Genomic DNA, 144,179 nt, shown 5'->3' with positions numbered 1-144,179 from the left:
CAGCCCGAATCGATTGAAGAAGAAACGCTAGAGCAATTGACAGTCAAAGAGAAATTCCTCACATCACAAGCGCGCTAAGACAAAATAAGCACCTACAATACTAGATAGCTGCAAAAAACAGAAAATGGTTGGGAGGGATCAATTTCACAATCCTTACGAAATAAGGAGCTATAAATTCCCTTATACTAGGAACAGAATTCTCAGCATTATTTTTTTATACCTACGCAATGATCAGATACCACGATTACCAATTTTATTTATAGTAATCCTTGATGCCAAGTAATGCTTTTATGTAATGCTATTGATAAACATACAATGTACACATATATATATATATACACAAATATACAAATACCATATAAGGACAAACAATATTCCTATACAAAATCAACCTTTTTCACCCAGAAGGTCACACTAAGTCAATCAAGTGTCCCCCTATTTATTGAGGGAGTACACTAAGAGGTAGTCCTAGTTAACACTCAATCGGTTCTAGTAGGTCCTGAACCTTAATTCTAAGATTGAGTTTAACCAAAAAACAATATAGTACAACATATATCATCAGACTCCTCTTGTCAGATATGGCATGTCGACGCGGACGCGTTTCGGCCTCCAGAAATCTTGGTCTCCTTAGGACAAGGGCGAATGAACGTCTAATATCCCACTGATCACGGTGCCAACAATTACACCCGGGGAATTCAAGTATCTTGAAAGCAGACAATAATTCTGAATCAATGGGCGCCCCACCGGAGAGGTCAACAAACATCTCTTTCTCTTTTACGTATTCCACAACTCTTCAAAGGATGTGATTTAAACAAGGGAAAACAATCTCTTGCAGTGCCCCATCCAGATAGAACAACAATCCTTACACAGCGATAAGGGAAACAATTACCCCATAGAAACTTCTAGCGCTGCGCTTGCTAAGCACGCAGCAATAAAGCTGTAAACAGTACAAAAATACACTGTGATCACTTGTTTGAAATCGGCGCTTAAAGACTACTCAGAGTGGTCTCAAGGTGCGTTATAACTGCTTTATTTAGACGTATACAGTAAAAAAAAATTGTCAATTGAGCGCAATCCTTATTCAGGTGTTTAATTCGTCTTCTCTTCCAGGTCCGACGAGACCCTCTCTGCCAGCACTCTCGACAAAAACAAAGAAGCAGGTAAGTGTCTGCCCTTGTTTTATAGGAATAGTGGTTACTTGTGTTATCGTGGGAGGGAGTGAACATTTACAATTCTAAATCAACGCAGCCATTATACAACAACAATATTTGGTAGCCCAAATAATTGTTGCAATGCTTTGTATCCCTTTTCTTTCCCATTTATTAGAGGAATATTGCTGTCCTCTTCAGCGTTCTTTCTTCCTTCCACTTAAACTTATTATTCTCTTCCTTTCTTTGTTTCTTTTTAAGCCCCCTTCTTTAGAGCTACCCCTTTTTTTTCCTCTTCCCTTCTCCTCCATGTCCCCTTTTTACCTTGGCCCTTCTAATGCTTTTATTTAAAGAAACGGGCACGCACCTGGCGCAGCCACAGCCCTCCTGGGACGCAGCGGATATCCCTTGCCAACTGGCGGTGAGGTGGCTCCTTCCTTGCTTGGGCTTCCTGCTCTCCCCTGAATGGCATGGACTTGCTCTGCATTTCTCCTTCCCACGTATCCTCCCGGGGTCTTTTTCCACTTAGCGTCCTACCTCCTCTCCTCTCGTCTCGGGTCTCCGTCTTCTTTTCGTTCCTCCTGCCAGTGCAATCTCCCATCTTCTTGTAGTTCCTGGTTTGGCCAATGACATGACTCCTCCAAGATGCCTGACTTCCAGGCCAGGCAAGGAAGACCGGGCTGACTGCTGCCTTGCTGTCCCTAGGTCCACATTCTGTCCATCACCTGTTTTGTTTGCAAATTCCGCCCTGAGAGCGCTGGGGATGCTCAGACGTGGGTCCCAGGCACTCCACAACACTGGAGTCAAGCTATCCGGGCTGATGAGAGGTGTTACCTTGAAACCGGTCCGGTCCTCGGATGCTTGATTCCGTTCTGGGAAGGACATGGCTTTTGTAGTTCGGACTGGACTGTTCCCATGGGGCACAGGGTCAGAGCTGATTTGCATATCGCCATTGTCTAACCCAGGGTGGTGTGGAGTGCAAAAAAACGATGGATTTGGGCCCAGATCTTCGGACTGGGGTGAATGTGTGACATTGATCCACATTCTGTCCATCACCTGTTTTGTTTGCAAATTCCGCCCTGAGTGCGCTGGGGATGCTCAGACGTGGGTCCCAGGCACTCCACACCACTGAGGTCAAGCTAGCCGGGCTGATGAGAGGTGTTACCTCGAAACCGGCCCGGTCCTCGGATGCTTGATTCCGTTCTGGGAAGGACATGGCTTTTGTAGTTCGGACTGGACTGTTCCCATGGGGCACAGGGTCAGAGCTGATTTGCATATCGCCATTGTCTAACCCAGGGTGGTGTGGAGTGCAAAAAAACGATGGATTTGGGCCCAGATCTTCGGACTGGGGTGAATGTGTGACATTGATCCACATTCTGTCCATCACCTGTTTTGTTTGCAAATTCCGCCCTGAGTGTGCTGGGGATGCTCAGACGTGGGTCCCAGGCACTCCACACCACTGGAGTCAAGCTAGCAGGGCTGATGAGAGGTGTTACCTCGAAACCGGTCCGGTCCTCGGATGCTTGATTCCGTTCTGGGAAGGACATGGCTTTTGTAGTTCGGACTGGACTGTTCCCATGGGGTACAGGGTCAGAGCTGATTTGCATATCGCCATTGTCTAACCCAGGGTGGTGTGGAATGCAAAAAAACGATGGATTTGGGCCCAGATCTTTGGACTGGGGTGAATGTGTGACATTGATCCACATTCTGTCCATCACCTGTTTTGTTTGCAAATTCCACCCTGAGTGCGCTGGGGATGCTCAGACGTGGGTCCCAGGCACTCCACACCACTGGAGTCACGCTAGCCGGGCTGATGAGAGGTGTTACCTCGAAACCGGTCCGGTCCTCGGATGCTTGATTCCGTTCTGGGAAGGACATGGCTTTTGTAGTTTGGACTGGACTGTTCCCATGGGGCACAGGGTCAGAGCTGATTTGCATATCGACATTGTCTAACCCAGGGTGGTGTGGAGTGCAAAAAAACGATGGATTTGGGCCCAGATCTTCGGACTGGGGTGAATGTGTGACATTGATCCACATTCTGTCCATCACCTGTTTTGTTTGCAAATTCCGCCCTGAGTGCGCTGGGGATGCTCAGACGTGGGTCCCAGGCACTCCACACCACTGGAGTCAAGCTAGCCGGGCTGATGAGAGCTGTTACCTCGAAAGCGGTCCGGTCCTCGGATGCTTGATTCCGTTCTGGGAAGGACATGGCTTTTGTAGTTCGGACTAGACTGTTCCCATGGGGCACAGGGTCAGAGCTGATTTGCATATCGCCATTGTCTAACCCAGGGTGGTGTGGAGTGCAAAAAAACGATGGATTTGGGGCCAGATCTTCGGACTGGGGTGAATGTGTGACATTGATACACATTCTGTCCATCACCTGTTTTGTTTGCAAGTCCCTAGGTTGGTAACATATATTTTCCCCAAAACCCTGTCGAGCAATAGGGAAAAACTACTTTACTACTGGCAGCAGAAAAGAAAGAGGAGTTGATCCAGGAAGCACACCCCCTCAGGATGATGGAGGCCATCTATTGGTAGACTGTATATGACCTTGCTGAAGCACTATGGGAGTGCTAGTTTTTTTTTGTGATAAAGGTAAAGTTAAAAACTGCTGGAAGGAGGAATAAAAAAGGTTTGAGCATAATCCTTGCCTCCGGTCCTGACATAGAATTATGGATGTGCTGCATTTGACCATAATTTCTAAATTTGTAAATTTCACCTCAAATTTTGTTTCTATTTATAATGGATGAAGATAATAATAGAGAGAATGTGCAGCATAATTTTCATTTTTCACACTGCAAAACTTTGATTAACATTTCCACGTAATTTGCATAATTCTAGTAACCCTGACATGGAATGAAGGAGTTGTTATCAAGCACCTACCCAAAAAACACAAAAAAACACCATGAGTGCTGGAAGAATATCATGCGAGTTTGAAGATTGAAGTGGGCAAATTAATTTGCAATTACAATTTAAGTTTGGTACTAATTTGGATATTATATGTTTGCTAGCTTAGATTCTAAAGGAACTCAGTGAGTAACTCAGGTTTGTTAGAAGTGGGATTCAAACCCATACTTTCAGAGATGACTGTGACTTGAAGGCAGTGCCTTAGACCACTCGGCCATCCTGACAGGTACTTGGAGTGCATTTCACAGGTTAGGCAACCATGTAGATGGGGTACTGAAAAGGAATGCCCTCAATTTACTTTCCCTTTGATAAGCCCTTCCAACTGATCTTCTGAACAATCCATTCAGAGCAGGACCTATGAAAAACGTATCGAGATCTTTAAGGCATACACAGTGAAAGTGCTATTCATTAGCCACTTTAAATCTGTCTTTCGCAGGCAATTGTGAAATAGTTGCTATACCACTGCGTTTTCTACAACATATGTATTTATTTAGCACCTGTGTAGTTATGGTTAAGTCAGACTTTCCACTGGAAAGGTATTTTCTTATTTTCCAAAAAACTAAGGAACCATTTGATTAATCCACAAGAAGTTTTCTTATACAAAAGTTAATCAAATTTGGGTTTGGCATTGTCGGTTTTATGAAGATGCATTCAGCAGGGAAAATACATGGGTTAAAAAAAGTGACAATTCAATTTCATAGGAGTTTTTGTTCTATGATACAAAAAGAACTCTGAATAAAATTATACTAAACTTGGCATGGAAATATACCGTTACTCAAAGAAATGACTTTGCTAGATTTGGCTCAATCAGTTCAGTAGACTTTGTGAAAGTAGTTTTATAAAATAAATTGGAGGGTTTGACACAGTTTATTTATAGACATGTCTGGATCATTATAGTTTGCAGATGCCCACAAACCTTGGTACACAGACCTTTCATTTATCCAAAAGTTTAAAAAGTATACAAACCCTATTGGAGGAGGGAGATTCTTCTCCTGTCATCCATTTTTGGTCCGTGAAGCCTGGGGGTTCTGATTCACTGGCTGCAACCAATAAATCTGTTATTACCACTATAGCAGGACTTGGGGAGCCAGTACAAGTCCTACAAACTCTTTTAAAAATGTCAAAAGGGGACAGGGGTAGCATAACCTGCCTCCCTGGCGCAGGTTAGGAGTCCATTTGACTAGATTTGTAGTCAGATGAATAAAACTGATTTTGTTGCAGGACTTCAAACCCACAGCAAGTGTCTTGCAACTATGCTGGACCTTCTGCAGGGTAGAGAATCTATCTTTAACCAGTGATTTGAATCCCTATGGAAAGAATCTTTGTGAGAATATAGTCTAAAAAATGTAGGATGCAATCACATCAGAAATTAGCACAGAAGCAAGTACAGAGTCTTAAGTATCAACTTTGAGTGAATCATCAAGTAGAGAAACAGAATCCTAAAAATAAACTTTTTGTACGGGTTGATCCTAGTGAAGAAAGGTCAAGCTTTAGGACAAAAGAGAAGTGCTGACCAAAAAAGAAACTAATGGACAAAAACGATGTCAGAGAGGAAAAATTTGAGAGGCAATAAAATAAGGCAAAAACATAAATCATCACAAAAAGAGCTAACCAAAACAAAAACTCAGATAACGTAAACATCAAACTCTTGGAAACGTTTTCAGTACAAATGTAGTAGGAGTCCTCAAATTGGGTCTACCCTTCTGTCCAACAATATATTTTGACTACCCTAAAATGAGTATTGACATATTCAGATGTTTTCATAAAATGAAGCTGGTAAAACTGTTTGCCCAAAGGAGAAAAGAATAAATATATATTGGGATTACAAGTATAAAACCTAGATAATCTTCTGACAATGGAAGACCTCAGCAATAACGAAACAGAAGCCATCTGGTTTAGACCACGCCTTTCTGCAGGGTTATTCACAAACTTGTTGCCTTCCTCTGCCTATGTTTATGACCTTGTTTTTGCTGGCTTTAGGACTATGGACACTTTACCACTGCTAATCATTGTTAAAGTGCATGTGCTCTCTCCTCTAAACAAGGCATGATTGATTTAGACACACCTGTTTGGCATATATGATTTGCTTGTAAGTCCCTTGGAAAGTGATATTCCATTTACCCAGGGCTTATAAATTAAATGCTACTAGTGGGCCTGCAGTACTGCTTGTGCCACCCACAGATGTAGCCTCTCAAACCTGTCTCAGACCTGCCGCCACTGGGCCTGTGTGCACAACTTACTGCCACTTTGATTTGGCATTTAAAACAGTTTGCCAAAGCTTAAACACCCTTTTATTACACATAGGTCACCCCTAAGGTAGGCCCTAGGTAGCCCAAGGGCAGGATGCTGTGTAAGTAAAAGGTTGGACATGTGCCTTTGTATGTGGCATGTCCTGGTAGGTATAAACAACCTATTTTGCTTTTCACTGCTGTAAGGCCTACTCCTCTACATGCAACAATGTGGTCTTACTGTCCTACTTAAAAAAAACATGTTTATTCATACATTACAGTTATGGCGAAAGAGAGACATATTTAACAAATCACACATACGGTTATTCTAAACAGTAAATCTAATTTTTATATGTTCACAGTATTCTTAAGTAATACATACAGTAATTTAAAAAGATTTTTATCATAGTTGCTCCAAAAGAGTGCACAAGAAGGTGTTTTGAAAAAGTGCTCAGGTGCAAAGTGATCAGAAGCAAAAGAAATAGTAATTCACAAAATATCTTAGTATACAATACAACAATGAATCAGGAAACTCAGATTAGCCCAATTAAGAAAGCCTGTCTGAGAGGAACAAATCCTTTGCTCAGTGGCAACTGTCCATATTTCAGAGAAGATGGTAGCCAAATCCTAACACGCTATCTCCTTGGGGATATATACATTAAATTCCGGCTAGAAAATCAATGTTGACATTTCGCCCTGACTGCTGCATAAGGCTTTTAAAAAAATGTTTTTTATAAGAGTTTATATAGCGCAAACTTGACCCAAATCGGGTATCAGAGCGCTTTACATAACACCAGTTGCATTACATGGGGACACATTCATTTTTGTTAGGCACAGGGAGATTAGGTGATTTGCCCAGAATCACAGGATGTTCAGGGTCATTGCCGAGACTCAAGCCCACTTCCCCAGATTCGAGGCTGACCGCCCTAGACGTTAGGCCATCTACTCTGAATTGAGCCCTAGAATGCAGGTCTTCATCAGGACGGTAGAGAAAAATGATAGGCCAACCTAAAACAAGAAAACCTAATTGATAAAAGTCACTGAAGAAGGAGCTCTCTCACAGCGTCAAAGATCTAGGGAAATCACTAACCTATAGTGGTGCAGCCACAGAATTGGTAAGTGAAGGGGTTCAACTTAGATACACCCTATTCTATTGGCCTAAGGCTCAGGATTCAAGGAAATGTCCCACAAAAGATGGAACGATTTCGTCATAGTCAATATAGTCTTAATTACAATACGGTCTGTTATTGGTTAGGAGGATACTTACCTCACATTAAAAGCTGATTATTGCGATTCAGCTCGATAAGCATTTGGTTTCAAAATGATTTTACAAATATGTAAAACCCCTGCATGGAACAGGCTGCAAATAAGTAAACATAATAATAATCCATTAAAAACTCAATCGGGCACATGCATCATTGTTACATTTTGCGATTCTTTTATTGCGAAAAATAAGGAATCGTAAATAAAGAATCGCAAAATGAGAGGCATCATTTTTTTCGCTTTTTTTTGCGATTCGGTAAAAATCGCAATTTCTACCGAATCGCAAGAATAATGCAAATTCTTATTTGCGAATTCGCATATTCATGCATTTCATGAAGACGCACCCAGGAAGCCAGAAGACTGATTGCACACACCTGTAGCCTAGTTCAAACAGTAGGAGTGGCAGTTGGCAGTTGGAGCTCTGCTTGCAGCAACAGGAGGAGTGTTTTTGGTGTGCTTTTGAAGGAGAAATGGTTCTTGAAAGTGCTGTTGAAGACCTTCAGGCCAGGAAAAGGAAAATAAAGTTCAGTGACCAGGAGCTTGAGATTTTGATTGAAGAGGTCACTTTGAGGCAGGACCAGCTTTTTGGGAAGCAATCCCTTAAGGTCCCTGAAGGAGTGAAAAGAAAACTTTGGCTGGCAATACAAGCCAGAGTGAATGCTGTGGGGGTTGCCCACCGTGATATCACCAATCTGCAGAAACGCTGGTATGACCTACGCAGTTGTGCCAAAGAAAAAATTGCTAACAGAATTAAAACTGCCAAAAAGACTGGTGGTCCCCCCCCCAGGGATAGACCAAATACCCCCCTTGAGGACATCGTTGAGGGGACCCTTGTCACAGAAGCAGTCATTGGAGTGATTCAAATAGACACCTCTGAGCATGCAGGCACATCACAAGGTAAGTGATTTCATTTTTATGTTATTTATTCAATAATAATTGAGAGTGTAGAAGCCCATTATTCATATCTCAGATGCTCATGATCAACCCCCTCACATTTTACATTTACTACATAGAAGAGGTTGGTCTAAAAAGCCAGTTTTTGTGAATGAAGCAATGCATCATGGGAGTTGTAGTTTAATGTTTCAGGAAAATTTATTTTTCAAAGATAAATAATTTTTCTAACATCAAAATAACATATCAGCAATGACAGTGTAGGATTCCATGCATGAGGCATGATTATTACAATTCTCATGTACATTTTTTCAGAACTAAAAAAACTTATACATTAGACATTTCAACACTGAATGCACTCTTTTATTCATAGATGCAGAAAAGGAGAGTGAAACAATTAATTTTGAAGATGATTTTACTATTGAAATGCAGAGCGCAGCAGAACAAAATTCAGTGACATTCTCACCCACTTTGCTTACAAAAAAACCAAGGAACAGAGTGTGCCAACTGCAACACTCAGATACTGAGGAAGAGCGCAATGTACATGCACAGGAGCAGCAGAGTGCTGAAATCCTTGCCCCTCAAAATCCACAAACAAGTCGTCGTAATAGAATCCAGCAATTTTATAGACGGAGGGCACGTTCTTCTAACCAAAGATCATCCTCACAAGATGACATCCATGCCAGTGTTGTTGAATTGAAGCTGCTCAAAGCACAACACCTGCAAGGGAAAGACATAAGGGTAATGAAGGACAAACTGAATCATATCAGTCAAGACATCAGTGCTATGAATAACAGTCTGTGTCAATTGACTAAGGTGATTGAAAGAGCACATATGGCATCATGTGATAAACTAGATCGGATGGCAACAGCCATGGAAACAATGTGTGAAGCCATACAGACACAGAACATTTCCAATTGCAATAGGCACATGAGATCAATGACAAGCATGCACGCTTACACCAGGGCATTAAATCGTGTGACCAGCAGCAATGCTCAACTAATGAAGCATACAGTTTGCATGCAGAAGGACTTAAGTACATGTTGTGGGGAGCTTTCTGATGGAATGATGTCACTCAAAAGTGCTGTAGAGGATTTGCTTCCTGATGTAACCATTGAGAAGTCAGTTCAAGGGAGGATTACCGATGATTGTGGAAAAAGCAGTAGCCAAGGTAAACCTAATCAAGTAGGTGAACGCCGTAGCTCCAGACATCGAGAACATAAAACCAGCACATCCATAGGTGTGGGAAATTTAAAAAGTAAAGCTTTGGGTGTGAGAGGAAGAAAAACATGATTTTGCAAATAACTTGTCTGCTTTTTGAATCACTTCTAAATTTACAATACTGTGCTATGACTGATGAAAGTCCAAAAATAATTAATTCTATGCTTTCTTTTCACATGCATTATTGTGTTTCGAGTAGCATGATCCTTATTTAATTTACTAAAAATAAAAATGAGTGAAATGTGAACAAAACTGACATTCTTCTTACCTTTTTTAAAATGTTGAGTAATTTCTGCCCTTCTCCTCCCTTCTGCTGCATCAGGATTTATGTACTCTTGCATGGAGTTGTTGAGGCTGGTTATCAATGTTTGGTAGTATATCCTCAAAATCCAGTTCTAGGCCTCTCCTAGTAGCTAGGTTGTGCAGCATAGCGCATGTTGCTACTATTTTACAGCATACATCAGGGCGATATTGCAATGCTCCACCAGTCTTATGCAGTATACGAAACTTAGACTTCATGACACCAAAAGTCCTCTCAATTACATTGCGGGTTGCTATGTGGGCATGGTTGTACTGCTGTTCTATGCGTGTTGCTGGAGTTAGATATGGTGTGAGTATGTATGACCTCACAGCATATCCACTATCACCTATGGTGTGGGATAATGGGAAACAGAAAGTATCAATGTAATGCCACAGCATGGTGCAAAGTGAAATAACATATAAGTTAAATGTATTTACCAAGCAAATAACCATCTCCAAATTCTCCAGAAAGCAGTCGATCATGGATGGCACTATGTCTAAAAATATAGGAGTCATGGGCGCTCCCAGGGTAACTTGCAACTAAATCAGTGATGATTGTTTTAGAATTGCAAATTGCTTGAATGTTTAAAGAATAGTAACTTTTCCTGTTGCGGAAAATATACTCATTTACAGATGGGGGACAAATGGGTGCATGTGTGCCATCTACACAGCCTATAACATGTGGGAAATTGGCCATTTTGTAGAAGTCTAACTTGGTTTGAAGCAATTCCTGCTGTGTGCTTGGAAAAATAATGTGCTACAATGCCTTATCCTTTGTAGCATTGCATTGAGAAAATTATTGAAAAATCTAGATAGTGCACTGTGTGAAACCCCACCAGCAACAGCTATTACACCCTGGAAGGACCCCGAGGCTAGAAGGTGAAGAGAACATAATACCTGTACATGGGTGGGTATGGCTTAGGTCCTACGTGTTTGTCTACGCAAAATGGGGTCTAATTCAGCTATCAGGTCTAAAATGGAGTCTGCATTTAGACTATACTTATCATAAATTTCAGCCTGTGTCTGCCCAAGCAAAGTGAAGCGCAATCTGAAAATTCTTTCATTCAGCATCCTTCTCCGCCTTGCTGCTGCTCTCAACCTCCACCTACGTGCCAGGACAATGACTGCTGCCATCCTAAAAGAGTTTTTAAACTACTGTGGAACCCCTTAAATACTCTCCAAATTAGTTTCACAAGTTTAGATTGAAAAACAAAAATAGCACCTGCTCTCACTTCTTCTAAATTTAAGAATTCTTATTAGCGATTTCTATTAAAATCGCAATTAGCGATTTTTCATGCATGTCGTTTTTTGGAAAAATATTGCGATTCCTTACGATAGCGAATATTTAAGGAATCGCAAATCCATTTGCGATTCTTAGATTTGCGAATATACCGTTTCAGCATGATGCATCCCAAAATCAAAAATTGCATTAGCAAACGGCGGAATTCTGCCATTCGCACCATTTGCGAATGCAATTTCTGTTGATGCATGTGCCTGTATGTGTCGAAAGTAATTCATTTACAGTGAAGAATAGTGCCCAGAAGCACAGACTCACCCTCATCGCTTATTAAGTGGAAACAAAACCAAAAGGGCTGTAGCCATCAAACAACGATTCAATACTATCCGTTTCAGTAATCAAACAAGATATTAAAAAAAGGCACTAGACAGAAACTGTGGGGGGCGATCCCACTCCTGCCCTTACCTCTCTGGGCCATCCTACCCCAAATGACAGTTCGGCAACCTGAACGCCCGGTTACCGGATGATATGAGCGTAGGCGTGCACTTCCGCACAATAGTGACTGATAAAGATGCCTTACATCAACATGGCCCTGAGTTGTGTATGTAAATGGACAGACGGACACCCGTGAAACCAGGTCATCAGAATAAAACCAATACAGATATAAAGAGGGCAAATATCCAACAGACAAAGCTTGGAAATGTTGAATGGTCAAAGCCATGTGAGATGGACAGAAGAGGGGACCTGTTCAAAGAATACATTTAAAAGGTATATACACATACATTTTACATTATACATATTAAAGAAAAAACAACGAAACACACATAATTGTGAAACCTGAATAAGCTGTTTCTTCTGTTCTGATTGGAAGTTACCAAACCCCTAAGGAGGAGTATCCTTAAGGCATATTCAGTGCAGGGTTATATTCACAAAGAAATCATGTACATAATTGAGTGAATTATAGTATCAGAGGCTGGAGATCTGTCTGGAAATCTCCTCATTTTCGTACAAACCCTTTGCCACTGTTTCCAGATTGTGTATCCATTTGCACTCTCATGAGTTTAGAATGTTGATGAAATTTCCTCCCCTCGGGTTGGCACTGATGTTTTTTATAACTAACCATTTCAAACTTTCTGCAGGGTGTCCATGTGTGTTAAAATGATCGACAAGTGGTGCCTGAACCTTACACCTGATTCTGCTGCAATGTTGTAATATGCAAGCCTTTACTGTTTGCCTGGTCTGACCTATGTACAGGGAGTCTCAAGGGCACATGATTATAATTATTACATCAACGCTATTGTAATTAGTGTGCTCTTTAAGTGAGTAGGTGTGATCGTTGTATGTTAGGGATTGGTCTCTATTGTCAAAGTGCATGCTTTACATCACCCACATTTGAAATATCCTTTAATCTAGGGCAGGTTCCACTACATCAGAAGATTGGTCCTTGTGGGTCCATGTAACGTTGGGACATGTGCTGGGCGCTAGGACCAGCACATAAGATCAAGGGATGAGAGGAGAGCTGGAGTGGCAGAGGAGGAGGAGCAAGGGGAAGGCAGGCAGGGGAGTTAGGAATAGCAGGCAGATGGACGCAAGTGAATAAAGCTCCTGATACTTGACATGTTGTCTGCGTCCTGTGTCCCGATCTTAAGACACTACAACTGGCAAAGACGGTGGTAGCACCCTGTCCATACTGTGCTTATCTTGTTTTCAGTCATGCCTGCGCTCCGCTGCCTCAGAGCTGTGCTGTGTCGCAGATCGGGTGCCTACCCCGGCCGTGTTGTGCCCGTCGAGTTGCTGCCTCGCTCTGCTGCCTTGGAGCTGGAGGGTCCGCTGCCACGCCGTGCGTGTTCTTCCCAGCTGCTGTATTTATCACGATCCGGGTGCCCATCCCGGTCGCGTGTGAGGAAGCGGCAACTGCAGTTGACACGATCCAGGAGCTCACCCCGGTCACGTGAGAAGTGACGGCTGCTGTTCCTGGTCGCCAACCGGGAGCCCACCCCGGTCTCGTGCGTTGGGCTGTTGCTGCCCGTGGAGAGTGCCACCTGCTGATGTCTGCGGGGGTCCATTGCCGTGCTGAACCTGGTGAGAGTGCCTTCCTACTGCCCAGTGTGCTCCTGCAGTGTTGCTATCACCAGCAGATTCGAGCTCGAAATCTCGCGAGGAGCGACATCTCACCGGCGGCCATCTTAAAGTCAGACATCTAATCCGATCGCGTGCGATGAAGGCCCGGCGGCCATTTTGAGGTCAGGCGTCTGCTGCAAAACACCATCACGCATTGTAAAACTTAGTGGAGAAGGTTTCAGGTGCAATATAGTGTGTTTCAAGGATATTTAAAGAGACTCCTGCAATTACCTGTTCATCTAGTTGTCGACCCTTGACATCTAGCAATTCAATTGGCCATATAAACATTTTCATGTGCTGTGGACTGCGTTTCATCTCTTAAGTGCCCTGCTATTGACCCTGTATAATAGCAGAATCAGAAGAGTGGTACTATCTGTGACAATTTGAACTCTGTGGCAAGCGCTAAGTTGGTCTTGGCGATTCAAATTTTTGTCACAAAGCACCTGTGTCACCATCTTCATTCACAATGTCTGGATCACCAACATCGCAACAAAGTCATGCCTCTGCCAGCGCCAGCACCAGGCCTGAATTGCCTACGTCCACAGGGCAGATGGGTGCACACAGACTTGGCTTTAAAGGAGTTCCTTTTCTATGCCCGCCGGAACCCTTGGTCCTCATATTGGGGGGAGGTATGGGCCTTCGCTGGCAGGAGTGACTAGAAGACTTTCAAGACTTCATGAAAGGGTCTCATGTGACCGAGGAGGATCAGCAACTGATTGCATTACGCAATTAAACTGGAAAAGATGTTGGTCAGATTATAAAGGAGCTTCCAGCTGACGCTGCTTCATCCTATGCCAATGTGAGTGATGCACTAAACAGAAAATTTCTTCACAAAAGGAACATTGACTACGAAAGATATACATTCAATCTGGCTTCGCAAGAAAAAGATGAGCTCATGAATACTTTCATTACGCGACTTCGACATTTGGCCCACTACTGTGAATTTGACTCTTTCTCAACGGAAGACGCCCTTCGCCTGCGAATCATAGAAGGGTGCCAGTCTAAGTCATTACGCAGACGTTTACTAAATAAGAGTTACTCTCTGAATGAGATTGAAGAAATGATGCGAGTACATGATCAGGCAGAAGAACATGCCAAGAAAATGGAAGCTGGAAGAGGCAAAAAACGCGAACAAGCATTTCGACTTCAATCCCGTAATACTAACAGGTCCTGCTCTGCAAAGCAAAGATCATCCAGATCTAAAGTTCAATCCCACTACACAAGTCGTCGACGTCGCAGTTCAAGCCGGACCGATAAACGACAGGAGCGTCAACTTAAATGCTATCGCTGTGGATATGACTTCCCTCACACAGAGACATGTCCTGCATTTTGGCAAAAGTGCAGGAAGTGTGGTTGAGACAACCACTTCGAGAACGTCTGCGGAGCCCCTCGCAAAGACACTCACAGAGACAGTTATAGACAATCCAGACCATCTAACACTCGCCATAAAGCCCAAGCTGGGTGGGACTACTTAGATTCTTCCATTAGTTACTTACAGTCCAGTCGTCAGTCTCATGGGACATATAAATCTCGTTGGTCACAATCTCGTGAGTCAAGGTCACTGTCACCAATAACGCAAGACATTGATAAGTACGTCTGCATGGTTGCAGACCCAGACTGGCTGAAGAAATACCAGCGACTAGATATTAAAATAGTCCTACACGATGCTAAATGTGTTCTGAACAGTGGAGCATTTCTCAACTACATTTCAGTTGCAGAATACAAGAAAATGAGTCCACCACCGCATTTGCATAAAGCCAACGTGCGAGTATATGCTTGGATGTCAAAGAAACCTCTTCTGTGTTTGGGACAGTTCCCGACTAATCTTGCGTACAAGGACAGAACTATTCCAGCCCATATTCATGTCATTGATGGTCCTGAAGCGGATTGCTTTCTTAGTTTGCCCATGGCGGAACGACTTCGACTCGTAGACATTTTGTATAAAGTCGATGATGAACCGGACATAGTTAACAAATTTCCAAAATGATTCACCAGACTTGGAAAACTGGCTCACTGCCAAGTTTGATTGCACATAAACAAACAAGTGACTCCTATAGCACAGCATCACAGGAAAATTCTGTTTCACCTTCAACAGTCTGTAGAGGAGGAACTGCAGGATCTTCTTCTGGCCAACATCATTGAGAGAACATCAGGACCCACGCCCTGGGTCTCTCCAATGGTCGTCATCCCTAAGAAAGGCTCACCCGACAAAGTGCGCCTCTGTGTCGATATTAGGGCACCCAATACCGCCATTGAAAGAGAAAGACACCCGTGACCTCATATTAGCGACATGATTGCATCACTCAATGGTGCGCAAATATTTTCCAAACTAGACCTCAGAAAAGGGCTATCACTAATTGGAACTTCATGAAAAATCGAGATATATTACCACCTTCTCGACTCATCAAGACCTGTTTCGATACCTTGAAATTCCTCGGACACATCTTCTCAGATGAGGGAATTAAACCAGATCCAGAAAAGATTGCCGCTCTGAATGACACTCCCAGGCCGCGAGACGCGGGGAATGTACGCTCCTTCCTAGGCATGGCTAGCTACTGTGCACGCTATATCAAGGACTACACCACAATTAGCTACCCCTGAGAAAGCTGACCAAACAAGGACATCCATTTCAATGGACCATGAGAAGTGATCAAGCTTTTCATGAAATTAAAACTGCGGTTGAATCTGCCAACAATCTTGCATATTTCAATCTGAGAAGAAAGACTAAAATCACTGTGGATGCGAGTCCCGTAGGACTGGGAGAGATACTAGCTCAATATGACAAAGACAGTGATCAACGGCATATTGTAGCATATGCCAGTCGGAGCCGCACGGACACCGAAAGAGCCTACTCTCAGCCGGAAAATTAAAGCCTGGTGGTAGTCTGAGCCTGCGAGCATTTCCACATCTTCATCTATGGGAAACACTTCACACTTGTGTTTATCGTATTCGTCAGTTCACATTTGTTTAGGTCCAATTCATTCATTCTGTTCCTAAATGTGTATACTTACCCTCAAACACTTCAAACTTATCACGGATCACCAGGCCCTGATAACCATCTTTGGAAATCCCTGAGCCAAAATGCCACCCAGAATATAGCGTTGGGGCATCCACCTTCAGGAATACACATATACTATCATCCACAAGCCGGGAAAAGCTTCAAATCCTGCTGATTATATGTCACGACATCCCAAGGCAACGTCCAAATCCAACCCATCACTAGCTGAGGAATACATCCACTTTGTAGTGGCTGAAGCCAAACCACCCGCAGTTCCCTTAGAGGCCATCATCGGCGCTACTAAGGATGATGTCACACTTCAAAATGTGAAGCATCGCATTCAGACAAACAGTTGGAGGCACTTGGAAGAATTCGGACAGAGTGAACAGATTGACAATCAGGAACTGTCCTCTTTCAAAAATGTGAAGGAGGAACTGTCTATCACCACAGATGGTCTTGTACTAAGGGACAAGCAGATCATCATCCCATAACAGCTGCGCCAAGGAGTCATCAACCTAGCGCATGAAGGGCACAGAGGCATGGTAGCCACTAAGAGAGCATTGCGGGAACGAGTCTGGTTCCCTATGCTAGATCAGATGGTGGAAAGTAAACTGAAAGATTACCCACAGTGTCAACTAGTATTTATTTTATTTATTTATTTATAAAATTTCTAGAGCGCACAAATACCTTCCGGTGTCTCGGCGCTAGAGTTCATTAAGATTGCAAAGGGTTCCTACAAGGCTTACTGGTTGAAGAGCCACGTTTTAAGGTGTTTCCGAAATATAAGTAAGGAGGAGCTTAATTTAATATGAGGGGGGAGCTTGTTCCACAATTTGGAGGCAGCAACTATGAAGCGTTTGTCGCCCCATGTTGCTTTCTTAGTGCGTGGGATGTCAAGTAGCTGGGATGCCGCAGAGCGTAAGGATCGAGTGGGTTTGTAGACAGTAATGGATTTTTTTAAGAAGTCCGGTCCAGTATTGTTCAATGTTTTGTAAATGATGCACAAGGCCTTGAACTTTGTGCGGCTTCTGATTGGCAGCCAATGAAGTTGGCGAATGATGGGAGATATGGGTGAAAATTTGGGTGTACCGGTTAGAATTCTTGCAGCAGCGTTTTGCACTAGCTGTAGTTTGTTCATGACTTGCTCCTGTGCTTTCAATAATAGGCCGTTGCAATAGTCAACCTTTGAAAGGACTAGCGTGGACATTAAGGTTTTACCTGAGTTTGGGGGTAGGAAAGGAAGAAGTTTCTTTACCATTCTCAAGGTGTAAAAGGACGATGAAACCACTGCGTTAGCATGGCTGTGAAAGGTTAGCCTATTTTCGAATAGGACTCCAAGATTCCTGACTTTTGACACCGGTAGGGGCGGATCTCCCAGCTCTGATGGCCACCAGACTGGTGACCAAGACGGGGTCAGTTCACCAAATAGCAGGACCTCCGTCTTGTCGGAGTTTAGTTTTAAACAATTCTGGTCCATCCAGGTGCTGATCGCTCTCATTCCTTCCTGGAAGTTAGCGGCCACTGCGGCTCTGTTTTTATGAATAGCCAGGACTAATTGAGTGTCATCGGCGTATGATGTTATTCCAATGCCGAATGACTTAATCACCCTCGCTAAGTCCGACACATAGATGTTAAAAAGCGTCGGACTTAGCGAGGAGCCCTGAGGAACTCCACAAGGCAGAGTGAAATCAGGCGAGTAATAGCTCCCCATTTTCACAGACTGTTCTCTGTCTGATAAAAAGGACGCTAGAAGAGTCTTAGCTTTGCCTTGGATGCCCATGGCATCGACACGGTCGATCAAGATGTTGTGATCGACCGTGTCGAAAGCTGCTGACAGATCTAAAAGTATTAGGATCGCTGTACCGCCTTGGTCCAAAATTATTCTAACTTCTTCGGCTGCTTTTATCAAGGCGGTCTCAGTGCCATGACCCTTTCTAAACCCAAATTGGGTATCATCTAGTAGGTTGTTGTTGTCATAAAGCTTGATAGTTGTAGATTAATTGCCTTCTCAAAAACCTTAGACGGATATGGGAGCGAGGCGATGGGTCGATAGCTTTTTAACTCTGCTGGATTTAGTGTTGTTTTTTTAGAAGGGGCTTCACGATGACTTTCTTCCAGACTTTAGGATAGTCACCTGTCAAGAACATCGTATTGCAGATATGGGTAAACACCGGGGCTATCTGATCAGATACTAGTTTAAGGATGCGTGGGGGGCAAGGGTCCGTGGGTGATCCTGATTTGACCGTGTTCATAATTTCCTCTATGGACGCCTGAGAGAGTGAGGAGAACGCTTCCAGAGTTGGCCTGGTGGATATATGGCACTGCACTCCCCTGTGGAGTCCCACAGGGTTCCTCGCTAAGTCCTATGCTATTTAACATCTACGTAGCGGACTTAGCGAGGGTAATAAAGGCCCATGGAGTACGGCTGACATCCTACGCAGACGATACCCAGCTGGTTCTGGCAATCCACAGAGATGGCCTTAGTGTGGCAGCTAACTTCCAGACAGCCATGCTCGAGGTCAGCACTTGGATGCCCTCAAACTGTCTGAGGCTTAACTCGGACAAGACCGAGATCATGACCTTCGGCAGGCTCTCTCCTGAATGGTCTTCTATCTGGTGGCCTGAAAAGCTAGGCCCACCACCTGTCCCAGTAGAAAAGGCCAGAAATCTGGGAGTGATTTTTGACAGTAAACTATCCTTTGATCTCCACACAAACAAGGTTGTCTCTTCAGCATTCTTCATTTGAAAAAAATTAAGAAACTATTGCCTTACCTCCCCACCTCAGCTGGGAAGACTCTGGTCTCTACTTTAGTTTTCTCAAAAATAGACTATGGGAACGCTCTCTTTTTAAACACACAGAAGCGCGTCCTCACGAAGTTGCAGTCTATTCAGAATGCGGCTGCAAGGATTCTTCTTAACATTCCTCGTCGCAAGCCCACCACTCCTGCCATTCGACATCTCCATTGGTTGAGAGTCGAAAGCCGTATCAAATTTAAGGCCCTCTGCATTGCCTATAAGGCAGTACATGGCGTTGGGCCCAGGTTCCTCACAGAAGCCTTTCAGCTGTATACCCCCAAGAGGCAACTAAGATCGGCTAACATCTATCTCCTCCCTGTACCTCGTACAAGAACTGCCACCTGGGGAGACAGGTGTTTTCTGGTGGCGACTCCAAAACTTGGAATCTTTTGCCACTGGCTATTAAAACTGCCCCGACCCTGATGAGTTTTCGCAGGCTTTTAAAAACATGGTTATTCAACCAGTAAATTAATGGCTGATTTCTAGTAGCTTTACAAGCGCCGAGACACCCCAGGGTATTTGTTGCGCTATAAAAATTTCGAAAATAAATAAATAAATAAACTGGGCCAGCTATGGCATCAGAAGTTTTTTTTGTGAAATTGTTAAAAATATCTGTGACCTTTCCTTTGAAAAATTCCGCAATTTCGTTGCAGAAGGCTTGAGATGGTTCTATGGAGTCAGGAACCGTAGGGTTAGATACATTTTTTACCACCTGGAATAACTGTTTGCTCGAATTATGAGCTGATTCTATTTGTGTGGTATAGAAATTACATTTTTCCTTAATGATAAGTTTTTTGTAGCTATGCAGGGCTGTCTTATATCTCTCTCTATCGTTATTGTCGTAATTCCTACGCCAACGTCTCTCTAGGTTACGACATCGTTGTCTCTCGAGCCTTAGTAGTTCGGAGAACCAAGGAGCAGAAGGTTTATTACGGTTAGGCTGCAGTTTTTTGATAGGTGCCACATAATCTAGTGCATTATTCAACCAGCGCACATAGTTATTGGATGCTTCACCTGGGTCATTTGAGTCTTTGAGTTTAGTGGTTTTGAGTGTATTATTAAAAACATGGTGGTCAATATTTTTCCAGTCACAACATTTGATCTGTGAGCGTAAAGAGGGCGCGCAGTTTTTGCATTTCCTAACTAGTATAGAAAATTTCACTGCCGAGTGATCAGTCCAGATGAGTGGAATCACAGTAGGTTGATTCATAAGTGACTTGCTTGTGAATAGTCCGTCCAAGGTATGACCAGCTTGATGAGTGGCTGAGGAGACTCGTTGTTCTAAACCCGCAGCCTGAAAATCAGAGATAATCTTAATGGAATCTTTGTCAGCATGATTTTCTAGATGAAAGTTAAAATCACCCAGTATTGTATATTCTGTGTTGGCGGCTACTGGTTCTAATAGAGGATTAAGAGCTTCCAAAAAAGATGATCGTGAAGTGGGAGGTCGGTAGAGTAAGGTTCCTTTAAAGGTTTGAGTAGAAGAAAGAGTAAAGGTGAAACCTAAGGCTTCCATAGAATCATGAATCATTGGCTCGGTTTTTAGAGCTAAGTTAGCACGATGTATGATAGCTAGACCACCTCCTCTTTTTCCAGAGGATCTATCTAATCGGGTTACATAATAGCTATCAGGGGTGGCTATGTTGAAATCCGGGCCAGATGCTGAATCTGCCCAGGTCTCTCTAATGAACAGGATGTATACGTTTTGAGTGGCTATAAGTTCAACTAGTAAGTCGAGAGGATCATCCTGCGCCGCTTCAAATGCCTGAACTGCCGGAGGGAGTCTGGCATCATGTTGCTGTGGACTTCTTTGGACCGCTACAATCTGGCAAGTATGTCCTAGTCATAATGGACGAGTACTCACGTTTTCCTATTGCACACCTCATAGCGTCAACCAAAGCCGCCACCACTATACCAGTATTCGATGAGGTGTTCGCAACATGGGGCATACCGAGGGTAGTGAAAACAGATAACGGCCCCCCTTTCAATGGACAAGACTTTGCTGAATTCACCAAGTACCTTCATTTCGGACACCGGAAGATCACTCCTTTTTGGCCCCAGGCCAATGGAATGGTGGAGAGATTTATGGCCACTCTAAAGAAGACCATCCAACAGGCAGAACTTTCAAAGCGTGATGTGCAAGTGGCTTGAAATGTAGTACTACGCGCATATCGAACCACACCACACACTACCACAGACAAATGTCTGGCAACCTTAATGTTGGGTTGCACTGTGCGCACCAGAATACCAAATTGGGAAGAGGCAACTAGTGGTTTGTCCCAAGACTCTGAGAATGAAGAATTAGCAGCCACAGACAAATTCAAAAAGGAGAAAATTAAGGCTTATGCAGACCAATGGAGAAAAGCTGCGCAGCCATCCATCCATGAAAGGGACAGGGTATTGGTGCGACAAGAACAACAGAGGAAGACAGATTGTCGATATCAAGCATGCTCACTGCTGGTGACAAAACAAAAAGGGACTATGATTACAGCCGAGTCGGAGAACAAGAGGGTCACAAGGAATGTGACGCATTTTCAGAAATGCACGCCCAATGTCCGAGAAGCATTGACTGCACCCCCCCAGTGTGGCAACAGGAGATGCACATGTGTCCGCAAGTGATCAGTGATCTTCCAAGGCTCCTGATGAAAAGGAACAGGTGGCTCAAGTAGCCCTTCTCCGGCCGCAACAAAGTCATCGAAGACCAATTCGCCCTATCGAAGAACTGTAACAATATTGTGTTGTATTATAGTTAACCACCTTACATGCACGGACACATCAAATTGTTGAAATTGTCTACGGAGGGGGAAGATGTAATGTTGGGACATGTGCTGGGCGCTAGGACCAGCACATAAGAGCAAGAGATGGGAGGAGAGCTGGGGTGGCGGAAGAGGAGGAGCAAGGTGGAAGCAGGCAGGGAAGTTAGGAATAGCAGGGAGATGGACGCACATGAATAAAGCTCCCTATACTTGACATGGTGTCTGCGTCCTGTGTGCCGACCTAAAGACTCTACAGTCCAGTCAAGAGGGATCTCAGACTATGTTCTTTCACGCTTTTGCCTTTCTTGAAGGCAGGCACAGGTACCTCAGGAGTTTACACCTCATCTGCTGCTAGTGACCAATGTCAATTTATGATTTTTTAATCTCATTGCTGTGTGTGCAGAATGTAGTTACTCAGATCATTCTTTCATGAGTTGCCCCAACATGCAGTTTTGGCTCCAAGAGAACCTCTCTAGGACAGACCAAAACTCTATTACGTGACTTCTTTAACAAACATTTGGGGTACCTGTATCTGCTTGTCAGTTGAGTAATTCATTTGATTCTTTGAAAAAAATCAGATTTCTTAGAGCAGTTCCTTTGAAGTCTGAGGAATTGTCCAAGAGGTAAGTTGTCCCTCACACTACTAGGATTGTTGCTTGAGTATTGTACCACTGTGTTTCTTTCGCTGTATTTCCTATATAGTGTGGTGTGGATTAGACCCTCTTGCTGTTTGATGGTGATATCTAGAAAATGTATGGTCCTGCTATTAAACTCAAGGGAAAACTGGATGTACTTGATCTGGAGCTAAGCCAGTCATAGAAATTGTTCAAGGTTTCTTCAGTACCTTACCATATCAACAACACATTGTTCATATATCATCTCCACAGCACTATACTATATGGGTTGTTCGTATTAAAAATATGGTTGTTCTCATAGTGGTCCATATACACAATTGCCAAATCTGGATAAAACCCTGCTCTCATGGCCACCCCTTAGATCTGGACATAGTAGTTCCCTTGAAAAAAGACAACGTTTTAGTCATCACAATCTAATCTCTTAGAGGTTTATAATAAAGTCCGTGGGAACCGGTACATGCTGGGTTCTTTTTTCCAGTACTTCTCTTATAACCTCAATATCTGATCTCTGGGGATTGTTAGCGTAGAGTGAAGTTATGTCCATCATTACTAACAGCTGTTCAAATAGATTGAATGCAAGGTTGTCCACCAGTTTGATGGTTTGCATTGTATCCTTCAGGTAAAATAGAAATAGAAATACCAGCATTTGTAAAGTACACAGCTACCTCCGGAGAGGTGCCCCGGCACTGGGGGTTGTCGGGAAGATTAAGCAAGCTTTTGCCCAGAGTCACAAGGTGCTGGGCTAACCTGCCGCCTGCGATCGAACCGTGAGCCCCTGTGTTCCGTAGACAGCCGCCCTGGCCACTGCACCACACCTCTTTCAGGTAAGCTACCGTTGATTCAGCACTGGGCTTTAAAAAACATCTATGTACATGCAACTGGTTTCCAGTATAGAGCTACATCTGGACACTATTGGTCTTCCTGGTAGCTTTTCCATATTTTTGTGAATCTTGGGCAAGGTATATATAGTTGGCATTGAAGGTTGTTTCTTGTTTAGAAACACATGTTCTAATTCACTGAGGAAACCTTGATTGAGGCCCTGGTCAGTAATTCTCTTAATGGATCCCAATATCTCAGCGGTGGGGTCGCCTTTCAGTTTTTTATAATTGACCTCCACTTCCAACTAGGAAAAGATCTCTGTTTTGTAGTCAGTTGTATTCTGCACCACTATAGCCCTGCCCTTATTGACTGATTTCGTCACAATATCCTTATTTCTTATTCTAGGGCTTCTCGTTCCATTTTGGATATATTGTATTTCACATATTCCTTTTTGGAAAGGAGATTTATCTTGTCTCTCAACACTATTTGTTCAAAAGCAAGCACTTCTGGGACATGAGGTGGGAAGAAGGTGTCAAATATGAAGACGGGTTCAGTCCCCGGTTGGAAAAATGGGCTCTAGGTGAAATTTTATTGAAATAGTGTCTCAAGTGTACATTCCCAAAAGTATTGATGTAATTCCATCTTCGAGGAGGAAAGTATTGGGTAGGGCAGGGGGTACAAAAGAGAGACCCTTACATAGTATATGTTCTTCATTATGTGTCAGTGTGTAACTTGAAAAATTTACAATGGGATTTGACCGACTTACATACTGGTCTGGTCCTCTCATAGGCTAGCATTGGGAATTCTGTTAAATACTATTAAGTGGTATTTCCTGATCAGAAAGAAGTGGTCGTGCTATCCTTGGCATTTTTAGAATAGTAGTGATAAATCACACTTGCTTTTGTAGTTAGGTTTTACATTAGTATATCAGAAATGCAACTTTTGGAAAGTGGGCAGTTCTCTGTGCTTAGGACTCTTTGTGCTATGCAGCCTGACTCTAATACATGTTTGAGCTAAACTTGGTGCATAACTTCCAGACAGCCACAAAACAGGAAGGGTTGGGTGTGACAGAGGATATATCTGCATTCATCTGCTTACTTATAATCTACCTGAGCTGGGAGAGCGAGCGGGTCCTGTCCTATCCTCACACAAAGGGCTGAATTACCCTCCACTGATCATCTCGAGCCAGGGCTGGGTTGCAAGGTACTTTTGTGTCCTTCTTAGGGTTCCTTCGAAGTCACCCATTTATTAAAGACAATTTGTAGTATAACTACTGGGGCTCTGACCCCTTGTTTTTACACACTGCATTGTCTTCTAACTCAACACTATCAATCAATCAATCAATGCGCAGCCCGAGGGCGGATAATAGCTTATACGGCGGGTCAGTTCTGCGCCCGAAAGTTAAGGTAGCCCAATTGCAATTAGAAGTGGATCAGGATTTTGCTCTTAAACTCCAGTTCCTCCCAAATAAATCTAAACAGACAAGAGCCGCTTTGAAGGAATTTTTTATCTTAAAAGAAGTGTGTAGCTCGCAATTATTTCAGCAGAGGGTATATGAGGACAGCCAGCTAATTGGCAAACTCTTGGCGAATGCTACCAGAAAGAAATCTTAGATCCTCTGTCCGGTTTAGAAGTAGTTGACAGTAGCGAAATCTCTCAAACCTTCATGGACCATTTTTGCTGGTTGTATTCTACCGAATATTTAGTGGAGGACGAGTTAATTAAGGAATATTTTATAAACATGAATATCCCAAAACTTTCGGAGAATCGGATCGGTGAATTGGAAAAGGAAGTGGAGACTTGTGAAATTTTAGCAGCTATTAAAACAACAGCTGGGGCAAAAGCTTGCAGACAGGATGGTTTCCCCATTGAGCTTTTAAAAGTTTTTGCAAAAGAACTTTTGACTTCTTTGCGAAACTCATTTAACTTTGTTAGGGGGGTACGGTTCCGGTGGTTTTTAAAGAAGCAATAATCGTTTCTTTTGTTAAGAAGGATAAAAATCAGGAGGACGTGAACTCATATAGGCCCATCAGTCTTTTGAATTCTGATTATAAACTTCTGCTGAAAGTATGGGCAGAACGTTTTTTACCGGCCGCCCAGGAAGTCATACATAAAGATCAAACAGGCTTCATAGCGGGTAGATCAATGGCTGCTAATACCCAGTTCCTAATACATACCCTGGATTATATTAATATGAATTGTATTCCGGCGAGCATTGTAATGGTCAACGCGGAAAAAGCTTTCAATCTAGTGAGTTGGAGAACCTTGTTTGCCACCCTTAGACGGTTTGGGTTTCCTGTACAAGTAGTGGATATGCTGTGGAATATCTATCTGGGTGCCACAGCTAAGAATATCAATAATGCTAACTGGGCAGGAACTGTTAAAAAAAACGTGGCACCAGACAGGGCTGCCCACTTTCACCCCTACTTTTTACTTTTTTTATTGGACCTTTGGTTTTAAAGATGCAAAATGATGCTGCTATCCAATCCCCAATTCCTGATATGGCCAAACTTAAATTATTTGCGGGTGACATAATTTTGTACCTGACTCCGGAAAGGGAAAACTTTGAAACAATCCTGAGGGAATTTTCTGAGTTTGAAAAAATAGGCGGGTCCAAAATTAATGCACAAAAAACGGAGGTTCTAGCCTTTAATGCTGATCTGAATTCTTTTCCACCTTGTTTGAAACTTAAAGCGACCAAAAGTGACCCGATAAGATATCTCGGGATATATGTATCTGCAGAGTTTAATCAACTATTTGACTTAAACTATTTGAGGATGAAGAGTAAGATTAAGAAGTTGTTGGAACAATGGACATTACCCCCCTTATCGATAGTGGGTAGAATATCACTAATCAAAATGTCCATATTACCGCTGCTAGTCTTCCTATTCTCTAATATCCTGATAAAAATAAACCAATCATATTTTAGGGAAATAGATACCTTATTTAGTCAATTCATTTGGGGTAAGAATGCTCAAAGGGTCAAACTAAATGTCTTGCAATTGCCTATAGAGCTAGGGGGCTTAGCGCTGCTGCATTTAAGAACATATTATGAAGCCGCCTTTTTAGAGTTGCTGTTGGGTTTAATAGGATCAAATTTTGTTAGAGACAGCTTTTCTATAGATAAAATGACACATGAAATTGGATCACTAACCCCGGTATTTTTAAAAACATCAAAACTTCCCAAAAAAACACGTTACAAAACATTAAAAGATCATCAGTCCTTTTATAAAAAGACGAGCTCGTCGGGTCTCCAATACTTAAAAATTAGACAATGCGCTAGTCTTGGTCTCCAGCTACAATCGAGAAACATACCTATTTGGGAAAGTTGTGGATTGTCTGAGCTAAGGCATTTTATAATACAAAACAGACCGATCTCCTGGCAAGAGGTATTGGCAAGGGCAAAGAACCATCAGAAGCCGACCTTTCTCGAATATTTACAAATTGTTTCCTTGCTAAAAAATACTAGTGGTATGCTGAATTCCCCTGACCCTTTGGTGGCTGCTCTTTATGTGGCTAAAATAAGAGGGGTAGGAAATTGGAATAGGCTGTTGCACAAACCAGGACAATCCCCTATGCTAAATAATCATTTGGAGAAAATAAATCGGGAAACCGGATGTGAGCTGTCCAGGAAGGAGTGGGAGCCTGTTTGCCTCCTGGGAAGTAAATCATTACGTGCTGCAAATTTTAAAAGGATGGCCTTTTTATCCCAATGGCTCTCCTACCTAACTCCGGCTACCTTAAGTAAAAGATTCCCGTGGGTTGAAAACAAATGCTTCCGATGTCAAGCTGAGGGGCAAGGTGGGTGGCACCACACCTTTATTACCTGTCCAGGCCTAAATATTTTCTGTCAGACAGTTTTATCTTATATCGAGCAAGCAATTGGGAAAAGAATTCTGATTGAGGCTGAAACTGCCCTATTCGGAATTTGTAAAGGGGGAATAAAGAAATCTGATTCCAAAACAGCTTTTATATTCATTTCAAGCTTGGTAGCCTGCTCCCTGATTTTACAAAATTGGAGATCTTGGGAAGCTCCTTCCCATCTGAAATGGTTCAATAAAATGAAAAGGACTCACAAATTTGAAGAAGCCTATGCCAGGAGGGTAGGAGCTACTAAGAGATTTGAAAATAATTGAAGTTTTTTAATGAGTTGGAAAAGATCAAAGAGAGATCATAATACTGGAAGAATTTAACAAATATAGCAGCTTTTTTCTTTTTTCAGGAGACATTTGCATTTTCAGGTGATAGTATTAAAGGTGTATTAATAGGAATTGGCTGTTAAGAGCACACTAGCACTAGCACTTTATTGGTATTGATATTGATGTTGCACTTTAGGCCTAGCAGGGTTTTCTGATATTATTGTTATGTAATTTGGATAAATTGTATTTTGCACTTTGGTCTTATGAATAGTCATATGATTAGCTCCTTTAACTTTCTGTAAATTGGCACTTTGCACTTTCTAGGCAGTATGATCATAGGTTTTGCTCGGTAAATAACTATAGGATTATTGGCTATCGCTTTTTACAGATCTACACTTGTCACTTTATAGGACGAATCATTGTAGTCGGTCTTTGTACTTTAGGCGTATTCAGATTTTATTTTTTTCTTCTATTGTTAAAAGCGTAACATTTTCATTTTGCAGGTTGTCTTCTAAATGATTATGAAATCAACTGCTTCTCTCTAAAGCTGTCTTACTGTTATTGTTATTGTTTTTAAGTATATAACCTATCATGAACCATATGCTCTGCTCAAATAAAAATTGCATTAAAAAAAACCAATCAATCAATTCTTCTAAAACGCAACAACTCACCTGTGAGGGTCTCAAGGTGCTGACGGGGGCTGCAGATCATGAAGGTCACTGCTGTTCAGTTGAACAACCTGGTCTTGCGGATACTAGGGATGGTGGCAAGGGCCACTTCGATGGAGCGTAGGCATCTGGTGGGTATCTGGAATGAGAGGCAATAGTTGAGGTATGCAGGTCTGGCATAATGGAGGGCCTGTTAGGTGTATGAGGAGCTTGAACGTGACTCTGTTGTTGACTGGGATCCAGTGGAGTTCTCGCTGGTGCTCAAAGATGTGGCTGCAGCGGGGATGTTGAGGACCAGTCTGGCTTCTGCGTTCTGAATGTTCTGTAGCTTCCTGAGGAGTTTATGTGTGACATCTGCGCAGAGGGCTTTGTCGTAGTTGAGTGTGCTGCTGATGAGTGACCATCTTTCTGGCCTCAGTGGGGATCCACCTGAAGGTCTTTCGAAGCAGGCGAAGAGTGTGAAAGCATGATGAGGAAGTATTGTTGATCCGGAGGTTCATTGTGAGCGAGGACTCTAGAATGATTTTGAGGGTTGGCCCGTGGTCTATGGGTGTTGGGGGATTCCTAATACGGCGGGCCACCAGGAATCTTCCCAAGCAGAGGTGTTGGGCCGCAGAATGAGGACTTCGGTCTTGCCTAAGTTGAGCTTGAGGCAGCTGTCTCTCATCCAGGCAGCGACAGCAATCATAACATTGTGAAAGTTGTTTCTGTGGATTGTGGGCTCATTACAGGCTCTACAAATTGCACATTGCTAGAGGACTGCTATGCTGCTAGGAGGGACTGTCATTTGGATTACCTGATTTGTTGTTGTGCTGGCCTGCTGGGCTGCTGGAGGGACTGCAACTCTGTATTCTGCCTTATGTGCCTGCTCACCTCTTTGTGCTCCAGTGCTCTCTAAGGGCTTGTTGGCTTGTTGTTCAGCACCCCTCTTATTTTCACCACCTCAGGGGCATCCTCACAAGGGGCTGTGATTAAAGGCACTCTTGAAAACATTGATTCAACCCAGTGTGTGGTGAGCACTGGATTTTAACAAACAGGGGCTTTGCCCCTTATTTCGAGATGCTCCTGGTTCTCCCAACCAGCAAGTCTGATCCACTGTTTTAAGGTAGGTGGGGCGCGTTCTTTTGTGACTGGGCAAATGCCCCAGAAACAACAGTCTCCCCTTCACTGGGCTCGCGCTGCACTGGCCGAGTGTACTTTGTGGATGACACATTGCCTAGGCACCGAGAGGCTGCATGCCAATGTCAGCAGAGCTTGGCTCTGCCCACAGGGGATTCCGGAGCCTCAGCAGCATGAATTCCAGTCTCAGGGAACTCACTGACATCTTCAAAGTCTAAAGCATCCCAAACCAGAATACCACCCAGGGCCCCCTTTCCAGGCCAAGCCCCAGGTCAGAAACAATTTTGGAGGCATCCGGGCTGAAGGGGGCTGCATTGTGCATTTAGCAGCTGCACCACACTTGAGCAGGTCTATTCATCTACCCTCCAATCGGGGGACCCAGAAAGGTCTCTCTGCTGGAGTCTGCAGTGTGCCACCCCCCAGTTATTGTAACTTGGGGAATTGATTTTGTGTGGCATTACTGGGTGAGTCCTCGAAGGAGACCCCCACCCCCCCACCCCCCCTCAGATCAGGCACATTCAGCATTTATAAAGCCTGTAAATTACTGTATTGTTTCTAAAAGGGACAACTGTATTTTGTGCACTAGACTTTTGCGATGCACCCAATGTGTAATGTTAAGTGTTCATTCATCTGATTTTTCATGTCACTTTTGTCTTGTCTTAATCAGAATCAAGGAATTTGTTTCTGGTAGGCCCATAATGATGACCCTGCTAATAGGAGGGTAGGAGTTCCTGCTATGATTTATGTGCTTTTCTGCTGCATTTCATGCCCTACTTATATACTGATGTATATGGTGTGTTTGCTTTGCGTGGTCCAGAATAACAAATACTACCTGAGGAATAGCATTGGGTTAACAGTATTTATGATTCATGTCATTCTGGTCTTAATTATGTGCAATTTACTATATAATTCTTTTATAGAATCCTATGTTGAGTCTCATTTGTGGTGTATTCATTGTGTTGCTGTGTGAGTGTATTGCGCAAATGCTTTATACATTGCCTCTGATAAGCCTGACTGCTCTGCACTAAACTACCAGAAGGTGAGCACAGGTTATACTTGGGGGCAGATTTATGAGGGCCTTGCGCCACCTTTACGCCGCTGTTGCGTCACGCAAGGCGGCGTAAACATGGCGCATCCCTACGAACGATTTACAACGTGACGCATCTAGGCAGATGCGTCAGGTTGTAAAGCCCTGCGCCGCTTGTGGGCGTTCCGGCGCAGGGTGGGCATTCCGGGGCAGGTGCGCCTCGCAAAAGTGGCTGAGTGAAATCTATGAGATTTCACTCAGTCACTTTTAAGCCAATGCTGCGTCAAAAGCCTGCGCCTGCTTGAAGCAGGCGTAGGTCTTCACGCAGCATTGTTAAAATGGGGCACCCCCGAGCCTTGCTGGAGCTGCGTCGCGCTTGTGACGCAACTCCAGCAATGCGACATATTTCCGGCACAGATGCGTCACGCATCTGTGCCGTTTTTGCACCATGGTGCGCCGCATTATAAATGCGGCGCACCATGGCTGGCGGAGCTGTGGCGCACTGTGGCGCATGTTAACTGGCGCATCCCTGGGGATGCGCCAGTTAACATAAATCTGCCCCTTGGTGTGTAGCTTACTTGCCCTGACAAGGTTCTGCTTGGCTTAAGTGCACACATTAGCCAACCTGAAACTCAGTTTCTAACAACCCATGTGAGAAATGGGCTGATGGTTTAGGGGGTTGAAACCCTGCTCAATCAACAGCCACAATCCTTGTAAGGCAAAACCACAAAGGTCACTAAATTGAACTGTCCTTAACCATCTGGTAGTTTGGTACAAAAGCAGTTAGGCTTAACTTAGAGGCAATGTACACATTATTTATGCAGCACCCAAACAGTAATACGGGTGAAAACAAAAAAAAAGAAAAATTCCACACCAATCTAAAAATATAGAGTCGATTTTAATTAAAAATTTCACACCAAAATGACAAAGGTCATTAATTAGAAGACCAAGAGTTATAAATTTGTAAACTTTTTGTGAAATCAAGGGCCAGATGTAGGTCAGCAAATACCGGTCGGTAACGGACGATTTCGGCCGTTTCCGACCGGTATTTGCTAATGAAGATGTAGGGGCCTTAAAACATGCAGAATCGGTATATTTACCGATTCGATAAATTTACCGATTCTTTAAAATACAGAATCAGTAAATTTACCGAATCGGTAAATACAGATGTAGGTGGCACTGAAAACAGTGCCACAGGCCATTACTGAATCGTTATTTACCATGTAATACTATTACATGGTAAATAACGAATTCCAGTGTACATGCACATCTGTGCATGTACACCTGTGGCACACAAGCCAGTAACAGGGGGGCAACAGGGTGTCAAAGTGACACCCTGTCTCCCTTGCAAATTCGGTATTTTTACAGAATCTTACCGAGTCGGTATTTTTACCGATTTTTTACCTACATAGCAATTACCGAATAGTGAATACCGAATCGGTAAAATTCGGTATTTACCATTCAGTAATTTGCTATTACCTACAACTAGGCCCAAGTGCCTTAAAGATCAAAGCGCCAAAGCGCCAACCACTGACTTCTAGTCACGTGAGACCGGTGTAACGTCAAAAGTTATGGCTGACCAAGATGGGGAGCGGTTCAGATACACAAAGTGAATTTCACCCGGTGTTCACTTACCTTCGGACTTTTAAGAAATTCTGAAGAAAAATGTCTCAGAAGGTAAAGTTCAGCGGGGAAAGGCAACCGCCGGTGTCCGATGTGGAGGCATCCTCGTGAGAGAGGCCCTGGAGGATGCATTTGTCACCCTCAGTTTCAAAAAGAGGAAATCCGGTAGTTGTAAGAGGATATCTGGGGGTCATGACAGCTTCCATAATACAATAGAGTATCTGAAAAAAATGGGAAGATACAAAAGTTCAACCACTCAAAGGGAAATGTAACAATTCTCTGTAGAAAAATGGATAAAAATCCTACTATCAAGCCATCCAAATGAGGGATTGTAAAGTTTGATGCAGAGGACAGGATAAAGCAACAACATCTCCACCCTTTGATTACAAAAATTAGAGGAAGATGTTGATCTACACCCCTCTCATGAACATTGGTGCGTTTTGTATGCTGCACATCAACGTTATGACTGACATGATACTCCCGTCTTGCTGGTGTCTTAATTTCAGGTACAGGGTAAAGTTGTGAGGAATTAGGTACAGGGAAATGTTATAAGAAGCCATTTATATTATTGCTCTCAAGATATCTGCACAAGCTCTTCTTGAGAGGCTGGTTGGGAATTTAGCCTCACAAGCTCTCCACAAGAGATTTATTCACATACAGTGCATGTTAGAAGCCCTGCGCTGGCCTTTTATGTCAACAACATCCAACATGTATATCACACGCAGTTGATTCCTGCCTATTGTGTGTTTCGGCGTGTTTCTCTCTGCACATATAAAAGTGTCAGTGTCACCAGTGTAAGAAACAAAAGTATTTTGGAGTACACTACTCCAACTACAACTGTGCTTGAAGGAGAGCTGTACTCACGTTTACTAGCATTTAAGTACTGACAGCATTTGTTTATCATCGGCTGCTTCCTCTTTAGAGGAAGGTCCTTGGCAACTGTCAAATATTAAAAATAGAAAAGGGACTATACAAGTTCTGAATCATTGTCTATTATCATAGATTGTCATTGTTGTTTATTATATTAACTTGTTGTATTACATTTTTATAAAAAATTATATTTTAGATTATTATTTAAAATTTCATTTACAGGTAACCTGGCAGAACTAAGCATGGCATATCCTCGACTATTCTTACCAAATACTGGTGATCCCCTAGGGAGTTGGAGCAGTAGCTGAAATTATTTTTAATTTATTTCTTAGCTATTAAAGGTGAAAAACGTGGTCTGGTTAGGAGACATGCCATACTTTTTCATCATTTGGGAGTTGAGGGTAGAAGACTATGGGCCATATGTATGAAGGTACCGATTTTGATTCTGAAATAGCGATTTTTAAGAAATCACTATTTCAGAATCGCAAATTGGTATGTATGTACAAATTCGCTTTTTTAGCGAATTCTTAGTATTGCTTAATTGCGATTAGCAAATTGCGAATCACAATTAAGGAATACTTTCCCATTCATTCCGGGCTGGACTGTTCCCATGAGGCACAGGGTCAGACTGATTTGCATATAGCCATGTCTGAACTGGGGTGGCAGAGTGGGCTAAAGAACGGTGATGAATTAAACCCAGATCTTTTGACTGGGTGTGAGTGTTTGATTGATTCAGATGCTCCGTCCATCACCACCCCCTTTTGTACCGCTTTTGGCCACCATAAGTGTGAAAGGGTATGCTCAGACGTGAGTCCCTTGCTCACTGTGCCACTGGATTCAAGCAAGCCGGGCTGAAGACGACTGGAAACCGGTCCTCAGAAGCTTGTTTCCGGTCCAGGGAAGACATGGCTTGGCAGTTCGGGCTGGACTGTTCCCATGAGGCACAGGGTCAGACTGATTTGCATATAGCCATTTCTGAACTGGGGTGGCAGAGTGGGCTAAAGAACGGTGATGGATTAAACCCAGATCTTTTGACTGGGTGTGAGTGTTTGATTGATTCAGATGCTCCGTCCATCACATCCCCTTTTGTACTGCTTTTGGCCGCCATAGGTGTGGCAGGGTATGCTCAGACGTGAGTCCCTTGCTCACTTTGCCACTGGATTCAAGCAAGCCGGGCTGAAGACGGCTGGAATGCCAGAAACCGGTCCTCGGAAGCTTGTTTCCGGTCCAGGGAAGACATGGATTGGCAGTTCGGGCTGGACTGTTCCCATGAGGCACAGGGTCAGACTGATTTGCATATAGCCATGTCTGAACTGGGGTGGCAGAGTGGGCTAAAGAACGGTGATGGATTAAACCAGATCATTTGACTGGGTGTGAGTGTTTGATTGATTCAGATGCTCCGTCCATCACCACCCCCTTGGTACCGCTTTTGGCCGCCATAAGTGTGGCAGGGTATGCTCAGACGTGAGTCCCTTTCCCACTTTGCCACTGGATTCAAGCAATTCGGGCTGAAGACGGCTGGAATGCCAGAAACCGGTCCTCAGAAGCTTGTTTCCGGTCCAGGGAAGACATGGCTTGGCAGTTCGGCCTGGACTGTTCCCATGAGGCACTGGGTCAGACTGATTTGCATATAGCCATGTCTGAACTGGGGTAGCAGAGTGGGCTAAAGAACGGTGATGGATTAAACCCAGATCATTTGACTGGGTGTGAGTGTTTGATTGATTCAGATGCTCCGTCCATCACCACCCCCTTTTGTACCGCTTTTGGCCGCCATAAGTGTGGCAGGGTATGCTCAGATGTGAGTCCTTTGCTCACTTTGCCACTGGATTCAAGCAAGCCGGGCTGAAGACGGCTGGAGTGCCAGAAACCGGTCCTCAGAAGCTTGTTTCCGGTCCAGGGAAGACAAGGCTTGGCAGTTCAGGCTGGACTGTTCCCATGAGGCACAGGGTCAGACTGATTTGCATATAGCCATGTCTGAACTGGGGTGGCAGAGTGGGCTAAAGAACGGTGATGGATTAAACCCAGATCTTTTGACTGGGTGTGAGTGTTTGATTGATTCAGATGCTCCGTCCATCACCACCCCCTTTTGTACCACAATTATTTTCTAGAACACAAAGAGCTGATTCTGTCAATTTGTACAATTGACTGATCATTGATAGGGGATCAAATCGTAAGATGCAGGAACAATAAGAGAGTAAAAGAAAATTGTTGGACCTGGCTTTTTTTGTAGGGTTCTCCCGAAAGTTTTTGCCTTGCTCCTGTATTTTTCTGATCTTCTTTTTGTTGGCTAAGGTCTATGGCACCTTACCACTGCTAAGCAGTGCTAAAGCGTATGCACTCTTTCCTTAAAACATGGTATGATTGGTTTGCACCTGTTTGGCATATTTAATTTACATGTAAGTCCCTTGTTCCTTTTTTTTTTTTTTTTTAATTTTTATTGAAAGTTCATGACAATAGCATATCAAATACATAGCAGAGAACACAAGTTAACATTACAATACAAAGTAGTTATACATATTAAGAGATAAATAAGGCTAACAGATTTTCAACTTCTAATACGAATGTCTGCACTGATTGAAACCATTAATATAGTGGAGGATACAAATACTACTTGTCAGTTAAGATTGTAAGGGAAATAGTGCTGAGGATGTTAAAAAAGCTATAAGCCCAAAGTTTTTGACCGCCTCCATGCTGCCACTGGGGCCCAGAGCCTAAGTCCCATATCCCTGGATTTCACACCCTTCAGCGCATACAGCTCAGACTCAATGTTGTGAATCCCTAGTAGCCTACACATCCACATCTGAAAGGTTGGGGCCTCGGTGTCCTTCCAGGCAGCAGCGGTTAATATTCTGAAGACTGCTGTAGCTATAAAAACGAGTGCCTCCATCTCTACACTCAAACCCATTTTGGTATCGACCCCAAATATTAAAAGTGTTGAGGATAGATCAATCCTGATATCTAGCAGCCCCTCTAAAAACTTTACAATTTCGTTTTTAATTGGTCCTAATTTCTCACAACAACAAAACATGTGGAGCAGATATCCCGGACCCTTGCCGCATCTGGGGCAGTTATGATCTACTCTCTTGCCCCAGTCAAATAATTTTGCCGGTGTGTAATAAAGGTTAAATAAAGTTTTAAAATGCTGCGCTCTTAGGTTTGAAGATCTTAGAAACCTTTTATCCATTAGGATGGCTCTATCTAGATCAATATCGGGATCATTCAGTTTCCCAGCCCAAGTGGTTTCTGTCTTGAGCAGATCATCCGACAGTGTATCCAAAAATAATACATAGATTTTCCTTATACGACGGCCGCCTCCCTTCATATAGTCTAACAGTGCACATTCTTTAGATACATCAATGGTCGGTCTCTTGGATTTAATTGTATGAGTCAATTGCATGTATTTAAGTTCTTGAGAACCTTGAAGTGCATACCGAGACATCAGGAGATCGAGGGGCCTCAGGGCATCCTTTACCATCACTTGACCCAATGAAGTAATTCCCTGTCTCTCCCAGTGTCTCCAGGATCCATCTGTGCTCAAATAAGGGAATAGCCCTGAGTTCCAGAGTGGAGTGTGTTTATTAAACTTCGAGATTTTCTGGTTCTTCTGTATCCCTGCCCAGATTGTGTAGATATCTTCCAACATTTTATACCCTTGAGACTTGAAGAACCGTTTATCATAGTGTCTTAATAGTACCCCTGAGGTTGCATTCATTAATAATAGCTTATCAATGGACGGAATACTGCTTTGACAATTTATCATGTTAGCAGGGAAAAAAAGTGTGGCCATATCTGTTAGGAGACAAGACCAATGGTAGAATTTTAGGTTTGGTATACCCAAACCACCTTTTTCCTGAGGGAGAGACATAAATTTGATTGATCTCCTCACCTTGCCATATTGCCAGATAAAATTCATAAAAATTGCCTCCATTTCCCTGATCAAAATATCATCAATTTTAAAAGGAATAGATCTGAATTTATATAGAATTTTTGGAAACATTGTCATTTTAATGACATTAGCCCTGCCTATAATTGATAGATGAAGAGTATCAATCCGCTTGAAATCCTGTTTCATTTTCAGCAATAATGGTGAGAAATTATCCTTGATAATTTCCTGTGTCTGGGCATTGATTGTGATTCCCAGATAGACAACAGAGTCCACATATCTGTCATCCAATTTGACTGTCTTACTGGAGCATAGGACCTGTGTTTTTGCCACATTTAACCTATATCCGGATACACTACCAAAATCGGAGGTGATCTTAATTAGTTCCCTCATAGCACTAGCAGGATCTACAGTGGTAATAGCTATGTCATCCGCGTAAGCGAGGATTTTGGTTGCAAATCCGTTAGTAATGATTGGTTTAATATTTATGTTGCCCATAATGTGACAGATAAGGGGATCAATATACAGTGCAAATAAGATAGGCGAACATGGGCACCCTTGTCTTGTCCCTCTCGAGATATGGATCGGATTAGAACCCTCACCCATTAGGTGGATCCTAGCTGTTGGGGTGTGATACATGGCCTTAATTGCCTGAAGAAATCGGGGGCCAAATCCTCTGCCCTCCATCACTTTCCATAGAAAGCTCCACTTGACCCGATCAAACGCCTTCTCGGCATCGAGGAGGATCATTGCAATCCCCTCCCCTTCCCCTTCCCCGGCATGCATATCAAACAGAGTTATAGCTCTTTTTATATGGTCAGTAGTACCTCTTCGGGGGATAAAACCATGCTGCCAGGGAGAGACGAGGCCTGCAATAATCTTCCCCATTCGAGTGGCCAGTATTTTAGCGTAAAGTTTATTGTCGCTATTTATTAATGAAATTGGCCGGTAAGAGCCTGAGCTCTCCTTGGGTTTGCCTTTTTTATGAAAGACCACAATATTGGTTTTGGTCCAAGACTCTGGTATGATGCCTGTATTGATAACCCCGTTAAATAGATCTAGAAGGAGAGGAGCCGTCTCTTCACTCAGGTATTTGTAAACTTCCAGGGGTATGAGATCCGGCCCTGCTGCTTTTCCTGCTGATAAATCTTTCAGTGCTTGTCGGAGCTCCTCCATAGTAATATCCTGTTCTAAGATTTCCCTCTCATTGGGCAACAAATTATTTTCTGTATCCTGCCAATTCTTGCTTGAATAGGTAATGTCTGCATCCTCTTTATAGAGAGCCTGATAGAATCGCCTAAAAACCTCTAGGATTTCTGTTGGTTTTTTATGTATATGCTCCCCCTCTTTGATTTCAGTGATAATATTTTTTGAGGTATCTTGTCTTATCTTTAGTGCTAAAGCCCTTCCTGCGTTCTCACCTGTTTCATACATTCCCAATCTGCGAGTCTGATATTCTGCTGCAGCTTTCCTTGCTAATTGCCGGTGAATGTCTGCTTTTATCGTATTTAAGCTATCTAGACTCTGAGAACCCTGAATCCCGCTGTATACATCTCTCCTGTGTTGTTCCTCGGCCTTTGCCAGCCTATTCAGAAGTCCCTCCCTATCTTCCTTTATATTTTTCCACAGCCGTGCAGAAAAGCTAATAGTCTCTCCTCTTAAACCCGCCTTGAAGCTATCCCAAACCACACCACGAGAGGCACTATATCTGTTGGCATCGAAAAACGATTGAGACCACCCCTTTATATGTGCAATGTAATTACTGTCTAATAGGAGTTTTCTATCAAAGGACCACGGTCTCATTTTTTCCCTCGGTTTAGCAATAGATAGGTTCAAGACGAGTGGATTATGATCCGAAATTAGTTTTGGGAGCATTGAGATTTCTACAGTACTGAGAAGAGTGCCTGATACTAAAAAATAGTCCAATTTTGTGTATTTGTTAAATGGGTGTGAGAAGTATGTAAACCCAGGATCATCTTTCTTTAGGTTACCCCATACATCTTTCAGGCCATAGGAATGGATTATCGAAGAGACTGCCCTAAATACCCGGGGTTTACGTCCTTTATATTGGGCATTACCTGTAAAATCTGCCGAGATGTTGAGGTCACCACAGAATACTACAGGTGATGGCCAGTTGGTAAGCGCCCTTTCGATGTAATCCATCACCCCTGAATCATCTAGATTAGACCCATACACTGAACAGAGAGTAATACCTAATCCCAGTTCACATATTGCCCATCTTCCCAACGGGTCAGCTTTTGATTTTTTGACCCCACCCAGTCCAGCCCGACCAATGATGGCTACCCCCCTTACAGTTGAAGTCTGCGAGGAACAAGAGAGTATTTCATACCCCCTTATATTTAGCCAATGTTTCTTTTTCCATGGCAGGTGAGTCTCTTGTAGACAGACAATATCAGGATTTATTAATTTAACATACTCAACAAACCTTTCCCTTTTTTTCCAGTCGTTCAATCCACCTATATTAAGACTAATCATCTTAATCTTTGACATAACCCTGAAGAGAAACCAGCCAACAAACTAGCCAATCATATTTTATCTTATGTCTAAAAATATCAAGTTTAACCACTTTCAACTTCTCCAGTGTATCAACAAACATGTTTATTGCATGAACTTTCTTTTTGCTTCTTTTTCTTCCCCCTACCCCCCCCTCCCACAAGAAACCCACCCTTCCGCCCCCCCCTGACCACAACTCACCCCCCGGTGAGGCGCGCAGACGGTGTCTGTGCAAGTGATGGGTGTGGCAATAGACACAGTGCAAACCATAAATCCAAAATCAGCCTCGGCTTATGTACACCCACAATTGTCCTACAACACTCCCACAAATCACACCACAAATCTGCCTAACGTGACCAACTTTACTAAGTGATATTCAAACTGGGCCTAGATCTAATCTAAAGCTAATCCTTCATTCAGTAGCGACACCCGCTAAATAGAGTCTAAAAACTCCTGAGCCTTGATTTCCAAGGAGAAATACATGGTCTTGCCAAGATGGATAATCTTTAACTGGGCAGGATTGATGAGGTAGACCTGGACTCTTTTGTCCTGGAAAGGTTTGATTAGTTGCCTTAATCTCCATCTTCGTTCCACGGTGGAATAACAGAAATCCGGCCTGACAAAGAAGGACCCACCTTCAAATGTTCTTTTAGCGTCTGGCCGGGCTTTCTCTGAGATGGACTGACGAAGAAGAAAATTGCCTATATATATTAAGATTGCTCTAGGCTTATCCCCTTCTCTGGCATTTTTGTTCAGTCTAAAGGGTGTCCTATGTGCTCTCTGTATTTCAGTGGCCCAGTTCCAACCGGCTATGTCAGGAAAAGCTTTCTCGAAGGTTTTAACTATAAACATCTCAGCATCCTGGCCCTCTGCCCCTTCCGGGATACCCAGGACCCTGAGGTTGTTCCTTCTTTGCCTATTTTCAAGGTCCTCTAGCTTCCACTGGATGTCAATTGCTTGGGCTCCAAGAGTTTCTACTTTGGTCGTGGCTGCGGCCGCCTCGGCTTCAGTGGCGACCACCCTCTCCTCTAAATTTGAGACCCTATCACCGACATTTACCCAGGCTTTAGAGAGCTTTCTAACCACTGCTTTCATCTTTCTTATCGCCGCCTGGGATTTGATACTGTCTGCTCGGGTTTCCTCTCTGTGAGCCGTGATTCCTTGATGGATTGATTCCATCATCGTCATCAATGATAACTGTGTGGGCTCATTGGTGTTTACGTTACATGACTCCGAGTTAAAATTCCCTTGAAGGGATGTTGTAGGGGAATGATCCCAAGCCAGCGCATTATGATCTCTTTGTGGAGGTGCATTTTTTATGATAGATGAAGGTAATCCAGCTTCACTGTCACTCTCTGTTTCCGGGTTGCTGCCATCGATATCTGAGCTATGTAGTTCATCATCCTCTTCTGACCAATTAGCCTCCTCTGTGACAGAGAAGAATCACTCGCTCGGGGTCTGTAATGCTGAAAGAACTATTACACCAAGAATTAGATAACGTACAGCAAGAAATAATTAAGTCTACTGAGGCATCAAAATTATTTGGTGCCTGTGGTGGTAGCCCCAAAGGAGGGCGGAAAAAATAGACTATGTATTGACTTGTGTCATTTTTAAATAGAAATATATGGGTGGGCAAACAACCTCTTCCAAATATAATATTGGAAATGATAGCAACCATGGGGAGTGGATGTTTGCTTAGTGTACTGGATATGTCCACTGCTTATCACCTGGGTAAAAACTTGAGGCATTTAACATTATTTGTGACACCTTTGGGATCTTTCAATTACAAGAGAATGCTGTTTGGGCTAGCTTAGGCCTCCGCAGCACTACAGAGAATAATGAAGAATAGTTTGGGGGACATAAAACTGGTGTTACGTTTTATCATAGGAAACAGTGAAGTTGAACATGACAAAATGTTTGAAGGGGTGATGGAATGCTTTGAGAAACATTGTTTGACAACTAAGAAAGAAATGTGTCAGTTGAGAAGGAAGGAGGCAATCTATTCGGGACATGAATGAATGGCTAAATGAATAAAGGCATCAAATCAAACAGGAGCAAAGCAGTAGAAATAGCACCAAGAACATCCAACAAAGAAGAACGGGAAATCATTCCTTGGTCTTGCTGAATATTGTTTGAAGTATGTGAAGTATTTGAAGAACTTTGCTGAAACAATAGAGCTCCTGATCCCGATTATGAAGAAGAATGCTATATTTGAGTGCAGTAATGAATGTGAAAAGGCTTTTGAGATGGTCAAAAAGAGCATAATTCAGGTACCTACGTTACAGTAAATTTATTTGTCAGGGAAAACTTACATTGTCACTGATGCCAGTAGAGCAGAGTTTGGTGTAGTTTTGATGCAAGCTGTAAAATGAGAGGAACGCATAATAGGTTTTGCATATAGAAGATTACAATGAGCAAAGAGCTCATATTCTGTAATTCTGTAATACAGAGGGAAGCCCTAGCTTGCTGTTGGGGAATCAATCATTTCAGATTTTATGAATGGGGTTTGCCTTTTAAAGTCAGGACCGATCAAAAACCCTTATCATATTTAATTAAAGGCAGAAGGGGATTGGAAGGAGGTATCATCCACGTATTTCAAGGTGGATGTTGTCAGTGTTGGACTACAACTTTGATGTGGAATATATAAAGGGAAGTAAAAATGTAATTAGAGATTGTTTGACGAGCATGCCCGTGAGTGGAGTAGAGGTTGTTGAAGAGTACTGATAAGTTGGATTCTGCAAGGGAGAATGACTCTTTGATGAAAGAGGTGAAAGTAAAGGTGGTGGGAGGATGGGGTGATGAAAGATTTTTGAATAAAGAGATGGGTGAATATTTTAAAGTGAAGGATGTACTGAGTACAACTGGTGGGAAATTGATAAGAAGAAATCAAATTGTACCTTTTAGTGCCGGCTGTGAGCAAATCATTCCTATTGCGCATAAAGAGTATCCTGAGCTGAATATGACAAAGACTAGGGGTAGATAGTAATTCTGATGGCCTGGTATGGATGAGGTTATTTATGGAATTGTGAAAAATTGCTTTGCGTGTGGTAAGAGCAATAAGACTAAGATTGTGAGACAACTTCTATTGGAATGTACTAACTTTCTTCAGAGACTACCGAAGGCGCGCCAAGACCCCTGGTCCCCGCCCCCTGTACCACATGGAAGACCTCCTGAGCCTGGCCCATAATACTGTGCCTCTCAGTGCCTCTCCTATCGAAACACTCAGATCACAAAAATTACTCAGGGCCCATAGGGGAACTGTCTCCCACAGGCTCACTTCACTCCCCTCAAAGCCACCCCAAGCCCCCGCACCCCATGGACCCAAGGTGGCCATCCTTAACACCTGTTCCCTACAAAAACATAACCTCAAGGTCTTTTCCCTCCTGTAAGATAACACCTTAGACTGCCTTGGCATCACAGAAACAAAGCTTGAAGAGTCCTCTACCCCGGATATAGTAGCCTCCCAGCCTCCAAACTATGCTGCCATTCACCACAACAGACCGGACAGTACCAGAGGGGGTGGGGTAGCAATTCTACATAAACAAGAGTTGAAGGCCAAAATCAGCTGTGCAGAAAGCATTGAGGGGGCAGATGTGTTAGGGGCAAATATCTGCTCCCCAACTACCTGCCTAGCCATCTTAATAGTTTACCGGTCCCGGATACCTCCCCCAAATTCGTGGAGCATTTCATTGTACTAGTCTATGACATCCGCACACGCTACCAATGCTTACTAATAATGGGAGATTTTAATTTCCATTGGGATCAGACTCCCATGGAAAGCCAGGCCATCCAACTCAATGAAGCACTGACCTCCCTGGAACTTAAACAAGAGGTTCACGCTCCCACACACGAGAAGGGCCATACTCTAGACCTAGTCTGGTCATCCCACCCGTTTACCCACCCAATAGACATTAGTCCCTGCGCCTGGTCAGAACACTACCTAATTAGTGTCCAGCGACCACCCACCAAGCGGGCAGCTAACCCTGCTCCTGAGTGTAAAGTACTGCGAAGTTGGAAAAAAATCAGAGCAGTCGACCTGGTTAACACCCTAAAATAAACAGTCTCCTTGAATCCAACTAGGGAAGTCCTGACTCTGCTAGCATTGCCCTGTCCACCAGGCTGAAGCAGACCATAGACATAGTTGCTCCCCTGCGGAGAGTCATATCCAGGGACAAAAGCAAAGGGGCCCCATGGTTAATGACTCCCTAAGAGCCCTGAAGCAAACCCTCCGCCAACAGGAGAGAGCATGGCGGAAATCCTACAACGCAGATTCCCGCACAGAGTACCTCTCAGCGCTTGGAGCCTATAAAAAAGCCATCCTTGCAAGGAAAGCCAAATTCTACGAACTTAGGATCACCACAGCTAAGGACACTCAAAAAGAAACCTTTGGTGTACTCTCTAAGCTAAGACAAACAGAGAATGTGAAGCCCACACATATCCCAGAGAATTGCAACAAGTTTCAATCCTTCTTCCTTGACAAAGTCAAGGACCTATTGAACGTGATCACTGCCAGCCCCATCGTGCCCTGTCCACTGTCACCTGCCCCTATGTATGCGGCACCACTCACTGTCTTCCCGACTCTGACCACCGACTCTCTGCCCCCCTTAATGGGAGGCTCTACAGCAGACCCATGCCCACCAACCATTTTCAAGATGGCACTACCAGGGATTGAGGACGAGGTACTTTCACTTCTCAACCAATCCCTGGTACATGGTACCGTCCCCGCTAATCTAAAAGAAGCACATGTCATCCCACTCCTGAAGAAGCCAGGAGCGGATGTGAAAAACGTAATTTTTTTTAGACCAATCTCCCAACTCCCCTTCCCAGCAAAAGTGCTGGAGCAGCATGTGCAGAAATCCCTGTCCCACCACCTCGAAATAAACAACCTCCTGCAGCACAATCAGGCAGGGTTCAGAGCCTATCACAGCACAGAAATGGTCATGCTAGCAGTGCTGGACAATCTCAGGCTCCGGGCTGACAAGAAAAGGCTGTGTGTCTTACTGGATCTATCTGCGGCATTTGACACGGTCAACCACAACCTTCTTCTGTCGCGGATACACGATCTCGGAGTCCAGGGCACAGCCCTGAAATGGCTTACATCCTTCCTCAGCGGCCAGTCACAGAGAGTACACCTGTCGGCCCACATGTCCGATGTGGGCAGTCTTTCCTGTGGAGTACCGCAAGGATCAGCACTGTCCCCCCTCCTCTTTACCCCCTACTTGCAGCCCTTGATAGCCACCCTAAACACCATGGATTGCCAGATCTATAATTACGCTGATGACACTCAACTAATCATCTAGATCGACAACTCCCCAGCCTCTCACGACAATACACAAAACATCCTTAAATTTATCACCAACTGGATGACGGCCAACTCCTTCAAAATCAACCCGGACAAGACTGAGGTTTTGCCATTACCACCACCTCTAACCCTTGGAGCAACCTCTTCTGGCCCCAGGAACTGGGCACCGACCCAGTCCCGGCCATGGTTGTTAAGAGCCTAGGAATCAAAGTGGATGCTAACCTGTCCATGACCCAGCAGGTGACTGCAGTAGTAGGAACTTGCGCCGGCCTGATGAGACAGCTCTATAAGCTCGTCCCCCTCTTGAGCTTTTCCACCCTCAGACTGATCTTGTTGGCTATGATAATCTCTCGTCTTGACTACGGAAACGCCTTGAACATAGGCCTCCCGGAGAAATTACTTGCCAGACTCCAGGTCACCATGAACGATGCTGCCAGGCTAATTGTAAGACTGCCCAGAGGGGCCCATGCCACCCCCATCCTCCAACAACTGCACTGGCTCCCAGTAAAGTAGAGAGCCAAGTTCAAGGGCCTCTGCATCACTCATAAGACCATCTATGGCCATGCCCCTATGTACATCAAAGATCTCCTAAAACTTTACAACCCGAAACGGGCGCTCCGGTCCTCAGAGGCCTGCCTACTGACTTGTCCTCACTTCAGGCTTACCACCAAAGGGGTTAGAGCCTTCTCCATCGCTATCCCGCCATTGTGGAATAAACTACCAGAGACACTGCGCAAAAAGCGCGCCCTTCTTCCCTTTACGAAGAAGCTAACAACGGTCTTTTGCTTAGAAGCTTGGGGCTTTCCCCAATGCTAATCCCTTCGTATCTGCAGGCCAGGCCGTGCCTCTCTCTCTTGATAGCACTTAGAGACCTGTTGGTGATAATTGCGCTCTACAAATGTAAAATACAAATACAAATACTGTGGTAAAGATTAGCAATCTATTTTCCTGGGCCTGTGTCAAAATTAGGGGCAACAGATTAATATGTTTTGTTACTTGTAGACCACTTTTCGAGATGGTTTGTAGTTCGAACAATGGAACAAATAAACACGGTGAATGTCATTCAGTTTTTAGAAGCGGTCTTCATAAACTAAGAGGTAAAAAAGGCTATAGTGTCTGACAATGGTGTACAGTTTGTCTCCATGGAAATGACAAGTTTAATTACCAGAATGGGAATAGTTCATGAGAAAGAGGCTCTCTTTTGGCCCCCAAGCTAATGGGTTAGTACAGAGTGTTAATCGTCTTGTAATGCAAAATATACAGCTATCTGTAGCTAATAGACTTCCTTGGAAGAGAGAAATGAGAAAGATAATATTCTGTGACTAGTGTTGCACCATTTGTGTTCTTAAAGGGAAGGGAACTAGGTAGGAAGGAATGTCCTGCATGGTGTGTGAAACAGAGAATGTTTGGTTTCATCATGCGGAGGTAAAGAAGAGAGTCAGAGGAATGCATATGGAGAATAAGGAATATCATAATAAAAAGAGGAATTAAAAAAAAGTCTGGGTGGAAAGAGAAATTTGAGTGGTTACAAGGAATAGAGGAATAGTCCCCAAAGGGGATAGCAAGTATTCCTGTTTATGTAAAGATAGGTTAAAGGCAATGTCGTGTTTTGGGATGAAGGAACACCTTGGAGTCTGGGTAATGTGTGCAAAATTAACAAACCATACGAAATTGAGATGTAAAATTGTTATATATTGTGTACAAAATCAATCAACAAATCTTTATGCATATTTTTATGTATGTAAAAAAATCAACAATTGTATATTGTTTATATGCTTTTTAATGTATCTTCTTGTATATATGGTTTAACAAATACCCACAGCAATGTAGAGTCAACATGTGGGTTGTGCAAATAGCCACAGCAGGGCAGAGTCAATAGGGAGTTGGCAAATACCTACAGCAATGTAGGTCAACATGGAGGTTAGCAAATACCCACAGCAATTTAGAGTCAACATGTGGGTTGCGCAAACACCCACAGCAATGTAGAGTCATCCTGGGGGTGGCAAATATTTAAATCAATGTACAGTCTATAGAGGGGAAGAAATACCTACAGCAATGCTGAGTCAATGGGGGGCTGGTGGACTTGCCCTTTTTTGCAGGGTCATCCCGGAGTTTTTTGACTTCCTCCTATATTTTTTCTGACCTCTTGTTGGCTATTTTATGACTCTGGGCACTTTACCAAATACTGACCAGTGCTAACGTGCATATGCTCTGTCTAGTGTAAATGAATATATTAATTGGTGATTCCATGATTGACTATTTGGTTTACTTGTCAGACCCTAGTACAGTGCACAGAGTGTGCCCAGGGTGTGTAATTCCAAAGGCTGCTAGTGGGCTTGCAGCACTGGTTGTGCCACCCACCGAAGCGGCCTTGTAAAACGTGCGTAAGGTCTGCCATGTCAGAGCCTGCGTGCAGTCTGCAACTGTCATCCTGACTGGGCAAGTGCACCCACTTGCCAGTCCGTAAACCTTCCCTTAACTTCGTATTAGTCATCCCTATGGTAGGCCCACGGGCAGGGTGCATTGTAAGTATGCAGTAGGACAAGCCTTGATGTGTGTGGCATGTCCTAATAGTGAATTACACCCATTTTCGTTTTTCACTATTGCAAGACTACCTGTTCTCCATAGGCCAGAATGGGCTGCTAGATCATTACATGTTTATAATCCTAGCAGACTCAGAGAACATGGTAGAAATTCGATTTTAGTATGCCTGGACTCAGAATGATAAAATACATCTTTTAGTGAAGTTTATTTTAATATTCTATGGCTTGAAAATACCACTTTTAGAAAGTAGGTATTTGCTTGCCTAACCATTTAAGCCTGCCTCTGCGAGGTTGTGTATTCCTTGTCTGGAGTTTGAGTGACAGGGCTGGGGGATTCCAGGAGACAGAATGAGTCAGCCCAGTGGTGAAAAGAAAGATCTGCATCTAGATGGGAGGGAGGAGTTGCACCTGGGACCTGAATAGAACTGTGCCCGCCCCCCACAGTGCTGGGTCCACCCCCTGTGTTGCGTCTGATGTCTCTGCCCTGTACACTGAAAGAAGGAAGACTATCAACAAGTGCTCCAGGACTGTACTTGCCTTCCACAATGTTGGCTCCATCTTCTGTCGGGGGTGTATGGTGTGCCTGCCCTGCACTGTGAAAGGAAAGGAGAAGTCTGGTAAACAGAGTGCTTCAGAACTGGTTTTGACTGGGCACAGGCCGCTCTGCCCTCAGAGAACAATGGATTTTGGGGTATAAGTATTGGGACCCTGATCCTAAGAAATTAGATCACTTCTGGACTTACAAGACGAAACCTCTGCTGAGGTAAAGGAACCTGAAGAAACTGAGGAGAGACTATTCCCAAGCTGAAGTGCTGCTTGGGGGATTGGCCTGCAGTGGTTGCCTGACTGCCAAAGAGAGGAAATAGAACTTTGAAGACTTTACTTTCACCTTGTGCAAAAGATCTCCAAGGGCTTGGAAGAGAGCTTGCCCCCTGACCGAAGTCCTAGGACCAGTGGACTTCACCAACCTGTGTGAATTGCTGCTGGAAACAAGTGGCTACAGAGGCAGGGAACTGTGACAGACCCTGATGACTGGCCAGTGTCCTGTAGGCACTGCATCAAGCAAGGTCCACCTCGAACAACACAAGTTCTGCACTCACCGACTGCGTCCTGACGCTGTCACTGAGCCGTAGCCTGCACCGTGACTGGTAGACACACCGCGACGTGCAATGCTTTGCTACACCGAATCGAACTGGTCTGACCGACGTGGTCACTGCTGCTGACTTTGAGTCATGTGACCGCATCGGAGTTGGGCACCGCCTCGCACACTTCACGACGCACCGCCCGACTAACACCACTGTCCGGACTGATCAACGCCAGCTCCCGAACTCTGGCTCATTTGCTGCACCGCAAGCTGCAAGCACTGTATGGAAGCACCGTCTCGCCCTGCAACGCAGCCTTGGATCCACCGACTCTGTCAACAGGCCACTGCCTGCACCGCATCGAGGGACAACGCGTCCTGCAACGCTTTCTTTCTGCACCGCGACGTACACCGGAACCTGCTTACACATCCGTGCCGGCCGCCTCAAGTAAAAGGTACTGTGACTGAGTCTGTTGACATTTGAGTGAGCTGGTACCGACGTGGTCCGCTGGATTTGTTAGACTCTGTGTTATTTTCAACAACGCTGTAGCCGGACCAGGCTACCGACTCGCACAGAACCTTGATTTAAGCCTTTATACAAGAACTCTTGAAGTCTAATAGTACTGTGAATTCTTCTTGTTGTTTATTGGTCTTGTGATAACTCTATATAAAATATATCTATTTTTGATATACAACCTTCTGTGGTGTCCATTTGTAGTGTTGTCACTGGGTTACTGTATGTGGTCACAAATGCTTAACTTACAACGCCTCTGAAATAAAGCCTTGCTGCTTGTGCCAAACTACCAAGGGGGTGAGCAGGGGTTATTTTAGGAGTGTATTCCCCCTTACTTTGACTAGAGGAGAGGGTCTCTATTTGTCACAAGTACCTACCTGTGCCAACTAGAGACCCACAATTCTAACAGGGGTAAATACCTATAGTAAAGTGGAGTCAATGGGGGTGTGGCAAATACCCACAGCAATGTAGAGTCAATAGGGGATGACAAATACCTACAGGAATGAAGAGTCAACAAGGGGGCTGAAAATACCTACAGCAATTTAGAGTCAACATTGGGGTGGCAAATAACCACAGCAATGTGGAATCAACGTGGGGGCTTGCAAATATCTACAGCAATGTACAGTCAATGGGGCAAATACCTTCAGCAATGTAGAATCAATAGGGGGTGTGGCAAATACCCACAGCAATGTAGAGTCAACATGTTGGTTGTGCAAATACTCACAGCAATGTAGAATCAATAGAGGGTGGCAAATACCCACCACAATGTAGAGTCAACATGTGGGTTGCGCAAATAACCACAGCAATGCAGAGACGATAGGGGGGTGCCAAATACCCACCGCAATGTAGGGTCAATATGTGGGTTGCGTAAATACCCACAGCAATGTAAAGTCAACATGGAGGATGGCAAATACCCACAGCAATGTAGAGTCAACATAGGGGGTGGCAAATACCCACAGCAATGTAGAGTCAACATGTGGGTTGGGCAAATGCCCACAGCAATATAGAGTCAATAGGGGGTGGCAAATACCTACAGCAATGTGGAGTCAACATAGGGGGTGGCAAATACCCACAGCAATGTAGAGTCAATAGGGAGTGTGGCAAATACCCACAGCAATGTAGAGTCAACATGTGGGTTTTGCAAATACCCACAGCAATGCAGAGACGATAGGGGGGTGCCAAATACCCACCGCAATGTAGGGTCAATATGTGGGTTGCGTAAATACCCACTGCAATGTAAAGTCAACATGGGGGATGGCAAATACCCACAGCAATGTGGAGTCAACATAGGGGGTGGCAAATACCCACAGCAATGTAAAGTCAACATGTGGGTTGCACAAATAGCCACAGCAAAATAGAGTCAACAGGGGGGTGGCAAATACATACAGCAATGTACAGTCAATGGGGGTGGCAAATACCTACAGAAAAATATAGTTAATAGGGGGTGTGGCAAATCCCCACAGCAATGTAGAGTCAATATGTGGGTTGTGCAAATACCCACAGCAATATAGAGTCAACATAGGGGGTGGCAAATACCCACAGCAATGTAAAGTCAACATGTGGGTTGCGCAAATAGCCACAGCAACATAGAGTCAATTGGGCGGGTGGCAATGACCTATAGCAATGTAGAGTCAATATATGGACACAGCAATGTAGAAGCATATCTGTGGTTGGGGGAATACACTATACGTGTAGATGCATATATGGGGTGGGTAAATACCCCCATATGTGTAGATGCATATCTGGGGTTGGAGGCAAATACCCCCATATGTGTAGATGCATATTTGGGGTTGGGGGAAATACCCCCATGTGTTTAGATGCATATCTGGAGTTGGGAGTAATACCCTCATACGTGTAGATTCATATCTGTGGTTAGGGGAAATACCCCCAAACATGTAGATGCATATCTGGGGTTAGGGGAAATACCCCCATACATTTAGATGCATATCTGGATTTGGGGAAAATACCCCCATACCTGTAGATATGTGTAGATTTATATCTGGGATTGGGGGCAATACCCCCATACGTGTAGATGCATGTCTGGGGTTGGGAGTAATACACATATACGTGTAGATGCATATCTGGGGTTGGGGCAGAATTAACTCCAGAAATATGTACATCAACAATGTAACTTATGATGAAACCCATCCCCCAAATCACTAAATGTGGAGTACATGCTGCAGGAGTGTCTATATAATCAATCAGAAAGGTCTTTTTCATTTAAAGCCATTAACACAGTGTTACAGTAAAAGTAACTGGCTATATTGAGGAATGGGTAGAGTGGAGATGCAAGTGCTCCTGGGAACCTTAACAAACAAACAAAGACTCATCATCCACTAAATGGTCTCTTACAAACATGTGAAACACTGGAGACTGATATGCACACAAGACAGACTAACCAGCTACCATTGAGGTCTGTATGTGTGTGGGGAAGCTGCCTTAGCCTGGGATGACCCACATGATGGGGGGCCGAAGCCCATAGACATTCAGGGTGTTGACATCCAATCCGAAATTGTTTAGTACCCTTGGAAATGCCATGATGGCATTTGCGCATTGGTCGATGGGCAGGTGCACCCACTTATACAGTCCTCCCAAACTACTACAACATTAGGCCATGATTTCCATGGTTCACCAGAGGGTCTGTAAATAGAGGCTGGGGGACAGCCTTTTGGCAATGACCACAATAGTGCACTGCCTTACATGCCTTGACAGAACTAGTGTCATCTCTGCAACATGAACATCACTTTCAGGTCATTGCAGGTGCAGGGAGTTTGCATTGAATGAAGGGCCCTTGCAGGAAGCCAAGTCACAACTGGACAGTCTGACCTACATACCACACTCTTGATCAGCAGCAGTGTTCATTTTACTACAAAACCTTTTACCAGTAAAAGCTCATTGGCCAGGTTCAAGAGATGATCACAGATGTCCTGAGCATCATTGTGATCCCAATCCAAACATTGGTCAATAGCATGTCATGTATGCATAATGAGGGAATGTCATCACCAGGTAGGTACAGTTAGCAGGCTAATTACTAGGGGAATCCCACATTTGAAGCTGGACGAGGACTTGCAATAAAGACACATGTGTGAATCACTAAGTGAATGCACAATTCCATCACAACATGCACATAAACATCGCAGACAATACAACTCCAATGTACTAACAATAGTATGACATTGTTATGCATCTGTGAACGGTAAAGCACAGAGGATATCAGCACCGACAACACACATGTCCACAGACACAGCCACTCAGTAATGCATTCAGTGTTTCCAGCTACAACAACACAGAAATGGTTGTGTCACAGTTGACATGGAAATATTTCTAGTCAAAAACAATATTGGTTTTGAAAGAAGCATGGGCCAACAATAATATAAGATACAGTCCCCATGTGTGGACTGGTGCCGCTGTACACAAATACCAATCTGCATGTGTATACGTACATGTTTTGAGAATGTCATTTGCAGCCAATCTCTATCTAGCACCACAATCTGTAGTGTTTGCCGAAAAAAAATCACATTTTGAATGTACAGATTGTGTCCTGCATAGCAGTAGGAGTATGCATGAGAATACATGAGTCACAGGACGTAGGATCCACAAACATATTTCCATCAGGCCATAAGTCAGTATTTAATGTGCACAATGAGAGCCCTCATGGACACACAAGGGGACCCTTGCTAAACCAGATCAAAGGTAACAAAATTTGTGATAATGCAAAAACTCATGGAACTGGGTGTACTGTTTCAGTGTCAAATGAGTGTTTATTCACAGTGCAATGTGTTTTCCTCAGTGCAACCAGAGACTTCATCACAATGACACCATCTCCCTTGGTGTCACCATTAGGCCTGGGCATAGTTTGCAAAGTTTTGCTACGCGAAACTCTGCGAAGTTACAAAAAACTCCACGAAGTCCTGCAAGTGGCGGAGTGCAGTGCCAACTGCAGTTTGCGCTCGTATTCCTGCCACTCTAGTAGAAATTCTACCCGAGTGTCAGCTCGCGCTTGCGTACTTACCATTCACAATTGCAAACTTACAGTTCGCAATCGCGAGCGGGAGAAAACTCCCCTGCACATCACAAAGCAGAGATTTCTGCACTCTGCGAACTCCGTGGAGTGCAAAGTGAAGAAAACTCTGTAAACTCCACAAACGGAGCGAAGTTCACAGCCCAGGCCTAGTCACCATACCTCAGATATTCAAAATCAGAATGCCGCAATATTCATACGTGTTTAGTGTACTGGCAAGTATGGGCATGCACACCCGGGGTAGTTTTACCCCAGGTAGAACAACAACACTTATTCGTTACTTGGACATTGATGGTGCTGTACCCCTCAAAGTAATGGACTGCCATCCATTGTTCAAAATTCATGACATTGCAAATATAGCAATCACCACATCCATCCCTGTGCACTGTAAAGGGCAATAATGACCAAGTAATGAGTACAAATACGTACAAAGGGTGAAATGCCACATATGACAACACAAAACTCAGACAAGGCAATGCTAGGTTGATGCAACTTTTACAGTGATGCCAATAGGTCTTGCATATGACAGGGTACTCAAAGTGGATATTCACGCAATCAGTCATGAAAATCCATTGGCAGGCAGCAAGCTGCAGACGACACATGCCACATCTTCATATCTACTCTGGCAACTGTATTTGACTACTCACAGAAACAAAATTTACGGATGTATGACGATACAACGCGTACCATTACAACGCATGCTTTTACATTGCAATTTTTACATTACATAGTCTATTACAACGTATGTATCTACATCGCATACCATTACAACGCAAATATATTTAATGCATTGCAACAGCCATTACAACGCAAAACAGTACTACGCATGCTATTACTATGCATTTAAAAAAAAAAAATGTAAAATAACCCCTGGCACAAGATGCAGGGAAAATAGGGGTTTTGGGTGTGGAAGTGTATTAAAATGTGGGCAGAAACTGTACACACTGACCAATAAAAATACTCTTTACAAAAAAAATAATACTCAGGTATTCATTTTAATACTCCAATCTTAAAAGTATTTAAAATAAAAATAATAATAAATATACCAATAGATTTTAAAAGAAGAAATTCACCAAAAAGCACTAAATATAAATGATTCCGAAAACCAAACACAAAAAGGCAGACTGCAGAAACATAAACGAGCGGATCGGACCACCATGTAAAGAACTATGCTCAGCCTGAAGTCCATCATCAGATTCCAATCCATTACATGACATTACATTGACCCCGTGGCAAACAAAATGGAGGTCAAAACAAACACAAACCAAAATAACGGACTTAAATATAAACGCAAATTAAATTATAGTTTTACACATAATATAAATGAGAAAAAAACAATGAAGAAGGAACATATTTTTATGAAAATAATGGCGAGCGCAAAAAAAGGTATAAAAGGAGCCAACCAACATTTTGAAAGCAGTGGTCAGTTGACCACTTTTGAGAGCGGACGCAAATTTTTCTACCTCTTTGGTTCATACTAACTGGGAGTAACAGATACAGAACAGTCTATAAAAACTTCCAAGTCAGTAACTAACATGGCAAAAATTAATTCGATTTGATATTAAATTCTCAAAATCAAAATTTTAATTCATTTTCACTTTTTTTTACAGATTTACATACTTAGTATTAAAAAAATTTGGAGAAGGAAAGAAAAGCATCTTTCAAGTTTACTCTGTAAAAAGTAAGTGACAATATATAGTATTTATAGAAAAGAAAAAGGTTGATTATTTTTTTAAAGTTAAAAATGTTATAACTAATTATATGCCATTTTTTGTATTAAAAATACAAAATGTTGTGATGAAGCATAGTAATATACAAAGTTTAACCACTTTATGTGGTGTAAGTTTATAAACAAATACATTGAATGTTGATGATGTAAAGAGTGGCTAGAAAAATAGTAGGAGTACCTATCATTTTTCATACCCACATCAGTAATAGAGGAAGGTTGAAAATAAAAAATATTACAGAGAACGCAATGAGGTGAAAAAGCTATGTAGTAGTTGAGTAAAACTAATATTCTATAATACCACGAGATAGATCGATCTTCCTAAAAATGAGGTACGGGACAGTATCCCTCAACAATTTTACAGAAAGATGGAAAGGATCAAGGGCCACAAATAGCACTTGCCCTTGTTGCCCGTGCAAATCAGAATCGTCACCCCATTACTTGTTTGGCTGTATGGCCTATAAGAGGGCTAGGCTGAGATGGCTGAAACCAGTGTGTATAGAATTGGGGGTCAGAGATTTCCAGGTTGCCCTAAGTATCTTTACAACTGATACAACATCCCTATGGCCGGGATGCCCGCCACCCCCTCCTAACACCAATTCCCCAAGGGGAGGAGACAGACACTGGTTCGAGCTTTTGGAAGGCGGGGGGGAGTTACTCCCCTGGCCGTATTTATTAAAATATGAAACAAAATTTAAAACATTAAATTAAAACGTTTCATGAATTATGTACAATTTTACTTTCGTTACATTTTGATGAAGACATGTTCTTTGGCTAACCTTAACAGCTCTCTAATACAAAGGTTTCCTAGCCGAGTCTAGCATCCTGAAAATGTATACATTCTAAATTAAAATTGTACATCCTAGCATTAAGGGCCAACGGCAAGGTCTTAACCGGTGTCAGATCCCTACTACCAAACTCCCGCCCTCACGGTGTGAGTGGCGCATGCGCAGAGGACTTTACCCTCGTTGCCAACTGTAACTTCCCTTGTCGTGGGGGCCCCCTCTCACTCGACGCCATCTTAAAGGTCGTCCGAGTCCCCGTGTGAGGTATCTGTAAGACGGTCAGCGTGGACTCCCCCCTTCCCCACACTCTCTTCCGCCGTCTCGGATATCCGGCCCCCGGGAAATTCGTAGGAGGGGCATCTAGCCATCTCCCCCCTGGGAGGGGCCTATGGCCGTCTCCCGCTAGGCGACCCATCCGTAGTGGGTGCCGCCTACCCGTGGGAGGGGCCAATGGCCACCTCCCCCCGGGCGCTCCCATCCATTCTGGGTGGCGCCCCCCCTAGGGACCTTGAAATTACTGCTCACCGATCATGACCTTACCGCCCGACCAAAAAAAGTAAATACGACAGTTGTTTTACCTACTAAGGGAATAAAATTCACATAACGTGAAACAGCTTGATGATTCATCAACTTTTCATTTCTACAAAAGGAACAAAGGTCCTAAAGCACAAGACAATTACATTACTTGATACATTCTTTTACTTTTCTACAAAGGAAGTAAGGCCTATACACATTTATTCAATGCTGAAACAACTTGACTGCATCTCTTTAATACAATCTGATATCATCAACAAATCACTTTATTCAAAAACATTGCAATAGGGGCTGGTGGGTGGGTCAAAATTGCCGCTTGTTCCGTCGAGGGCTCACGAGCAACGAGTGGTGCAGCCTTCAGAGCACTGGAACAAGAGGACGCTTCTTTGGATTCCCGCTCTTTTATCCGTCTGCGGGAGGGCGGGGACCCTCCTCGGGTACACCCACGGGGCGCGGTCTTCCGGGTGGGTGTCTAGGACAACCCCTTCTGGGCGGGAAGGGCGTACTCCGGCTACGCCGCTTTGGACATACCAGCCGAACCACGCCCCCGGCCCAAAATGGTTTCCCGGGGGCATCGGGGCACCCATCCATACGTTCGGGGGGACCGAGTGGTCTTCCCTTTCCATATGGCTGGGATGCCCGCCACCCCCTCCCAACACCAATTCCCCAAGGGGAGGAGACAGACACTGGTTCGAGCTTTTGGAAGGCGGGGGGGAGTTACCCCCCCGGCCGTATTTATTACAATATGAAACAAAATTTAAAACATTAAATTAAAACGTTTCATGAATTATGTAAAATTTTACTTTCGTTACATTTTGATGAAGACATGTTCTTTGGCTAACCTTAACAGCTCTCTAATACAAAGTTTTCCTAGCCGAGTCCAGCATCCTCAAAATGTATACATTCTAAATTAAAATTGTACATCCTAGCACTAAGGGCCAACGGCAAGGTCTTAACCGGTGTCAGATCCCTACTACCAAACTCCCGCCCTCACGGTGTGAGTGGCGCATGCGCAGAGGACTTTACCCTCGTTGCCAACTGTAACTTCCCTTGTCGTGGGGGCCCCCTCTCACTCGACGCCATCTTAAAGGTCGTCCGAGTCCCCGTGTGAGGTATCTGTAAGAAGGACAGCATGGACTCCCCCCCTTCCCCACACTCTCTTCCGCCGTCGCAGACATCCGGCCCCCGGGAAATTCGTATGAGGGGCATCTAGCCATCTCCCCCCTGGGAGGGGCCTATGGCCGTCTCCCCCTAGGCGACCCATCCGTAGTGGGTGCCGCCTACCCGTGGGAGGGGCCAATGGCCACCTCCCCCCGGGCGCTCCCTTCCATTCTGGGTGGCGCCCCTCCTAGGGACCTTGAAATTACTGCTCACTGATCATGACCTTACCGCCACAGGCCGGATAGTTGACCGACTATCCGGCCCCCCACACCTCCTAAAGGTCATGACTCCTCAAACCCCTTAGCCATGCTATGAAGTCTCCTATTAGTAACTCATTACCCGCCCTGGACAGGTGAACCCCATCATTCAGATAATAATGATCACCCCGAATACACCCATGGGGAATGCTATGCAGATGCCCGGAGCGAAACAGTTTCCCAATTTTATTGTTGACCCTCTTAACCGAGTGGTTCAACGCTGGCACAGAGAAACCCCCCCGCCAAACGTTCCTGGGAATCATGTGGGACCAGGCAATTGTACACCCCGGGAGCCTCTTAGCCAACCAGCTGACTGCCGACAAAATGTGTTCCACTAACATTCGTCTTCCCAGTCTTACCAAGTCATTGCCCCCCAAGTGTACTATGATTATAGGTGGCGGCGACCTTTTCCGCCCTAAAAGACCCTCCATAAACGATTGAAATTGGTCAAAACAGAGGCCTCCCTTCCCATGGAAGGTCACTCTGAACCCGTATTCCCCAGATGCGTGAGTCGCGTCACCTGCCATGAATACCTCTCCGGCGCGCCTCACGTATGAGTGGCCCACAACCCATACCACTTGCTCTCCAGTCGGTGATCCTCGACCGCTGGTCCTCCGGTGATGGGTTGATCCCAGATTCCGCCCCACGTCACAGGCTCGCGAAACTGTAATTCAAGCAAAAGACAACAAGCGTGAGCGCATTTCATCAGTCTTTTACAACATGTGCAGCCGCACATACCTTTTGAAACAGTTCGAGGACCAACGGCCTAGCTGTTTTACCTCTTCTGCACCCAGACCCCAAGCCGTAGCCTCAGGAGTGGGTCCCAAAATCGCACAGGTCCATGCCCCCCTCGGCGATTGTCAGTGCTAGCACCCTCTGAAACTGAAATCTCGTCAGAGGGGTGCCATATTTGTACCTAAGCAGGCTCCCTACCCATGTCGCAGGCCTCTGTGCCAAGTATTCCTCTAAACACTTTATCGGACAAGTGGGGCACCCTCAAGCGCGCTGCACAACCACACTATCCCCCACAGCATCCTGGTCTGTCTTGGACCTAGCTATCGAGATTAGCATCGAATCACCCCGTATTTGCACGTGATCCCTGCAAAGGCCTCCCTCCCTATCTTTCTTGTTCCTCGCCACGAGTTCGCTTACCCGCATGGCCCCATGAAATGCCAAGGCGAAAGCTGCCCGGAACAGAACTGCTTCAGAAGGGGAGGAACATGTCTCATCCAGCTTTGCTAAAAGCCGAGACAATCTCTCTAAACCAATCGGGTGCCTCGTATCTCTTTTGCGACCCTACAGGCGTTGCCAGCCGCGAAGCGCCTTTCTGACTAAAAAGGAACCCGTTGGATCCCTTATACCGTGGAGCTGTGCCATGAATGATATGGCCGCCCTATGCCTGTTGGCAGTTGCGGCTGATCGGCCTTCTCTGTGCAGTGCTACTAGGAACCCCAGGAAGGATTCCTCCTGCCCCCAGCTATGTCTCCCTGCCGGGCCTAAAAAGGCGCAGTAAGAACAAAACGCTCCCTCATAAGCCTTCCTCGTCCTGGGCGCTAAGCAGGCTGCCACGAGGTCTTGTAATTCGGGGCTCCGATCAGCCATAGTGCTTCGGGGAATGGTGCCACCACTAGGTCCGCTGTGGGTAGATAGCCCCTGAAAGCCTGCATGTGTGAATGAGAGAGTGCATCAGCTATATTATTCAGTACACGCGGCACATGTTTTGCCCTGAACTGTACATTCAATCTCATGCAATGTAACACAATCTCTTTCAACAGTCTCAAGATCTACTTGCAGCGGGCCGCTTGCTGATTGATGCACTCAACCACAGACATATTTCCGACCAAAACACTACTGATCGGTCCCTGAAATCGTCTGGCCATGCCAACAGAGCCACCCAAATGGGGAACAGCTCCAAGAACCCAATGTTACCTGTTAGGCCACTGGCGTGCCACCACGTCGGCCATACTTGTGCCGACCATCGGTTACCAAAGATGGCGCCAAATCCCACGCTCCCGGCTGAATCGGTCCACAAACCCAGTTCATCCGACGAAGCTGGGGGTTTGTTCCTCACTACTCGACCGTTGAAGTCCGCCAGAAATGCCAACCAAATGCGCATATCCTGGCGAACCTCTGCCGACAGTCTCGTGCGGTGGTGTCCCTCCTTGAGGCCGACCATAGCTTGTGCAATGGAGAGGGAGAATGGGCGAGCCATCGGTATTACTCTCAAGGCAAAGTTAAGCTGACCCACTGTTTGTTGTAACTGGTGCAGGGTCACTTTCTCTTTGCCCAGGCATTGCGTTAAGGATGCCCTGAACTTGGCCACCTTCTCCGCTGGCAAACGGAAGCATCCCTCCACCGAGTCGAGCTCAATTCCCAGAAACTCGAGTGAAGTAGATGGCCCCACCGTCTTACCTGGTGCCAATGGGACGCCAAACTCCTGCATGAGAATGCAGAAATCCTGCAGTGCCTGTGCACAGTTCGCATTGCCTGCCGGCCCCAAGAACAGGAAGTCATCTAAATAGTGCATCACTTCTCTATGTCCTGTAGCCTTAGTGAAAGCCCATTCCAAAAAACAGCTGAACGTCTCAAAATAAGCGCAAGAAATTGAGCAACCCATGGGCATGCATTTATCCATGTAATATTGCCCCTGGAACGTAAATCCTAGCAAGCGCTGGTCCCGTGGGTGTACCGGGAGCAACCTGAATGCCGATTCGATGTCCGATTTCGCCATCAGAGCCCCAGGGCCCAAGCGATTCAGTAGGGTCACAGCATTGTCAAACAATGCATACCGGACTGAACAGATATCCGGATCAATGGCTTCATTCACCGAAGCGCCCTTCGGGCCGACAGGTTGTGCATGAGTCTATACTCCCCTGTGTCTTTCTTCGGGACCACTCCCAGAGGTGAACACACGAAATCCGCCACCGGCGGGCATGGGAAGGGACCTGCTACCCGCCCCAGGCTGACTTTTTTGGTAATTTTTCTGGCTGCCACTGCAGGGTTGTGTTGGACGGATAGCTGATTTTTACAAAAGGGGGTCCCCTGAAAATTCCCCGCCGGGATGTTGAAGCCATATAGGAAACCATTCCTCAACACCCCGGCGGATATATGATCAGGGTATTTGTTCAACCAGGGAGTCAAAGCCATGATGTCAACAGGTGAAGGGGATTGTTTACCCAGCATCACCTCACTCTTGCTTGGACCCCCCCTTTCCTCCCGTACCACTGTTCTTGGATCTACAGCTACTCTCCGGGTGTGAGGAGTTCCCACAGCCCGCACAAGCATGCCGGAACCTACGCGTTCCCTGGGGTCTGTTACAGTTTCCTCTGTTGAAGCCCCAACAGACCCCGCGCTTGCCCCCGTTCCCACTGGTCTTGGGCTGTGACTCCCCACCGGCGCTTGCTCGAAAGGGCTGCACTGGCTTTTGCTGAACTGTCCCAGGCCCGCTCCCGCCTGGCGAGGACGTACCTGCCGATCCAGGCAAGAGCTGCTTGTGCCATGATACCGTGTCGAGGCAGTCCCATGTCAAAGTTACATCAAACTCTTTAGCCTTCAGACATGGTATAAAAATCCATGATCCTATTCTGGTAACAGGATAGCTCGGTCAACACATAAGGCTTACGCTCCCCCATTACTGCCGTAAATATCGAGAAGGCCTTCACCCAGTTCGCTACGGTCTCGTCGACCCTAAATTCTGCCATCTTGGCCCGCCACACGCTGGGGTGCCATAGATCTTTCTGGGTCTTTGCGTATTCCATCTTGCGATGGTCGGTCAATAAAGAAAACATGTTCACATACTTGTCCCCCCATATCATTTCCTTAGTGGCCGCTGGTATGTTCTGGGCCACCCTCTCACGCCGCGAAGGCACTGAACTTTCCCCCGCCATTGGCAATGGATTCTTACCAGGTTCAACCGCCGTGTCTGTTGTCTTTTCCCGGCCAACCGTGCTCGCTCCTGGCGCTACCTGTGGGGAAATAGAAGGAACATTCGCCGTCCCGGCTTCTCTCGATTGCCGCAACTGCTCGATTATCAATCTTGCCTCCTCGGACGGATCCCCCGCCGCCACTGCCCCCCCTGCTTTCTTTTTGAGCCAGGGCAATACTGCCGCTAACTGAAGAGCCAATTCTGGGGGCATCTGATCATCATTAACAGGGGTAATTACCACCGGGATTGGTAGACCCAAATCTGGACTTGGTACCGGGCTATCCGCCGGTGTGATGGGGCGGATGGGGGTACCTCAGGAACCGGATCCTCCCCGGAAACCGCCCTCCTCTTAATACGCTTCCCCCTACCCTCAGGGACGAATCCCGGCAAGGCCGGGCCTATTACCTTCTTAGGGCGGCCTGAGGGGTTGTTCTGGGCTGCTAACTGCTTCTTAACTTCGGCCAAACCTCGACCGATCAAATCAACTTTACTGAGTTTTCGGTCCATGATTGCCATTCGGTTCGACAAGGTGCGCAGTACCTTCTCCAGCTCGGAGCTTTTTCCCGCTTTTTTGCCAGCCATAGCTTCGTTTACTTCGCTCAAGTCGATCAACGAGGTCCCAGATCCTTCGAACTCTCGATAACTGAAAGAGAAAAAACAAGATTACAAGTTCTCAAAATTGCCGCTTGTTCCGTCGAGGGCTCACGAGCAACAAGTGGTGCAGCCTTCAGAGCACTGGAACAAGAGGACGCTTCTTTTGATTCCCGCTCTTTTATCCATCTGCGGGAGGGCGGGGACCCTCCTCAGGTACGCCCATGGGGCGCGGTCTTCCGGGTGGGTGTCTAGGACAACCCCTTCTGGGCGGGAAGGGCGTGCTCCGGCTACGCCGCTTTGGGCATACCAGCCGAACCACGCCCCCCCCGCCCAAAATGGTTTCCCGGGGGGATCGGGACACCCATCCATACGTTCGGGGGGACCGAGTGGTCTTCCCTTTCCATTCTTACTGTATGTGGAGTGGCAGCATTTGTATCATGTGCCTGGCTTATCTGTACTAGGATGTTAAATACCAACAAAGCATAGATTTTACTTTATATTGTTATTAATTCATATCTATTTTTATACTGTTGTACTTTAGTATTGTCATCATACTCTTTTTATCACTGTAAATAATATTTTATTGTCTTTTAATGTATGAATTACACACTCCTTAATATGCTTTTATGATATGACAATATCGAATAAAGTATTACAACAACAAAAAAAATATTCTATACAGAAAATGAGTGTGTAAATCGGTCAAAAAACTGAAAATAATTGTGAAATTATGAACACATACTTTAATCTTCAATGCAAAGTTTTAAAGTTATTGTATTTCGAAAAAGGTAATATTAATAATGCTGAAGTCGGAAAAAAATGCCTAACAGTGTAGGGAGTGAAAACATGTGAATAAAAACTTTTTTATGAAGTTACATATTTCAGGAAAAAATCAGAAGTTAAAGAAAGGAATACAAGATTTTCTTTCAAAGATGATGGAATATATTTCTTTTGTCAACAGAATAAAAAAAGACAGTGTTTTTAAAACAGAAAATTAAAACATTTGCACCTTGTAAATATCCAACAATCAACAGAAGAAAATTCTTCCAATTACAACATAACATTACAAGGTGAGTACATGACCAAAATAATCTAGAAGATTTACTAACACGTTTTTACCCATTGCTAGCAAAACACATGCAAATGTATAGAAATAATTGTAATGTAAATCTTTTCTCAAGCAGATTAAAAGAAGAAGAATCTATTTACCAAAAACAAGATCGAAATCAAACATCAAAAATCAGCATAAAGCAACTCCAAAGACTTGAAAAGGTAATTGCAAGTGAAACTTTTTTGCCATATCTTATGAATTATCCCCAAAATGGGCATAATGTTAAAATTACTAATACTTACATACCAAGAAGTAGTGTGGTCAGTGTAGTAGTGTAATAGTTTAGTGTTTTATAATAGTGTAGGGGTGGGAGTAGTGTTGATACTGTTGTAGTGTTTTAGGGTTTATGGTAGTGCAGGGGAGGGAGTATTGTTGTAGTGTCATGGTGTTTTATGGTTAGAGGTAGTGTAGGGGTGGAAGTAGTGTGGGTAGTGTTATAGAGCAGTATTGTTTTATGGTTAGCGGTAATGTAGGGGTGGGAGTAGTGTAGGTACAGTTGTAGTGTATTAGCGATTTAGGGTTGAGGGTATTGTAAGGGTGGAAGTAGTGTTCTAGTGTAAAAAGTGTTAAGAATAGGGGTACTTTAGGTGTAGGAGTAGTGTAGGTAGTGTTGTAGTGTAGTAGTATTTTTGGTTAGTGTAGGTGTGTGAGTAGTGTGGGTAGTGTTATAGTGTACTAGTGTTTTTGTGTTTAGGGTAGTGGTAAAACTTACTTCAATGATGCACTTCTGTTCTTTTTATTATAATTACAGATAATGTCATCCAATCAAGAAGCCAGATATGTAACCTCAAGCAGGGGAAACCGGCTCCGGAAGCATGCAGGGTATATTTATTGTAACTAGAGACTAACAGAACCAAGGTGTGATTGGAGGTGCGTGCAATACTACTCATCCCATTGCACAGGCAGAGCGGTTATTCTGGGAGACTCTGTTTTAAGAACCCCAGGCCATAACCCCAGACCATAACCACTCTGCCTCTGCAATGGAGAGTGAGGTGAGAGAAACCATTAATGAAATTAAAGATATTGCATCCACCGCCAATGATTCCTGTGGTTCTACTTTGAGGGAGGTTGCAGAACACGTCCTATCTAAGCATGGGCGAATTTTGCGAATCTGGCGTTCGCGAATTTGCGTATTTATTTATTTATTTATTTATTTCGGCCAATTTTGGCCATAAAAGACACATATACACATTAAAAGAAAACAATCATAGCAGCATACATAACAACAATTTTAAGTCAATGAATTTAAAAGTATTGTTAAAAAATGATTTTTACAATCTCCTTTTAAAACATATTTCATTTTAGCTACAGAATTATACAAGGGTCCTGCTCAGAGTACCTGACCATGGGGCAGATGTATCATGTGTTTTGCATGTCGCAAAAGCTGCGATCCTCTATTTTCCAGCGTTTGCGACATGCAAAAACGAAAATGGGATGTAACAAAGAAATCGCATCGCACATTAGGAAGTCGCATGTTTGCGAATTCCTTAAGTGCGAGAAATTCAAACTCGCAGAAAAAATTGCGATTCGTGATATTGCATTGGTGCAAAATTGCGAAATTCGCATGGATATGTATGAAAAAATCGCAAATTGCGATTTTGTCATATTCGCATAATAAAGAATCGCAATTAACACCAGGTACAAGCAGGTGGTAAAAAAAAAAATATATAAAAGAACACCCAGAATGCATTTTCACTTTCTCCAAAATGGCGGGACTGTACCTGATTGCCAGGAGGATGCGCATCCAAGCTCTTGCCCAGAGAAGACAACGTCAGGAAAGGATATTCCGAATACGCATTACGCTGTTCCAGCAGACACAGGAGGAGATATATGAAAAATACAGGCTACATCCTCACAGCATTTTGGACCTCATTACTGAATTGAAACCATTTTTGACACGCCAAACTGCCAGGACACAAGCCATACCAACACATGTGCAGGTATTGTGCTCACTGCACCTTTTGGCTTCTGGCTCCTTTCAAACAGTAATAGCAGAGGTTGGTGGAGTGTCACAGAGTGCCCTATCGCGTTTTTTCCATGTCTTCTTGGATGCAATGATCAGTAGACTCCAACATCATATATATTTTTCCAATACACAGCAAGCCATACAGGAAGCCAAGTTGGATTTCTATCAAATAGCAAGATTTCCACATGTGATTGGATGCATAGATGGAACCCATATTGCCATCACCCCACCAGCAGCCATTGAATATGTTTTCCGCAACAGAAAACACTACCATTCACTGAACATCCAGGTCATATGCAACGCTAAATACATAATACAGGACATTGTGGCAAAGTTTCCAGGGAGTACACATGACTCTTACATCTTCAGACATAGTGCAATACATAGACGTCTCAGTGCTGGTCAGTTTGGAGATGGATTCCTGCTAGGTAAGTAATACTCATCCATCCTCCCTTCAACCCAACCAATGTAATGTAACTCTGAGTCACTTTTCCCTCTCTAACTTGCAGGTGATAGTGCTTACGCAGTGCGTGATTTCATACTCACACCATACTTGAATCCTGCAAATGCAAGTGAAAGACGCTACAACAGGGCACACCGGTCCACACGTGGGGTAATAGAACGTACATTTGGAATTCTGAAAAGCCGTTTCAGACGCATTCACAAAAGTGGAGGTGCATTGCAATACAATCCAGAGACATGTTGCAAAATAGTGACAGCATGTGCAATGCTGCATAACATAGCAATCCGCAAAGGCACAGAAATTGAAGTGAGTGACTCAGACACATCTGATGATGAAGATGATAACCCTCCCCCAAGAATGGCAGTTGGAGGAGTAGGAGCCATGGCTGGTCGGCAAAGGAGGGCAGAGATTACACGGAACTATTTTTAGGTGAGAAAAAATACAGAAAACCATTTTCACTTTGCCATTGTTCTTTAATGCAGAACAAGAAAACAGTGCTATATGTATGTGAAATTATATGTAATCATTTTGATTTAACATGTCCTTACTACTAATGAAATTAAACATTATCCATGCATGACTGCTGCATGGGTACTTCATGGGTACTTAAAGAAGGTAAGTTATTTTTTGCGTTGGCGACTGCCAGCAGGTTGCTCAATTGGAGGCATGGCCTCTTGCTCTGCTCCAGTAGTGGAACGCCTTCCACTCCTGCGTTGTACCATGATGTTTGTTGGTGTGGGGTTGCTGCTACTCCTACTGGAGTTGTCCTCACTTTCTCCTGAGCACAGAAGGGCCCTTGCACCTGATTGGTTTGTTTGTATACTTTCCAGTACCAAAGTCATATTGTTCACACTCTGTCCAACTGAACGTGTGCAATCACTCAATTCCCTCTGCATGTTCACACTGCGACGTGTGAAGTTGCTTGTGACTGCACATAGCCGGTTGATGGCTTTGGTGTAGCTGTGCATTGTGTCCTGCGCAGCCTGTGCAGCCCTGTCCCGTGCATCCTCTGTGTTCACAAGTGTGAGGCAAAGTTTATCAATGGCATCAGCCATGCGTTCCTGATTCTTGTTTGATTTAACAAGCTGCCTGTTGATGGATCTGAGTGCCTTATGTTGAAGGCGTTGTACCTCAAGCATGTTTTGCTCCAGGCCTGCAAACACTGTCACAACTTCACTCTGTCCTGTGTTATTTGCAGATGGCTCTATGCGGAATGCACGTGACCTCCGTGGACTTTGTGAAGGCTGTTGTGCATCTTGGCTGGACACAGTGACTGTGTCATTGGACACTGCTTCAACATCAGAGGTTTCTTCTTCTTCCATAGGTTGTAGAGGTAGCACTCGTCTGCGCTTCCTCTGTATGGTCACAGGGGCATTACTGACTTCATTGTCTAAATCTGACATCACATGGGGAGGTGACAATTCCACATCATTGTCAGTCCTGTCCTCACTGGTATGTCCTGTGAATGTAGAGTGCAAAATATTAATTTATGTGCATGACATAATAAAGTTTACTCATGGCACTGTATTACTTGTCCTGCACTTTTTCAGTTTTACGTAGTCCCACATGAAGGAGTCATATAAGTGAATGTTATTGTGAGTGTTACTAGGGCAATGGGACTACAACTCCCATGATGCATTGCTGTGGTATTGTTTCACAGTGTTCATGGCTTAATGGTAATCTCAAATGCAGTGCACACACACACACACACACCCATTTTTGGTACACACACATGGATGCACTTTCATATCCTCTTACCTTGTGCTGGTGCTGTGGGTTCTGAGCTGTCTATGTTGGTAACTCCACTCACACTTTCAGTTGTCAGTGTGGATTCTATCAATTCCTCATGGGGTGTTGGTTTGTCCACCATGGAGCTGCCACCACCTGTCAGGTTGCCATCTTTCAGCCTCTCTGCAAGTTTTTCCTTGGATCTCAGTCTCATATCGTACCACCTTTTTTTTTATCTCTTCAATGGAGCGAGTGGTGACTCCTACTGAGTTGACCTTCTCCTGGATCTCCAGCCATATTTTCCTCTTCCTGGAGTCAGGTACCTTTAAAGATTTTTTTCCAAAGAGGTCTTCATGGTTGCAAACCATTTCTTCTATGAGCACTTCCTGCTCCCTCTCTGAAAACTTCTGCTTTCTTTTTTTCTTCTCAATTGGCTGCTCCTCCTGTGCCTTCTGTGCCTCCATAGCTGTACAAACAGGTCTGCTCTGCCTCAGCAACTGCCACTGGGTGTGGCTCTGGGGAGCAGGTGCAAGCAATCACTGGTACTTCCTGCTTGTGATGTCATCAACTTGTGCCAGCATTGCATGATTCCCGTTTTTGCGAGTTCCTAAAATGCGAATATCGCAATTATGCGAATCGCATTTTTCTCGCAATATTTTCTGCGAGTTTTAAGGAATCGCTATTTTCTCGCATTTTTCTTGTTACATACCATTTTGCGATTCCGAAATTGCGATTCGCTACAAATCGCTATTACGGACTCGCAAAATGTTTTTTTGATACATCTGCCCCCATGTTTCTTACGAGTAATGTAAACAGAGTAGAGGAACCTGCTTATGCTAAATACAATATACTGGGTTGGATTGCTTTTCATGATCCTATAAGCTATAGAACAGGATCTGGTTCCTAGAAGGTTACACATGGGTTTTAGCCATTTCTTTCGAGCCTTTATGTACGCATTACATATAAAAAACATATGAACCTCATTCTCCGTACAGGCGTTTAAACACATAGGGCAACACCCGCTTTTAACATTCAATTCTCCCAGTCTTTTCTGTGACCATCGTTCTGTATTTTGGTTAAGCATAAGTATCCCATATCTGAACTTCAAATAGAGGGACTTTGCGATAGGTGGCTCTATTTCGTCCAAGAATGATTCAAAACGAAACTCATCCTTGAATGATAGGAAATCTTGAACTGCGGACCCAACTCTACTACCATCTACCAGTTTGTCACTCATGTGAGTCCAGAAGGCTCGCTTGACTATTAATTTGGAAGAGGTCGGCAAGTTGTCAGGAGTCTCCCACATTGAGTATAGGCCCTGGATAGTAAACCATTTTTTGATATGCACAAGCCACTGGATGGAATTAAAAGAATCAAGATTCAACAGTTCTTGTAGACCATTTCTGTATTCTACCAGTTCTGGGGTGGTCCATAACCTAACCCAAAATATTAATGGTCTTAAAATGGCAAAATAATCTGTTCTTTTAAAATTCAGGTCAAGTTGGAGTGGTATTAAAGGTGTACTATTTGGGACCCTTACAATGGCTCGCATAAATTTGTTGTCCAGGCTCTGAAAACTATCTTTTGCCCAAGGTCCCCATATCTCCGCTCCATACAACACAGCAGATTGTATTTTGAATTTAAAAAGTTCTAAAACAGGGGTTATACTTTTACTTGTGCTAGAATTCAGTTTGCATATAATAGGTTTGACATTGTGGGCATATGATATCTTACTTTTCTCAATTTGGGCTTTCCAACTTAGTTTCGAATCAAGTGCAACACCCAGATAAGAAAAGTTTTCCACAATTCCTAATTTCTGACTATTCAAGGTCAAGAACCCTCTGTCTGGTTTGCTGGGATTTAATGACATACATTTAGTTTTATCTGCATTAATTTCCAAACCCTTTGTCATGCAGTATCGGCTAAAGGAGTTAAGGAGTGCCTGGAGTCCCTTCTTGGTTTGAGATATGAGAATAGTATCATCTGCGAAGAGCAACACAGGCACCCTTTCGCCATTGAGCTGCGGGGACTCATTAATACAACCATTCAAATAGTCTGGGACATCGTTAACAAACAGAGAAAACAAGGTAGGGGCCAAGACGCACCCCTGGCGAACCCCGCGTTCGATAGGAATGTTGCGCGTCAGCTCACCATTTGGACCCCACCTGATGTTTGCAAAGTTTCCAGCGTGCAACTCAACTATTTGTGCCAAAAGGCACCCTGGTAAGCCTACTTCACTTAACGTTTTCCAGAGCAAGCTGCGAGGGACAAGATCGAATGCAGCTCTCAGGTCGACGAAAGCTACGTACAAATGACCTTTCCTAATGTGCACATACTTCCAGATCAAACAACAGAATCGAAATATTTGATCTATGGTGCTGGTCTTACTCCTAAACCCAGCTTGGAATTTGGAGATTATTTTGGAATCTTCCAGCCAGTCGTTGATCTGAAATAACAAGTGTTTGGCATATAACTTTTGCAGCGTGTCCATAAGACTAATTGGTCTATAATTAGAGGGTATCAGTCTATTCCCCTTTTTAAAGATTAACACAACTTCCGCTGCACGCCAACTATCTGGAAAGCAACAATTTGTAGACAAAACATTAAACAAACGGTTCACGTAAGGAGCCCAAACCCCATCATCATGTTTATATAGGTCCCCCGGTATTTTATCTGGGCCTGGTGCTTTAGTGTTTTTTAATTCATTAATCGCCCTTATTGTTTCCTCCAGTGTAAAGTTGAGGGGTTCAGTAGGAGGGGGAGACCATAGAATCCTGTTATTATCACCATCATATTGTTTGTAAAGAGATGTGAAATGGGTCACCCAAGTCATTTCGTCCAAGAACACGTCTTTCACAGCTCTGCCTGCGTGCCCCTCATTTGCCACCAGCCTCCAGAAGCCAACATTATCATTGATTTTTGCAGCAGCTAGCATTTCAGCCCAGATCGACTCCTCCGATAGTTTTTTCGATGTTTTTTGGGCGCATTTGTATGCCTCCCTTGCAAGTTTAACTTCTTCTTTTGACTTACTTTTGATAGCAAGCAGTAGGTTTCTCTTAGCCATCCTGCATGAGTGGTCGTACCATAGTTTTCCATGACTGGCCACTCTTATGTTTTGTTGTTTTTTCCTTGGCATTTTTGACAAATATGTTTTTAATTCACTAAAGAAGGCCTTGTGGAGTTCAATAAAGTGATCAAAGTGTACAGGTAAAAAGTTTTGGCCAGCTATATCTTCAAATGTCTGCTCGAAGAGAGAGTACACCGACGCTAGGGCCTTGCCATCCGCCAAAATGCAGGGCCATTTTACTGCGCGTCTATTGTTATTTATGTGAACGTCCTCACACATTTTTCCGTTGGTGTTCTCAGTTGGTGAGGTAGCTGAGTTGACGAGAGTGTCACTAAACATTTGCACATCGATGTAAAGTTCCAAAGGATAGTGATCACTTTCCCCCCTACTTGTCACTTTTAAGTCAATCAAAAAATGCCAGATACTAAGTGAAACAAGTATGAAGTCTAAATTGCTATTGGCTTTGAAAAAGGTTGGTTGTTTTAGCAGGTCCGAGGGGAGGCGGCCGTTACATGCTCTAAGACCATGATCTGCAGTTAGCCTTAGTAGTTGGCCGGCCAGGGTAGAATACTTGACAAATTTTGAAGTTTCGAGCTGGGGAATTTTATACACTTGGTCCTCATCTTCAAAGACATCGTTGATGCCAGGAACAGGTTCGAAATTGCAGTTTAAATCACCTCCCAAAATAACCGGAGTATCTCCAACTACATTTTTCAAAAGGAGATCCAATGTTTCCAAAGTAGGTGAGACCTTGGAATGGCCAATTGGTCTGTTATATACATTGATGATGTAACATTCATTTCCGTTAGGGGGAATAACCTTTAGGGCCAGAATGTCAGGAGTGCCTGTATCGATAGATTCAACCCTCATGACCAGAGTGATTTTAAGCCATATGATCAGACCCCCTGATGGTCTTCCTCTGTCAGACTGGACTGCCTCAGTTCCATAGGTTTTGTATCCGACCCTGTGTGGAACTTCAGTCGCCCAGGTTTCTTGCAGCAGACAAATGTCACTGGTGTCAACATAGTCTGCCCATTCGGGGTCCTTTAAATTCTTAACAACACCAGCGATATTCCATGACAGGATAAACAAGCGAGGTGTTAGGCTCTGGTCATCAAAGGCTGACATGATTGCCGGCTGGTTAAGTACACTGCCTAACTGTGAATCGGCCATTTCTTTCTCTACCTCTTTAGCCATATCTCTAGCTACAGTATCAGATCCTCCGTCCAGACAACCCATATTCAGGTTGTAGCATACTTTGTCGACTGGTAAAGGCAGTTCCTTGTTCTGGTGATTAGGCATTATACTACGCATCCTATCCACAACACCCTTATTATCGGTGGTCATTCGTTTGTCCGTTCTGGAATAAGAAGTGTCATTACCAAGACTACAAAAGGTGTCATATAGCTTGGGAATACAATCTGGCATAATTCCAAGTCAGTCGACGGCATCTAGACAACTGTACCTATTGAAGGTGGGAATACCAGACCACATATTTTGATCAACCTGTCTAGCCAAGTTAGGTGCGTAACCGTGATATTGATTAACAGTATTCCAGTTAGGCCCATATTGTGTAGGCCTGGGTGGAGGGTAGAAAAACGATAGGGGCCTAGCTTCAATGGGTGGTGTAGCTCCATATGATTTCCATTTGCAAATCTGTTCAGCACTATGGGGTTCCTCAAAGGAAATGACTATACAGTCACCCATAATTGATTTAGCCATGGGCCCTACCCACGGTACCCTCCGAACCATAAGGATTTTGCTTTTCATGTGGTTCGGAATGGGTTTATTTGTGTTTAACGAATATATCACTTTATTTTTTAGGGATTGGAAATTCTCTTCATATTGGCTTTCTAGTTCAGGCACCCCTGTAAAAACGGCTACAAATGGGCTGGCGTCAGGTGGCAGGTCTATATACCCTCCTTTAAAGTTATTGTACGCATGGCTAGATTGGTAGTTTGTCTTGCTAGTAGTATTGGCAAAAGATCTGTCAGACAGGGGTTTATTACTGGCAGGAGTGATATAAGGGTGGGCAGGAGGATTTGATGGGGGTTTCTGTGGAGCCGGTGCTTTCGGGATAGAAGAATGGGTGATGGCAGCATTTGGCAGTTGGGACGTTTTACTTTGGCCATGACTTTTCTGCAGGGGTTTGTTAGTAGTGTTTACAGATGAAGAAGTTGATGGTAATGAGTTTGATTTGTCAGTAGTGTTGGTTAATTGTTTTGTATTTATATTTTTTACTGTTCCCTCCTTTTGTTGCTGATAGCTAGTTGGGTTTTTATTCGTGGGTAACACAGGAGCCGCAGCTAGAGCTTTGCGAACTCACAATCCGCAAAATCCGTGAATTCTCGCGAATTTGCGGATTTTTTGTTTTTATAGTGTTCGCAGGGGTTTCTGCCAGTTCGCGAGGATTTTGTACCAGTTCGCGATTGCGAACTTACTTGTCGGCACGCAACGGTCGCGACTATGTTGTTTCTACGTCTAGTTCATCATCACAGGTTCACAGCACCCTCTGTTTCAACACTGCCACCCTCTGTTTCACCCATGCCACCCTCTGGTACATCAATGCCACCCTCTGGTTCATCATCATCACTGTATATTATGGGGGGAAAAAGCAAGCACACATGCCCTGCTTCAACTGACATGAATTAATTTGGGGTTGATTTTTTAATGTGTCACTGTTTTAAAATTCCAGTCTAGCACCTGCTTCCCTATCTGTAATTTGCTTTCTGTTGCAGTGCAATTTTTTTTCCAGGACCTTTGTGGCCTACTTGTAGCTATTCTATGATCCTGTGAGGGTCAGAGCAGGGTCATACAATTGTTGCAACTGAGCAGGGTCATACAATTGTTACAACTAGCAACTGAACTCTGGAGGGGCCCCAGTCAGGAAGCACTACAGGGAATGGTTACTAATGATGAATTTGAACTTTTGCACCTGCTGAGTGCTTTCAGTTTAGCAAAACTCGTTTTTCTGCAGAACAGCAAATGTAATGCCCCAAACAAACTTACTTGTGAAAGTTGATTTCTAATCCAAAAGTGATCCAAAGAAAGTCAAAAGGCCTCAAATCCAAAAAAGGGCTGGCAAATGTCAACCTGAGGAGTTATTCTGATAAAAATCATCATTTTCAGAAGGTCTATGCTGCTTGCTAGTGGATTTCTTGTGCAGAATTGCAAATTTTGTAATTTCGCGAGTGCGAGATTGTTGCTGCCCGCCGCACCAACATGTTCGCAATTGCAAACTTACGCCGCACGCCGCAAAATTGTATCACCAAGAAAAAAAATCCGCTGCGTGCGAATTTGCGGATTTTCGGTAAATTCGCACGCGTTCGCAGATCGCGAATTTACCGAAAATCCGCAAAATCTGCAAGCGGAACAAATTTTCCGCCCATGCTTAGTCCTATCTCATGTTGCCAGTAGTATGCCCATTATTCCCAATCTGAGATGAATTATACAATGTAAAAAACAGGCAAGTAACACACAACAAGTTACACCACAATCTTTCTCTGATATACTTATTCCTCCTGAACTTTGTCTTACTGTTTCTAACGAACCCTTCATATTGCATGATAACAAAAGAATCCTTATCTTTAGCACACTCCGTAATTTTGCTAAGTTAGAGGATAGTAATTCCAAAGGCTGCTAGTGGGCTTGCAGCACTGGTTGTGCCACCCACCGAAGCGGCCTTGTAAAACGTGCGTAAGGTCTGCCATGTCAGAGCCTGCGTGCAGTCTGCAACTGTCATCCTGACTGGGCAAGTGCACCCACTTGCCAGTCCGTAAACCTTCCCTTAACTTCGTATTAGTCATCCCTATGGTAGGCCCACGGGCAGGGTGCATTGTAAGTATACAGTAGGACAAGCCTTGATGTGTGTGGCATGTCCTAATAGTGAATTACACCCATTTTCGTTTTTCACTATTGCAAGACTACCTGTTCTCCATAGGCCAGAATGGGCTGCTAGATCATTACATGTTTATAATCCTAGCAGACTCAGAGAACATGGTAGAAATTCGATTTTAGTATGCCTGGACTCAGAATGATAAAATACATCTTTTAGTGAAGTTTATTTTAATATTCTATGGCTTGAAAATACCACTTTTAGAAAGTAGGTATTTGCTTGCCTAACCATTTAAGCCTGCCTCTGCGAGGTTGTGTATTCCTTGTCTGGAGTTTGAGTGACAGGGCTGGGGGATTCCAGGAGACAGAATGAGTCAGCCCAGTGGTGAAAAGAAAGATCTGCATCTAGATGGGAGGGAGGAGTTGCACCTGGGACCTGAATAGAACTGTGCCCGCCCCCCACAGTGCTGGGTCCACCCCCTGTGTTGCGTCTGATGTCTCTGCCCTGTACACTGAAAGAAGGAAGACTGTCAACAAGTGCTCCAGGACTGTACTTGCCTTCCACAATGTTGGCTCCATCTTCTGTCGGGGGTGTATGGTGTGCCTGCCCTGCACTGTGAAAGGAAAGGAGAAGTCTGGTAAACAGAGTGCTTCAGAACTGGTTTTGACTGGGCACAGGCCGCTCTGCCCTCAGAGAACAATGGATTTTGGGGTATAAGTATTGGGACCCTGATCCCAAGAAATTAGATCACTTCTGGACTTACAAGACGAAACCTCTGCTGAGGTAAAGGAACCTGAAGAAACTGAGGAGAGACTATTCCCAAGCTGAAGTGCTGCTTGGGGGATTGGCCTGCAGTGGTTGCCTGACTGCCAAAGAGAGGAAATAGAACTTTGAAGACTTTACTTTCACCTTGTGCAAAAGATCTCCAAGGGCTTGGAAGAGAGCTTGCCCCCTGACCGAAGTCCCAGGACCAGTGGACTTCACCAACCTGTGTGAATTGCTGCTGGAAACAAGTGGCTACAGAGGCAGGGAACTGTGACAGACCCTGATGACTGGCCAGTGTCCTGTAGGCACTGCATCAAGCAAGGTCCGCCTCGAACAACACAAGTTCTGCACTCACCGACTGCGTCCTGACGCTGTCACTGAGCCGTAGCCTGCACCGTGACTGGTAGACACACCGCGACGTGCAATGCTTTGCTACACCGAATCGAACTGGTCTGACCGACGTGGTCACTGCTGCTGACTTTGAGTCATGTGACCGCATCGGAGTTGGGCACCGCCTCGCACACTTCACGACGCACCGCCCGACTAACACCACTGTCCGGACTGATCAACGCCAGCTCCCGAACTCTGGCTCATTTGCTGCACCGCAAGCTGCAAGCACTGTATGGAAGCACCGTCTCGCCCTGCAACGCAGCCTTGGATCCACCGACTCTGTCAACAGGCCACTGCCTGCACCGCATCGAGGGACAACGCGTCCTGCAACGCTTTCTTTCTGCACCGCGACGTACACCGGAACCTGCTCACACATCCGTGCCGGCCGCCTCAAGTAAAAGGTACTGTGACTGAGTCTGTTGACATTTGAGTGAGCTGGTACCGACGTGGTCCGCTGGATTTGTTAGACTCTGTGTTATTTTCAACAACGCTGTAGCCGGACCAGGCTACCGACTCGCACAGAACCTTGATTTAAGCCTTTATACAAGAACTCTTGAAGTCTAATAGTACTGTGAATTCTTCTTGTTGTTTATTGGTCTTGTGATAACTCTATATAAAATATATCTATTTTTGATATACAACCTTCTGTGGTGTCCATTTGTAGTGTTGTCACTGGGTTACTGTATGTGGTCACAAATGCTTAACTTACAACGCCTCTGAAATAAAGCCTTGCTGCTTGTGCCAAACTACCAAGGGGGTGAGCAGGGGTTATTTTAGGAGTGTATTCCCCCTTACTTTGACTAGAGGAGAGGGTCTCTATTTGTCACAAGTACCTACCTGTGCCAACTAGAGACCCACAATTCTAACAGGGGTAAATACCTATAGTAAAGTGGAGTCAATGGGGGTGTGGCAAATACCCACAGCAATGTAGAGTCAATAGGGGATGACAAATACCTACAGGAATGAAGAGTCAACAAGGGGGCTGACAAATACCTACAGCAATTTAGAGTCAACATTGGGGTGGCAAATAACCACAGCAATGTGGAATCAACGTGGGGGCTTGCAAATATCTACAGCAATGTACAGTCAATGGGGCAAATACCTTCAGCAATGTAGAATCAATAGGGGGTGTGGCAAATACCCACAGCAATGTAGTCAACATGTTGGTTGTGCAAATACTCACAGCAATGTAGAATCAATAGAGGGTGGCAAATACCCACCACAATGTAGAGTCAACATGTGGGTTGCGCAAATACCCACAGCAATGCAGAGACGATAGGGGGGTGCCAAATACCCACCGCAATGTAGGGTCAATATGTGGGTTGCGTAAATACCCACAGCAATGTAAAGTCAACATGGAGGATGGCAAATACCCACAGCAATGTAGAGTCAACATAGGGGGTGGCAAATACCCACAGCAATGTAGAGTCAACATGTGGGTTGGGCAAATGCCCACAGCAATATAGAGTCAATAGGGGGTGGCAAATACCTACAGCAATGTGGAGTCAACATAGGGGGTGGCAAATACCCACAGCAATGTAGAGCCAATAGGGAGTGTGGCAAATACCCACAGCAATGTAGAGTCAACATGTGGGTTTTGCAAATACCCACAGCAATGCAGAGACGATAGGGGGGTGCCAAATACCCACCGCAATGTAGGGTCAATATGTGGGTTGCGTAAATACCCACTGCAATGTAAAGTCAACATGGGGGATGGCAAATACCCACAGCAATGTGGAGTCAACATAGGGGGTGGCAAATACCCACAGCAATGTAAAGTCAACATGTGGGTTGCACAAATAGCCACAGCAAAATAGAGTCAACAGGGGGGTGGCAAATACATACAGCAATGTACAGTCAATGGGGGTGGCAAATACCTACAGAAAAATATAGTTAATAGGGGGTGTGGCAAATCCCCACAGCAATGTAGAGTCAATATGTGGGTTGTGCAAATACCCACAGCAATATAGAGTCAACATAGGGGGTGGCAAATACCCACAGCAATGTAAAGTCAACATGTGGGTTGCGCAAATAGCCACAGCAACATAGAGTCAATTGGGCGGGTGGCAATTACCTATAGCAATGTAGATTCTTTTACTTTTCTACAAAGGAAGTAAGGCCTATACACATTTATTCAATGCTGAAACAACTTGACTGCATCTCTTTAATACAATCTGATATCATCAACAAATCACTTTATTCAAAAACATTGCAATAGGGGCTGGTGGGTGGGTCAAAATTGCCGCTTGTTCCGTCGAGGGCTCACGAGCAACGAGTGGTGCAGCCTTCAGAGCACTGGAACAAGAGGACGCTTCTTTGGATTCCCGCTCTTTTATCCGTCTGCGGGAGGGCGGGGACCCTCCTCAGGTACGCCCACGGGGCGCGGTCTTCCGGGTGGGTGTCTAGGACAACCCCTTCTGGGCGGGAAGGGCGTACTCCGGCTGCGCCGCTTTGGGCATACCAGCCGAACCACGCCCCCGGCCCAAAATGGTTTCCCGGGGGCATCGAGGCACCCATCCATACGTTCGGGGGGACCGAGTGGTCTTCCCTTTCCATATGGCTGGGATGCCCGCCACCCCCTCCCAACACCAATTCCCCAAGGGGAGGAGACAGACACTGGTTCGAGCTTTTGGAAGGCGGGGGGGAGTTACCCCCCCGGCCGTATTTATTACAATATGAAACAAAATTTAAAACATTAAATTAAAACGTTTCATGAATTATGTAAAATTTTACTTTCGTTACATTTTGATGAAGACATGTTCTTTGGCTAACCTTAACAGCTCTCTAATACAAAGGTTTCCTAGCCGAGTCCAGCATCCTGAAAATGTATACATTCTAAATTAAAATTGTACATCCTAGCACTAAGGGCCAACGGCAAGGTCTTAACCGGTGTCAGATCCCTACTACCAAACTCCCGCCCTCACGGTGTGAGTGGCGCATGCGCAGAGGACTTTACCCTCGTTGCCAACTGTAACTTCCCTTGTCGTGGGGGCCCCCTCTCACTCGACGCCATCTTAAAGGTCGTCCGAGTCCCCGTGTGAGGTATCTGTAAGAAGGACAGCATGGACTCCCCCCCTTCCCCACACTCTCTTCTGCCGTCGCAGACATCCGGCCCCCGGGAAATTCGTATGAGGGGCATCTAGCCATCTCCCCCCTGGGAGGGGCCTATGGCCGTCTCCCCCTAGGCAACCCATCCGTAGTGGGTGCCGCCTACCCGTGGGAGGGGCCAATGGCCACCTCCCCCCGGGCGCTCCCTTCCATTCTGGGTGGCGCCCCTCCTAGGGACCTTGAAATTACTGCTCACTGATCATGACCTTACCGCCACAGGCCGGATAGTTGACCGACTATCCGGCCCCCCACACCTCCTAAAGGTCATGACTCCTCAAACCCCTTAGCCATGCTATGAAGTCTCCTATTAGTAACTCATTACCCGCCCTGGACAGGTGAACCCCATCATTCAGATAATAATGATCACCCCGAATACACCCATGGGGAATGCTATGCAGATGCCCGGAGCGAAACAGTTTCCCAATTTTATTGTTGACCCTCTTAACCGAGTGGTTCAACGCTGGCACAGAGAAACCCCCCCGCCAAACGTTCCTGGAAATCATGTGGGACCAGGCAATTGTACACCCCGGGAGCCTCTTAGCCAACCAGCTGACTGCCGACAAAATGTGTTCCACTAACATTCGTCTTCCCAGTCTTACCAAGTCATTGCCCCCCAAGTGTACTATGATTATAGGTGGCGGCGACCTTTTCCGCCCTAAAAGACCCTCCATAAACGATTGAAATTGGTCAAAACAGAGGCCTCCCTTCCCATGGAAGGTCACTCTGAACCCGTATTCCCCAGATGCGTGAGTCGCGTCACCTGCCATGAATACCTCTCCGGCGCGCCTCACGTATGAGTGGCCCACAACCCATACCACTTGCTCTCCAGTCGGTGATCCTCGACCGCTGGTCCTCCGGTGATGGGTTGATCCCAGATTCCGCCCCACGTCACAGGCTCGCGAAACTGTAATTCAAGCAAAAGACAACAAGCGTGAGCGCATTTCATCAGTCTTTTACAACATGTGCAGCCGCACATACCTTTTGAAACAGTTCGAGGACCAACGGCCTAGCTGTTTTACCTCTTCTGCACCCAGACCCCGAGCCGTAGCCTCAGGAGTGGGTCCCAAAATCGCACAGGTCCATGACCGCCTCGGCGATTGTCAGTGCTAGCACCCTCTGAAACTGAAATCTCGTCAGAGGGGTGCCATATTTGTACCTAAGCAGGCTCCCTACCCATGTCGCAGGCCTCTGTGCCAAGTATTCCTCTAAACACTTTATCGGACAAGTGGGGCACCCTCAAGCGCGCTGCACAACCACACTATCCCCCACAGCATCCTGGTCTGTCTTGGACCTAGCTATCGAGATTAGCATCGAATCACCCCGTATTTGCACGTGATCCCTGCAAAGGCCTCCCTCCCTATCTTTCTTGTTCCTCGCCACGAGTTCGCTTACCCGCATGGCCCCATGAAATGCCAAGGCGAAAGCTGCCCGGAACAGAACTGCTTCAGAAGGGGAGGAACATGTCTCATCCAGCTTTGCTAAAAGCCGAGACAATCTCTCTAAACCAATCGGGTGCCTCGTATCTCTTTTGCGACCCTACAGGCGTTGCCAGCCGCGAAGCGCCTTTCTGACTAAAAAGGAACCCGTTGGATCCCTTATACCGTGGAGCTGTGCCATGAATGATATGGCCGCCCTATGCCTGTTGGCAGTTGCGGCTGATCGGCCTTCTCTGTGCAGTGCTACTAGGAACCCCAGGAAGGATTCCTCCTGCCCCCAGCTATGTCTCCCTGCCGGGCCTAAAAAGGCGCAGTAAGAACAAAACGCTCCCTCATAAGCCTTCCTCGTCCTGGGCGCTAAGCTGGCTGCCACGAGGTCTTGTAATTCGGGGCTCCGATCAGCCATAGTGCTTCGGGGAATGGTGCCACCACTAGGTCCGCTGTGGGTAGATAGCCCCTGAAAGCCTGCATGTGTGAACGAGAGAGTGCATCAGCTATATTATTCAGTACACGCGGCACATGTTTTGCCCTGAACTGTACATTCAATCTCATGCAATGTAACACAATCTCTTTCAACAGTCTCAAGATCTACTTGCAGCGGGCCGCTTGCTGATTGATGCACTCAACCACAGACATATTTCCGACCAAAACACTACTGATCGGTCCCTGAAATCGTCTGGCCATGCCAACAGAGCCACCCAAATGGGGAACAGCTCCAAGAACCCAATGTTACCTGTTAGGCCACTGGCGTGCCACCACGTCGGCCATACTTGTGCCGACCATCGGTTACCAAAGATGGCGCCAAATCCCACGCTCCCGGCTGAATCGGTCCACAAACCCAGTTCATCCGACGAAGCTGGGGGTTTGTTCCACACTACTCGACCGTTGAAGTCCGCCAGAAATGCCAACCAAATGCGCATATCCTGGCGAACCTCTGCCGACAGTCTCGTGCGGTGGTGTCCCTCCTTGAGGCCGACCATAGCTTGTGCAATGGAGAGGGAGAATGGGCAAGCCATCGGTATTACTCTCAAGGCAAAGTTAAGCTGACCCACTGTTTGTTGTAACTGGTGCAGGGTCACTTTCTCTTTGCCCAGGCATTGCGTTAAGGATGCCCTGAACTTGGCCACCTTCTCCGCTGGCAAACGGAAGCATCCCTCCACCGAGTCGAGCTCAATTCCCAGAAACTCGAGTGAAGTAGATGGCCCCACCGTCTTACCTGGTGCCAATGGGACGCCAAACTCCTGCATGAGAATGCAGAAATCCTGCAGTGCCTGTGCACAGTTCGCATTGCCTGCCGGCCCCAAGAACAGGAAGTCATCTAAATAGTGCATCACTTCTCTATGTCCTGTAGCCTTAGTGAAAGCCCATTCCAAAAAACAGCTGAACGTCTCAAAATAAGCGCAAGAAATTGAGCAACCCATGGGCATGCATTTATCCATGTAATATTGCCCCTGGAACGTAAATCCTAGCAAGCGCTGGTCCCGTGGGTGTACCGGGAGCAACCTGAATGCCGATTCGATGTCCGATTTCGCCATCAGAGCCCCAGGGCCCAAGCGATTCAGTAGGGTCACAGCATTGTCAAACAATGCATACCGGACTGAACAGATATCCGGATCAATGGCTTCATTCACCGAAGCGCCCTTCGGGCCGACAGGTTGTGCATGAGTCTATACTCCCCTGTGTCTTTCTTCGGGACCACTCCCAGAGGTGAACACACGAAATCCGCCACCGGCGGGCATGGGAAGGGACCTGCTACCCGCCCCAGGCTGACTTTTTTGGTAATTTTTCTGGCTGCCACTGCAGGGTTGTGTTGGACGGATAGCTGATTTTTACAAAAGGGGGTCCCCTGAAAATTCCCAGCCGGGATGTTGAAGCCATATAGGAAACCATTCCTCAACACCCCGGCGGATATATGATCAGGGTATTTGTTCAACCAGGGAGTCAAAGCCATGATGTCAACAGGTGAAGGGGATTGTTTACTCAGCATCACCTCACTCTTGCTTGGACCCCCCCTTTCCTCCCGTACCACTGTTCTTGGATCTACAGCTACTCTCCGGGTGTGAGGAGTTCCCACAGCCCGCACAAGCATGCCGGAACCTACGCGTTCCCTGGGGTCTGTTACAGTTTCCTCTGTTGAAGCCCCAACAGACCCCGCGCTTGCCCCCGTTCCCACTGGTCTTGGGCTGTGACTCCCCACCGGCGCTTGCTCGAAAGGGCTGCACTGGCTTTTGCTGAACTGTCCCAGGCCCGCTCCCGCCTGGCGAGGACGTACCTGCCGATCCAGGCAAGAGCTGCTTGTGCCATGATACCGTGTCGAGGCAGTCCCATGTCAAAGTTACATCAAACTCTTTAGCCTTCGGACATGGTATAAAAATCCATGATCCTATTCTGGTAACAGGATAGCTCGGTCAACACATAAGGCTTACGCTCCCCCATTACTGCCGTAAATATCGAGAAGGCCTTCACCCAGTTCGCTACGGTCTCGTCGACCCTAAATTCTGCCATCTTGGCCCGCCACACGCTGGGGTGCCATAGATCTTTCTGGGTCTTTGCGTATTCCATCTTGCGATGGTCGGTCAATAAAGAAAACATGTTCACATACTTGTCCCCCCATATCATTTCCTTAGTGGCCGCTGGTATGTGCTGGGCCACCCTCTCACGCCGCGAAGGCACTGAACTTTCCCCCACCATTGGCAATGGATTCTTACCAGGTTCAACCGCCGTGTCTGTTGTCTTTTCCCGGCCAACCGTGCTCGCTCCTGGCGCTACCTGTGGGGAAATAGAAGGAACATTCGCCGTCCCGGCTTCTCTCGATTGCCGCAACTGCTCGATTATCAATCTTGCCTCCTCGGACGGATCCCCCGCCGCCACTGCCCCCCCTGCTTTCTTTTTGAGCCAGGGCAATACTGCCGCTAACTGAAGAGCCAATTCTGGGGGCATCTGATCATCATTAACAGGGGTAATTACCACCGGGATTGGTAGACCCAAATCTGGACTTGGTACCGGGCTATCCGCCGGTGTGATGGGGCGGATGGGGGTACCTCAGGAACCGGATCCTCCCCGGAAACCGCCCTCCTCTTAATACGCTTCCCCCTACCCTCAGGGACGACTCCCGGCAAGGCCGGGCCTATTACCTTCTTAGGGCGGCCTGAGGGGTTGTTCTGGGCTGCTAACTGCTTCTTAACTTCGGCCAAACCTCGACCGATCGAATCAACTTTACCGAGTTTTCGGTCCATGATTGCCATTCGGTTCGACAAGGTGCGCAGTACCTTCTCCAGCTCGGAGCTTTTTCCCGCTTTTTTGCCAGCCATAGCTTCGTTTACTTCGCTCAAGTCGATCAACGAGGTCCCAGATCCTTCGAACTCTCGATAACTGAAAGAGAAAAAACAAGATTACAAGTTCTCAAAATTGCCGCTTGTTCCGTCGAGGGCTCACGAGCAACAAGTGGTGCAGCCTTCAGAGCACTGGAACAAGAGGACGCTTCTTTTGATTCCCGCTCTTTTATCCATCTGCGGGAGGGCGGGGACCCTCCTCAGGTACGCCCATGGGGCGCGGTCTTCCGGGTGGGTGTCTAGGACAACCCCTTCTGGGCGGGAAGGGCGTGCTCCGGCTACGCCGCTTTGGGCATACCAGCCGAACCACGCCCCCCCCCGCCCAAAATGGTTTCCCGGGGGGATCGGGGCACCCATCCATACGTTCGGGGGGACCGAGTGGTCTTCCCTTTCCATTCTTACTGTATGTGGAGTGGCAACATTTGTATCATGTGCCTGGCTTATCTGTACTAGGATGTTAAATACCAACAAAGCATAGATTTTACTTTATATTGTTATTAATTCATATCTATTTTTATACTGTTGTACTTTAGTATTGTCATCATACTCTTTTTATCACTGTAAATAATATTTTATTGTCTTTTAATGTATGAATTACACACTCCTTAATATGCTTTTATGATATGACAATATCGAATAAAGTATTACAACAACAAAAAAAATATTCTATACAGAAAATGAGTGTGTAAATCGGTCAAAAAACTGAAAATAATTGTGAAATTATGAACACATACTTTAATCTTCAATGCAAAGTTTTAAAGTTATTGTATTTCGAAAAAGGTAATATTAATAATGCTGAAGTCGGAAAAAAATGCCTAACAGTGTAGGGAGTGAAAACATGTGAATAAAAACTTTTTTATGAAGTTACATATTTCAGGAAAAAATCAGAAGTTAAAGAAAGGAATACAAGATTTTCTTTCAAAGATGATGGAATATATTTCTTTTGTCAACAGAATAAAAAAAGACAGAGTTTTTAAAACAGAAAATTAAAACATTTGCACCTTGTAAATATCCAACAATCAACAGAAGAAAATTCTTCCAATTACAACATAACATTACAAGGTGAGTACATGACCAAAATAATCTAGAAGATTTACTAACACGTTTTTACCCATTGCTAGCAAAACACATGCAAATGTATAGAAATAATTGTAATGTAAATCTTTTCTCAAGCAGATTAAAAGAAGAAGAATCTATTTACCAAAAACAAGATCGAAATCAAACATCAAAAATCAGCATAAAGCAACTCCAAAGACTTGAAAAGGTAATTGCAAGTGAAACTTTTTTGCCATATCTTATGAATTATCCCCAAAATGGGCATAATGTTAAAATTACTAATACTTACATACCAAGAAGTAGTGTGGTCAGTGTAGTAGTGTAATAGTTTAGTGTTTTATAATAGTGTAGGGGTGGGAGTAGTGTTGATACTGTTGTAGTGTTTTAGGGTTTATGGTAGTGTAGGGGAGGGAGTATTGTTGTAGTGTCATGGTGTTTTATGGTTAGAGGTAGTGTAGGGGTGGAAGTAGTGTGGGTAGTGTTATAGAGCAGTATTGTTTTATGGTTAGCGGTAATGTAGGGGTGGGAGTAGTGTAGGTACAGTTGTAGTGTATTAGCGATTTAGGGTTGAGGGTATTGTAAGGGTGGAAGTAGTGTTCTAGTGTAAAAAGTGTTAAGAATAGGGGTACTTTAGGTGTAGGAGTAGTGTAGGTAGTGTTGTAGTGTAGTAGTATTTTTGGTTAGTGTAGGTGTGTGAGTAGTGTGGGTAGTGTTATAGTGTACTAGTGTTTTTGTGTTTAGGGTAGTGGTAAAACTTACTTCAATGATGCACTTCTGTTCTTTTTATTATAATTACAGATAATGTCATCCAATCAAGAAGCCAGATATGTAACCTCAAGCAGGGGAAACCGGCTCCGGAAGCATGCAGGGTATATTTATTGTAACTAGAGACTAACAGAACCAAGGTGTGATTGGAGGTGCGTGCAATACTACTCATCCCATTGCACAGGCAGAGCGGTTATTCTGGGAGACTCTGTTTTAAGAACCCCAGGCCATAACCCCAGACCATAACCACTCTGCCTCTGCAATGGAGAGTGAGGTGAGAGAAACCATTAATGAAATTAAAGATATTGCATCCACCGCCAATGATTCCTGTGGTTCTACTTTGAGGGAGGTTGCAGAACACGTCCTATCTAAGCATGGGCGAATTTTGCGAATCTGGCGTTCGCGAATTTGCGTATTTATTTATTTATTTATTTATTTCGGCTTATTTTGGCCATAAAAGACACATATACACATTACAAGAAAACAATCATAGCAGCATACATAACAACAATTTTAAGTCAATGAATTTAAAAGTATTGTTAAAAAATGATTTTTACAATCTCCTTTTAAAACATATTTCATTTTAGCTACAGAATTATACAAGGGTCCTGCTCAGAGTACCTGACCATGTTTCTTACGAGTAATGTAAACAGAGTAGAGGAACCTGCTTATGCTAAATACAATATACTGGGTTGGATTGCTTTTCATGATCCTATAAGCTATAGAACAGGATCTGGTTCCTAGAAGGTTACACATGGGTTTTAGCCATTTCTTTCGAGCCTTTATGTACGCATTACATATAAAAAACATATGAACCTCATTCTCCGTACAGGCGTTTAAACACATAGGGCAACACCCGCTTTTAACATTCAATTCTCCCAGTCTTTTCTGTGACCATCGTTCTGTATTTTGGTTAAGCATAAGTATCCCATATCTGAACTTCAAATAGAGGGACTTTGCGATAGGTGGCTCTATTTCGTCCAAGAATGATTCAAAACAAAACTCATCCTTGAATGATAGGAAATCTTGAACTGCGGACCCAACTCTACTACCATCTACCAGTTTGTCACTCATGTGAGTCCAGAAGGCTCGCTTGACTATTAATTTGGAAGAGGTCGGCAAGTTGTCAGGAGTCTCCCACATTGAGTATAGGCCCTGGATAGTAAACCATTTTTTGATATGCACAAGCCACTGGATGGAATTAAAAGAATCAAGATTCAACAGTTCTTGTAGACCATTTCTGTATTCTACCAGTTCTGGGGTGGTCCATAACCTAACCCAAAATATTAATGGTCTTAAAATGGCAAAATAATCTGTTCTTTTAAAATTCAGGTCAAGTTGGAGTGGTATTAAAGGTGTACTATTTGGGACCCTTACAATGGCTCGCATAAATTTGTTGTCCAGGCTCTGAAAACTATCTTTTGCCCAAGGTCCCCATATCTCCGCTCCATACAACACAGCAGATTGTATTTTGAATTTAAAAAGTTCTAAAACAGGGGTTATACTTTTACTTGTGCTAGAATTCAGTTTGCATATAATAGGTTTGACATTGTGGGCATATGATATCTTACTTTTCTCAATTTGGGCTTTCCAACTTAGTTTCGAATCAAGTGCAACACCCAGATAAGAAAAGTTTTCCACAATTCCTAATTTCTGACTATTCAAGGTCAAGAACCCTCTGTCTGGTTTGCTGGGATTTAATGACATACATTTAGTTTTATCTGCATTAATTTCCAAACCCTTTGTCATGCAGTATCGGCTAAAGGAGTTAAGGAGTGCCTGGAGTCCCTTCTTGGTTTGAGATATGAGAATAGTATCATCTGCGAAGAGCAACACAGGCACCCTTTCGCCATTGAGCTGCGGGGAATCATTAATACAACCATTCAAATAGTCTGGGACATCGTTAACAAACAGAGAAAACAAGGTAGGGGCCAAGACGCACCCCTGGCGAACCCCGCGTTCGATAGGAATGTTGCGCGTCAGCTCACCATTTGGACCCCACCTGATGTTTGCAAAGTTTCCAGCGTGCAACTCAACTATTTGTGCCAAAAGGCACCCTGGTAAGCCTACTTCACTTAACGTTTTCCAGAGCAAGCTGCGAGGGACAAGATCGAATGCAGCTCTCAGGTCGACGAAAGCTACGTACAAATGACCTTTCCTAATGTGCACGTACTTCCAGATCAAACAACAGAATCGAAATATTTGATCTATGGTGCTGGTCTTACTCCTAAACCCAGCTTGGAATTTGGAATCTTCCAGCCAGTCGTTGATCCGAAATAACAAGTGTTTGGCATATAACTTTTGCAGCGTGTCCATAAGACTAATTGGTCTATAATTAGAGGGTATCAGTCTATTCCCCTTTTTAAAGATTAACACAACTTCCGCTGCACGCCAACTATCTGGAAAGCAACAATTTGTAGACAAAACATTAAACAAACGGTTCACGTAAGGAGCCCAAACCCCATCATCATGTTTATATAGGTCCCCCGGTATTTTATCTGGGCCTGGTGCTTTAGTGTTTTTTAATTCATTAATCGCCCTTATTGTTTCCTCCAGTGTAAAGTTGAGGGGTTCAGTAGGAGGGGGAGACCATAGAATCCTGTTATTATCACCATCATATTGTTTGTAAAGAGATGTGAAATGGGTCACCCAAGTCATTTCGTCCAAGAACACGTCTTTCACAGCTCTGCCTGCGTGCCCCTCATTTGCCACCAGCCTCCAGAAGCCAACATTATCATTGATTTTTGCAGCAGCTAGCATTTCAGCCCAGATCGACTCCTCCGATAGTTTTTTCGATGTTTTTTGGGCGCATTTGTATGCCTCCCTTGCAAGTTTAACTTCTTCTTTTGACTTACTTTTGATAGCAAGCAGTAGGTTTCTCTTAGCCATCCTGCATGAGTGGTCGTACCATAGTTTTCCATGACTGGCCACTCTTATGTTTTGTTGTTTTTTCCTTGGCATTTTTGACAAATATGTTTTTAATTCACTAAAGAAGGCCTTGTAGAGTTCAATAAAGTGATCAAAGTGTACAGGTAAAAAGTTTTGGCCAGCTATATCTTCAAATGTCTGCTCGAAGAGAGAGTACACCGACGCTAGGGCCTTGCCATCCGCCAAAATGCAGGGCCATTTTACTGCGCGTCTATTGTTATTTATGTGAACGTCCTCACACATTTTTCCGTTGGTGTTCTCAGTTGGTGAGGTAGCTGAGTTGACGAGAGTGTCACTAAACATTTGCACATCGATGTAAAGTTCCAAAGGATAGTGATCACTTTCCCCCCTACTTGTCACTTTTAAGTCAATCAAAAAATGCCAGATACTAAGTGAAACAAGTATGAAGTCTAAATTGCTATTGGCTTTGAAAAAGGTTGGTTGTTTTAGCAGGTCCGAGGGGAGGCGGCCGTTACATGCTCTAAGACCATGATCTGCAGTTAGCCTTAGTAGTTGGCCGGCCAGGGTAGAATACTTGACAAATTTTGAAGTTTCGAGCTGGGGAATTTTATACACTTGGTCCTCATCTTCAAAGACATCGTTGATGCCAGGAACAGGTTCGAAATTGCAGTTTAAATCACCTCCCAAAATAACCGGAGTATCTCCAACTACATTTTTCAAAAGGAGATCCAATGTTTCCAAAGTAGGTGAGACCTTGGAATGGCCAATTGGTCTGTTATATACATTGATGATGTAACATTCATTTCCGTTAGGGGGAATAACCTTTAGGGCCAGAATGTCAGGAGTGCCTGTATCGATAGATTCAACCCTCATGACCAGAGTGATTTTAAGCCATATGATCAGACCCCCTGATGGTCTTCCTCTGTCAGACTGGACTGCCTCAGTTCCATAGGTTTTGTATCCGACCCTGTGTGGAACTTCAGTCGCCCAGGTTTCTTGCAGCAGACAAATGTCACTGGTGTCAACATAGTCTGCCCATTCGGGGTCCTTTAAATTCTTAACAACACCAGCGATATTCCATGACAGGATAAACAAGCGAGGTGTTAGGCTCTGGTCATCAAAGGCTGACATGATTGCCGGCTGGTTAAGTACACTGCCTAACTGTGAATCGGCCATTTCTTTCTCTACCTCTTTAGCCATATCTCTAGCTACAGTATCAGATCCTCCGTCCAGACAACCCATATTCAGGCTGTAGCATACTTTGTCGACTGGTAAAGGCAGTTCCTTGTTCTGGTGATTAGGCATTATACTACGCATCCTATCCACAACACCCTTATTATCGGTGGTCATTCGTTTGTCCGTTCTGGAATAAGAAGTGTCATTACCAAGACTACAAAAGGTGTCATATAGCTTGGGAATACAATCTGGCATAATTCCAAGTCAGTCGACGGCATCTAGACAACTGTACCTATTGAAGGTGGGAATACCAGACCACATATTTTGATCAACCTGTCTAGCCAAGTTAGGTGCGTAACCGTGATATTGATTAACAGTATTCCAGTTAGGCCCATATTGTGTAGGCCTGGGTGGAGGGTAGAAAAACGATAGGGGCCTAGCTTCAATGGGTGGTGTAGCTCCATATGATTTCCATTTGCAAATCTGTTCAGCACTATGGGGTTCCTCAAAGGAAATGACTATACAGTCACCCATAATTGATTTAGCCATGGGCCCTACCCACGGTACCCTCCGAACCATAAGGATTTTGCTTTTCATGTGGTTCGGAATGGGTTTATTTGTGTTTAACCAATATATCACTTTATTTTTTAGGGATTGGAAATTCTCTTCATATTGGCTTTCTAGTTCAGGCACCCCTGTAAGAACGGCTACAAATGGGCTGGCGTCAGGTGGCAGGTCTATATACCCTCCTTTAAAGTTATTGTACGCATGGCTAGATTGGTAGTTTGTCTTGCTAGTAGTATTGGCAAAAGATCTGTCAGACAGGGGTTTATTACTGGCAGGAGTGATATAAGGGTGGGCAGGAGGATTTGATGGGGGTTTCTGTGGAGCCGGTGCTTTCGGGATAGAAGAATGGGTGATGGCAGCATTTGGCAGTTGGGACGTTTTACTTTGGCCATGACTTTTCTGCAGGGGTTTGTTAGTAGTGGTTACAGATGAAGAAGTTGATGGTAATGAGTTTGATTTGTCAGTAGTGTTGGTTAATTGTTTTGTATTTATATTTTTTACTGTTCCCTCCTTTTGTTGCTGATAGCTAGTTGGGTTTTTATTCGTGGGTAACACAGGAGCCGCAGCTAGAGCTTTGCGAACTCACAATCCGCAAAATCCGTGAATTCTCGCGAATTTGCGGATTTTTTGTTTTTATAGTGTTCGCAGGGGTTTCTGCCAGTTCGCGAGGATTTTGTACCAGTTCTCGATTGCGAACTTACTTGTCGGCACGCAACGGTCGCGACTATGTTGTTTCTACGTCTAGTTCATCATCACAGGTTCACAGCACCCTCTGTTTCAACACTGCCACCCTCTGTTTCACCCATGCCACCCTCTGGTACATCAATGCCACCCTCTGGTTCATCATCATCACTGTATATTATGGGGGGAAAAAGCAAGCACACATGCCCTGCTTCAACTGACATGAATTAATTTGGGGTTTAATGTGTCACTGTTTTAAAATTCCAGTCTAGCACCTGCTTCCCTATCTGTAATTTGCTTTCTGTTGCAGTGCAATTTTTTTTCCAGGACCTTTGTGGCCTACTTGTAGCTATTCTATGATCCTGTGAGGGTCAGAGCAGGGTCATACAATTGTTGCAACTGAGCAGGGTCATACAATTGTTACAACTAGCAACTGAACTCTGGAGGGGCCCCAGTCAGGAAGCACTACAGGGAATGGTTACTAATGATGAATTTGAACTTTTGCACCTGCTGAGTGCTTTCAGTTTAGCAAAACTCGTTTTTCTGCAGAACAGCAAATGTAATGCCCCAAACAAACTTACTTGTGAAAGTTGATTTCTAATCCAAAAGTGATCCAAAGAAAGTCAAAAGGCCTCAAATCCAAAAAAGGGCTGGCAAATGTCAACCTGAGGAGTTATTCTGATAAAAATCATCATTTTCAGAAGGTCTATGCTGCTTGCTAGTGGATTTCTTGTGCAGAATTGCAAATTTTGTAATTTCGCGAGTGCGAGATTGTTGCTGCCCGCCGCACCAACATGTTCGCAATTGCAAACTTACGCCGCACGCCGCAAAATTGTATCACCAAGAAAAAAAAATCCGCTGCGTGCGAATTTGCGGATTTTCGGTAAATTCGCACGCGTTCGCAGATCGCGAATTTACCGAAAATCCGCAAAATCTGCAAGCGGAACAAATTTTCCGCCCATGCTTAGTCCTATCTCATGTTGCCAGTAGTATGCCCATTATTCCCAATCTGAGATGAATTATACAATGTAAAAAACAGGCAAGTAACACACAACAAGTTACACCACAATCTTTCTCTGATATACTTATTCCTCCTGAACTTTGTCTTACTGTTTCTAACGAACCCTTCATATTGCATGATAACAAAAGAATCCTTATCTTTAGCACACTCCGTAATTTTGCTAAGTTAGAAGATAGTGATGTTTGAATGATGGATGGGACATTTAAAAGCACACCCCATCCTTTCACCCAAATATACACCATTCATGCTAAAATTAACAATTCAGTTGTTCCCTTAGTGAACAGTTTGCTACCTGATTAACAATCTACAACTTATACTGAACTTTTAACAGTGTTAAAATCTAAAACATTGAACAAAAGTCCTAGAAAAGTAATCATTGATTTTGAATTGACAATGATTAATGTTATTACCAAAACGTACACGGATACCCAAATTCTAGGATGTTTTTTCCACTTTTCTCAGGCATTTTGGCGTAAGATACAAAAAACATCCTTAGTTGTGGATTACGTATCAGATAGCAAACTGTAATTTGAACTAAAAAAACGAATTGCACTTTGCTTTCTTCCTCCTGACAGTGTAGACGAGTACTACACTGCAATTACAGAATCTGACTACTTCACAGCAAACGAAGAAAAATTGGCACCCTTACTAAATTATTTTGAAGACACATGGATTGGGCATCTAAGCAGGTAGGGTCACAGGAGGAAGCCACGATTCCATGTGGAGTGGTGGAACTGCTACTCGAGTTGCTTAGAAGGAGGAGGATAAACAAACAATGCCATAAAGGGATGGCACAACTCCTTCAACCTTACAATTGGCAAGCATCACCCCAATTTCTACCATTTTTTTTGAAATTTTGAGGAAGGAGCAAAGTTTCCAAGAAATTAAAATTGCTCAAACATTAACTGGTAGTCTGAACCCACAAATTAAAAAAAAAAATCAAAGGAAATGTTGGAAAGACTATTGGGCGCATTACAACAGTTTTCGTTGTGGGTGGCTCCTGACTACCTGGATAATGTTGCATACATCTTACATTACTAACAAACACTAGACTTTTACTTTCCTGTTTTGCCCAAAAATTAAAACCTCTTCCAAATTGGCATTTTTTTATAAAAAAAATTAATTTAATAATTAAAAGTTGGGTCACCTTACATTTTATTTGACACAACATTTTTTTGCTTTCCATCAGTATGTCCAAGGTTTGTAATTCCATTTTGCAAACCATATTTAAAAACAATTCATCTGAGTTATTGTTTTGGTATAAAAGACATTTAAACAACAAAAAGTTTTCTGCAATTTTTCGAAAATTTTTTTTTAATTAAATTTAAAAGCTGACTCCAACCTTTTTTACTAACTTTATAAAATACTTTCGCTGCACAGGTGACCCAACGTGGGCATACTCTGACAACATGGTTGGTGAACTGACATATAAAACATCTAAAATATAATTTTAATTAAGTATGGGCTAAATGCGCGAATTCGCGATCCTCAAAATTTGCGAATTTGTGCGAATTTGCGGATTTTTTTGTGTGTTTGTTGGCTTTTTTGCGTATTCACGGGCTGCTTGCAGCGCACAGACGGCGAAGTTACCCATGCGGTCGTACATGGGCGCGGCCATCTTGTGCGTGTTGCGTATTTCCATTTTCGGGCACTATTTGCAAGCTCGCTTTGTGTGCGGGGCGCGGTTAAGTGTTTGTGTGCGTTTTTGCGTGCTCACGGGGGAAATATCGCACAAACTTACCCACGCGGTCCTCAATGGGCACGGCCATCTTGTTTTTCATACATTGCTATGGTCCTGGACAAGCTTTTTGTATCCAGCTTTAATCTTTGCCATCCTTTCTTTGTTAGAAGTTTTTTTTTATCTTGTTTACTCATTTTCTATCCCTCTCTTTTTCTACATCTATATTTTGTGGTTTTTTCTACTTTTGGTTACTTTAAAACTACTTTTTTCACTCTTTTTTTTCTTTTCTTTTCTTTTTCCCTATTCTTTCCTTTTTTTTATTTTACTTTACTGTCCAGGACCATGGCAAAGGGACCCGGCAAAGATCTCAAGGGGAAGGGTCCTGCACCCCGTAGCCCTTGCGGGCGCTTAAGAGGGGAGGATGTGACGGCCAGGGAGATTTTCAGCGCGGTGGAGGTGGCTGCACTAATCTTTTATGTGCAACAACACCTCCCCAAGACGGTGGCAGCAGGGGGCAGGCTCGCGTCAGGGTATGGCCTCCGGGAGCATCGCCAGCTGTGGGCTAAGGTGTGCTGGGCCATGCGGAGGGAGTCAAAGGTCCGGCGCACCTACAATCAATCGACGCACCGGTGGTCGGACCTCCTCGACCACTAGCAGGACCTGCTCTACCTGGTAGGTGTGGAGATCCCTGGCCTTGGTGAGTAGCTATTTAATAATTACTTTGTTTTCTTCTGCTCTGTGTTATATTGCTAATCTATTTTTTTCCGGAAGAGTATGAATGCTGCTGATTCGATTACATTGCAGGTAATTAATGTTTAAATAGCTTCTGTCATTGCAGTGCTTGCCTGGTAATTTGCGTTGCTACTTTGCTTACTTGTTTGCAACTTTTTGCTCATTTGAGAGCATAACTGGGTAATGCTAGAGACAGTAGAGACTCAAGTCTAGTCCTTCTTTGTACTCCTGCTGCCACTAAGAAGAGATAGTGGTGGATTGATACGTTGAGTATATTATTTATTACTTGTTATAGGACATGCGCCATTTTGGATCTTGCTTCCGGATCCCGCGGGAGTTTGGCGACCGCGAATACGTCATTGCGGCTTGCCACCTTGCACAGCACGCATCGCGAGAGCTCGCAATTGCAAACACGTAGATGCGGCCGGCAGCAACAATCTTGCACTCGCGAAATTGCTACATTTGCAATTCTGCACAAGAAATCCACCAGCAAGCAGCATAAACCTTCTGAAAATAATGATTTTTATCAGAATAACTCCTCAGGTTGACAATTGCCTGCACTTTTTTTTGCAAGGAGTCCATTTTGGGGGGAGGGGGTGGGAGGAAGGAAGTGCCCCACAGTCTCCAACTTCCAGTTCCTGTCCAGCAGGCTCCTCCCATTGCTTTCTTCATGTGCTGGTCACTTTGATTTGGATCTTGACCTGGAAGGATTACTTTTTGTGGATGCTGCTGGATATTTGGATTTGAAGCCTTTTTGACTTTCTTTGGATCACTCTTGGATTAGAAATTTCACAAGTAAGTTTGTTTGGGGCATTACAGTTGCTGGAACTACAATTTTGGAATTTTCGATTTTTGGGCTGTTGTTGGGGCCTTTTGCCCAGGGGTACTCAGTGGTGGATGGACTGAGTCTTTCTGTGGGGTCTCTTTAAAATAAACATCATGGCGGGCATGGATGGCATGGCATTGTGCTGATTTTTGTGTGTTTTTCGATTTTTTTGGCTGCTGTTGGGGCCTTTTGCCCAGGGCTAGTGAGTGGTGCATGGACTGAGTCTTTCTGTGGGGTCTCTGTCTTTAATGTAAACATCATGGAGGGCATGGATGGCATGGGGTTGTGCTGATTTTTGTGTGTGTTTTGACTTTTTGGGGTGTGTAAATGATGTTCCTCTGTCTTCCACTGCTCTTAAGTGCACAAGAGAACCACCAGTGCCAGGAAGAAGTCCGGCAGCGGTGTGTGCAGCATAACATCACGCAACGTCACGTGTGGCCACAGACAAGACAACTCTGCAACTCGTGCAACTGCGGCCTGCTGTTCTGACATCTGAAGAAGATGGCCCCAAAAAAAGTTCCCTGTAGCTCCTCTAGCAAGAAAGTTGCCAGTAAGGAGCAGAAGAAGTAAGTGGCGCCACTTACCAAGTAGACTGGTGTGCGGCCCGCCACATTTTTTGCGATTAAAAAAAAAGTACACCTGCAGCAGCAGCAGGATCTGCTGGGGACCAAGCTGGGAGCAGCACCCCCGCTCCACTGGACTCAGTGCCACCACCACCACGCCAACTTAAGTACAAGCCGCTTGAGTGCTTTAGAGGCAGCGAGTCTAGTTGTTTAATCACCATCGACCAGTGATGTTGGCTCATCGCAAGAAAGTAGCAGCATCCCTCAATCAACACAGGTTGTTGTAACTCATCTGACAAGTGTTCAACAACCACAGCCGCAACAACAACCACATGTGCAAGTACAAGCCCAAGTACATGTGGAAGGAGAGCCAGCGCAAGGAGATGCGCAAGCAGAGGTGCATGGAGCGGCACAAGTGCCCACAATAGTTGTTCCTCCCGAAGTAGGGGCACATCAGGAAATCGACATTCAAGCCGAGGTATCATTTGAGGAAGCCACTCCTCCTGATCATTCATTGTCTTCCAGATCCCTAGCAAGGAAAAGATCAATGATGGTGTCTACATCTTCTTCAAGCCCCCTTCCTTCTGATGATATGGATCCAAATTGAGAACCACCACTGCCGTCTGAGAGTGAGGCACACCATGATCTGACAAAGGTAGCTAAGCGTAAAAGGAAGGTCCCCGAAACTCTCGTACTTATGGAGTGTGATGATGACACTGAAGAAGAAGTGGCGTATACTACACCTGCTGATGAAGACTTTCACGACGACGATGCAGTCATCATAAACGTCACTTCAGGCTCAGCGGGAATGCAGCAAACAGACATTTTTACCCTAGCCCGAAATGCTGCTGAGCGTGATGTTGGCGACTTGGGAATGGGACCACCACCATTGCAGTTAACTAGTACACCACCACCGACCGCTTCCATAATTTCTCGCCAGAAGGTGTGGAAATTAGCAATAAGTGGCGTTCATTTGCCTTCTCCCATCCCCCTCCCTGTAGGTACCATGATTACCGTGAAACGTTGACCGCACCATCCCTGCTAGTAAAAGCCCGTGCCCATATATACATGACAGCCATTTTAGGCACCATGGCCTTTTTGCCCGCTCATTGGAATCCCCGGCTTCCCTCCTGCGCGTATTTGAACACCCCCCCCCACTCTCACATGCACAGACCATAAAACCCTCTCCCTCTGCGCGACCCTGCTCTGAAAAGTAACCCTCCTGCTTGACCCACGCACCCCCCCCATTTCCTCTTGAAGAAGCATCCTTCGCCTCAGCTGACATAACCCCCCCCAGCTGTACCTGGCTGCCCCCGCTCTCTCATATACGGGTCATAAGACCTCTCTCTCTGTGCTACTCTGTCCCTGGGAATCACACCCCGTGCCTGACCATCACCTCCCTTCTTCCTATGAATACCCCTCCCTTGCTGACCCCTCCACTGAGCCCGATTGTCCGCACGGACCACTGGTCATCCCCTTCGCCTGAGGATACAGTTCATTGCCCACCACTGTATGCACTCATCCCTCTTCAAAGGAGCTACTATTGATCATGACCTCCCCACCCCTCAGAGCATCGATCAGGCGCACACATTCCAAAGAAATCAGCGGAACACTCAGCTGAGCAATAGCCCCCTCCCATTGTATGGTGTGAGGACCTGTACTGTAGCCATGTGTGGGATTGCCCCAGAACGGGGAGGGGTCGGGGATGTCTTTTCCTTGCCTCACAATGTCGTTATTGTAATAAGGAATGTATGTGATGTATAAAAGGCGATGCCTCAGAGAACTTGTTAGAGCACCTCCCGAAAGACACTGTGTTTCGTGTCCGAAATGACAGGCTCTCCTCATGAGAAATAAAACTCTGTTCTTATGATCCTGCTTCCAGCGCCCGTCTCTTTATTTGGTAACTATTCAGAATGGGAACTAAGAGGCGTCTTGCGCCAGCAGCCTGGGCATCGGTTGTAAATTGGGCTGACTTTCCACAATTGGCGTCCCAAACGCGGGGCCCATCAGCGACATAAGGTCCAGTAAGAGAGGTCCAGACGATGGGGGTGAACATCTAAACGATCGGAGTATACCTGCCTTAAGAGGACCCTCGTCCGGCTGCTGATTGAATGAACTTCACCGATTCCGAACGGACCTCTCTCGAGTGACCTACTGTCCTGACTGGGATCCCACAGGACTGCTGAGGTAAAATCATGGAATAAGAGAACGATCGGGCGCTGGAAAGGGGAAAGACGAAGAACTGTCCACATGGTCCGGTCCGGGTAAGGTTAAATAGGAGACGCCTGTTACGTCTAATTGGTAGGATGGCTTTATCCATCTGATTGATTGATTGATTGGTTGTATTGGAATCGGTATTTAAATACTGATATTGTTCATTGATTGGTTGCTCTATTGCTCTTGGAGATTCGCTGTCTGCAAACAGGGAAATAACTCTCTCTCTCTTTGCAGGTAGCAAAGGATAGGTAACTCAGGCTTTTGTCCCCGTTGTAATCCGTCGTGCCTATCTCTCTCCCCCACTGATTGATTGTTTGGCCCGAACTGTCGTTCGCGGATTGTTCTCTGGAGATTCTCTGCCTGCAAACGGGGAAGAACAGGTTCTCTCTTTGCAGGTAGCGAAAAGGTAGGTAACGCAAACCTTTAACACGTCGTGCCTACTTATTCTCCCCATTGATTGTTTGATTGACCGAACATTGATTGTTCGATATTGGTTCTTTTTGAGGTATTCACCACCTGCAAACAACGAAGAATAGAAATATTCTGTCTAGTCTTTGCCCGCTGTGATAAGATAGGTAGTGCAGACTTTTGTCCCCGTTGTAATCCGTCATGCCTATCTTCTCCCCACTGATTGGTAAACTAGTTCCACCCGGACCATTTATTGGAGGTAGATCATCCGGCTCAACCGGAGGGTAGCTCTGATAAAAGGACATATAAAATATGAAGTGATCACCGAATCCTGTTAACAGAAACTTTAGCATGAAGCACACACTAGAAAAGGAAGGAAAAAGAAGTCGAGCTAAGTCAGTCGCCCACTGATGAGTTTCCGACTTCACTAAAAATAAGAAAACGTTAGAAATAGTCCGTAATAAGAATTATAAAATGGCGAAAGAAGCCAAGCTTGACGCCAAGACAGTCACGAGGTAGCTAGGCCCCGCCGCCCCCTCGCTATCCAAAGCATGTCTGTCCCACCGCCCGTCACGCCCAAATAACGGTAACATGAAATAGATACAAATCAGCAGATACCTACCCCCATTCCGGAAGCTCCCGAAGTGCAACAGGTCCGCGGTTACGCCCATCCGGAAGGCGAGGCCTCAACACGTGCTGAGCAGGGCCCGGCTGGCTGCCATCGGAAGGGGAGGCTGTGGGGCGGACGGCCCAAAAGTTGTAATGGTCTCCCCTTTCTCTTCTTTTGGCTGCCCTGCGGGCCACGGGGGGGGATGTCTTGCCTCTGCCTCCGACCCCCCCCTCTCTATCGCCTGCTCCGGCCGTCAGAAAAACGAAACCGGAGCCGAGGTTGGCGGCGCCCTGCGGCGATAACTCTGGAGAGTTGCAGGTAGTGCCCTGCGGCGATCACACTGGAGAGTTGCAGGTAGTCCCCTTCGGCGACAACACTGGAGGGTTGCATGCGGTGGCACTTCTTCTTTCCTTTTTGATGGCCCTGACAACGGAGGGGGGGGGATGTCTTGCACATGCCACCAACCCCCCCTCCTCCTCGCATCGCCTTGTCTGGCCGCTACGAAAAGTCCAGAGAAAACGGTGCCCTGCGGGTCGTGGGGGGGGGATGTCTTGCTGCCTCCGACCACCCCCCCCTCTCTTCATTGCCTGGTACGGCCATCCCAAAGTGCTGGAGCCGGAAATCGGCGTGGGGTCGCTGGAAGGGGGAGGCGGCGCGAACGAGCCCCCCCCCACCTCCCCAGGTGGAGGCTTCCAGCGACACCCCAACGCTTCGATCAACAGGATCCCAATCGAAAAGCGGCGCTTGGCCCAGGACCGGTGCACGTCCTGTGCTCTTCTCCTCGACCTTGAAGATTCTATGAGAGCCGGGGGGCCCCGACCCCTCCACACGGGCTCCCCCGTCCCCCGTTGGGAACCACGACATCGGCGCACTCCTGCCGTCACCGACCTCAGTTTTGAAATGACTAAGACCCTGCAAGACCGCCAACTTGAACAGTTCCGGTGGGATACCAGTATGACCCGGTAGGAAAATTGTTGCCTCCCTCCCCACTTTTTTGACTGATGGTTCACATTGCCAGTCTCTTCTGTTGCCCTTTCGAAAACAAACTCTTGAACTGCCGAAAGAGGTTCTGGTCCAACCACGAGATGGAGGAAACATTTTCTTCTCTATACTTGGGCCTGCCTGACCTCGCCCAAAATGGCGCCGATAGAAATGAAACTTTCAGCTCTTTGTTGTACCCGGATTGCTCCAGCTTTGGTGTTCTGAGATATGTATGTAGTTTTTGGACAATGAAAGTAGATAAGATGGATATCGATAATGTGTTCAGAAAAGGATTTGATATAAGATAGATATTGATTATGTGTTGGGAAAATGAACCGGTATAGGGTGGGTACCAATTAGGTGTTAAAACAGTGAATTGATATGAAATAGGTACTGATAGAGCATTCGGACAATGAATTGATATTAAGTTTTAACGCACTATGGTTATTTGAAAGTTTGACTTTTCGACATTTATGATGCTTACTCCCAATGAATTTCGACACGATGTTATTGCACTTGCCGCACTTTATATTATGAAATGAATGGCTACCGACTTCGTTCCCCTCACGCCCGGCTCCAGTCTGCTCTGTGGCCGGCCCACTGGGTTGTAGGCTCGTGTTTGTGCGCCAACATTTTTATTAAAGGTTTTTGAAAAAGCAAGTACAACTGTAGCGATTGAATTAATGAGACTCGAATGTGCTACTACTGTCTCCGATATAAGCGAAAAGATAAGCAGCTTTATTAAGGTTGAAGGTTAAAAAGCCCGATACTTAAGCCATTACATTACATGCCACAGGCAACAGGAAAAACGTTTTAGGTGCCCTTAAGCAATACTGAAGAAAACGCCACCTGACCACCACCCTTGCGCATGATCTAAAAGACCACGCTCGAGTGATCCATGCGGATACGCAGAAACACCAATAATTATGTTTCTAACACTACTGGTCCCTCTGGGCTTTAACGCCGAGATGGTAGAGAATGCACCGTGTGGAGATAGGTCGAGTATGTGGTAAGTAAAAACATTTTCGGATTTATGCGCGCTGATGTGTTTTGAATGTTACCCCCCCCCCCTTTTTCTTTCTCCTCCCATCTGCAGGTCACGTCGGAACATCGGCTGATGGAAGGGGAAGTAGGGAAGTAGGGAATTTGAGCATAGTGCTTATACATGACGAGCTTTGTAAGATGTAGCACCCCCCCCTTACTTAGAACCTAGTGTTTGGGAGGATGGACTGACGTAGATACTCGACGGGTTAGTACGATATGACAGACTATGACTCGAACCAGCACGCCAGATAGTGCAACCATGATGTTTAACTAGATAGGGAAAGGACAAGGAAAGTTCCGGGGTAAGGTTTGCCTAAGCACCGCCCGTCTGGAAGATTAGGAATGTTGTTAATGTTTAAAGACCGTGTACCACCTCCTTCTCGCACCCGTATAGATATAGCTAAGCTGTCCGACTGTTCTCCCGATTAACGCCCTCCGTCGCCTCAGCCTGGAGAACCTTTTCGCAAAAAGGGAGAGAAGGAAAAATGATTCAAAGATCCCACCGTGAGTAGTAACCCGACCAGGTTAATTCCTGATCAACTGACCGAGGTGTAAGTATTAGTAACCGAGAACACTCGCAAGGATGGCAAACGAAAGGAAAAGGAGGAAAAAGGTAAAAAGAGCTCAGAACGTAGATAAATAGGATACTAAAGATGCGCAGCATGCAGAAAGAGATTTTTTTTGGCCAATAACTGTTCCGTGTTTTGTCCTGAATTTTTGTATGTAACACACGTACTGTCTTCCCTTGTCTGAGTTTGTGTGTATGTAATGTATGGGTTTATGTATTCCCTCTGTTTGCGTTTCCGTGTTACCCGACCCCTGCCGTTCTGTGTTTTGAGCGCACTAAATGACCCATTACCGTACACGTCTCTCTCTTTCTCTCTCCCTCTCTATCTCTCTCTCTCTCTCTCTCTCTCTCTCTCTCTCTCTACCTTTCTACATGTCATACGTGTACCGAATGGCTCGTTTAGAATACGGACGTCTCTCACTCTCTATGAGAACCCCCCCCCCCTATTGCCCCTTCCTTTTTGTGGTAAAATTGTGCCCCGCCGGCACCAGCCTAATTGGATACTTATTGAACGCGAAGGTGTTCAGCAAAATTGACAGAAACTAAAATGATTGTAACTCGCCATATTACTACCTCTCCTTTCTGCAAAATGAAAGAAACTTGAATTGGCTAAAAAGGAAGGGACAGGTAAGACGGCTGATGTTCCCTAATCTGGCCCTTTTTTATAGGGGGACTATATGTCAATGGCATCCTATTGTCCAGTTCGTTAGAGATACGAGCCCCAATGTCCAGATTGATCCCCAATGCCCAAATTGCCCCACCCCTCTGCACTCAAGCGCGAATGTCCAAAGCGTCCCCGCCTCTCCCTGACCCCTGCTTCATATCAGCTGTCCTCAAAGTATAACTGATGACCTTGATTAACTGTGCGTCCTCGATGAAAGCCTGTTTCTTCCCCCCCCCTCCCTCAATGATAGCATCCCTGCCCTGTTTTTGAAAGGGTTAGCCGGAATGAACGATAGACTTGGCACAACACAGTAGGAGTGCCGACATGTGTACTTCATGGTGGTAGGGTTCTGACTGTGACCAATGAAAGTAACACCCAAGTGCGTAGGATTGAGGGCGGAATTCAAATGCATAAATGTCTTCTTCTGCTAGTTCTCTAAAACTTGTTTTGTACCCATCCAAAGATATACGATCATCGGAGGAGAAGGGTCGGACGTGACGTACAGCCTGGCTGCGGATCTTGAGACACATGTGACCTCGACAAAAGGTGGAGCTGCAGAGCAACAAGATACGGGACGAGACAGCAATCTCAAACGTGGAAAATGAAAAGTTGACGGGCTGCCCTGAAGCCCTCAGTCTGCTAACCCACGTGTGCCTGAAGTCTTCGCCCCCTTTTGGGTCCGATTGATGGGCCTGCCTGCTCATTCTCCTTTGCTCCCTTGGTCCCTTGATGTGTCCAAGAAAAGACCTGACCCCACCCCGCCCTCTCTTCCCTCGACTATCCAACACCCCCTCTTTTTCACATGACTTTTTGACTCAGACAAAAAGAACAGCATTCAGATGGAAATGGGGTTTGCCACAGAAGGAAAAAGGAAATACAGGTGCCGAGCATAAGGCACCCTTAAAGAATTGGTTAGGGAACAGGACTGTGGTCTAACAGCAGAGGACTGACCGCACCGCGCAACGCGTAAGGTTAGATCTGAGCTGGACCTATAGCTCCACTGCCGGTGCTCAACAGCGCCAACGAAAGAAAACGGACTAGAGCCTACCAGTGATGGCTCACCGCTAAAAAGACACTGTGACGAAGACGCCCATCAATTTGACTAAATTACTTGTGTCGAACTGAATTCCGCCCTCAACCACTTTGTATTGCTTTCAAAATGTTTTTCGGTCACTCTTAAAAGCTGTACATTGATGCCACCGAAAAGAAAGACAGAACATTTATACTATGTAGTATGTTGAACTCTAGGCTTGTATAAGTAACCCAGCAGCTGTGAATTCATATGTGCTGCATTCCACCAACCGCATCGATTGTGCCATGGTTATATGCAATTCACTGGTATATGACAAACGCTATCTCATCGTCCACACATGTATTATATGTACGCTCATTAGTTAGGAAATGAACTTACTTATGTTAAAAGCGGCGACTGTGGAAATTAGCAATATTAATGTACATAAGCGGCGTTCATTTGCCTTCTCCCATCCCCCTCCCTGTAGGCACCATGAATACCGTGAAACGTTGACCGCACCATCCCCGCTAGTAAAAGCCCGTGCCCATATATACATGACAGCCATTTTAGGCACCATGGCCTTTTTGCCCGCTCATTGGAATCCCCGGCTTCCCTCCTGCGCGTATTTGAACACCCCCCCCCACTCTCACATGCACAGACCATAAAACCCTCTCCCTCTGCGCGACCCTGCTCTGAAAAGTAACCCTCCTGCTTGACCCACGCACCCCCCCATTTCCTCTTGAAGAAGCATCCTTCGCCTCAGCTGACATAACCCCCCCCCCAGCTGTACCTGACTGCCCCCGCTCTCTCTTATACGGGTCATAAGACCTCTCTCTCTGTGCGACTCTGTCCCTGGGAATCACACCCCGTGCCTGACCATCACCTCCCTTCTTCCTATGAATACCCCTCCCTTGCTGACCCCTCCACTGAGCCCGATTGTCCGCACGGACCACTGGTCATCCCCTTCGCCTGAGGATACAGTTCATTGCCCACCACTGTATGCACTCGTCCATCTTCAAAGGAGCTACTATTGATCATGACCTCCCCACCCCTCCGAGCATCGATCAGGCGCACACATTCCAAAGAAATCAGCGGAACACTCAGCTGAGCAATAGCCCCCTCCCATTGTATGGTGTGAGGACCTGTACTGTAGCCATGTGTGGGATTGCGCCAGAACGGGGAGGGGTCGGGGATGTCTTTTCCTTGCCTCACAATGTCGTTATTGTAATAAGGAATGTATGTGATGTATAAAAGGCGATGCCTCAGAGAACTTGTTAGAGCACCTCCCGAAAGACACTGTGTTTCGTGTCCGAAATGACAGGCTCTCCTCATGAGAAATAAAACTCTGTTCTTATGATCCTGCCTCCAGCGCCCGTCTCTTTATTTGGTAACTATTCAGAATGGGAACTAAGAGGCGTCTTGCGTCAGCAGCCTGGGCATCGGTTGTAAATTGGGCTGACTTTCCACAAAGGGACCTCCATCCACCTCGACCTCCATTTCCTCAATTAGTGGTGCTGCAAGTGCACAATGTAGTAAAGTTCGGCAACACACATCCTCCACTTCATCTGGCATTAGTATGACCAGTATCGCCTCCTCCTCCCCCCACATACATTTGAAGTCCGCAGTTTGGGACTTCTTTAGTGTTTGCACAACAAGGGAAAACATAGCCATTTGTAGCATTTATAAGCTTGCAGTTAGTCGTGGTAAGCTTGCTACCAACTATGGTACCGGAGGCCAGAGAGGTCATCTTGAGAGACAGCACACTGTCCAATGGCATGCGCACCTAAAGGAGATCAAGGAAGCCCGAATTTCAAGTCAACAAACTGTATCCGTTGATGTTTCATCTGATGATGACGAGGAGGAAGAAGTGTCAAACACTTCACTTACACCCAGTACCCCTGTCAGCAGCACACCCCCTGTGAGCCACACTAAGAGTGTGGGAGAGAGTGAGACACCAATGCGAAAAAGTTCATCATCACCGAAAGTAACTGGGTCGAAAAAGTCATCATCATCATCATCCCGTAAAATCATGGTCCAGCCCACCATTAGAAGCATGTTGTTTTCAGATGCGCCATTTGAACGCAACCACCCAACGGTGCATCTGTATAACACTAAGCTGGCTAAAATGCTAGCGCTGGACCTTCTCCCTTTTTCTTTTGTGGAAGGGGTTGGTTTTCTTGAATTAGTGGCAACGCTCTGCCCTAAATGGAAGGTTCCTAGCCGGTTCTATTTTGCCAGAGTTGCGGTTCCAGCACTACATGAAGATATGCTGGAGGTGATTGGGGCAGCTTTGCAGAAGAGTGCTGTTCACACTATACATCTGACAACAGACATGTGGACCAGTTGCGCAGCCACTGATTACATGTGCATCACTGCACACTGGGTTTCTTTTTCAGGGGTTAAAGCAAAGCTAAACGCAGGTGTTGACCCGGACAATGTTTTTAAAGCTGCTCGGAAACATGCAACACTAGCCATGTTTGGCATGGAGACAAGTCATACAGGAGAAAACATTTTGCAGGAGTTTAACACAAAGGTTTTTCAATGACTGTCCCCCAGAAAACGCAAGATCCACGGATAATGGCACCAATGTAGGTAAGGCCATGGATATGGGTAACTATTTCAGAGTGCCGTGTTTGGCGCACTGTGTAAACCTGGTTGTTAAAAAATTCTTGAGTGAAGAGATTCCAGTGTGCGAGTTACTGACCACCTGCCGAAGAATGTGCACACATTTCAGCCATTCTTTTAAGGCCCAGAAACATCTGAGGGGCCTGCTACATCAACATAAACTGCCAGTGAAAGCACTCATCCAGGAGGTGGCAACACGTTGGAACTCAACCTTCTACATGCTTGAGCGTCTGTATGAGCAGTGTGCGGTAGTCGATCAGTATTTCTTTAGACAGGGTGCAGCTATGAAGGACCTGAGGATACATGCGGATCAATGGAAGCTAGTTCAAAGCCTAACAGACATGCTTCGTCCTTTTGAGGTCTTCACGCGTGCAGTCAGCAGGGAGGACTGTAATTTGGGAAAAGCTATCCCATTGTTGCGCATGCTAGAGCACCAACTGAAGGCGGTGTCTTCTACGTTTCAAAAAGATGAAGAAAAGCAAGAAGCTTTTGATTTGGCGGAGAAATTATTAGAGCGCCTACTTTGCGATGAACGTCTTCAAAAGATCCACACAGAACAGCATTACATTTGTGCTACTATTCTAGATCCAGGCTACAAAAAGGCACTGGCAGGCAGAGTATTCTTTCCTTTTGGTGACGCAGAAGTTTCAAAGTACAAACGTTGGCTAGCTATGTCAGTCATGAGGTTTGAAAGAGAACAGCAGGAAATTGAAGGAAAAGGCAGTACATCAGTATCAGCAGGCCATCCGGAGTCAAAAGAATCCACTTCTGCACCTGTGGCTGTGGCAGAAGTGAGTGATTTTCCCTCTCAGCCGTTAAAGACACCAGCAACCGGATCATCTGCACAAGACACAACAGTAACATTGTGTGAAGAAGAGGATTGGCTAACTCAGCTTGGGTTTGCTTCTCAAAAGGTCCCAGCAAAAAGTAAGCAAAGTGGAGGAACCATGGAGAACCTTGAGTCGATGGTGCAGGACTATCTGAATGACTCTACAGAGGTCTATGTTCATGATGACCCATTGGCGTATTGGCATGGGAAAAAAGAATTGTGGCCAGAGATCTCTAACCTGGCTATAAATTACTTGTCTTGTCCACTCGCAAACGTGTTTTCAGTGCTGCTTGTGGCATTGTAACTTCCAAAAGGACCCGCCTCTCTGGAGTTCTGGACTTTTTGGTTCCGTCCAGAGGTGTCAGGGGACAACACCCAAAGACCCCGGAGTTCTACCTGTCTCGGTGCACGAATAAACAGAAACACGGGCTTCTCGATGGTGGCGTCAAAGACCAAAGGTTTATTACTGCAGGGACACAGAAGTCACAGAAACTACACACGGGCAGTATCTAGGAGCCTGTTCGATTTGTACAAAAGTGGTTGCTCCTTATATACTAAAATTTGAGCTTGAGGCAAATTCTTTACATGTAATACATTCCCAAACCTTTGTGTCCTAAACAATAAATATTTGGCGTTGCACAGGAATCGTCGACAATATCTGATGTCAAAACATTACGAACGAGGGGTTCCCACTTTTCCATCATAATCTCATGTCAACTTTTCATTCAAGACCCGGACCGCCTCATCGTAAATTTCGTTACCTCCCCCTAATAAAGGCCCAGAAGGAAAGGAGCAGACTCAGGTGCAGAAGATAGAAAAGCAGGATAAGGGATGTTTGTGGGTCGTAAATGGGCAAGGCTACCAGCTTCGGCCGCCTAATCATGATCAGGCCAACGAACACGAGAACCAGTATAGCAGGATTGGCCTCGGGTAGAGGGAGCAGCCTTTGTCGAGTCATGCAGCTACAGCGTGTTCTGTTCTAAGGTGCACGTGTCACTGAAAAGGTGAATCGCCGGCCAAGCCTACGTGTCCTTAATCGAAATGGAGTAATCAGAGGTTATTGCGTATGTGAGGGCAAGAAACACAAAATGGCTGCCATGATCTAAGATGGATGCCATGGGTAGATCGGAAATGTGTTTGTAGCAGGAGTACTCTTGCTCGTAGCATAGCGAAAACACCAGGATATGCTAAATGGATCATTTGCGGTTCGCTGATACCAATATTATGTATTTACGACAATATTGAAAACACGGGTTCAAATTGTCACTGAACCTCAGACCCTCCTTTTGCCCTTACATAGGCAATTACTCAGTCTATGTCAGAGTCTAACTCTATGCTCATCAGGTCAGTGACATGCTGTTGTATCATCATCCTTTCTCGTGCCTTTTCTCCAAACGCAGGTGGTTTTCTGAAACAGGTTGCAGCACAGAGACTACACAAAGCGGGACCACACTGGATAATCAGGCAACATGAGAATAGCAATACTAAGATGACACCAATGACCATCAGAACCTTCCATCCCCACGCTGATATCAGAGTCCACAACCACTCCATGAAGGACCAGTTTCCCTTGTCTACATGTATAGAGTCGGAAATCTTGTGTAGCTTAGAGATCGCCTCATAGACAGTTGGAGCATTATTGGGAATAAAAACACAGCAGCTCGATTGGATCATTCTGCATACCCCACCTCGATCTGCAAGTATTACGTCTAGAACCATTCGGTTCTGTAACGTCATGAGTCTATCCGCCTGAAGCTCAGCTGTCAAGTTGCTAAGGGCACCAGCAGTTTCGGTAATAGTAGATTCAACTACCCGTGTTAGCTGACGTATGTTTCTACTATTGGCCATAGGCCCCCAGAAAGGAAGGAAACCTTTGAAGAAGTCTCCAGCTTCCTGACCAGCGGTATCTTCCTTGCTGAAGACACCTCTCGCTACTCTGGTCTTGTGATAATCAGATGAAGCAGTGTATGTCGGAGGCAACAATCGAGCAATATAGCATGAACCTGAAAAGTCAGCAGGCAACCATGTATATGCTCTGTCCTGACAGATGAAGTAGGTACCCCTAGCAGTGAGAAAAGCAGGAGAAGAGCTAGACGGAAACACGTAAGTCTCTACGCACTCACTCCTCCCTAGCTGAGCTCTCGGATTTCTCCCATTACCTTGCAAACAGACCTGACCTCGGTGAGGCACGACCCAGATTGGAGTTGAGCTTTTACGCTTGCTTTCTCCCAAACTAAGGCGATACTCTGAAGAATTCCAACTCAAATATACTCGCAATTCATCTCTAGGGTAAGATGGAGTATTATTGACGTCCTTGATCATGTCAATAATTCCCTGGACTAAAGCTTTGTTGGCAGAGTTATATTTAGTGGAACGTGGTGGACGCGGAGGATAGGTTTCAAGGGCATAAGCAAAAATGGTCTGAAAGGCCTGAAATGATCCATTATAGCTAAAAGGCAAAACCAGATAGGGAATGCCTTTATCCATAGTGTGGGGTATCAAGCCACACACCCAGCAGTCTGTAGTGTTAACTACCAGTTGGTGTTGGTGCAAGAGCTGTACGAAAGTGTTATTGATAAATTCTGAACGTCGGGCTTGCTCATGTTCAGGAAACGAGTGAAAAGAGTGTATAGAAGAAACAGTAGAAGTAGCAGGATTAAGGGGAGGTACTGTAGTTGCTGGTACAAAGATTAAATTTATACCAAAAACGATTCCACCCACCAACGTTATCAAAACAATTAAAAATGTAATAGCACATTGCATCAGAAAATATTTACTATGAAGGATTCTGTAAAGTCTGTTTCTGCGAACATAAATCACATTTTCTCATTGCAGCGCAGGAAGCTCCATCTTCTACAATCCGCTCGCGACCACTGATGATGTGTACGTAGATGAAAATGCCTCTATCAGCCCTGGGAGTTCCCAGGACTAACAGAAAGATCGACCTTGTGTCTGACCCCCGCAGATTCAACTAGGCACACAGCCACGACCCTACGGCTACCCAGACGGCAAGGCAATTTTTAAAAACAATAAAACAATAGCAAACTTCCTGGCTGATGGCAAAAGTTTCAAAATTCAAATATCACAATAGGCAGTTTCCTGCTTTATTTGTCCATATTACAAGATCGTAAGTTGTATCTTAGTTTTGCAGGAACTGTTTGATCGGAAAATAGTGTAGCATTCGTAGATGTTGCAGTGTTCAGGTTCGCAGATGGCAGAGTTTCTTCTGATGCAGAGGACAAATGTTCAGAGTTCAAAGGAGTAGTTTCAGGAGGAGAGTCAGAGTTCGGAGTGTCAGTTATCAATTCGGCATCGCTAAAAGGGACAAACTTGGGTGTTTGCTCGAATTCAGAGGCACCAATTCCCTTCTTAATCCAGTTGTCATAAGGAAGTGGCAGGGGCACACGTTTGACGTGCGTTGCATGGATCCAATGCTTGCGACCAGCCACACGAACAGCAGTTCTCGTTGCCAATAACACCTGGAAGGGGCCAACAAATCTGGGCTGAAGGTTCTTCGTTCTCGCAAAATTCCGCACCACAACGTGGTCACCTGGTTTCAGCTGATGACCTGGATTCTCCGGAGGCTTTGGCAACGCATCGAAAACCTGTTGGTGAATAAGACTCAATTTAGCAGTCAAGTCGTAAAGGTAATCAATCAACATTGGATATTCCAGAGAACAAAATTCCTTTGGCCTTGGCACTCCCCAAATATTAGCGGGACGACCAAAGACAATTTCATATGGACTAAGCCCTACTCTAAAATGTACAGTCGCTCTCGTGGATAACAAAGCCAAGGGTAGTGCGTCTGGCCAGGATAAACCCGTGGATGCCTGTATTTTAGCAAGTTTTAGTTTGAGGGTGCCATTGTAACCCTCAACTAAACCAGCAGACTGGGGATGGTTTGCACTGTGAAATTTTTGCTTAATACCTAAACCGGCACACACACTCTGCATAACTTTCCCTATAAACTCACTTCCGTTATCTGACCATACAATCCGTGGCATTCCGTATCTAAGGAAATATTCTTTGAGAAGAATTTTGGCAGTGATAGGGCAGTGTTGTCCTTTAGTGGATATGCTTCGATCCATCTGGAGAAAGCACAAACTACCACCAGGACGTACTTTAAGTTATCGCACCGATCCATGTGAATGAAGTCTAACTGAATCACTTCAAAGGGACAGGAAGGAGGAGCGAAGTGACCAGCAGGAGTAGGGGTTCCCTTGCCAGGATTATGCATCAAACATACCATACAATTTTTCACCACTCTCTCTGCACATTTACTAATCCCATCATTCTTCCAAACTGGAGCCAACATCTTACAGATTCCTTTAGAGCTAATATGCGCTACTCCATGTGCCATTGTCACCACTGCAAGCACATACGCATCAGGCAACATCCAACGCTGTTGTTCCGACAAATCAATCCAACATCCACTCGAGTCCAATTTACCCGTACTCTCTTTCCATGCAAGCTTTTCCTCCTCAGTCGCTTCTTTCTGAATTTCTTTCACACTTTCCACTGTGTCCTCACACATCCCGGACTCAGAAATCCATCTTGCAGATGTAGCCACATACATTCCACTCATCATATTCCTAGCTGTCTGTTTAGCGGTCTCGTCAGCAAACGCATTCCCATGACCAACATCATCCGTGATTGCTTTATGAGCACTGCATTTCACAATCGCAACTTCAGTCGGCAAGGTTAGAGATTCCAACAAGTCGTTAACTAGCTGACCATGTTGAATCTTAGTCCCATGGGACGTAATGAAACCTCTTTCTTTCCACAAACGGCCAAAACTATGGGCCACGCCAAACGCGTACTGACTATCTGTGAACACATTCACTCTCTTTCCCTTAGCTAAAACACACGCTCTTGTTAGGGCGATTAACTCTGCAGCTTGGGCAGAATTCTGACTCACTCTTGCAGTTTCCACAATCGTTCTCAAAGTCGTTACTGCATAGGCAGCGGTCACATCACCATTCTCCAATTTAAAACATGACCCATCAACATACAACGTGCCATCTGGATCTGACAATGGAGTGTCTTTTAAATCAATTCGTCGTTTTGTCTCTTCCTCGGTTCTGAAACAACAGTCATGGGGTTCGGAATCACTCGACTCTTGATTAGTCGGCAACAATGTTGCTGGATTCAATACATTGCATCTTTTGATTTGAATATGACTAGCTAATAATGTCAGCTCATAACCTGATAATCTAGCACTGGTAAGGTGTTGCGTCTTAGTTCGATTCATGAGTGTATCCACAGCATGAGGAAGCATGACCACTAGCATGTTATTCATCACCAAACCAGCAGATTGTCGAATGGAAGCCGCAGCTGCCGCTGTAGCTCTCAAACAACTAGGCAACGCTCTAGCTACCGGATCTAATGTCGATGAAAAATACGCACAAGGGCGTTGTTTATCACCGAATCTCTGTGTCAGGACACTTAACGCACAACCTTCTCTCTCGTGAACATAGAGCGTGAATGGCTTGCTGTAATCGGGTGTACCCAATACAGGAGCTGAACACAGTGCATTTCGTAGCTCAGAAAAACTCTCCTGACATTCGGCAGACCATGGCACCGGACTCAGAACATTTTTCCCAGTCAAAGCTACCAGTGGTTTTGCTAAAAGAGAAAAATTTGGGATCCACTGCCTACAGTAAGAGGTAATACATAGAAAGGCACGTACTTCTCTCTGTGTGCGGGGAACACTCATCTGGGTAATTGCTTTTATTCTCTACTTCCTTCCCTCCTTTGACAAGAGATGACCTAGGTAGGTCACTTCTTGGCAGCAGTATTGCATTTTGGAAGGTGACACCTTGTGATTCAAATTGGATAAATGATGCAATAACGAAATCGTAGTTGCTTTGCAAGTTTCCTTGTCATCAGCAGCCACTAGAAGGTCATCTACATATTGAACTAGAGCCGAACCTGGAGGAAGTACAAAGGAATCTAACTGACTTTTTAATGCCTGGATGTAAATGGACGGACTCTCACAATAGCCTTGTGGAGCGCGTTTAAACCTGAAGCTTCAACCTCCTAGACAGAAGCCGAAAATATCTCTGCTTTCCTTGGCTATCGGAATGCTGAAAAAGGCATTTTTTAAGTCGATGACTGAGAACCATGTGGCTGTAGCAGGAATCAACGTTAACAAGGCAGTAATGTCTGGAACCACAGGAAACTGCGGAACCACAATCTTATTAACCTCTCTGAGATCGATAACAAACCTATATACTGGAGGCTTTGTAGGATCAGTTCGTTTCAAAATCGGTAATACAGGACTGTTACAGACATTTCCTCTAGTTTCTTCAACCACACCTTTCTTAATCAAATCTTGTACAATCAATAAAAGTGCACGTTCACCTTCACTAGAGATTTTGTATTGAGGAATTCGTGGAAATTTGACATTTGCTTTCAAAGTGACTACATATGGTGGTATTTCTAAAAGGCCTACATCGTTAGGACCAGTCGCCCAAAGAGTATCAGGGAGAGAACGCAGCTCTGGCGGGAGTGCATCCATTGACAAGTACATCGGAGAGGTGATTCTTTTACCCAACGTAAGCTGTACTCCTTCCGGAGAACAGTACAATGTCGCATATAGGCGTTTTAACAAGTCTAAACCAAGCAGATTTTCATTACAACCTGTCGTCAAAATCAGAGGTGCTTTCAATTGACACGATCCAACAGAAATAGACAAAGGACCAGATACGGGATTGTAAACAGGGGCGCCTGAAAAACCTACAGAAACATTTGTTAAGCCGGACAAAGGTGCGCCAGGGAGTTTCGCATGAATGATAGAACTTTTTGCTGCACCAGTATCCAACAGAAACGGTTCGACTACACCTGATGTTGCTACTGCGACATAAGGCCCACTCTGATCCACTGGAACTGATACTACTCCCTCTCTTTGTCCATGGCTGTCCTAGTACTCATTTTGTTGAAATCCTTCACCCACTTCACAATAGTCCTCAACATGATACTGTTGAGATCTATTTTGTTGGGCAGACTGTCCATTTCGTTGATCAAAGTGATTGGAAGGGCGATCATTCGTCTGTGGAGGCATAGCACCTCGTCCTCGACCTCTAGAATTCTGCACAAAACCACCACGACCTCTCTGAGCTGCGGCTGCGTTATTTTGCGCTAAGACTGGACACTCATTCTTATAATGACCCTCTTTCTTACAATACGCACACTGATTCCACTGATATTGTGGTCTCTGAGAACCATAATCTGTCCTTTGATATGACCCTTGCTGTGTATTGGTCTGATTCATGCGAGGAGGATATGCCTGTTGCAAAAGAACTTTAGTCTTTAAATCTTTTGTTTTCTTATCTGATTTCTCTTTCTCCTCTTTATCCCTGTTTTCATAATACTGTGCAGTTGCAAGTATTTGCGCAGTTGTAGAGACAGCCCACGCACTCTCGGAATCTTTTAATTTATTACATAGCTCAGGTAGCAAATTGTGTACAAATTTATCGACAAACAATCTCTGTCCTCCTGTGCTCATATCCTGACCACTATGATCTACAAAAGTCTCTTCGAACCTCGTGAAAAAGTCGGAGACGCTTTCGTCTTTCTTTTGCCTGCATGCGGACAACTTGTCCCAGTTAACACGCAGTGCTGGCATCAGAGTCTTCATTAAGTCGATTATCCTACCTGGAAGATTAGCAATTAGAGGTTCGGGTTTGGAACCACCTATTTGCTGACCATCTGCTGCAATGATAGCTGCCCAATCACCACCTAGGGCAACTGGATGATTCTCTTTACGTATCTTAGCCCAAATTGGTTGTGGAACTACATTCCCAAATAACATGTCAATGTCCGCCAGATTCATTACACAAGCCTCAACTGTTTGTGCTAACTCCTTATAATATCCGGCAGGATTTTTACGTGGATCTGGCAAGGCTTGTTTTACTGCCAATACTTCAGCTCGCTTCCACGGAATGTGTATCCATACTCTCTGGAATTGCGCCGGAGCGGCTGCAATACCACGAACCGCATCAGCTTGCACAGCATCGCGCCAAATTGGAGGAACCTCCCTCATTGGATATTGGCGATTCTGCTTCGTACTGCTCTTCTCTAAGTCTCTCGGTGAGCGAAGTGATGGATCATTCCTATAACTTAAAATCAGTTCCATCGCTTCTTTTATATTTGGACCTACTATCATTCCTGCAGCAAACTCTTTCTGGACTTTAATTAAGACTTCTAAATTCGATTCAGAGTCATCTTCTTCTAGTTCCTCACGTAAAAGAGAGCACATCTCGTCAAAGACATATCGTTGGGTTGGTTCGTTCCACTGCATAAATGTATCTAGTACATCTCTCGTACTATATCTCCTACTCTTCGAAATCCATCTGAGAGCCGTGGAATCTAAGATTCCCCGTTCCTCATTACTTGGAAGCTGACTAAGTATCTGTACAGAGTCAGAAGTAGGAGTCTTAATTAAAGATTTATAGAAGGGAGACAGAATATTAGAGACAGAATCAGTGATTCTTCGACGAACAGAAAGCGGAGTCATAATGCTAGCAGATGTAGAAAACACAGTAGCAGTAGGAACAGATAGACCATAAACAGTAGGAGTATCAGATAAGATAGCTTGTGAAACAGTAGGTGTAAGTGATACAGGTATAGGCAAAGAAGTCGGCAACCCAGGAAGAGGAGGTGCTGTAGGAACATTTACATTAACCACAGGTGGTACAGGAGCTTGATTCTGAGGGGCAGGAGCAGGAATACCAGGTTGTCCAGCAACCGGCAATTGAACATTTGGTACAGGTGGAGCCGTAGCACCTTGTGCATACGGTGGAGGTGACCGTAACAAGTAAGACAACAGAGGATTGTTTTCGGGGTCCTCTACTATCTTAGTTGTACTTGATGGCAAGGCAGGATAGCACTTGTCGATCGCCAAATTACGCTCTCTAATGGCCACATCTATGGCCTTCTCAGACTCGTTGATTTGCAGCTGCTTAGCCGCCTGTTCTAAAGTCAACTCTTGCTCTTTCTGTTCTTTCTTCAACCTTTTAATCTCTCTTTGTTTAGATTCTTTTCGCCAGTAACGGAAAGAATCAAACATTGCCGGCCGGGCTTTCTTTTTAAACAATTTCGCTTCCAAATTGTCAAGGATTTCGGGTTCAAAACTACCATGCAGTGGCCAACTAAGGACACCATCTTTCTCAGTGTAGCGGACCCACACCTCATTATAAGATATAGGACCCACACCATGCTTACAATAAAGATCATATAAAGGAGTCCCAATCGGAGGAACCAGACATGAGTCCTCCAACCGTGAATCACTGTTGCAACCAAAACACGACAACATACAATTTTTCCGACTTACCATTTTGCAATCCGGAACACAGAACGAACAAAACACAAACAGAACTGTGCACTCGAACCAAGAACTTAGGCCTACCAAAAACGAACTAATGTATCGATACCCAAACTGAACCAATAGATTATCGTAACTAGAACAACCAGTGATAATCTTACGAAACCAAACCAAACCAAGAACAAAACGGATTTTAACAACCCTTACGAAGTAATCAACTAGCAACCACTAAATACTTAACTGAGGTACTGAAGACGTCACCAAGGAGAAACCCGTCACGTTTCGCCGTACTAAGGACTGCACCTCGGGTCCAAGACAGGGCGACGGTCAAGGCAACGGACCACTGCAGCCGTCCTGAACGGGAACCCTCGTGGAAGAGAACGTCGGGCCACTTTTGCGATATGCCGGGATCGATGAAGTGGGGCGCCTCCCTCAGGAATCTTCACACGAAGCTTCTCGAACTCTTCATGCTTTTGGACCGGTACCGAATGACGTCGCCCCACGTTGGGCGCCAATTGGAGTTCTGGTTCCGTCCAGAGGTGTCAGGGGACAACACCCAAAGACCCCGGAGTTCTACCTGTCTCGGTGCACGAATAAACAGAAACACGGGCTTCTCGATGGTGGCGTCAAAGACCAAAGGTTTATTACTGCAGGGACACAGAAGTCACAGAAACTACACACGGGCAGTATCTAGGAGCCTGTTCGATTTGTACAAAAGTGGTTGCTCCTTATATACTAAAATTTGAGCTTGAGGCAAATTCTTTACATGTAATACATTCCCAAACCTTTGTGTCCTAAACAATAAATATTTGGTGTTGCACAGGAATCGTCGACAATATCTGATGTCAAAACATTACGAACGAGGGGTTCCCACTTTTCCATCATAATCTCATGTCAACTTTTCATTCAAGACCCGGACCGCCTCATCGTAAATTTTGTTACCTCCCCCTAATAAAGGCCCAGAAGGAAAGGAGCAGACTCAGGTGCAGAAGATAGAAAAGCAGGATAAGGGATGTTTGTGGGTCGTAAATGGGCAAGGCTACCAGCTTCGGCCGCCTAATCATGATCAGGCCAACGAACACGAGAACCAGTATAGCAGGATTGGCCTCGGGTAGAGGGAGCAGCCTTTGTCGAGTCATGCAGCTACAGCGTGTTCTGTTCTAAGGTGCACGTGTCACTGAAAAGGTGAATCGCCGGCTAAGCCTACGTGTCCTTAATCGAAATGGAGTAATCAGAGGTTATTGCGTATGTGAGGGCAAGAAACACAAAATGGCTGCCATGATCTAAGATGGATGCCATGGGTAGATCGGAAATGTGTTTGTAGCAGGAGTACTCTTGCTCGTAGCATAGCGAAAACACCAGGATATGCTAAATGGATCATTTGCGGTTCGCTGATACCAATATTATGTATTTACGACAATATTGAAAACACGGGTTCAAATTGTCACGGAACCTCATCTCGTCCAAAAATGTGGAGAGGTTAACAATGATCAAGATGAATCAGCACCTCATACCACCAGATTACAAAATACGAGAAAACACGCAGGAAGAAGACAAGGAGGATACCAACTTAGATGAGGGAAGTTCTTCTCTGTTAGGTGACCTACTCCCGCCTGAATTTGCAGAGTATGAGGACGAACTCTTCTTCCCTGACACTGAGCCCTGAAAATGAGCCAATGAATCAATAACTTTCTTTTTCGTCCTTATTCACTTTTATTCCTGTGTGTCTGTCTTTCTTTGTTTTGCAAAGTCTATATAAAAAAAAATTTAATCACCTAATCACAAAAACAAGCCCATCAGCAGAACTGTCTTCACTTATTTGCTTATTGATTTGAAGGTGCCGCAGTCTGCATTCCTCAGGTTCAGAAGTTCACCAGAACATGCTCCTCTATCCTCCTCCTCCAGACTCCTATTTCCCTCAAAGCAGATGGCTGGATTACGCCCAATGAAGAAAGACTCTGCACTTGTGGGGGTGTTCTACTTCTTTGCGAGTGAGTTGACGGCTCTGGGGCCATTGCTGGGGAGGTCTAAAAGATAAAAGTGGTTTGGAGAAAATCCATGAGGAAAAGGTTTTTGCCTTTTTGCTCACTATCGTGTTTTCGGGGGCTTGTTTGGGTGGGTTCCTGGTGTTTAGGGGTGGGTTTTTGGGTCTGGGAGCACTACTGGCACAGTCTAATGTTGATTGCATTTGTTTTCCAGGACATCCATGGTGGAAAAGTGGAGTTATGACCTAGCTGCACAGCGCGTTTGGACAGAAGGCCGAAAAAAATTGTAAGTATGAGATTTTCCATTTTTGCTTTATGTCTGTTTGGGGGTGTTGTGCTTTTTTGCGGGTGGGTTGGCGGGTCTTGGGGCATTGCTGGGAAGGTCTAATACCAGATAAAAGTGGTTTGGAGAAAATCCATGAGGAAAAAGGTTTTGCCTTTTTGCTCACTATCATGTTTTCGGGGGCCTGTTTGGGGGGCTTCCTGGTGTTTGTGGGTGGATTTTGGGGTCTTGGAGCAATGCTGGGTATGGATACTTTTAATTGCAAGTGGTTTGAAGCAAATCCATGGTGGCAAAGGGGAGTTAGGGCCTAGCTGCAGAGCGCGCGTGGAGGGATTTTGGAAATTTGCTTGAAAATTACTAAATCCCCATTTTTGTAGTTTTACTTTTTGGCTGTTTGGGGGTCTTCTACTGGTTTTCACCTGGGTTGATGGCTCTGGGGCCATTGCTGGGAAGGTCTAATACCGGATAAAAGTGGTTTGGAGAAAATCCATGAGGAAAAAGTTTTTGCCTTTTTGCTCACTATCGTGTTTTCGGGGGCCTGTTTGGGTGGGTTCCTGGTGTTTGGGGGTCGGTTTTGGGGTCTGGGAGCACTGCTGGCACAGTCTAATGTTGATTGCATTTGTTTTCCAGGACATCCATGGTGGAAAAGTGGAGTTATGACCTAGCTGCACAGCGCGTTTTGACAGAAGGCAGAAAAATATTGTAAGTATGAGATTTTCCATTTTTCCTTTTTGCCTGTTTGGGGGTGTTGTGCTTTTTTGCGGGTGGGTTGGCGGGTCTTGGGGCATTGCTGGGAAGGTCTAATACCGGATGAAAGTGGTTTGGAGAAAATCCATTCTGAAAAGCATTTTGGCACATTAACTTAGGGCTCGTTAGGGTTAGCACTAGTAGCAGGATTGCATGTGTTTCGGGATGTTCTAGATTTTTACTACTGAGTTCTGGGGTCTTAGAGCACTCGTGGGATTGTGTAATTTTGGTTGCAAGTGGTTTGAAGAAAATCCACGGTGGGAAAGGGGGGATTTGGCCTAGTTAAAGAAAGCGTTTATCACTATTCCTAACTTAGGGCTTGTTAGGGTTAGCAGTATTGTATTGCATGTGTTTGGGCGGGGGGCTGTTTGTGGGAGGGTTTGCGAGTCTTGGAGCGATGCTGGGTATGGATACTTTTGCTTGCTTGCAAGTGGTTTGAATACAATCCTCGGTGGGTAAGGGGGAATTTGGGCCTACTTTACTTTCAAAGTACGTTTTGTCACCATTTTTCTACTAGGCCTCGTTTTTTGAGATCTGATTGGGGGTCTTCTACATTTTTGCGACTGGGTTTAGTAAGGGTCTGGGAGCACTGCTGGGAAGGTCTAATTTTGTTCTAAAACACAGTTTACAGTACACCTAGCTTGAGGGGAAAGATCCGCTAAACGAATTCGCCCATACTTATTTATCCTTCAAAAGGAGACTCAGACAGAGTACGCACTTTCAAAAATATTGTACTGTCTATTAGGAAACTCAAAGTGTGACTTTTTGCACTACACAGCGTACATACCTTATATTTATTTATCAGTGGTGTTCTAATATAACTTCCTGTTTTTCCATCAATAATTACAGGCCGGGTTTCAGTCTGTGCAATGGGAAAAAAGGATGAAGTCAGGCTTCACATTAGCGAGCCGCAATTCAGCATCCGCCAGGCAGGCAGTGGAAAGTGTGTCTTCTGGTCACCAACATTGATGGACGGAGCGTCAGCTAGAATGGAGGAGTCCCGTTAATAAGAGGAATGGTTTGATGCATGCAACTTCCCAAATTCAACAGGACAACTACAACAACATACATATACAGTATCCATTCTTTTCTAATTATCTTTTAAGTAATGATATTGCTGTGAACTTCTATGAGTGCGACTCTGCATTTCTTTGATCTCTGCTTCTAAATTCATCCCTATAGCCATTCTATAGGTTTTACTTGTGCTATTTTTTTAAACCTAATTTAATGTAAGAAGTGTTTCTCTGAGTGCAGAGATAGGCAAGTGAAAACAAATAATTATTACTGCAGCCCTGTACTGTCTCATTCTTTCATTCACGGTTGTCGAAAGTACTACTTACTTTTCAGTAACCATGCATGCAGTAGTGCATGCACTTCCTTTATGTCACTTAAAAGATTTATGGTTAGCTTTGTACCCAAAGATTTCTTTATCTTCAATTATTGTTTGTCCATGCTGTGCTTTTTTTTTCTTCTCTCAACAAAACTTTCCCAAAATCCCCCATTCCCATCCATTTTCCAAACCCTAACCCTCTTCCCCCGGGCTGTGTGGTTTTGATTGATGTGTGACTAAATGACAGCAATAATTCCACACACTTGCTGGGGAGGATAAGGTCATAGCAACAGGCTGGTGAAGGAATCCGAGGATATATTCTATTCTTACTCAGCTTGACACTCAGTCACTATTGGCAAATGAAAGCAGATTTTCATGTGCGCCATCAACTTGATTGGTCATCAAGAACATCCTCCTCCTAGACGTGGCAAATTATTACGCTGCTGTGTCCTTCACCTTCGGTACTATTTCTTGTAGTAGTAGCCAAGTACTAGTTAAACTTTCAATACTTTACCATTTGTTAGGCTACATTGTGGCACTGTTCTAGTGTACTGTCACCTGCTATATTCTCTATTTACCGTTCTAATGCTACGGTAAGGACAAACAAGGTTTCATTTTCTTTTTTTTCAGATGCTGCAACTGCCACTGTGTAACACCACAAGTACCACCGCAATGATGTTATTTCACCCAGGATTGCCAACCTTAATCGTCATTTCGCGTGCAGCCAGCCCCGTGCCTAGCCCTATTTCCAAACACAAATTACAGGTAAGATAAGCGTTTGGGGGGAGGTAGTATAATGGAGTATTAAGAATCGGAGAGACGAGAGACTGACGGTCCTAGGACTATTGAATTCACTTACTCTGTGAGAGGCACTTAGTTTTGAAAACATTTGGGCCATGTAAATGTAAATGTAAATGTAAATTCATACTTGTATAGCGCACTACTCACCCGCAAGGGTCTCAAGGCGCTTGTACGAATACCGCTGTGGAACCCATCCTGGCTTTTCCTGTGAGGCGTCCACTCCTGGGCAACCCCAAGGTGGAGGCCAGGCATCCTTAGTGTTGTGGGGGCCATTGTGGAGATTAAGCAAGCTATTGCCCAGAGTTGCAGAGTGGGACTCCATGATTGGAATAGGCACAGAGGCGAGAATTATCAGTCCGTGGAATTTTGAGCCTAAGACCCGCTGAGGCGGGGAGTTGAACCCTGGTCCCGGGCTAGACCTCTGCATCAGGGTCTACCGCTCTAACCATTGAGCCACACTTCGCCATTAGTACTTACACAACTTGAATCAAGATGCCACTTAAGTTTCTGGACTGTTAAACCCCCACCCACCAGCCTCAAAAGCAGTAAAAAACACGTATGCTAAGATAAAGTTTAAAGTATATTTATATATCCCTAACATAAATAATCTCCCGCAAGACCCAACCCCCCCCCCTCCCGAACCCCAACGAATGTCCCTGAAAACGAAGTCCAAAAAAGTAGAAAACCCAACTCCCAATTCCCACCCCCCAGAAGTCTTTAAAAAAGGGGCAAGGGACAGTCTCCTCCTACTGCTGGCTGCGGTTGACTTTCTGGGCTAGGTCGGCATGCTCCTTGCGGAGGGTTTCGAGACGGGTTTTGGTGTTGAGGAGCTCCAGCTCGAGGTAGGAAACCCTCAGGGAAAGGCGGTGCATCCTTTTTATGTAACTGCTGTGGGGGGCAGCTGATTTCTTTGCTGCTCGGCGGTGGCGGGTGGCTGCGGTACCCCGGCTCCGTACCGCTGGAGACCTGCTGCGCTGACAGGCTGACCCAGGGAGCGCGGAGAAGGATGCAGGTGTCACCGTGGATGTTGTTGACGTACTAGTCTGCGTGTCCTCCTCCTCCTGGGCCACCAGCCTCCGATATTCGGCGACAGTGGCCTCCAGCCTCCGTTCCCGGGCCCTTTTAGCCAGCTCCTTCCGGGTTGGTTTGGAAGGAGCATCTATATGAAGAAAGAAAGACATAGTCTGTAACCAATGCTCTTTAAGATTAACACAAAATGATTCAGCAGAAAGTTGTCTCACAGTAGAACTAGCAACTTGCAAACGCAGTACATAACTATTGTGGCCAGTATCTATCTAACCTCCCACTTCTTCATCCTTGCTCTAACATTAGTGGGAGTTTAAGGAATCAATTCTACGAGCACTATGGACTCACTCCATTAGAGTCGACTATGACAGTACACCACTCTTATTCTTCTTCTTCTCTCTTGTTTAGCAAAATTGGTTCATTAACTTCTGCAAGCCATCATAATGCCAGCGCAGTCAACTTGCACCCGAGAAAAACAGACGCCCGCCATGATGAGTGAGACAGACTTGCGTTACTGTACCAGTCCAGTACATGCAGGTGGTGATGCTCTTACTTTTCTATTATGGGTGGCACTGAAAATACTCTGTTACAAGGGCTACTGCTTAATTAATTTAACTTTCACCCTACAGTGCCAATGAATACTAGAAAAGGAAAATGAAGAAGATAAATAATCTGATTATCTATCACTGCACATGGTATGTATTTGCTTACATATGGGATGACTTTAGGTGGTTTGGTTTTTATTGAGTAAACAGTGATACATCCACACATGAATGACCGAGTTCTACTAAACTTATTAACACAGGTAATGAGTGAGTGGCCATCGTAATAGCCGGATATATGCTGTGCTTGCAATACAAACTACTGCTACTATTCATGGCAGTATTGGGACAAAATTACAAAGTCTTTTCCTTGCCTTTCCTACTCTGGGACGGACGTGCGGGTGCGGTGTTACATGCTCTTCAAAGTAACACTTAGTTCATCCAGTGACCGTCTACTCTCTCTAGATACACATATGCTACCTAAGAGTCAGTTAGTACCATGATCCAGGCATCCGTCCATTCAAACTATATGTCAATCATTCTTCTTCATGTCTCTCATCTGGACAAACCTTACGTTTTCTCACGGGGAGCACACTATGCAGTCTGCAATCTCAATAAGTAAGGAATATAAGAGCTTACCACTGCCCACCACTACCGTGGCAACCCGCACAGCAGTTTGGTCTGGCACTTGCACCGCCTCATCCCCAGAGCTTTCCTCCTCCACCTACGCGCTGGGCTCCGCACCAGATGTTCCACCTACAAAGTACATTTAAGAATGTTAGATTTCATAGACATACACCACTCACTAGTATTTTGTCTAGGAATGAAGAAATGTGAATACAGAAACCAATCTTATAATTTGCGACTGTCTACTCTAAAGTAAATATGTCCCTTTTTCCATGGAAGGGTGTTGTCTTGCTGCACTTTTTGGCACAACTGATGAATGCTTGCTTTTTAACACGCACCATTTTTCTCATAACAGACAGAAGCTTCATTTCTAAGAACAAACCATCATCATCACAACTAGGACAGAGAGACCAACGATTCAGCACCGAAAAGAAAAATTAAAGTTCAAACCAGGTGAGGGCTCGGCTCGCCCTCAATAAATGTGTGAAATAAATCACTATAAGCACTTTTCCATTTTTAATCAACCGTTTATGTGTTATGACAAGCTTGATTTTAATAAATATTTTTACTTTTAAAAAAGCTTTAAAACTTAAATAGACTCTGTGGTTTTTGGGCAAGAGTGAATGAGCAAAAGGTTTTGCAATTTGCAAGCATGAGTCCGTGCCTCTGACACTTCTGGACTCTGACTCCATATTCCTGTCCTGCGTTGGATAATCATCATTGGGGATCAATCATTGATGAATTTGGGTGCTAAATGATTCTGCCACACTATCTAGTCAGTGAGGAGATTGCGGGTTCTTCAAAGACTGATATCAGTGAGGTATGTGGAAAGTCTACCTGCGCCTATTATAATTGATAAACAATGCACTATTTAGTGTCCATAGTTCTGTTTGTGCAGATTTGTCCCTGCAACAGTATTAGTATGGATTGTCCTCCTATCCAAACCAAAAGTAAAGTAGTATCTTATTCTTTCTTGGTGGTCATTCACCTTTTTATTGTTGGTAATTGTCAAAGCATAAACATTTAGAAGACTTGAAAAGACATTATGGACAATCCCAGAGGACTGCACTCAGTGCATAGAGAGGGATGTACGACGATGCATGGTTTTACCACACGTACCTTTACAACGCCTTTTTTACAACGCAAGTCGTTACCACGACTTGCGTTGGCGGGGTGCGGACTTAGGAATTTTTTAATTTACTATTCCAACACCAGCCTACATACAGTAGGGAAGGTGTTGGATAGTAAATTAAATTATTCCTTGTCCTGCAGCGCCCTCCAGCGCAAGCCGTGGTATGACTTGCGTTGTAAAAGACGCGTTGTAAGGGTACTGCGGAGTAAAATCTGCATCGTAAAGGATGTTCCCCATAGAGAGCTATTGCTGACTAGAATGGGAGTTTCGTTTAACACCTTTTGGCAAATGTGCAATCTTAGTTAGCTACACAGACAGACTAATAAGAATATCTAGTAATACCACAGGGAGTCATAGTCGAGGCAGGATAAGAATTTAGATACAGTCTACAAGAAGATCAAAGACGATTTAGAAAAAATCGAATGAGGAACGCTAGGAATAAATAGGTACTCTATATTAAAAGTAAAACTTACCGGGGCCAGCAAAGGAGCCCTCGCCTGACCGATCCTGGCCTTGTTCAGCAGCAGCAGCCTCCTCCAATGTTCTCTTGCCCCTGGGGGGAGCTGATGTAGAACATGAAAGATAGAAAGACCCAAAAACATGGATGATTGTGGTCAACCAAATCAAACATTACAAAAGAACAATAATAAAATATTTTGGCGAAATAGCAAATAGACAACTATTCCATGGGATATATTGACCTATCTCATGTGGTCTACTACGATATTAGTATTGCTTGATTTGCGGACCGTCAACTTGGAAAGTTATGTAACTCACTAAAATAACTACTAAAAAGGTTCGCCTAGGACTGGCAGGCAGCAGTCCGCAGCACGCGAAGTGACAGACAAACTCCATCGTGATTGCAGATCAGCGACAACACTAAAAAGTTTCCTACTACATTAACAAGTCATTAAAATACTCAACTATCAATCCACCACCACTATTTCTTCTTATTGCCAGGTGTACAAAGGAAGGACTGGACTTGAGTCTGTAGGGGCAGATTTACAAGCCCCTTGCAGCTCTTTTGCTCCGTTGTTGCGTGACTTTTGTGACGCAGCGGCAGAACAAAAGAGGCGCCATGGTGCGGCGTATATTAACAACGTGACGCATAGGCGAGATGCATCACGCTGTAAAGCCCTGCGCCATCAGGGGGCGTTCCGGCGCAAGGGAGGGCGTTCCTGCGTAGGAACGCATCCTAAAAGTGGCTGGGGGAAATCTACAAGATTTCAATCAGTCACTTTTAGGACAATGATGTGTGACTCAAACCCTGCGCCTGCTTGAAGCAGACGTACGGCTTGACGCAGCATTGGGGAGATAGGGCACCCCAGAGCATTGCTGGAGCTGTGCCATCGTTGTGACGCAACTCCAGCAATGCGCCGCCTTTACTGCACAGATGCGTAACGCTTCGGTGACGTTTTGGGCCCATGGTGCGCCACATTGTAAATACGGCGCACCATGGGTGGTGGTGGCGTGGCGCACAATTACTGGCACATCCCTGCTACTTTGCAGGGATGCGCCGGTAATTAAAAATCTGACCCTTAGTGTCTAGCATTACGCAGTTCTTTAAACTACACTCATACATAATTTCTCAGGCCAATGAAATGAACACAAAATCGAAAACAAATAAGCATAGTAGCAACGCTACTGAGAGGAGAGCAGTGCACCTGAAATGCACAGAAGATTTTGAAATATGATTTACCTACAATGTAATCAGCAGCATTATTGCAGGAGAAAACAGAGTAGTGAAGAAATAGCTACTACTACTCACCAAGCCCGGGGATCTCGAGGCCAAGCAGGTCGATCAAGTCGCGTTCCCCGTCCAGGAGATCCATCCAACGGTGGGTGGCCTGGTTGTAGGTGCGCCGGACCCGAGAGTGTTGGTACATGGCCCGGCACACCTTCTCCCACCGCTTCCGGCGCTCCCATATCTCGTAGCCGCTAGCGATCTTGCCGCCTGCCATGATGGTCCTGGGGAGGCGGCGCTGGACGTAAAAGACTAGTGCGGCCACCTCCTCCGTGCTAAAGATCTCCCGGTCTGTGACTGTCTCCCCCCTCAAACGCCCGCACGGGAGCCGGGCACGGGGTGCGGGACCCTTCCCCTTCTCAGGCTGCTTCCCGGCTCCCTTTACCATGGTCTGGGCAGAAAGGAAGGTAAATAATAAAGAAGAAATAGAATAGGGAAGAAGAAAAGAAAAGAGTTTAAAAAAGTAGTTTAAAATTAACCAAAAGTAGCAGAAAACACAAAAATATAGAGCTATAAAAATAGAGGGATAGATAATAAGTAAAATAGATCAAAAAAAACTTCAAACAAGCAAAGGATGGTAGAGATTGGCAGAGGATACAGAAAGCATGCCCAGAACCATAGCAATGAATGAAAAACAAGATGGTCGCGCCCGTTCACGACCGCGTGGTTAAGTTCGCGCGAGATTTTCCTCGCGATCACACGCAAACTTGTACTAGCAAACCGCACATTTTGCGAGATTACACATAGCGCCCGGAAACGGAAATACGTCACGCAAACAAAATGGCCGCGCCCGTGAACGACTGTGAGGGTAACCTCGCGCCGTTGCGATACAAGCGGCTCGCTAAAACGCACAAAACCTTGCGAACTAACACGCCGCAAAAAAACAAAACGCATATTCGCACAAATTTGCGGCTTCCGAATTCGATCTCGTGCAAATTCGCGCCACGCGAATCCCACGAAATTGCAGAAAAATTATTTTGCAAAACTGAAAGCACTCAGCAGGTGCAAACGTTCAACCTCATCATTAGTAACCATTCCCTGTAGTGCTTCCTGAGGGCCCCCTCAAAAATTCAGTTGCTTACTTGCAACTATTCTATGACCCTGCTCTGACCCTCACAGCAGGCTCAGAGAATAGCTACAAGTAGACCACAAAGGTCCTGTGAAAACAAATTGCACTGCAACAGAAAGGAATTACAGATAAGAAAGCAGGTGCTAGACTCAGTGACACATTAATCTACCCCAAATTAATTCATGTCAGTTGAAGCAGGGAAGGTGTACTGCCTTTTCCCCCCATAATCTACAGTGATGAACCAGAGGGTGGCAGTGATGTACCAGAGGGTGGCAGTGATGTACCAGAGGGTGGCATGGGTGAACCAGAGGGTGGCAGTGGTGAAACACAGGGTGCTGTGATGAACCAGACGTAGAAACAACATAGTTGCGACCATTGCGACCCGACAAGTAAGTTCACGTTTGCAAACTGGTACAAAACCCTTGCAAACTGGCAGAAACCCTTGCGAACACAAAAAAAAGAAAAAATCCGCAAATTTGCGAGAGTTTGCGGATTTTGCAGATTGCGAATTCTTGTATACGCAAATTCGCGAACCGCGAATTCGCAAAATTCGCCCATGCTTACTGATGATGACTTACTAGGAGTTGGTAAACCGTCTTGTTGGCAGAAGGGCAATGTAATCTTCTTTCTGTAATTAGAAAAATGGTGCACGTTAAGCAAGCATTCATCAGTTGTCCTAAGAAGTGTAACATTTAATGGAATAAGCATATGAAAAGTTAAAACGCTCCCCAAAACCGTTCCTTTTTTTCAATCCCAGTGATAAAAAATGTATTATGTAACATTTTCTTTCATTACGAGACGGAATAGGGGGTTGTGTATGGCATCGGAAAATATGACATGCTTTTTCTAGACGTCACAACATCTGATGCGGCACAGATGACCACCAGTGCCGGGGCCAGCAGTGCCACTCTAGGGGTGGATGTGGCGGCGCCACCAGGAGGAGCTGGGGGGGAAGGCTCAGCGGCGCCGGATAGTGATAAGTTATTATACTCCTTTCTTATTGAAAATTTTGAGCAGGCTCGCAAAGGAGTGTATGATGTACTGTACAGTACACAATACACTAGTACAAGTACACTTTACTGTTAAGAACAGTTATTAATTTAGAACTACTCTTTTGGCTATCACGGAGAAGACAGTCAATCTTGACTTGTAATAGCATTAGCAGCTGTACTTCTCGGGTAAGCAATGGTTCCCTCTATTTGACTTCAACTCAGCTCGCAAACTTTTATCGTGAAGCCAAGTCATATCAGATGTACTTTAGGGATGTGAAGAACAAAAAGTGAAAGAAGGGTGAAACGAAGGACGAGCGAGTCTCAACATTTATGACTATAAAGAATGGTGTTTTTGAATGCAAGTCAAGAGAAGAAGACGGTGGTTTCCAAAATATAATGAAAAGGGTGTTAGTTGGTTGTTGAGAAAAAGAAAACTTGGTACATTTGAGACATTAGGAAGAATAATAGACGTACTTTGGAAGCCTGGATGTTATCTTCTTTTTCCTCATCGATAGCAGAGGTGAATGATTTAGTAGAGCAGACGCTGAGTGGATGAAGATTGTTACTTTGAACAGCATGTCCGTGCCAGAGTGGCAAAGATAATGTGATCGACAGGATAATGATATATGATCAGAATTGAATAATCTTCATTCTTCTTTTTTAGTAGTCAAGGCCCGGGGGGGCAGTGGGAAAGATATCATTACATTGAGCAGTACCCCTTTAATGTAACCGAGTATGGCCAGTGTCAGTGCCACCCCTAAAGAAAAGTAAGAGCTTCCTATCCCCACCTGCATGTACTGCTTAAAGTACTGCGAGTCTGCGTCATCATGGCTTGTGTCTGTTTTTCTTGGGTTCAAGCTGAGTGAGCTGCCATGCCGGCTACCACAAGTTCACGTACCAGTAATTTCTTTTTCAAAACAAGCGAAAAAAACAGAAGACTTTTTTTAGCACTCTCTGACTATGTATGTAGTAGTGAGTCCATCCATAGTCCTGCTAGTGGAATTCCGGAAACTCCCAGTAATGTCACAGGTCTACAAAGACGGCGGAAAGATACATGTCAAAATGTTATACTGTGTTTGCTACTTGCTGGTGTTACTGAGAGTCAACTTTCCTTTGAATTATTTTGACTTTATGTTAAAGACTATTGGCTACTGTATTTTTCTTTCTTTCTTCATATAGATGCTACTCCGAAAAAAAGCTCACCAGAAAGGAGATGGCTGTCCGAGCCAGGGCCCGTAAGCTGGAGGCTATTTGTGCCGAGTATCGGCGGCTGTGGGCTCGGGAGCAGGAGGAGGGGACAGCAACCACTGCATCCTCCTACAGTGCCCCTGGGTCCACCAGCCAGAAGCCTCCAGGCAAACGGAGCCATGGCCTGACAGCCTCCCACCGCCACTGCACAGCAGCAACACAATCAGCTGCCCCCCCAGAGCCTGGATGGTACGTCAGCGCCGCCTCCATAAAAGAGTGGACTTCCTGGAGCGGTTGGTTGAAAAACATCAGCGCCAGCTCCAGGACCTCCGCAAAGTGCTGCGGGACGTGCAGGAATAGCTGTCCACACAACGCCTCCGGAGGAAGTGACTGTCCCTTGCCCCTTTTTTAAAGACTGTTGGGGGGTGGGAATTGGGTTTTTGGGAAAGGGGACTTTTGGACTTTTGGACATTGGTTGGGGTTAGGCAGGGGGGTGAGTTGGGTTAATTTATTTTATTTTTTGACTACATCAATATATTTCTTAATAATTATTTTTCATACCAAAACTTAGCATACGCATTCATATTATTTTGTGTGGGGGTGGGCGGTGGTTACTGGACATTTGGTTTCTTCCAACTTACCAGCATGAATGAAACATCTAGTCCTGAAATGCACCAAAGTGCCAGTAACCGAGTTAGTGAATTCAGTAGCCCTACTAGTACTTTACTAGTAGTACTGGCAGTCTCTGCTCTCCTCCCAGTCCTAGCCCATTATTCTACCTCTCCAAAATGCTTATCTTACCTGTGATTCGTGTTTGAGAATAGGGGTAGCCACAGGGCTGCCTGCATGGCAAATGGTGATTAAGGTTGGTTGTTGACTTGAATCCTCGATGGATGAAATATCATTGTTGTGCTGGTAGTAGTAGTGGTACACACTGGCAGTAGCAGCATATGAAAAAAAAGGAATTGAAACATTGAGTGACCTGAGCGTAGCATTAGAAACAGTATGATAGATAGTACAATACAGAACAGTGCCATAAATTGTAGCCTAAGCAGTGCTAGAGTATTCTAAATATAAGTACTAGTTTCGTGGACTATGGCTACTATAAGAAATATTATGAAGGCAAAGGATACTTAAACATAAGAATTAACCATTTGATTCGTCATGTGTACGAGCATGATGTTTGATGCTCAATCCACGATGTCGCACATGAAATTCCATTTTCCAACATTTTTCTGTTGCTTAGACCTTATCCTCCCCTGCAAGTTTGTGGAATTTCTTGTTGTCATTTAGTCATACCTCAATGAAAAACCACACAGCCCGGGGGAAGAGGGTTAGGGTTTTTAAAGATTGGATGGGAATGGGGTTTTTTGGGAAATGTTTTGTGGAGAGAAGAAAAAAAACACTGCATGGACAAACAACAACTGAAGAGAAACAAATGTTTAGATTCAAAGGTATCCATAAATCCTGTAAGGGACATAAAGGTAGTGCACTACGGCATGCATGAAGGTGTTTGCTAAACGGATGGTTAGGATACTGAAAAGTTGTACTTACTACATCTTATTAGTAAGTATGAGGAAACAATTTGACATTGAGACTAGTACAGGGCTGCATTAATTACGCAATTTCACTTGCCTTTCTGCCCTCATAGAGAATAAACACTTATTATTAGTACATTAAGTTAGTTATAAAAATAGCAAAGAAAGGTATGAAATAGCTGGAAAGATGACTTTGAAGCAGAGAACTAAGAAACGCACCTAGTCACATTCGTAGAAGTTCAAGTTTACAACAATAGCATTTAAAAGATAAGGAGAAGTTACGAAGTTAAGAGAGAATACTGTAACTTTATGTTGTAGTTGTCCTGTTGAATTGGTGAAGTTACATGCATCCAGCCATTCCTCTTATTCCCGATATACTCCTCCATTTCATCGTACGCTCTGTCGATCAATATTGGTGACCAGACACACTGTCCACTGGCTGCCTGATGAGTAATTGCGGATTGCGTCTGAGTTCATCGTTTGTTCCATGGCACATGGTAAAAGCCGTCCTGTAATTTGTGATGGAAAAAAACAGGAAGTGAACCAGTTAAGAAAATCGCTGTGTAGTGCAAAAATAACGCTTTCAGTTTTCAGAGCTGACATTATTATTATATACAATCATCACTTCAAAAGTGCATAACCTGGTTCTCCTTTACAAGGATAGTAATAGTAACTATGGTTGAATTCTGCGGATCCACCATGGATTTTCTTTAAAAAAAATTGCAAACACAATTAGACATTCCCAGGAGTGCTCCCAGACCCCTGAACCCAGTCGGCAAAATGTAGAACACCCCTAAGTAGACCCCTAAAAACATGCGATACTGCTACCAGGTTGAACCCTAACTTCAAATCGTGCCAAAAGGCACTCTGTTACTAGGCCCAAACCCCCCTTTTCCACCATGGATTTTCTTCAAAACACTTGCATTCAATATTAGACATTCCCAGGAGTGCTCCCAGACCCCTGAACCCAGTTGCAAACATGTAGAACCCCCCCAGTTAGCCCCCTAAAATCATGCGATAGTGCTACAGGCCTAAGTTCAAAACGTGCCAAAACACACTCTGCAAGTAGGCCCAAACCCCCCTTTTTCACTGTGGATTTTCTTCAAAACACTTGCAATCAAAATTAGACATTCCCAGGAGTGCCCCTACACCCCGTAATCCAGGCGCAAAACTGTAGAACCCCCCCAATTAGCCCCCCAAAAACATGCAATACTGCAACGGGGATGAGGCCTAGTTGAAAATCAAGCAGAAAGCGCACTTTGAAATTAGGCCCAAAAGACCCCTTTTCCACCATGGATTTTCTTCAAAACACTTGCAATGATTATTAGACATTCCCAGGAGTGCTCCCAGACCCCGAAACCCAGTCGCAAAAATCTAGAACCCCCCCCCCAAGAAGCCCTCCGCAGAAATGCAATTTTGGAAAAAAAAAAAAAGAAAATTCACCTCGGATTTTCTTCAAACCACTTTCAATCACAATTACACATTCCCAGGAGTGCTCCCAAACCACTGAACCCAGTCGCAAAAATGTAGAACACCCCCAGGTAGCCCCCTAAAAACATGTGATACTGCTACCAGGTTGAACCCTAACTTCAAATTGTGCCAAAACCCACTCTGCAACTAGACCCAAACCCCCCTTTTCCACAATGGATTTTCTTCAAAACACTTGCATTCAAAATTAGACATTACCAGTAGTGCTCCCAGACCCCTAAACCCATTCGCAGAAATCTAGAACACCCCCAAGTAGCTGCCTAAATACATGTGATACTGCTACTAGGTTGAACCCTAACTTCAAATTGTGCCAAAACCCACTCTGCAACTATGCCCAAACCCCCCTTTTCCACCATGGATTTTCTTCAAACCACTTGCAATCAAAATGTACTATCCCAGCAGTGCTCCCAGACCCCCAAACCCACCCCCAAAAACCTAGAACCCCCCAAATAGCCCCCCAAAATCAAGCAAGTGAGAAAAAACGGAAAAACTCACCATGGATTTTATCCAAAACACTTGCATCCGATATTAGACCTTCCCAGCTATGCCCCCAGACCCGTCAACCCACCCGCAAAAAAGTATAACACCCCCAAACAGGCCAAAAGCAAAAATGGAAAATGTGACACTTAGAAAATTTGCGGCCTACCAGTCAAAATCACTCCAAACGCACTCTGCAGCTAGGCCCTAACTCCCCTTTCCCACCATGGATTTTCTTCAAACCACTTGCAATTAGACTATCCCAGCAGTGCTCCCAGACCCCCAAACCCACCGCCAAAAACCTAGAACCCCCCCCAAACAGCCCCCCAAAAACACGCAATACTGCTAGGCCTCCGTTTAAATTGTGCCAAAACGCTGTATGCAACTAGGCCCAAACCCCCCTTTTCCACCATGGATTTTCTTCAAACCACTTGCAATCAAAATTAGACCTTCCCAGCAGTGCTCCAAGACCCCCCGACCAACCCCACAAATCTAGATCACCCCCAAACAGCCCCCCAAAAACATGCAATACTGGTATATTCAAAACATGGCAAATTGCGCTGTTCACAAAAAATTGCTGTTTTCAGAACTTCCACTACTTCGATCCTCTTGAAACTTACCTGGACACTTGTTTCAGCGATTCCCAAGAATCTCAGCAAGGCAGAACAAAATCGAACCACTGCGCTCTTTGAAGAAGAAGAAGAGGAATGTCAACGACTAGTTTTCACTTAGTTTTCACCCAAACACACGCGCCCGCAAAACACCAAAAAAGGCCAAAATTCTGCCAATTCTGGACCAAAGAACGCCAAACCCCCTAAAACCTTGCCAACAACATTATGAACGAAACTGCATCGAGCCCTGAGCCCTAGACCCAAAAACCCTAGTAAATCGCACTGAACACTAAACCTTAGATATGCTTTGTCGGTCTGTGTCAAAGAGCCTAGGTATGCTACATCAGGATGCTTCACTCAGTGGTGCCTGCCTTGACCGTCTGCATGGCCCTGCCACAAGCATGGGCCAAAAATCCGTTCCGCTCAAGAATTTGCGATTTTTCGGTAATTTTGCGAGATTCGCAAAAAAACAAAAAAATACAATTTTGCAAACATAACGGATGTTTGGCCCAAGATTGAGGCAGTGCCATGCAGACGGTCAAGGCAGGCACCACTGAGTTAAGCAACCTGATGTAGCATACCTAGGCTCTTTGTCAGACAGACAAAGCATATCTAATTGTATGCAGCAAGCCACATAGCCCCAATTTTACATGAACTGCTGTCTGGAATGGACTCTGCCTGGCATAACAACAACAGTACACTGCCTTGCCCTCGACCACTGCATACCACGAATAGACAGACATGTAGTTTTGCTATAGTAGTTGTTGTAGACTGGTTTACCTGTTTGCCACTCACAAATTGGCCATAGTTCTTCCGTAAACCGACGCTGATGATCCATCCATCCCAGTGAGTGACTGTAAAGAACAAATATATATTATTTAATCAATTATCATGGTATATTGGCAAGTGAGTCCACTCCAAGGACATTTTGCATATTGTAAAATGCAACATAGTGGCCCCTGAATTTGAAGTACAATTTGAATTAAACAAGGTAAAAAAAAACAGAGTAGTAGACATGAGTTACAATAACTGTAAAAGATTAAATAATAACTAAGACAAGACATATGATTCATTACATGCACAAAAAACAAACAGCAATTGGTTTCATCAGAGCCAGACAGCCATTGCTGTCCACTGCATGCCATCTTCTAAATTATTCATTACCTGTTCTATTTTTTGTCCGCATCTTCTGCGGAAAGTGAGGGCCCACAGGGCAGCATCTCCTGTCAATTTCAGAAGTAACTCTGTCAGCAATCAGCAAGCATGTAGTCAGTCAGTAATTTCAGTCCCACTTGAGGGGACTCGTCTATGAAAACAAAGTTTCTTTATTCTTCGTAATCCATCCATCTGCCTTGAGGGAAATGGATAGGTGGAGTCTGGAGGAGGAGGATAGAGGAACATGATTGAGTTGTGAACTTGTGAACCTCAGGATTGCAGACTGCGGCACCTTCAAATCAATAGGAAAAATAAGATGAAGACAGTGCTGCTGATGGACTTGTTGTGAGAGTTTTGTTGTGGTAAAAGTTGCAAAACAAAGAAAGACACACAGAAATAAAAGTGAATAAGGATGAAAAAAAAGGAAGTCATTTTCAGGCCTCGGTGTCAGGGAAGTAGAGCTCGTCCTAAAACTCTATGAATTGAGACGAGAGTAGGTCAGCTAACAGAGAAGAACTTCCGTCACCTATGTCGGTGTTCTCTTCTTCCTGAGTGCATTCACGTATTTTGTAATCTGGTGATATGAAGTGCTGATTCATCTTGATCAGTGTTAACCTCTCCACATTTTTGAAGTTACAATGGTACCAGCAGCACTGAAAACACGTTCAGAAGATATGCTTGCGAGTGGGCCATACAAATAATTTAGAGCCAGGTTTGTGATCAGTGGCCATAGAGGCCTTTTCCTATACTAATGCAGCAATGGGTTCTGATTAACAAAGACCTCTGTTGGGTCATCCAGATAGGCCTGCACCATCGACTCAAGGTTCTCCACGGTTGCCCCACTTTGCGTACCATCTGTGGCCTTTGCAGCACTGGAACGAGCAAACCCTTGATGAGTTAGCCAATCCACTTCCGATAATATTATGGCTGGGCCTGGTGCAGTGGAGGATGATGATACGGTTGCTGCTGGTGTCGTTAACGGCTGTGAGGAAAAGTGACTCCCTTCGGCCACAGATTCAGAAGTGGAACTTGACGCCGGATGGCCTGCTGATTCAGTTGTACTTCTACCGGCTCCTTGAATTTTCTGCCGCTCTTTTTCAAACTGAGTGGCTGACACAGCTAGGGAATGTTTGTACTTTGTAACATCTGCTTTATCAAAAGGAATGACTGCTTTGCTGGCCACTGCCTTTTTGTACCGTGGATTCAGAATAGTGGCACAAATGTAATGTTGTTCTGTATGTATGTTTTTAAGCCTTTCATTGTCAACTAGGCGGCTTAATAACCTCTCCACCAACTGATATGCATCTTGCTCTTCAGCATCATCGCGGAACGTTGAAGACACCGCCTTCAGTTGGTGCTCTAGGATGACCAACAATGGGATAGCTTTGCCCAAAGAACAGTCCTCCCTGCTGACTTCACGTCTGAAGACCTCAAAAGGACGAAGCATGTCTGCCAGACTTGCAACTAGCTTCCATTCCTCCAACTCTAGCCTCATGTCTTTTATAGTAGAACCCAGTTTATATACATAATCATTTATTACCCCCCCCACTGCTCAGACAGACGCTCAAGCATGTAAACATAACCACCCTCAAGCTTGCCACCCGGAAGCACCACCAACTGATCCGCGCCACCAAGAAAACTGCATTCAAGGACCGGCTGGACAACAACGCACACAACAGCAAGGAACTCTTCAACATCGTGAAAGAGCTCTCCAACCCCAACGCCGGAAACAACGACATCACCCCATCGCAAGAACTCTGCAACTCCCTCGCCTCCTACTTCCACAACAAGATCGCGGACATACACAACAGCTTCAACACCCAACCAACTAACGCCACGTCCGACACGACCAAACCAATGCCCCCCACCACCACCCTCCGCGCCTGGACCCCGATCAGCACCGAAGACACCGTCCGCATGATGAACTCCATCTACTCCGGATCTCCGACCGACCCCTGCCCTCACCACGTCTTCAACAAGGCCGACGCTGTCATCGCACCCCACCTGCGGGACATCATCAACACCTCCTTCACCACCGCCACCTTCCCTGAGAGCTGGAAGCACGCCGAACTCAGCGCTCTACTCAAGAAACCAACAGCGGACCCCACCGAACTCAAGAATTACCGCCCCATCTCGCTGCTCCCGTTTCCGGCCAAAGTCATCGAGAAGACCATCAACAAGCAACTGGCCACCTTCCTCGAGACGAACGGATCCCTCGACCCCTCAGTCTGGCTTCCGAGCCAACCACAGCACCGAGACCGCCCTCATCGCTGCCACCGATGACATCCGAACCCTGATGGACAACGGAGAAACAGCGGCCCTCATCCTCCTAGACCTCTCCGCAGCCTTCGACACCGTCTGCCACCGCACCCTAGTGCAGCGCCTCTACAACGTCGGAATCCAGGAGAAGGCACTGGAATGGATCATCTCCTTCCTCGACGGAAGGACCCAGAGAGTCCGCCTACCACCGTGCAAATCAAAGGCCACCGAAGTCATCTGCGGCGTACCCCAAGGATCCTCGCTGAGCCCAACCCTCTTCAACGTCTACATGAGCCCCCTCGCGGCCATCGCACGCCAACACAACCTGAACATCATCTCCTACGCCGACGATACCCAGCTGATCCTCTCCCTGACCAACGACCCCGCCGCCGCCAGAGCCAACCTTCACGAAGGAATGAAAGAGGTAGCCGAGTGGATGTCGACCAGCCGCCTGAAGCTGAACTCGGACAAGACGGAAGTCCTCATCCTGGGATCCTCGCCCTCCGCCTGGGATGACTCCTGGTGGCCCCCCGCCCTGGGAACCGCACCCAAACCGACAGACCACGCACGCAACCTGGGCTTCATCCTGGACTCCTCCCTCTCCATGACCAGGCAAGTCAACGCCGTCTCCTCGTCGTGCTTCAACATCCTGCGCATGCTACGGAAGATCTTCCGGTGGATCCCCACCGAGACCAGACAGACTGTCACCCAGGCACTCGTCACCAGCCGACTGGACTACGGCAACGCCCTCTACACCGGAACCACCGCCAAGCTCCAGAAGAGACTCCAACGGATCCAGAACGCCTCAGCCAGACTCATCCTCGACGTCCCACGACACAGCCACATCTCCGGACACCTAAGAGACCTGCACTGGCTCCCGGTCAACAAGAGAATCACCTTCCGTCTCCTCACCCACGCACACAAGGCCCTTCACGATCAAGGCCCGAGCTACCTCAACAACCGCATCAACTTCTACGCTCCCAAACGACACCTCCGATCAGCCAGTCACGCCCTCGCCGCCGTCCCCCGCATCCGAAGAGCGACAACAGGAGGAAGGTCCTTCTCCTACCTGGCCGCCAAGACCTGGAACTCCCTCCCGACCGACCTGCGCCTGACCCAAGACCACCTCGCCTTCAGGAAGAAGCTCAAGACCTGGCTGTTCGGGTAGTAGCAGCACCCCCCCCCCTAGCGCCTTGAGACCCTCCGGGTAAGTAGAGCGCTCTATAAATGTCTATGATTGATTGATTGATTGAGTTCCAATGTGTTGCCACCTCCTTGATGAGTCCATTGACTGGCAGTCCACGTTCATGTTGAATGCTCCTCAGGTCCTTCAGGGCCTTAAAAGAATGGCTGAAATGTGTGCAGATTCTTCGGCAGGTAGTCAGTAACTTGCTGACTGTGTTTTCTTTTTTCAAGAAATCTTGCACCACGATTTTAATACTGTGCGTGAGGCTATCGTTAATTACTTTACTGAAAATGTGGGATCTGTGCAGAGTCTATGGACTATTTGGGAGGCCTTTAAGGTTACTCTATGGGGCGTATGCATGGGCCTACAAGCTGGGGTGCTCAAATCACTCTGTGGCTTCCGGTAGAGTTCTACAAGGAGTATGTGGATATCTTGGTGCCGCATCTACAGGCTATGTTTGATGAGGCATACGAGCAGCAGCGACTCCCGGATACATTACGTGAGGCTCTCATTATCACGGTATTGAAACCGGGGAAGGCCCCTGACAAATGTGACTTCTATAGACCCCTGTCGCTGATGAACACAGATGTTAAAATTCTTGCGAAAGTTCAGGCTACTCGTTACAGCTATTGATATCGGTTATGGTCTTACCAGACCAATCAGGGTTCATCCCGGTCCGCTCCGCAATCTCAGGACCCTGTTCGCGGTGCTACAACTCCTGAAACCTGAAATGTCAGCGGCTGCAGTCCTACTAGATGCCGCAAAGGCATTCTATTCCATGGATGTACATGTTTGCAGTACTACATCATATGGGGGTTCCCTACTTTTATACTAACTGGATCAAGTTGCTGTTTACAGGCCCAGTGGCCCAAATTTGGGTTAACGGCCAGACTTCGGGTGCGATTCTGATGAACCCCTTCTACGCTGATGACGAGCTGGGCTCGTCATGGCGTAGCCCGCTCGCACGCTGATGACGAGCCCAGCTCGTCACGTAACATGCGGTTTTAAAAAACTCAGTGTACGAGCGGAATTCCGCCCGCACGCATGCGGTTAAGCGTAGCACGCGACAGGGGTGCCCACTGTCGCCTTTACTTTTTGCTTTAGTTATGGAACCCTTGGCCTGCATTCTACGTCAAAGGTACGCCGCAGCAGCATTGCATTTTTTACTGCGACCTTTGGCAGTGTCCATGTATGCAGATGACATGGTCCTGTACGTGTGAGAACCGGCAGTGCATTTAGACAGGCTGATTTGTGAATATGTAAGGTTTGAGTGGTACTCTGGCCTTGCCATAAACTGGAATAAATCGACTGTCTTCCCCTTGATGGACAGTACTGCTCCATTTGAGCTGGAATGTCCTCTGGAATGGACGACTGAGCCAGTCAAGTATTTAGGTGTCTGGGCTCATATGGACTCTCAGGTCATGATCAGAGCCAACTATGATGCTGCCATTTCCTGGTTAGAAGACCAAGTAGCGAAATGAATCAAGCTGCCACTTACTTTTGCGGACAGAGTGGCGCTCCTCAAATTGGTGGTGCTGCCATGGTTTCTATATTTTTTTGTAAACATACCTATACGCTTCACGCAGCATTTCTTCTCTACATTACGGTCGTTGTTATTCACATTGGCATGGGGGGGTAAAAACCCCAGTGTAAAATGGGAAACGCTAACAAGACAATATGACATGGGAGGTTTTGCTGTGCCTGATATGCAACTTTATTACCAAAGCGCCCAGGCGCACTATGCAGATTACTGGTAAAAAGGTACGCCATATACACCGCACGTAGCAGTTGAGGCAGGCGCTAACCACCCGATACCCCTAAAAGCAATGGAAGTGAATAACACTACGGTTCTTGAAAAAGATTAGATTGACACAGCGAACTGTACTTATCAGGCATAGCAAGAACTGGGATGCCAGGCCAAGAAGCTACCGCTATATGCACCGGCGATGCCTCTAGTAGATCACATGAATATATTGGTGACAGGTGAGGAGGTGGGCGCTTAAAATGATGTACATTGCTGAGGCGCACACTATTGGGGATATCTTTCCAAATAGTCAGTTTTTACAGCTCAAGGACTTTGTGGGGGATGGGTGAAATGGGATTAGGCTGACATTTATTTATAGCAGGCTAAGGGCAGCATTGAAAATGTTGTATCCCACTTTCCCAATAGAGCCACCAATGCTAGAAGCTCTTCAATCTTTATATACTGCACTGCACACTACAAAGTTGGTCTCACGCTTATATATAGCCTCCCAACGTGATGAGGCTTTACGTGCAGAAGCCTCGCTAGCTAAATGGAATGCCATCCTACCACATCCACTGAGGAGGAGGAGTGGGAATTGAGTTGCCGTCTAATGGGTCAACTTGCTGCGAATGGTAATCTTAAACATATTCACTATAAATATGTACATCAGGTATATTATACCCCTGTGCAACTATATAAATTTGGGTTGCGGGAATCCCATTACTGTAAACGATGTGGGGCTGACAACGCAGACTTACAGCATTTAGCCTAGGCTTGTGCGGAAGTAGCAGAATTTTGGGGTGGGTCACAGCCACATTATCCGCTATGGTAGGTGAGGTAATCGACTGTACTATACAGGTTTGCTTGTTGGGGCATGTCCTGCACGTTAAGTCTGCGAATCGCAAACTTGTGGCGCTGGCACTACAGTTGGTGAAACACAGGGTCTCATTACACTGGGATGGCCGCCCAGCACCTAGATTAGCACACTGGCTGCAAGACGGAGCATACTGTTGCGATCAACTCATGTGTCATGCGGAAGAACTGTCCAGTGCGTCCCATCCGCTGGACATTTGGGCCCCCTTCACTGTCTATCTGCTGGCTAACACTGCTGATTAAAGTTATTCATACTTTTCTACTCATGTGACTGCTTTGATTATTGACGTGCTTGTCTTTCATTATTACCTTGATGTTATGTACACATGTGAAGATGGACTCATTTGTATTCTGGCAATATATAATGATGCAAACATATCTCTGCTGGTTTTTTGTTCTATGAAAATCTCAATAAAAAAAAAGGATTTGAAAAAGGCCATTGGCCAGTCCATTTTTGTCCAGTCTCATGATGAACAAGAAACAATTATTGCCTATATATTCTTGCCTGCACTAGGTCTGCTAGGGGACAATTCTCCTGGGAGGGGCCTCTTGGGGGCATGCCAGGCACAAAAGGGAACAAACTAATTTATGTATTTTTATTTATTTAGGAGTTTTATATAGCACTTGCCTGACCCAAGGGTATCGGAGCGCTCCACAACAGTTTTTGAGCAAGATTCATACAATAAAGCAGTATTCTACATATAGGTACGGAAAGTCCAAGTGTGCTGAGCAGAACTGAGTTAGTGTTTGAGTCCTGAGATAACCTCATAGAGTGCACGTTTTCTTGGGGCTGGTCCAATGAAGCAATAATTCAACATAGGTTCGGAAGACCAAGTGTGCTGAGCAGCATTGAGGTAGTACTTGAGTCCTGAGATAACCTCGTAGAGAGCATCTTGTCTTGGGGAAGAACCACTAGGGGGAGGGAGGAGCAGATAGGAGTGAAATAGCAGTCAGATAGCAGGGAGGAGGTAAGTGTTAGAGCTACAATGACTGGGAGAGACAACGAGCAGGGATTTGCGTTTAGATGGCAGCCATTCATTCGATAGGGAGCGGGTAAGGAAAAGGACTTTTAGATTTTTTTCAATTTTGTGAAGGACAAGATAGTTGTGATGTCGACTGGGATGACGTTACAGATTTTGGGTGCGTTTCCAGCGAAGGGCAGTACAGCAGTTTTTTGTTTGCGTCTTTTCATAGGGTTGAGAAGTAGGATGCTGGAGCTCCTGAGATTCCTTGTCTGACCAGCCCTCCTGAGTTTAGTAGCCAAATACTCAGTTTTTCCTGTGTGCAGGGCTTTGTGTGTGAGGCAGGCAGTTATGAAATTGGCACACAGTTCGATTGGAAACCATTTTAGTTCTCTGAGTGCTCGTGAGATGTGGTCGTATTTCCTGATTCCAGTAACCATTCTAGCTGCTGCGTTGAGAGTAGTTTTGAGGGGAGCAAGTTGAGATTTTGTTGTACCAGTGAGGGTGGCATCTGGATAGCACCAATGATTGTGTGGTTTGTTTGAGGTCATTGATTGGGATGAATGGTTTTATTTTGTTAAGTAGCTTCAGATTGAGGAAGGCACTCTTTGCGGAGTTCTTGATGTGCTTGGCCATGTCAAGTTTTGAGTCTAGGGTGATTCCTAATAATTTAACGGAGTTGGACAGAGTGTGATTTCCGCTAAGAGCATCCAAAGCTTTTAGCAATTCTTGTTGGAGATGAGGAGTATTTCAGTTTTGTCTTGGTTGAGTTTTAAGTGGTGAAGCAACAGCCAATGTTGAATTTCTTTAAGAGTAACATTTAGTCTGTGAATGTCATCAATGGAGGAGGTTCTAGATATATCTGGGTATAATCTGTATAGAGGTGGAAAGGGATGTTGGCATTTTTGAGTAGGGCGGTGAGGGGCTCAATGTATATGTTAAAGAGTTGAGGAGAGAGCACTAAACATTGGGGGACACCCCTGTTGACGGGGTGTAGGTCGAAGGTAAAGTATTTTTTTTATCCTTTGTGAGTGGATGTGTAAGAAGGAGAAAAAACATTGAAGGATCACCTCATCAGCTCCTACCCTTTTATTGTAAAGCCGATGATGAGAAGTTGGTGATCAACCGAGTCAAAGGCTGACGATAGGCCTAGGAGAATGAGGAGGCAACAGTGGTCAGTATCGAGGGACTTGTGGGTGTAGTCTGTGCTGATAAGGATCTCAGTCTCGGTGCTATACCCTTTTCTAAAACCTGATTGGTGGGGGTCAAGAAGGTTGATGCTATCCATGTGCTGAGTCAGGTGTTGGAGGACGCATTTTTCAAGGATTTGGGATAGGAGGGGGGGATGGGAGATGGATCTGAAGTTATTCAGTTCCTTGGAGTCAAGGCCTGGCTTTTTTAGTAGTGGCATCACTTGGCCAACTTTGAGTCATTCAGGTACGATGTCGGATCTCAGGGAGCTGTTTATGATCTTGCACCAGAGGGGCTATGGAGAGTTTCAGTTGTTTGGTTAGTTCTGTGGGTATTGGGTCAAGAACATGAGAGGCTGGTTTGGAGGTGGAGATCAGATTGAGGATCTCAGTTTCAGGGATGGGGTTGAAGGACTTCCAGGTTTTTGTGGGGAGCTTGTGAGTACTATCTACTGTCACTGGGGGCAGGCTTTTGCAGACAGGGTTGACGCTGATGTCCAGTGAGTGCACAATCTTGGTGATTTTTTCATTGAAGAAGTTGGAAAAGTTTTCACACAAGTCCTTGGATGCCTGTAGGGAGGATTACGGGGGTTTGGAGGTTTGTTGCCTGATGATTTCGAACAGTTCGTTGGGCTTGTTTTATGCGTTGTCCAGGGCGGCGCAGAAGAAGGTGGATTTTTTGCTGCTGATGTGTTTTTTGTAATTCCTTCGGGTTGCTTTGAGTTGTTCGAGTAGGCTTGATAAGGGGTTGCTCCTCCATAGTCTTTCTGTAGCTCTTAGTTGTCCTCTTTTGTTGTTTATGTCTGTGTTGAACCAAGATCTGGAAGGGATGTTCCTGTTTATTGTTAGTTTCACAGGAGCTACTTGATCTAAAATGGATGTCATGTTTGTGTTTTAGTGGGAACTGAGTTCTGTTGTGTAAAAATAATCCATGGAGGCAGTGAGGAGAGAGTTAAACCCTCCCTCTAGGTCAGTCATGTTAATTTGAGTGAGGTTTCTAGTCCATTTCGGAGGGTCTTGGGTGGGGGTTTAAGTGTGATTGCCTGAGTGAGGTGGAAAAGGATTAAGTGGTGGTTAGACCAGTCTACGGGCAGGGTACGGTCTATCGTGATAATGTTGTGCTGGGCGATGATGGCGTCTAGCACGCTCCTTTGTTGTGGGTTTCCTCTAGGCAGTGTTGGTTAAGGTTGTTGCTGTGAAGCAGCTCCTTCAGGTTCTGATTAGAAGGTTGTTTGCTTCATTCCAGTGTAGATTGAGGTCACCCAGAATAAGGTTGTTCGAGTCCAGGAGAGAGTAGTAGGAAATCAGATCGGACAGGTGGTAAGTGAAGGTAGTGGTGTTGCCTGGGGGTGGTAAATAAGGTGGCAGATAAGTGTTTTGTTGTTGCTGGTGTTGATGTTGGCGGTTAGGCACTCAAATATTGTTTTCGTGGATGATAGCTATGCCTCCACCTCTTCGATCTTTTCTATCTTTTTTGGTGATTAAAAAGCCCGGGGGGACAAGAGTATCCATGAGTGGAAATGAGGAGTCATTAGGCCATGTCTTGGTGAGGAATGTTATGTCTATGTTGGGGGTGAGGATGGATTCCGCTAGCTCTGAGGCATGTTTGGTGGCTGATCTGCAGTTTATGAGCATGTAGTTTGTGGGGGACGTCTCTGTTGTGGGTTTTTTCATTCGGGGGGACCGTGGGGATGATAGTGCATGTGGCCAGTGGTCTAGGGGATTTTGGAGGAGCCTTTCTCATCCCAGTCCGTTGATCACCTGTATTTTGGAACAGAGGGTGGTAGTAATAGGATTGTTGTACAAGGAAATAAGAGCTGCCTCTTTTTCTTGCAGACGTTTCATATCTAGTTGTTTTCGGTCACTGCATCTGATTTGCGAGGGGGGTGGAGATCCCTTTCGGAAGTGAAGCATTGGAAAGCCTTTGTTGAGCCTAAGAGGGTAAAGAAGGGGAACAGAGAGGCTTTAGGGGTGAGGCAAGGTTGGTGAGGATTTTACTAAGATTGGATTATGGTTGTTATCTGGCTTTCAAGCAGTGTGAGTCGCTGCCCAGTCTCTATGTCGGTGTTGGTGTTCTGGGCGGGAAAGTTGCACCTGTCGAAGGGTGTCTAATGTTGTTAAGTTGCCCTTTTGTGGGTGAGCTTTCCGTGTGGGATCCAGGTGGGGTTGGGGGTGCCGGGAGG

This window comes from Lissotriton vulgaris, chromosome 5 (assembly GCF_964263255.1).
Source record: "Lissotriton vulgaris chromosome 5, aLisVul1.2, whole genome shotgun sequence".
NCBI classification, from domain to species: Eukaryota; Metazoa; Chordata; class Amphibia; order Caudata; family Salamandridae; genus Lissotriton; species Lissotriton vulgaris.
This window is presented reverse-complemented; position numbering follows the sequence as displayed.